We start from the raw sequence: 144,179 nt of genomic DNA on the forward strand, positions 1-144,179 counted from the left end.
GGCTCTCCTCGGTCTTACCTCATTGACTACGAGGGTACCATCTACCGCCGGTCCCGCCAGCATTTGCTCCTGGTCAACGAGCCCGCTCCACCCCCTGCTGCCCCTTTTGCCCCTCCGGTTCCTTCCTCTCTGCCCTCCACTCCTCGCATGCCCAGGACTCTGCCGTCTCAGCTCTGTGTGCCCCATGCTCCCCCGGCTCCTCCCAGTCCGCCTTCGCCTTCCTCGCCCGCTCCCGTGCCCGCTTCTCCCGCTTCACCTCCCCGCTCTCCTCGTCCTCCCTCTCCCGCAAGTTCTCCTGCCCGTTCCCCTGTCGCCGCCCCGGCTCTCATCCCTGCTCTTCCTGCGGAGGGGGGGCTGCGCACCCGCTCCGGGCGGTTGGTCAAACCGCCTGTACGTTATGGGGAGTTTGCGTGAATGTGTTAACTGTTTCCTGCCGGTATACGCGCGGAGGGTGTTTCTAGCGTATGAGTCGTGGTCGCACTGTCACTGCCATAATACTTTGTTTCCGAGGGGAAGGATGTAGATCAGTGCATGCTCCTTTAACATAGTGACCTCACCACTACTAACCACTCCCCATTATCTTCAGTATAACTGTAGCCTCCCCACGCCTCTCTCGCTCTCTAGCTCCAGTGACAGACCACGGACAGCTAGGGCACAGTGTGTGTTTTATACCAGTGTCTATAATAAAACATGTAGTGAAGACCACGCGTGTTTGGAAGTGATTACACTAACCCACCCATAACTTCACTTGCAGTTACAACTGAAGGGATTTGGCGCTCGAAACAATAACCGCATTAGATCATCTGAGCATCTTGAAATCAATCTCATCAGCGTGAGTGAAAGATAGCCGAGCGCCGCTTATCGATCAGCCCAACTCTATTATTTGTTGGTTATAACTCTACAACTTTAAAGCATGGTGCCATGCGAACAAATGTACCCCAATAATTCCACCCTGCAACTCAGACAATGTCTCGATAGGTTAATACCTCCGATGAGCGCTCATCAAGATGATACATTAATCGTGTTTCGCTCACCGCAGTTGCTGCCTGATCTTATTTAGTATAACTTGTTTAGAGATACTGTGTGGAAATAGGCTCTTCGGCCCACCGATTCCATGCTGACCGTCGATCAACGGTTGAACTTGATCTATGTTATCCCACTTTCTCATCCACTCCCTGACCACTAGGGGCGATCTTCTTTTTTTACAGAGGCCAATTACCCTACAAACCTGCATGTCGTTGGGATGGGGGAGCTTCTGAATATTTCCAGCATTTTATTTTGAGTTCAGATTCTCTTGATGTATTGAGTGCCTCGGGATCACGGACGCTCTTAACTTCATGTATAAGAGGTTCAAACCATGCCTCGGATTATAGCAGCAACCCCTGTAACTACATTGTAGGTATGTTACAATACTTACTTTCAGCGGCGCTGCAATTCTGCCACTGGCCATGTGCGCGATTTTGGCGCGTTTGAGGGGGGGGGGGGGGGGCGGGGTTAAAACGCGCTTTTCTTCTACCTTGTCCTGGATTATATTTTGTCGGAGTGCAAGCTTTTGCTGAAGTATCGTTCCGCCGGCCGCTCTGCGTCTTTAAAAAATAAAATTCGCCCGCCAAGTTCATCGCTGGAGTGATTTTAAAATCAGCTTCTGAAGCCGTCAACGCCAACAATGGGGATGGATTTTACGTAGGGGACAGGTAAAAGAAAGTAGTTTATTTTTATATATAAAAGTGTTTCTTAAGATGCCTTTAATTCACATTTTAAGTTGCGAAACGGTGATCCCCCCCCCCCCCCCCATACGAACTGGCAGTGTATTTGCTGCCGATATGGGGACTAAATCACCGCACCGCAACATTCCAAATGATCGCGTTCCAGAAAAACCCACTCGCGTTGATTTAAATGGCCATTCATTTACAGGTATTAAACATTAAATTCCATCCATTTGGCCTATAAACCCATGACAATGAGATTTAAAAATTATGGTATATTGTGAATTCTTGTGTGAATGTTATTTGGACACTTAGGCTATTTAAAAATGTTAATCTATTCTTAAGAAATGGATAGATGTTTAGATCTAGTAATTGAACTTTGTAATTAGCTACAATTAGGTAACTAACTAATTATATGCTTTAATTTCAAGTCATCTAAGTAAGATTGTTTCATATTTGTTTCAGAATGCTTCAATCTATAATAACTGAAAATTTATTTCAGTTCTCTTAATTTTTAAGAAAGTTATGGGCTTTTGACTGTCCTCGATCACAGCTTTTGTGTTAAGTCAATGGAAAAGCAATTTGGAACAAGATGCTAATTTCCGAGTATGAAAATGGCCATAACTTTTTTAATACTGAAGATATGAAAGTGAATAAAGTGTCAAATTAAATTTCATATTATGCTTTATCTGATGGGATAAATTACAGACTTGATTTAAAAAATCTCAAAATTTTGTAATTGCTATACATTGCTTCCTCGGCCATTAACGTCTCTAAATGGCTTCTGCTGATATGCCTGCCAAGATGAACATTTGGTTTTTTACACGTGATGCTTTCTTGCATACTGTCCTCTTGCCCCACCCCTAACCTTGTCCCTATATTATTTAAACATCTATCTCCTCAGAATACCTCTCCTGTGTTACAACACGACACTGCGACCATCTCGGCATTCAACTACCACGTGACCCGTCCCAGGACCCACTTGTCATGACCCTTCAACTTCACCAAGACTCCTGCAGCATCGCTCAGTATACCCTTACTCCTCTAGATGCTCCTCCGGCACCATAGAAACATAGAAACATAGAAAATAGGTGCAGGAGGAGGCCATTCGTCCTTTCGAGCCAGCACTGCCATTCATTGTGGTCATGGCTGATCGTCCCCTATCAATAACCCGTGCCTGCCTTCTCCCCATATCCCTTGACTCCACTCGCCCCTAGAGCTCTATCTAACTCTCTCTTAAATCCATCCAGTGATTTGGCCTCCACTGCCCTCTGTGGCAGGTAATTCCATAAATTCACAACTCTCTAGATGAAAACGTTTTTTTCTCACCACAGTCTTAAATGACCTCCCCTTTATTCTAAGACTGTGGCCCCTGGTTCTGGACTCGCCCAACATTGGGAACATTTTTCCTGCATCTAGCTTGGCCAGTCCTTTTTATAATTTTATATGTTTCTATAAGATCCCCCTAATCCTTCTGAACTTCAGTGAATACAAGCCTAGTCTTTTTAATCTTTCCTCATATGACAGTCCCGCCATCCCAGGGATCAATCTCGTGAACCTACGCTGCACTGCCTCAATCACAAGGATGTCCTTCCTCAAATTATGAGACCAAAACTGTACACAATACTCCAGATGTGGTCTCACCAGAGCCCTATACAACTGCAGAAGAACCTCTTTACCACTATACCAACACTGAACAAAGCAATCAAGAATAACTTACATAGCCAGGAGACGAGTGACCACAGTACCGAAGTAGTCGAGCAGGAAGCCATTGGCCACGGTTGTGACAGGCATGACGAAAGTGGAAATTGTGAAGATCAGCGTGAATTGTTCATCCTGCAAATCACAATCTAGTCGGAGAGACAGTTGGTGAGAGTTATTGAGCGAAAGAAATGTGTAGAGCGAGGAAGTAAGGAAGGGAGACAGCGGAAGAAAGACAGAGACAGAGAGAGGGAGGGAATGAATAAAGCTGTTGAAAATTAAAGAATGCTTGGATGAAGGAAATAGGTAAATCACCGCGATAGGCAAATGTAAAGGAGAAAACGAAGAAATCTGAAGTGTTAGCTAGGATGGAGACGTGGTTTAGTGTGAAAGAGGGAGATAATTCCAGATAAAGCGGGCAAAGGGGGGACAACGAGACAGAATAAGAGAACGTGGATGGGAAATGAAAATGCAAACTGTGAAGTGTAAGGACACATTGTAAGACATCCCTGGCACCTACCACATGATCCTACCACCAGTCTCGCCTTCCCATCCCACCCTTATCCGACTTCCGTGGACACTAATTCCTCCATAACTCCCTGGTTCCCTCATCCATTCCCATCCAAACACATTATTAATACCCAACAATTGAACCTTCTTAACCAACCTTCCATGTGGAACCTTGTCATAGGGCTTACTGAAGTCCATATAGACAACATCCACCGCTTTACCCTCATCATTTTCCCTAGTAACCTCTTCAAAAATTCAAGAAGATTAGTCAAACATGATCTTCCAGGCACAAATCCATGTTGACTGTTCCTAATCAGACCTTGTTTATCCAGATGATTATATATATTATCTCTAAGTATCCTTTCCATTAATTTGCCCACCACTGACGTCAAACTAACAGGTCTACAATTGCTAGGTTTACTCTTAGAACCCTTTTTTAAACAATGGAACAACATGCGCAGTACGCCAATCCTCCGGCACCATTCCTGTTTCTAATGACATTTGAAATATTTCTGTCATAGTCCCTGCACTAACTTCCCTCAATGTCCTAGGGAATATCCTGTCAGGACTTGGCGACTTATCCACTTTTATATTTTTCAAAAGTGTCAGTACTTCCTCTTCTTTGATCCTCATAGTTTCTATAGCTACCCTACTTGTTTCCCTTACCTTACATAATTCTATATCCTTCTCCTTGGTGAATACCGAAGAAAATAAATTGTTCAATATCTCCCTCGTCACTTTTGGCTCTGCAGATAGCTGTCCACTCTGACTCTCTAATGGACCAATTTTATCCCTCGTTATCCTTTTGCTATTAATATAGCTGTAGAAACCCTTTGGATTTACTTTCACCCTACTTGCCAAAGCAACCTCATATCTTCTTTTAGCTTTTCTAATTTCTTTCTTAAGATTCTTTTTACATTCTTTATACTCATCAAGCACCTCATTTACTCCATGCTGCCTGTAATTATTGTAGATCTCACTCTTTTTCCGAACCGTGTCCAATTTCCCTTGAAAATAGCCCCTGTACACTTTGCTTCTTCGCTCAATGGTCATTCCCTTCGCTCTCCCCCTGTGCATGCCCCACTTCCCTCTTCTCCTTAACTCTTTTACTCTCCCTCGGTAACTTTGTCTCAGTTTCTCCACTTCCATCCACTTTCGCAATTCAAGAGTAAAGGTGAATGAAGAAGATGGAGAGAACATGTTAGGAAACAATTTGTTTCTAGATTTCAGGTTTAGTTTTCTACGATACTCTTATTTCATCGTGAAATTCTCAGATTCACGTATGTGTCTTTTTCACTTTTCCCCGTCACATTCTCTGCGCGACTGCCTGTTACTGTGTCACTGGGACAGTCGTCCTTAGCAGCCTCGGTCGGCGTCAACTATTTAACTTGGTCTCCTTAATCCCCTGAGCTGCATTTCATCATCCTTCTACTTCTCTGTAATCTGTCTTTCTCCATCGTCTAGCTCTGTCCCTCTGTATATTCACTTGATTTTCTCCTCTCCCCTGTCCCACGGGCACTCACCAGTGACATTCCTCGCTCTAGAATCGCTGGTGTTATGCAACGAGAGGCAGAGATCAGCAAAGTACTCTTCTTTCTTCAAAACAAGCACAAGGCAGGGCAGCCAAAGAGCAACCCTGCGAAGCCTATGCACTCTATGATCCCAGTAACAAATGTCAAATACCTGTGACTCTCTTGCACAACCGGACCATCTCGCAGACAACTGGATATGCTCGAAAATCAATGTTTCTCTGGTTGTGTATAACTATCCCCGTACTTCTGGCAACGTATCAATCTATCCCTGCGGTCCTTTAAAGCGTATGCAAATCGCTCAACTCTGTCCTTCTGACAGCAAAGGGTTCCCTCAGCACGGTGTCCCAGTGACTGTGCAGCTTTCTCTCAGCTCTGCCCCTCCAGCAGTCGACCGTTCCATCAGCATGGCATATTTGACAGTAGGATACTTCCTCAGCTGTGTCCTTATAACATGGTCGGGGTCCCCTAAGCACTGCCTCTGAAGGATCGTCTCGCTCACATCCGCTCCTCGATGGCGCAGCGTTGCTTCTGGACTCAATGAGGGGCGTTGTGTAGTTCACATGTGCGGAATTCTGTCAATGCAGCCCGCGCGAAGTTATGTAAGTATGTCACAAATCCGGTTAATGTAACCAATTGTTTACAGCATTAACAACGCCAAACCTGTCAAATCACTTTTGGTTTGAATTAATTTAAACCTAGAGATAGACAATATTAAAGATAATCTGCAGGAGAGATAAAAATGGAAGGTAATGGGAAAGCATGAAACAGTCTTCATGACTTCTGACCATCCGAAAATGATTGGTCCCACAAATATTAAGGTGTTTAAATATAGACATAAGAGAAACGCCGCGCTCCCACTGAAAGACAATTTCGTCCCTTCACCAGGTTCAAGAACAGCTACTTCGCGGCTGTTATCAAACTCTTACACAGTCTTCTTATACGCTAGGGACATCTTTCCATTTCCCCCAATCTACCTCGTTATAGCCTTTGCACTCTTCCTTTCACATGTACTTTCTGTGTAGCCATAATATTATATTTCGCAAGGCCTCATCGTATTGTATATATATGTTGGAAGACCAGGCAAACCAGAGATTTTTCGCTGTTTCAAGTGAGAATAATAAACCAAAAACAAATCTGTCATTATGCAACAACCGGGCACATATTATTGGTTATTAATCAACTGAGTTATCCGATTGCAAGGTTCCATTGGGGGAACTTCCTGAAATTGGGAACGGAGATGCACGTTGCACAATGTGAGCTGTGCACAGTGTCTCGCATATCTATGTCGAATTCTATGGTGACTATTTTACAAGGATACACTACGGATCAAAAAAGAGGCAGTATTGTGTGGAGATATTAAGGAGCACTTTTTCCCGGTAAGTTATCGCAGGCAGCTCCGAGAATATGTGTTAAAGAAAACTTATTAGACTTCAACAAGCTGGCATTAGTGAAAATGTTTAATTTGCTTTGTTATGGATACACATAGTTTAGGCCTTCAACTTCATGAATGAATGAATGAGTGAATGAATGAGTGAATTAATGAGTGAATGAATTAGTGAATTAATGAGTGAATGAATGAGTGAATTAATGAGTGAATGAATGAGTGAATGTACAGCATCCAAATCTCATTTTTTCACATTATAAAAGGGTGCAATTAAATTAATTAAAGTCCATACAGATTAATTTTCATAAATTCAGACTTTAGATCTTACCTTTCAGTTCCAGTTGATTCACAAAGTTTGACTGCAGCACCTCAGCAGGGACTTTTCTTTCAAGGCTTTGTTCCACTTCTATCCACTTAGCTGCACATTCTTTAGACTTCTTATTGCTTTTCTCTCTAAATTCAATTACCCTGCTGCAAGTTTCCACGATAGAACAACAAAGAACCTTCATCGGAATCTCCAGTAAAACAGGCATCAGTAGAAGCGCTCTCAGCCATGTTGTGTGCTCCCTGCCTAGCTAGCCTGAAACAAAGCGCATGATTGGCCAACTGGCGTCCAATTCAATGTTGAACCTGGTTTGATTGGACTAACAATACAAGAACATTTTCAGTTTTTTCTCTAATTTAATTAAAAATGTGCAGGTTTTGTTCTTGACGAGTTTCAGGGATGATTTATATAATATTTTTACACAATATGTGAAAACTTCATGTAGTCCTGTGAGTTGGGTCACGAAACTGCATAAAAAAGCTCCTTGGCCCACAGCCTAATGGAGTTGGAAGATCTCCTTGGTGCAGTGAAAACCAAAGGTTAGATGGAAAAAATTATCACCAATTTTATTCAGAGCTAATTGTGATTCTACTACATCCACCTTATAACAAAAGTACTTAACCAATTTTAATAAACTTAGTGTAAAATATTGGAAATTTACAAAATATACATTTTAATGGGATCATCACACCAGACTGATTCCTGGGATGGCAGGACTTTCATATGAAGAACGACTGGATAGACTCGGCTTGTACTCGCTAGAATTTAGAAGTTTGAGGGGGGATCTTATAGAAACTTACACAGGCTAGATGCAGGAAGATTGTTCCCGATGTTGGGGAAGTCCAGAACAAGGGGTCACAGTTTAAGGATAAGGGGGAAGTCTTTTAGGACCGAGATCAGATTTTTTTTTTCACACAGAGAGTGGTGAATCTGTGGAATTCTCTGCCACAGAAAGTAGTTGAGGCCAGTTCATTGGCTATATTTAAGCGGGAGTTAGATGTGGCCCTTGTGGCTAGAGGGATCAGAGGGTATGGAGAGAAGGCAGGTACAGGATACTGAGTTGGATGATCAGCTATTGAATGACGGTGCAGGCTCGAAGGTCCGAATGTCCTACTCCTGCACCTATTTTCGATGTTTCTATGTTTCTATTATATACAGATGTAACATTTCCATTTCGAGGTAATTTCGAAGCCAATAGCCTAATCGTTAAAGGATTAATGGACACTGTATTGCATAATCCTTGTTAATCATAACATGAAATAAATCTGTAGCATTATCTTGTATTATTTCATTACAGCAGATAGTCTGAAGCGTGCAGCAGCATCCTGCAGTGGAAGATCCAAAAGAAAGAACACTTCACACACAATATCCCCAAACAAATCACTTCGTATTTCTCAAAAGGTAAATTACATCACATTTGTATTTGTTTTAACCCGTTGATGCCATAGACATTTTTTTTGAGGAACCAAAAAGTCCTACTTTCATAATTCACATTGGCAGCATATTTTTCTTTTTAACTTATATTGATACATTATGAAGTATTACAAATGAAAATACGAGCATTTCCATTTACATTCTCGAAAGAACATTGCCAATTTTCATGAGAAATATTGACTTCCAATTATCAAAATTGTTGCCAATTTTATAAATTACTGATCATTTTTGCATTAAACAAGATCCTCTGATCATACTTTATATAGAACTTTGACAAATGTGGGCTCAATTTGTGAAGAATTTTGTCTCTGTTAATCTTCTAAACATTTTATGATTCGATATCATGAGTTCTTACAGGAATTGTGAAATCAGTAAAATATTTTTTGAATACATGTAATGTCTTAAGTCCTGTTAATGATAATATTGGCCAAATAAAATGTCACAAAATGGAGAATCTCTGTATTTGCAAAGCCTGTTTGTCCACTTTCTGTGAAAGGTTGCAAGCCATGAGTCACGCTCCAAGGAGTCTGGACCCTAGATGGAGGTTGAGGATAAGGCAAGGTCCAAATGTCTTTCCTTTTGTTTATATGTATGAGAGTTTTGTAGAAGAGCTAAGAGGTGGTGGCATATGCATGATTAGGATTGGTCAGATAGGGGGTGTTGTAAAGTACTGTTAATTATGTTGCAGAGTGTTTGTGCTGTTATCTTGTGAAGTGTGAAGCCTTGTTCAAATTGTTTATACTACCTGGAGAAATGTTTCTATTCTTTTGTAAACTGTCTTCCTGCTGGAACTTTCTGTAGAAACAATGTAATGGTGAATTTTGCGATTGGGTTCAGGAACTGTCAATAGCTATAATCTAATCAAGATTCATGAGAGTTTATTGTCATATGTCCCAGATAGGACAATGAAATTCTTGCTCGAACTTCTCTCGAGCATGAAGGAGAGTTACATAGACGTCCTACCACCATGTGTCGACCATGCTGCGAGTTTGACTTGAGTGCAAACTCTTCTAAACACGCATATTTGGTCCCCACAGTGGGACAGGCCCTTTAGTTGATCCAGTGCTGGACTCTGTGTTTTACTTAGCTAGACTAAGGGGTAAGCTGTAGGAGCATAATGACATTATATGTGACTTGCAATCTGATGGAGTTTGTGTACAATACTCTCTCACTCTGGATATGACCTGAGAGGAAAGACCATGACCTTGACCTACTTATGAAGAGTCATGCATATGGTTATAGAGATTATGCGTATAATAGTTTTTTTATTTTATTTTAGGACCAAAGCAGGTACCATTGCAAAAGGTTGACTGTGATGAAGAAAGTCTAAAGCAGACTCTTTCATCCTCTCCAACTTGTCTGCCATTTCCAGCCACTTCAAGTGCCATGCCTCCCTCATCTGCCAATATGCCATCCGGACCCATATCTACCACATCTCCTGCGCCTGGATCAACAGGTAGCCAGCCAGAAGTTTGAGGCTGTTCAAGGAACTGTTTCTTCATATCTGTCTGCAATGAAAGACATGGAATCAGCTGTGTTACAAATGTCTGAAGATATGCAGAGAATGAAGATAGAACAAGAACGCCTCGTAAGTCAGCGGGCGAAAGTCTCAGATAAATGCCTTGATTTGGAGGCACGCTCAAGACGCCAGAATTTAAGAATAGTTGTAGTGACAGAGGGAGCAGAGGGGAACAAGCCTCGTGAGTTCGCTGCCAACTTACTTAAACAAATACTCAATCTACCCGTCGAACCGAAAATTGAAGTGACACATCGAGTACCGAGATATAAAGCAAGATCACAAACAAGACCAGCCCACCCACGACAGATCATTGTGAAATTTCGGGACATTGCAGCCCTGGAAGAGGTTATGAAAAAAATCAAATATGGAGAGAATATGAGGTTTGGAAACGATTCTATCAAACTGTTCAGGGACTATCCATACGAAATAGTTCAAAAGCGTAAACAATTCTCAAAGACAAGACAGATCCTCCAAAGAGTTCAAAATATCAGATACTGTGTTTTTTATCCAGCCAAGATGCGAATCACTTACAAGGGAAAGGAACAAGCGTTCATAGATCCGGAGGCTGCACACAAACACGCTCAAGAGATCTTAAAAGAGATTGCTGGCTAAAGAATACAGCTGGATGGTATGGACAAAGTCTTTTTGTTTATTATTTCACAGAGAACGGCCGAAGATATGTGAAGAAATAGAACTGTTTAAAAGACTAAGATGGCGATGCCTTTCCATGTGCGCCTGTCTAGACACCTTATCATTTTTGGACTGTTTGGAATTTTATCCAAGGACACTCTTTGTTCAAACGCGAAGCAAAGATAGAATAACATGGGAGCGGCGAACAGGAGAGCCGAATGTGGAAAACAACACAAGGACTTATTACCTTTTAAGATTTTAAAATACTATCATAAAACTTACAGAAGTAACACTATTAATAACACTAACATAGAAATAGAAATGGATTCTAACCAGAACTGCACAATGGGGCAGAATGTAATAACATTTTATAAAGACGGACCATCCCCTCCATAGAGGGGGATAGTATAGTAGCTATAAGGAATTAACTAACAACAAATTTAAGAACTAACTTAGATTTCAGTTCCACGTACATTTGGGGAGAGGGGAGGAGAATCAGGCACTTGGCTCAGAACCAGGAGCCTGATTCTGGTTAACCCCTTCAATCAACAGTTGATTATTATCGAAGCTATAAATATACGCATAAACAGTTAATAGATATAACCATATAACCATATAACAATTACAGCACGGAAACAGGCCATCTCGACCCTTCTAGTCCGTGCCGAACACGTATTCTCCCCTAGTCCCATATACCTGCGCTCAGACCATAACCCTCCATTCCTTTCCCGTCCATATAACTATCCAATTTATGTGTTAGATACATAAGTCTCAGATCAGCTGAACATATGATTAGATAAGTCTTAACTAAATATATATATATTGTAATTGGGAGATATATAATTGATTTTGAAAGGGTCCCGCCCCCCTATGGTAAGAGTAAGTAAGGGAGCGGAGCTAATTGTATACTATCAACAATGGAAGTCAAATTAACGTCAATTCCCACCTACCGGTGGGGTCACCTGTAACAGTGTCGACAATTTTAGACACTGTAATTTCACTTTTTCCATTTTTTAAAAATCACACAATGTCACATCTATGTGGTTTTTTTTTAAGGATAACCGCAAAAGGGATCTACCAAAGGAATTTTGTAGCGCAAACGTTCCCCCAATATCCAAAGACCTGAGGTATGGGATGCACCATATGGCTCAAGGGTATTAAAACCATTTAAAATGCAAGACGATAAACAAAAGAAATTGGGAGGAATCACATTCTGCAGTTGGAACATAAGGGGTGTTAATGAACCTATTAAAAGGGGTAAGATAATAGCACAGCTGAAATCGTACAATTCAGACATTATTTTCTTACAAGAAACTCATCTCAAATCCCAAGATCAGGCTAGACTGAGGGCAAATTGGATAGGCCAAATATATCATTCTTCACATACCTCAAAATCCAGAGGTACGGCAATTATTATTCATAAAAGCATACCATTTAAATCAAAGAATATTATAACAGATAAGGAAGGGAGATATCTCATAGTTACCGGAGAGATCCACGCTACGCCAATCACTTTGGTAAATATATATGCGCCCAATTTTGATAATACCCATTTTTAAAATAAAATCTTGAATATAATTGCAGAGTTTAATTACCAAAATGTTATAATTGGAGGAGACTTGAATTGCGTTCTAGATCTGTATTTAGATAAATCTATGCAAAAACAGAGAGATAATGCGAAATCCAAAACTAGTGAACTCTTAAATACATACATAAAAACAACAAATATAACAGATGTTTGGAGGATCGCGAATCTGGCGGGAAGGGAATACTCGTTTTATTCAATGGTACACAAAACATACTCACGTATAGACTATTTCCTAGTGGATACAAAATTAATCCCCTATACTATGAACCCAAAATATCTCACCAACACTATTTCAGACCACTCCCCGCTAACTTTCTATATAAAACTGGAAGGAATGTCTAAGAATAAATCGTTCTGGAGGTTCAATCCTCAAATTTGAAAAGACCCTCAGGCGAGTATATATTTGAAACAACAAATTGACTTTTTTTTCGAGACAAATGATACACCAGATATATTGCCTACTTTATTATGGGAATCCTTTAAAGCATTTATTAGAGGAGTCATAATTTCATACCAAGCTTTTCAAAATAAAAAGAATAAGAACGAACAAAGACAGTTAGAAGAACAAATCAGACCTGGACATAGATAACGCTAAAGATCCAACCATGGATAAACATAATAATATTAATATTGAAATTTAAGTTAAAGAAATTACTATCAGCAAAAGTTATTAGACTATTCCAAATTATAAAACAGGAACATTTTGAATTCGGGGATAAACCACACAAACTTTTGGCATGCCAACTGAAAATACGAGAAAAAGAACACACGATTCTAAAGATTAAATCAGATAGATGGGAATTATTAACATTACCTAATGATATCAATAAAAGATTCGCTCAATTTTATCAGAATTTGTATACATCTAAAACAGTAACAGACAATAATAAAGTTACAAAGTTCTTGGATAAATATAATCTTCCAAAACTAGAGTTGAAGGAACAAGAGGAATTGGGAGCACAAATTTCAATTAAGGAAATAGAAGACACAATAAACTAATTAAAGAATGGAAAAACACCAGGACCAGACGGATTTAGTAATGAATTTTATAAAAGTTTTTATGACATAATTAAACCACGTTTACAGACATATACATATGCTTTTAAAGAACAAACCTTACCTGAAACACTAGCAGAATCAACGATTACATTAATACTTAAAAAAGATAAAGATATAGAAGAACCCGGATCATACAGAGCTATTGCACTGTTAAATACAGATCAAAAAATACTAGCGAAAACACTAGCTAGAAGACTAAGTAAATACGTTAGTAAATTAATAAATGCGGATCAAATGGGGTTCATACCCAAAAGACATTCATCTAATAATCTGAGACGTCTGCTCAATTAAATGCACTCACATAAAACTGAAGAACAAGACTTATCAATTATTTCATTGGACGCAGAAAAAGCATTCGACCAAGTGGAATGGGACTACCTGGTTAAAGTATTGCAAAAATTTCAAATGGGAGAGAATTTCACCTTATGGATAAAATTATTATATAATAAGCCTACGGCAAGAATATTAACTAATAATATATTATCTACGAAATTCCAATTATCAAGGGGCAATAGACAAGGATGCTCACTATCACCGCTGTTATTTGCTCTTGTAATTGAACCTTTTGCTGAAAAGAATCAGAACACATCCGAACATTCACGGTTATAACACAAAATATTCGAATAATAAAATATCCTTATACGCAGATGATGTACTATTGTGCATCACAAAACCCTAAATTAGTATACCAAACATATTAAACCTAATTGAGGATTTTGGATCTTTCTCAGGATACAGAATAAATTGGAATAAAAGTGAAATTATGTCGATAAAACCTAAAGATTCAACACATCTCTTAAAATTCCCTTTTAAAATAGCTACAGAAAAATTTAAATATTTGGGAATTGAAATCACTAGAAAATATCAAGCTATGTTTAATGCAAATTATAGTCCCCTACTTAAGAAATTAAATGCCTTAATCAAATTCTGGAAAACGCTTCCGATCTCTTTAATAGGGCAAATAAATGGTATAAAAATGATTTTTCTACCACAAATTTTTTTAAATGGACTCAGATATTACAAATTTTATATGGGATTATAAATCCCACAGAATACAAAGAACACACTTGTGCAAGCGTAAAGAACTGGGAGGTTTAGCACTTCCTAACTTTATGTACTATTATTGGGCAGTAAACATCAAAAACATGATTCACCTGCTGGACAATTCTGCCCAGCAAGTGGATTGGATTGTAATGGAGAGAGAGGACTGCTCCCCTTGCAATATTGGAGCGATCCTCCTCTCACCAATCAACCTGAACAATACAAAATCCAATAAAAATCCAATTATACATAGTACAATTAGAACTTGGAAAGAATTGGAATTAAAACGCTCGGAGACATGTATCAAACTGGAAAATTATTATCATTCCAACAATTACAATTAAAATACAATTTGAGAAATAATCATTATTTTAAATATTTTCAAATATGTGACTATTTGAAAAAATATACACAAGATTATTATAATATGCCACCTGATTTACTGGACGAAGCAATGAAGACAAAGGCCGAATCAGAAAATTTAATATCATACTTGTATAACATCATTCTAAATATAGAAATACCATCAACCGACGGAATTAGTAGAGACTGGGAACAAGGATTAGCTATAAACATTTCAAAAGAGAGGTGGGATGAACACTTACTATATGTGCATAAATGCTCGATTAGCGTAAGACACACTTTAATTCAATTAAAATATTACATAGATTACATCGTCTTGTATAACTGCCACATGACCTCCCAACTTATATGTATATTCCTTATTTTGGATCAATGTCTCCTTAGAATCATGTTTTCACTGTCATTTTGTACCTGCAAACAAACTTACCTTGTTTAAAAAAAATCAGTCTGAAGAAGGGTCCCAAACCAAAACGTTGTCTGTATCCACTTCCCTCCACAGGCTGCCTAACCGCGTAGTTCCTCCAGAACTTTGTGTTTTGCTCAATATTCCAGTACCTGCAGTTCCCAGTGTCTTCGTATGATACTTCAACTGACATTTGAAATAAACTTGAAAAGGCCATCGGCCTGAAACGTGAATCATGTTTCTCTCCACAAATGCTGCCTTCCAACATTTTATTTTTAAAATGTACATATCATACTTCTCCCCCAAGCCATCAGACTCTTGAATTCCATATAATGTGCCTCCACCATTATCTATTTTATCTTCTTATCTATTTTATCTTTTTATCTATTTTATCCTTTTGTTATTTTATGTTGCATGGTGATCCAGATGCAATGAAATTTCATTCAGATCTGCATTTGTTGGTGTATTTTTGAATGACAATAAAGTCTTTGATTGATTGATTGATATCAATTTCTTTATTTTGGTACATGTGAACATAATCCATGCATTGAAGGCTCAGGAGCAGCTTATTCCCCTGTTATCAGGTTTCTGAACAGTCCTTCCATAAGCTAGGGTACTGTCCCATTCACCTCAACTCCATTGCAGACATTGGAACAGATGCGCTACAATGCTGAGAACTATATTCTGCACTCTGTATCTTCCCCTTTGCTCTACCTATTGTACTTGAGTTTGACGATGGCATGTAAGTATGGCGTATCTGATCTCATAGTCACAGTGTGGAACCAGGCCCTTTGGCCCAACCTACCCACAATGGCCCAACATGTCCCGGCTGCACGAGTCCCACCTGCCTGCGTTTGGCCCATATCCCTCTCAACCTGTTCTATCCATGTACCTGTCTAACTGATTCTTAAACAATGGGGTAGGTCCAGCCTCAACTACCTCCTCTGGCAGCTCATTCCATACACCCACCACCCTTTGTGTGAAAAAGTTACCCCTGAGATTCTATCTTTTCCCCTTCACGTTCACCTATGTCTGCTGGTGCCCGAATCACCTACTCTGGGCAAGAGACACCGTGCATCTACCTGACCTATTCCTCTTTGTTGAATCAGTTTGTTGCTGAAGATACTCCTCAGGTTGACCAGTGTGTGTCATGGAGGGGGTGAGCTATATTGTCCAAGATGCTCCGCAGTTCAAGAGTGTTTTATTATCATATGTCAATAGACAATAGGCGCAGGAGTAGGCCATTCGGCCCTTCAAGCCAGCACCGCCATTCAATCATGGCTGATCATCCACAATCAGTACCCCGTTCCTGCCTTCTCCCCATATCCCCTGACTCCGCTATCTTTAAGAGTTCTGTCTAGCGCTCTCTTGAAAGTATCCCGAGAACCGGCCTCCACTGACCTCTCAGGCAAAAAATTCCAATGATGCCTGGATTATGTTGTGAGTCTGTGGAATCCTCTGCCTCAGAGGGCAGTGGAGGCCGGTTCTCTGGCAGAGATTGGTTTAACCTGGCATTGTGTTCAGCATGGACATTGTGGGCCGAAGGGCTTGTTCCACTGCAAGTTGGGCGGATGGGCCTGTTTCCACACAGCATGGCTGTATGAATGTACTTATTCATTCATCATGGATGGTTAGCCATGATCACAGTGAATGGCGGTGCTGGCTCGAACCGCCGAATGGCCTCCTCCTGCACCTATTGTCTTTTGACACAAGTTTTGAGTAATCTATGGTGCAATCTGGTGGAAAAGCAACATTAAAAAAAAGCCTACCATAGACACGAAAAGCCGGAGTAACTCAGTGGGACAGGCAGCATCTCTGGAGAGGAGGAATGGGTGACGTTTCGGGTCGGGACCGTTCTTCAGACTGGTTAGTGATAAGGGAAACGAGAGATATAGATGGTGATGTGGGGAGATAAAGAACAATGAATGAAAGATATGCAAAAAAGTAACGATGATAAAGGAAACTTGTAAGCTGTTTGTTGGGTGAAAACGAGAAGCTAGTGCGACTTGGGTGGGGGAGGGATAGAGAGAGAGGGAATGCCGGGGCTACCTGAAGTGAGTGAAATCAATAGTCATACCACAGGGCTGTAAGCTTCCCAAGCGAAATATGAGATGCTGTTCCTCCAATTTGCGTTTAGCCTCACTCTGACAAAGGAGGAGACCGAGGACAGAAAGGTCTGTGTGGGAATGGGAAGGGGAATTAAAGTGTCCAGCAACCGGGAGATCAGGTTGGTTCAGGCGGGCTGAGCGAAGGTGTTCCGCGAAACGATCGCCCAGTCTGCGTTTGGTCTCGTCGATGTATAACAGTCCACAGGGGGGGGGGAGATGGGAAAATGAGGATAGTGGTGGGATCCCGTTGGAGGTGGCGGAAATTTCGTCGGATTATGTGTTATATGCGACGGCTGATGGGGTGAAAGGCAAGGACGAGGGGGACTCTGTCTCTGTTGCGACTAGGGGGAGCAGGAGCAAGGGCAGAGCTGTGGGCTACAGAGGAGACACGAGCGAGGGCCTCATCTATGGCTATCAAAAAAAAAGCCTGCTCCTGTGCAGTACTGTTGGTGGTTCAGATTGGCAAAGGAAGCCAGCTTAGAAGACAAAGTGCTGGAGTAACTTAGAGGGTCAGGCAGCATCTGTGGAGAACATGGATAGGTGACGTTTCACAGAGTGCTGGAGTAACTCAGCGGGACAGGCAGCATCTCTGGAGAACATGGATAGGTGATGTTTTGGGTCGGGAACCTTCTTCAATCCGAGTTATTCCAGCATCTGCAGATCATTGTGTCTACATCTTCCAACTGAAGTCAATTGTGTTGATCCTCCTCCAGGCACAGTGGTTCGCTGATAGGCAGATTGTTGGCGAACGAGTGTTTGATACCAAAAGGGAGACATGGCTGTGAACTGGTTAACCGTTTTGTAGTGGAAGAGGGGAAATTGTCTCTTCCTTCCCCCCCACTGCAACTGTCTCCGCCCAATCCATCTGAAGAACGGTCCCAACCTGAAACATCACCTCCCTGCCCCCCCTTCCTTCACTAAAAAACAGCTAACCGGTTTGAGTTTGCAAAGCAGCATCCCTCTTAGACAATAGACAATAGGTGCAGGAGTAGGCCATTCGGCCCTTCGAGCCAGCACCGCCATTCAATGTGATCATGGCTGATCACCCCCAATCAGTACCCCCGTTCCTGCCTTCTCCCCCTATCCCCTGACTCCGCTATTTTTAAAGAGCCCTATCTAGCTCTCTCTTGAAAGCATCCAGAGAACCGGCCTCCACCGCCCTCTGAAGCAGAGAATTCCACAGACTCACCACTCCCTGTGAGAAAAAGTGTTTCCTCGTCTCCGTTCTAAATGGCTTACCCGATTCATAAACTGTGGCCCCTGGTTCAGGACTCCCCCAACATTGGGAATATGTTTCCTACCTCTAGCGTGTCTAAACCCTTAACAATCCTATATGCTTCATATTAAACATTATATGTTTCATATTAAAGGTCTGAACTCCAATCACCAATGTTCCCAGAGCAATAATAAAGGAATCTACATGAGTAAAAAATATTTAAAGCTTTATTAAAACCTTGAGGATTTCCAGGAAACGTGAATGTTCCTGGCTTATTTAGTCCATACATGATGCTGTCTTCATTGAACTTACAGAACAGCGTGATTGTAGATGGTTCACTATTGTTACCATGCTGTTTGGGAAAATGTTGGCTCAGTGAACAATAGTTAAAAACTGAGATAAACTTCACTAAGTATTTATGCCCTTCAGCAAACCGTTACCGTGCGGCCAAGTCCGCAGGTATTATTATTCTTTTTTTAAATTTGATTTTTAAATAGACAGATTGATTGAGATGACATGTTTAGTGCACTGTAATACCGTGGTAATGTGCAGGTGGCTTGCAGGAGTTAAAAGAAACAATAAGTTCATATCAAAAGGTGCTGTTATTTTACCATAGAGATGCTCCACAGAAACACAGGAAACAGACGCACTGTAGCGCAATAAAAATCTGATAATCTACAAGTTCACGCTAATCCATAAACTCGGGTCACTCCTCGTCCTTGCAGCCGGTTTTGCTCAACTGCGGACAAATGAAAATGAGAAAAGATTAAGGTTTGGAGGGGACTCGCAGGAGTTCAGCCAGAAATCAGTCGGAATACAAGTTGTGTGAACGAGACGTATTTATTATTATTAGTGCTGGTCCCCACTCCTCAAATGGGCACGGGCGTTGCCCGACCTTAAATTCCCATTAAGGGTCAACCCCGTGGCCTGCACCTCACACACCGAGACACCAAACTCCTCCCTCCAGAGCCGAGGGTTCGCTCTGCCCGTGGCCTACCACCAGGTAGCGGGACAGGCATCATCTCTGGAGAAAAGGAATGGGTGACGTTTCAGGTCGAGACCTTTCTTCAGAGTCTGAAGAAGGGTGTCGACCTGAAACATCACCTATTCCTTCACACCAGAGATGCTGCCTGTTCCACTGGGTTACTCTAGCATTTTGTGTCTATCCTCTATGCTCAATCGTCTGACTGATGAAGGCCAATGTGCCGAAAGCCTTTTGACCACCCTGTCCATCTCAGGTGTAGACAAAAATGCTGAAGAAACTCAGCAGGTGAGGCAGCATCTATGGAGCGAAGGAAATAGGCAACAACTTCAGTCTGAAGAAGGGTTTCGACCCTAAACGTTGCCTATTTCCTTCACTCCTTAGATGCTACCTCACCCGCTGAGTTTCTCCAGCATTTGACTACCTTCAATTTTCCAGCACCTGCAGTTCCTTCTTAAACAACTATCCATCTCAGGTGCCACTTTCAAGGAACTATGTACCTGGATTCCGAGATCCCTCTGCTCTACATTTAGACAGTCCACATGAAAAATCACTCTTCAATGGGTAATATGACAATAAACTCTCTTGAATCTTGAATAACTTAAAACAAATAAACACTTACATGCTGAATATCCGGGAATAAAGTCATCCGTCCAGCATCAGAAGGTTTTATTTGAGAGAAAGTGGAAAAGTGTATTAGTCTTTCGAATGTTCGAAATTAATTTGCAATTCGAAAAGTCTGCCATTTTAGTGCAAGAATGTTTCCTTTATTATTCATCATGTTTAGTTTAGTTTAGGGATACAGCATGGAAACAGGCTTCGGCTCATCTTGTCCAAGCCGACCATTGGTCACCCGTTCGCACTAGTTCTATGTCATCCCACTTTCTTCCCCACTCCCCACACACTGGGGGGCACTTGACAGAGGGCAATTAAAATACAAACCCGCACGTCTTTAGGCTGTGGGAAGCAATAGACAATAGGTGCAGAAGTAGGCCATTTGAGCCAGCACCTCCATTCAATGTGATCATGGCTGATCATCCCAAATCAGTACCCCGTTCCTGCCTTCTCCCCATATCCCCTGACTCCGCTATCTTTAAGAGCCCTATCTAGCTCTCTCTCGAAAGTATCCAGAGAACCGGCCTCCACCGCCCTGAGGCAGAGAATTCCACAGACTCACAACTCTCTGGGTGAAAAAGAGTTTCCTCGTCTCCGTTCTAAATGGCTTACCCCTTATTCTTAAACTGTGGCCCCTGGTTCTGGACTCCCCCCAACATCGGGAACACGTTTCCTCCTTCCGGAAACATATTTCCGGAAAACGAAGCACCCGGAGGACACGCTCGTGATGACATGGAAAACATGCAAACTCTACGTGGACAGCACCCATGGGCAGGATCGAACGTGGGTATCTGGTGCTGCGTGGCAACGGCTCTACCTGTTGCGCTACTGTGCCATCCCAACATTAAAAAAATTCTGTACATTTGTTTAGTGTTATCACCACGTGCACAGAAGTACAGTATAAAGTTTATTTGTTCCGCGCTAACCTTTCAGCGATAAGACTATACACGATTACAATCAAGTCATCCACAGTGGACAGATGCAGGATGAAGGGAATAACATTTAATACATCTTTTAGTTGAAGGCTTACACCTCATTCTATGATCACATGTGAAAATAGTCACAGTATAATGCTTAAAAATATAAAGTCCATGCTGTACCTTCACGACATCCACCCAATTCCAGCCTCGCGGCAGCTCCCCCTGGTGATCTGATCAGACAGAACGCAAAGTTATTCTCACCACAAGATCAAAGCACCAGCATTTGCTTCTTTGACAAAACTCTCTTCCATCCTCCCTCCCTTAGAACCGATGTCGCTCTGCCTGTTTTCTCAACTATTGATATTTCTACGGAGGCGTCAGCAAAGATCACGCAGGCTACATGACGGGGAACAGCACAAGAACAGGCCCTTCGGCCCACAATGTCTCCTTTCAGCTATTAAAATAATTCCAGGGATGAGTGGGTTAACATATGATGAGCGTTTGACAGCACTGGGCCTTTATTCGCCGGAGTTTCGAAGGTTGAGAGGGGACCTCATTGAAAGCTTACTGAATAGTGAAAGGCGCAGATAGAGTGGATGTGGAGAGGATGTGTCCACTGGTGGGAGAGTCCAGGACTAGAGGCCATAGCCTCAGAATTAAAGTGCGCTCTTTTAGAAAGGTGAGGAGGAACTTCTTTAGTCAGTGGGTGGTTAATCTGTGGAACTCATTGCCACAGAGGGATGTGGAGGCCAAGTCAGTGGATATTTGTAAGGCAGAGATAGATAGATTCTTGATTAGAACGGTTGTCAAGAGTTATGGGGAGAAGGTAGGAAAATGGGATTTGGAGGCAGAGATCAGCCATGATTGAATGGCGGAGTAGACTCAAAGAGCCGAATGTCCTAATTCTACTCCTATAACTTATGAACGTAAAATGGATGTGGTCTTGATTCATAGCGGTCTGAATAAATAGATTAATAAATAATACCCTGGTGCTGGAATACAGTCGCGATCCTTGCGGCAACTTCAAGAACAATTAAAAAAATATATACTATTGTGACAAACAGCTGTAGAGGACATCGTTGGGCATTTTAAAGGCAGAGATTGACAGATTCTTGATTAGTACGGGTGTCAGGGGATACGGGGAGAAGGCAGGAGAATGGGGTTGGGAGGGAAAGATAGATCAGCCATGATTGAATGGTGGAGTAGACTTGATGGGCTGAATTTTTTGTGTCTAACCTATATTTAAAACACATTTGGACAGGTATATTTTTAGGATAGGTTTGCAGCGATATGGGCCAAACGGGACTAGCTCAGGGGCATCTTGGTCTAGGTAGGCTGGAGGGCCTGTTTCCGTTCTGTATGTCTCTATGACTGTGGACGAAGCGGTTATAGGTCTGTGGATGGAGTGGGTAAAATTGAGTTATTTATTCTCCTTGGAGTATTCATGCTCGATCCACACAAGGAACTAAAACTACAATGTTACTTTGTTTAAGTTTTACTTTAGTTTAGTTGCAGAGAAGCATGGAAAGAGGGCCCTCAGCCCACTGAGTCCACACTGACCATCGATCGCCCGCCCGTTCCAGGTCATCCCACATTTGCATCCACTGGGGGGCAGTATACAGGGCGCCCTTCGGGATGTGGGCGACAATAGACAAAAGGTGCAGTAGGCCATTCAATGTGATCATGGCTGATCATCCGGTGGAAACTGGAGAACCTAGAGCAAACCCACGCAACACATCAATTGCAGAAGCAGCAAAAAGTGACAGTGCACAAACCAAGCTTCATTGCAATCACATAACATTTTAATACTTCATAGCAAAATTCAAACCTGTCTTATCAGCCAACTTTTTCTTTTGAGACTTTGTTAGTTGTTCTTTTTTCTCTTTCTTCTTGGACGATGGAATATTTGAAGGTACAGAATCTTCATTCGTTGACGTAGTCTGTGGAGAAAATATATTTTTATTACATATGTAACATTATTATACTAATATATTTCACCCCTCTGGGAAGTCACTGCAGAAATAGTTCCTCTTTGCTAAAAGCAAGGCAGTTGCGCATGTTCAGAAACGTGATTGAACATAACATGTTTGTTTTTGTGTTTCTCAAAAGATTCCAGAGATTTCCCCAGTTGTCTTCATCTACATCTCACGCTGCCTCAGCGAGGCCAGCAGCATAATCAAGAACCAGTCGCACCCCGGGTCACTCCCTCTTCCATCAGGCAAGAGGGTTGGAATTGTGAAAACGCACACCTCCAGATTCAGAGACAATTTCTTCCCAGCTGTTATCAGGCAACTGAACCATTCTCTCACCAGCTAGAGAGCTGTCCTGACCAACCAACTGCTTCAAATGAGAACCTTGGACTTTACTGGCTTTACTTTGCACTAAACGTTATTCCCTATATCATGTATCTGTACACTGTGAATGGTTTGATTGTAATCAAGTGTTGTCTTTCCGCTGACTAGATAGCACGCAACAAAAGCTTTTCACTGTACCTCGGTACACGTGACAATAAACTAAACTATCACAAACTAGTCCAGACCTCTCATCTACCTCGAAACAAGTGACAATAATCTAATAAAGAGGGCCAGGGGAATGAAGCAGGGGGTTCCATTTGAATGAATAAGTTTATGAATGAATGAATAAGTTTATTGGCCAAGTATTCACATACAAGGAATTTGCCTTGGTGCTCCGCCCGCAAGTGACAACATGACATACAGTGACAGTTGGGAAAGACACGTAAAACGTGAAAATTTAATAATAAAGCATTATTGATAAAACATGTGAATTAAAAAGGAGGCTGCAGATTTTTGGTTATTGAGTAGAGCTACTACTCGTGGAAAAAAGCTGTTTTTATGTCTGGCTGCGGCAGCTTTGACAGTCCGGAGTCGCCTTCCAGAGGGAAGTGATTCAAAGAGTTTGTGGCCAGGGTGAGAGGGGTCAGAGATGATCTTGCCCGCTCGCTTCCTGGCCCTTGCAGTGTACAGTTCCTAATGGCAGGAAGGTTGCAGCCAACAACCTTCTCAGCTGATCGGACGATTCGCTGGCGCCTCCGGATGTCGTGCTTGGTGGCTGAGCCAAACCAGACCATGATGGAGAAGGTGAGAACAGACTCTACAATGGCCGTGTAGAATTGGACCATCATTGCCTGTGGCAGATTGTGCTTCCTCAGTTGCCGTAGGAAGTACATCCTCTGTTGTGCCTTTTTGACTGTGGAGTCGATGGTAGCCCATTTAAGGTCCATGGAGATGATGGTTCCCAGGAACTTAAAAGACTCCACAGATGTGACTGTGGTGTTGTTGATGGTGAGTGGGGTGAGGGGAGCGGGAGCTCTCCTAAAGTCTACTATCAATTCCACTGTCTTAAGAGCATTGAGGTTGTTGCGATGGCACCAGGACGCCAGCTGTGTCACTTCCTGTCTATAGGCAGATGATTCTCCATCCGGGATCAGTCCAATCAGGGTTGTGTCGTCCGCAAACTTGAGAAGCTTGACAGAGGTGGCTGTGGAGGTGCAGTCGTTGGTGTAGAGAGAGTAGAGGAGAGGGGAGAGTGCGCAGCCTTGCGCTGCTCCTATGCTGCCTAATACCCTTAAAAAAAAAACCAATACCATTAAAAAACAGATGCTATAAACTTACTTCCTTGGAACAAGTCCATTTTCTGTAGTTTTCTATATCTGTTTTCTGTAGCCAACTGTTTTAGATCGAGAAGTCGGAGGGGACTTCCGAACATTATGAAACCCACTTTTAAATGTACGTTTGTTGACTTGCACAATAACACCAGCAGATTGAATAATAACGTACCACTAAAGGACAAGAACAACATTCAAAACCCGATCGTATTTGAGAAATCACATTAAATGTCAATGTTTCTGCAGATCCACCACTGATTTTCTACCACCCTTGGTTCCAGAGCCTTGCCGTATTATCCATTTTGCCGGCCAAAAAGAAGTCACTGCCTCGGGTGGGAGTGTGGAGTCCGAGAAACATCTGGACTTGAAGTTTTATGGTGCAATTACAGATGTTTCCACTCATGGGAGAGTCTCGGACCAGAGGCCACAGCCTCAAAATAAAAGAACGTACCTTTAAAAAGATGAGGAGGAATTTCTTTAATCAGAGGGTGGTGAATCTATAGAATTCATTGCCACAGGCAGCTGTGGAGGCCATGTCCTTTCCTCCTTTCCCTGCCCCCCCCCCCCCCAACCACAATCAATCTGAAGAGGGGCCCTGACCCGAAACTTCACCTGTCCACATTCTCAAGATACTGTCTGACCCGCTGAGTTGGATCTGACCCGCTGAGCTGGACATGGATAGGTGAAACGTCACCTATCCATGTTCTCCAGAGATCCTGCCTGACCCGCTGAGTTACTCCAGGACTCTGTGAAACGTCACCTATCCATGTTCTCCACAGATGCTGCCTGACCCGCTGAGTTACTCCAGCACTCTGTGAGACGTCACCTATCCATGTTCTCCAGGGATGCTGCCTGACCCACTGAGTTACTCCAGCACTCTGTGAAACATCACCTATCCACGTTCTCCAGAGATGCTGCCTGACCCGCTGAGTTACTCCAGCACTCTGTGAAACGTCATTTATCCATGTCCTCCAAAGATGCTGCCTGACCCCATTGCATCTTTTTTTGAAAACCATCAACTGCAGTTCATCACATCTCCAGTAATTAAATGTGACTTGCTTTAATTTTATTGCGCTGTTTTACGTTGACATACCATTGTGTTGACTACTAGCCGGTGGTTTTCCATGAGTTGTTGCTGGTTGTCTTTAGCCCATTCAAACAGCGTGTACATCATAGCAGTCCCGAGGTTTGCTTCAACCTGCTCCTGCAGCATGGCTATTATATTTTGCTTCACTGACGTGGCACTGAGGAGCACACAAAGCAAACATGTAATCCAATTGCCTCCCATATTGAATAATCAAACACGATTCCAATTCATGTTGTGACTTTTACTTGATAACGCGATTAACAATACTTTTTACTTGATAACGTAATCATGTACTGTCTTTCTGCTGACTGGTTAGAATGCAACAAAAGCTTTTCACTGTACCTTGGTACACGTGACAATAAACTCAACTGAAACTGATTCAATAGATTGTGCCAGTTATTTATAAAACTATTTGGAAGTTTGCAACCCTTTGTAAATTATATTCAAAGCGTGAAGCGTAATGTTTGTCAGTAAAAAGGTTCATAAAGTAAGGCTTTATTAAACTTGGGGGGAAAAGGGCAACATGCTGGAGTAACTTAGTGGGTCAGTCAGCATCTCTGGAGAACATGGATAGGTGACGTTTCACAGAGTGCTGGAGTAACTCAGCGGGTCAGGCAGCATCTCTGGAGAACATGGATAGGTGTCGTTTCACAGAGGGCTGGAGTAACTCAGTGGGTCAGGCAGCATCTCCGGAGAACATGGATAGGTGACGTTTCACAGACTGCTGGAGTAACCCAGTGGGTCAGTCAGCATCTCTGGAGAACATGGATAGGTGATGTTTTGGGTCTGGACATTTCTTTGGACTGATTGTGTGTGTGTGGGGGGGGGGGGGGGGGTGTTTATTAGGCAAATGGCTGAAAGAAAGGCCAGAGATTATTCTGAAGAAGGGTCCCGACTCGAAGAATTACCTATCCACATTCTCCAGAGATGCTCGTCTGACCGGCTGAGTTATCAGTGGGTATTTTTAAGGCAGAGATAAATAGATTATGGATTAGTACAGTGTTAGGGGTTATGTGGAGAAGGCAGGAGAATGGGGTTGGGAGGGAGAGATAGATCAGCCATGATTGAATGGTGGAGTAGACTTGATGGGCCAAATGGCCTAATTCCACTCCTATCACTTATGACCTTATGAGTTACTCCAGTACTGCGTCAACCGGAACACGCAAACTCCACACAGACAGCACCCAAAGTCACAATTGAATCTGGGTCTCTGGCGCTGTGAGGGAGCAGCTCTACCATCTGCACCACTGTGCAGCCCAAGGGCAACTGAAAAAGATCTTTCTAAAATGATCATTGTTTTGCCTATACGTATACATTTCATAACAGAATAGCATTAAATTAAGAGCACGTAATCAGTTCGTAATTATGACTTAATTCAAAGGCCTCAATAATCCTTATAAAACCGAAATGAGATGAAGAAAATTGTTCAGCAATCTGTGTGAAATCAGACTAGAACTCTTACATGCCATTGTTGAAGAAGGCATTCAGCGATATGTTTGGGGGCAGTTCTGGGTACATTTCAGGCCATGATATTTCAAGTAGGAAGGCCTTAGGGTCATCATGGTCACCTATCTAAAACATAACAAAACAAAATAGAAAAGCTACATTTAACATTAGCAATGAAGTGAAGGCAAGGCATGACTAAACAACATTTTATATGCAGAAGATTGACAATTTGATGGAGCAATTCAGCAGGGCAGGCAGCATCTCCGGAAGAAAAGGATAGGTACATATTGGGTCGGGACCCATCCTCAGACCTGAAGACTTCTTTAGTTTGTCTTGACTTGTTTGTCAAATTTCAATGCCGAGTCAAATATCACGCCAAGGTTTTTGACGTGAGGTTTGAGTAATGGGGTAAGGCTTCCAAGGCTGCCTGCTATCATTTTGATTGAGTCCGAGGGACCGAGAAGGATGACCTCAGATTTACTCTCGTTTAATTGGAGGAGGTTCTGGGCCATCCAACACTTTATATCCTCGAGGCAGCGGATAAGGTTAAGCACATTTGATTGGTTTTTGGGCTTCAGGGGGAGATAAGAGTTGTGTATCGTCTGCGTAGCAAACTAGTGGAAACATCCACTCTCAATCCAGGCCTTTCACTATTCCAGCAGTGTGTATGTCTATCTTTGGTATAAAGTTATTTATTACATAATAAATGTCACCATTTTGTTCAGATACTACACTTGATTTGTATCCTTCATTTCTAAAGCTGGAGTAACTCAGCGGGTCAGGCAGCATCTCTGGAGAACAGTGATAGGTGACGTTTCACAGAGTGCTGGAGTAACTCAGCGGGTCAGGCAGCATCTCTGGAGAACATGGATAGGTGACGTTTCAGAGTGCTAGAGTAACTCAAAAGGTCAGGCAGCATCTCTGGAGAAAAGGAATAGGTGACGTATCGGGTCGAGACCCTTCAAGGATGAAGCAGACTTGATGGGCCAAATTCTGTTCCTATGTTTTATGATCTCTAATGGGGTGGGAGATTGCAACTTTCACGTGAAACGCCCTGTTTCAACTAATGCAATCAACCCGGAATGCACAATCAAATAAGATCAAATAGAACAAGTTGTCCTACTACTTTAGGCTATGCATGCCATGCACAAGAAGAAGAAGATGATCTCTAATGAATTATGTCCCAACACCTGGACAGGTACATGGATAGGATAGGTTTACAGGGATATGGGCCAAACGCAGGCAAGCGGGACTAGTGTAGATGAGACATTTGTACCAAACACCATTCTGTACTCACCCGATATTGAAAAGATGTTGGACTAAGTTCTTTAAAACATTCGTCTCCTTCATAAATGGAGCGCAGAACTTCGAGCTCCATCTGAAAGTAACGCATCTAGTTACAATAGCAAGGAACTGCAGATGATCGTTTAAAAAAAAAAGACACAAATTCAGCGGGTCAGGCAGCATCTCTGGAGAACATGGGTAGGTGACGTTTCACAGAGTGCTGGAGTAATTCAGCGGGTCAGGCAGCATCTCTGGAGAACGTGGATAGGTGATGTTTCAGGTTGCCGGTGGTCCCGACCCAAAACGTCACCTATCCAAGTTCTACAGAGATGTTGCCTGACCCGCTGAGTTACTCCAGCACTTTGTCTTTTTTTTCGCATCCAGATACAACAATATTAAAGATAAAAAACATTTCTTTAACAGTGAAATCTTTACCTTAGTGAATTAGATTATTTGAATGAAGTTTGAAATGTATTTAAGCTCCCTTCCAGGTAAATAAGTTTTTTTTTTTTAAATTGCAACCGCTTGCTTCCATCTATTTATGGAAACACTGGTCTTGCAAATGTGGTAGTGCCACATTATTTATGAATCATACTAGTCAACGTGCACCATGTTTAAATAGGTTTTAGCGGAGTCAGGGGATATGGGGACAAGGCAGGAACGGGGTATCAGCCATGATCACATTGAATGGCGGTGCTGGCTCAAAGGGCCGAATGGCCTACTCCTGCATCTATTGTCTACTGTTTTTGACCCAACCACTAGAATGATAATCATAACAGATTCCAAGAAAAATTAATTTGTTGGGACAAATTAACTATATTATTGAAAACATTATCAAGTCATAGTGTTAAGGTGAGGTATGGGGGACAGAGGAGAGTTAGGCCAGTGGGGGAGACAGGAGAAGGCAGGGGAGGTGGGAGGAGAAGGCAGGGGAGATGGGGAGAGAGGAGGAGAAGAGGGAGAGAGGAGGAGAAGGGGGAGAGGGGAGGAGAAGGGGGAGAGAGGAGAAGGGGGGAGAGAGGAGGAGAAGGGGGGAGAGAGAAGGAGGAGGGGAGAGAGAAGGAGAAGGGGAGAGAGAAGGAGAATGGGAGGGAGAAGGGGAGAGAGAAGGAGAAGGGGGAGAGAGAGGAGGTGGAGGGGAGAGGAGAAGGTGGAGGGGAGAGGAGGAGAAGGGGGGGAGAGAGGAGGCGAAGGGGGGGAGAGAGAGGAGGTGGAGGGGAGAGGGGAGAAGGGGGAGAGAGAGGAGGAGAAGGGGGGAGAGAGGAGGAGAAAGGGGGAGAGAGGAGAAGGGGAGAGAGAAGGAGAAGGGGGGAGAGAGAAGGAGAAGGGGGAGAGAGAGGAGGGGGAGAAGGGAAGGGGGAGGAGAAGGGGGGGAGAGAGGAGGAGAAGGGGGGGGGAGAGGAGGAGGAGAAGGGGGGGGAGGAAGGGGGGGAGAGGAGGAGAAGGGGGGGGGGAGGGCGGGAGGGGGCAGGCGGAGGAGGAGAAGGGGGGGAGAGGAGGAGAAGGGGGGGAGAGGGAGGAGGGGGAGGAGAAGGAGAAGGGGAGAGAGAAGGAGAATGGGAGGAGAAGGGGAGGGAGAGGGAGAGAGGAAGAGGAGAGGGTGTGAGAGGAAGAGGGAGGGGAGAGGGAGAGGGGAGAGAGAGGGGAGAGAGGGGGAGAGAGGAGGAGAAGGGGGGAGGGAGAGGGAGGAGGAGAAGGGGGGGGAGAGAGGAGGAGGAGGAGCAGGGAGAGAGAAGGGAAGGGAGAGAGAGGGAGAAGGGGAGGTGGGAGGAGGGGAGGAGAGAAGGAGAAGGGGGAGCGAGGGAGAGGGGGGGGAGAGGAGGGAGGGAAGGGGGAGGGGAGAGGGGAGCGGGGGGAGAAGGGGGAAGGGGGGAGAGAGGAGGAGAAGGGGGGAGAGAGGAGGAGAAGGGGGAGAGAGGAGGTGGAGGGGAGAGGAGAAGGTGGAGGGGAGAGGAGGAGAAGGGGGGGAGAGAGGAGGAGAAGGGGGGAGAGAGGAGGAGAAAGGGGGAGAGAGGAGGAGAAGGGGGGAGAGAGGAGAAGGGGGTGGAGGAGAAGGGGGGAGAGGAGGAGGAGAAGGGGGGGGGAGGGGGAGAAGGGGGGGGGGGGGGGGGGGGGGGGGGGGGGGGGGGGGGGGGAGGGGAGGGGGGGGGGGGAGAGGGGGAGAAGGGGGTAGAGAGGAGGAGAAAGGGGGAGAGGAGGAGAAGGGGGGGGGAGGAGGATAAGGGGGGGAGGGAGGATGGGGGGGGAGGGAGGAGGGGGGGAGAGGAGGAGAAGGGGGGGAGAGAGGAGGAGAAGGGGGGGGGAGGGGAGGAGGGGGGAGAGGAGGAGGAGGAGGAGAAGGGGGAGAGAGGAGGAGAAGGGGGGGGAGGAGAAGGGGGGGGGAGAGAGAGGAGGAGAAGGGGGGGGAGGAGGAGAAGGGGGGGGGACGGATAAGGGGGGGAGAGAGGAGGAGAAGGGGGGGAGAGGAGGAGAGGAGGAGAAGGGGATGACGAGAGGGGAGAAGGGGGAGAGAGAGGAGGAGAAGGGGGGAGAGAGGAGGAGAAAGGGGGAGAGAGGAGAAGGGGGAGAGAGGAGAAGGGGGGGGGGAGAGGAGGAGAAGGGGGAGAGGAGGATGGGGGGGGGAGATGGGGGGGGGGGAGAGGAGGATGGGGGGGGAGATGGGGGGGGGGAGAGGAGGATGGGGCGGTGGGAGGTGAGAATAAGGGGGTAGGGTAGGAGAAGGGGGGGAGAGAGGAGGAGAAGGGGGTAGGGTATGAGAAGGGGGGGGGGAGAGAGGCGAGGGGAGGGTGACGAGTCCGGGACCGTGGGGGGGACAGGGGGCCCATCAGCATCTCCTGTCCCGGACCCCTCACCGTCTGGTCCTCGTTGTCCGCCATCGCACTTCTCCTCGCGGGCCGGGACCGGTGTCGGTGTCAGCGCCCACGGCCTCCACGACCCGCCGTCGCCGCCGCCGCCGCCGCCCTTTCACCCCGCGCCGCCGCTGCTGCCGAACGGCCGGTCGGTCGGCCGACCCCCGTCACGTGGTGTGTGTGTGTGTCTCTGTCTCTGTCCCCGTGGTCCGCCTCAGGCAGCGGGTCCGTCCCCCACTGCCGTCCCCCGGACAACAAACAATAGTCATGTTGCGCCAGAGTCCCTGTGGAGAAACTGAAGAGGAATCATGTGTGACCTTTAAACAAGCATGTCGAAACCCTATGTTTTCTTAAGTTCTTGACAGTACGCAAATATAATAAAACATTTTTTTAAGGCGTGACCAAAAAGGATGATGAGCTGTAGATGTATATACATCTAGATAGCGGACAATAGACAATAGGTGCAGGAGTAGGTGCAATCGGCCCTTGTCTATTGTCCATGACACTATGTCTATCCCGCTGAGTTACTGTAGCATTTTGTGTCTATCCTCAGTGACTAGTGGGGTGCCGCAAGGGACCCCAGTTATTTACAATATATATTAACGATTTAGACAAGGGAATTAAATGTGACATCTCCAACTTTGCGGATGACACACAGCTGTGCGGCAGCGTGAGCTATGATGAGGATGCTATGAGGCTACGGGGTGACTTGGATAGGTTGGGTGTGTGGGCAGATGCATGGAAGTAGCGGTATAATGTGGTAAACTTTGGTGGCAAGAACAATAAGGCAGACTATTATCTGAATGGTGTCAGATTAGGAAAAGGGGAGGTGCAACGAGACCTGGGTGTGCTTGCACATCAGTCACTGAAAGTAAGCATGCAGGTACAGCAGGCAGTGAAGAAAGCTAATGGCATGGTGGCCTTCACTGCAAGAGGATTTGAGTTTAGGAGCAAGTAGATCCAACTGCAGTTGTACGGGGCCCTGGTGAGACCGCACCTGGAGTATTGTGTGCAATTTTGATCTCCTAATTTGAGGAAGGACATTCTTGCTCTTGAGGGAGTGCAGCGTAGGTTCACCAGGTTAAATCTCGGGATGGCGGGACTGACATATGATGATAGAATGGATCGGTGGATGATCGGCCATGATGATATTGAATGGCGGTGCTGGCTCGAAGGGCCAAATGGCCCACTCCTGCACCTAACATCAGTCTGAAGAAGGGTTTCGGCCCGAAACGTCGCCTATTTCCTTCGCTCCATAGATGCTGCTGCACCCGCTGAGTTTCCCCAGCAATTTTGTGTACCCTAATTTCTCTATGTTGTCTACTTGGGTGCACAGGAGGGGCAGGTGCATCCCTGACATCCCGCCAGCCGATGTCGCTGCTGTCGGGCAAAGATCCTATAGCGGAGCTCTCCGCTATAAGATCTTTGCTGTCGGGGTCCCGCTCGGGCTCTCTGTGACGTCATGGGCTCTCTGTGACCCCGCGAGATCCCGCCCCCCGCTTGCGGCAACAGCGGCGCTGAATGGAGGAGCGGGCCGTCACTCAGGGGAGGGCGGCGGCGACGACGTGTTGCGTCACGAAACGGCAGGCACGTCACGTCACGTCATGACGTATGGTGTTGTGGTGCGGCCCAAAGATCTCTCCGCTATAAGATCTTTGGTGCGGCCTGAGGGACAGAGCGGCGGCGGAGCCAGGCGGTGAGTGAGGAGGGGGTGAGAGTGAGGACGAGGGAGAGTGGGGAGGAGGGTGAGGGAGGAGAGTGGGTGAGGGGGAGGGGAGTGAGGAGGAGGAGGGAGGGGAAGGAGTGAGGATGGACATGTGGATAAGGGGGTGGGGGAGGGAGGGAGGAGAAGGGGTGGAGGAGAATGGAGGAAGGGGATGACGGAGGGTGGGGAGAGAGAGTGAGGGAGGGAGGATCGGCATGTGGAAAATGTGAGCGGGAGAGAGGATGGCGGAGGGAGGGAGAGGGAAAAGTGAGTGTGTGAGGAGAGGGTGAACGAGGGGAAAGGAGACTGAGGTAGGAAGTGAATCTGAGTGAGGATTAGAGAGTGAATGAGTGTATTGGTGGAGAGGGGGGAGGGGAGAACAGGGAGGGAACCGGGGGAGGGGTTAGGGGTGAATGGAGGGGGGGAGGGGGTTCTGGGAGTGGGTATGGAGATGGAAGGTGAGGGGAGAGGAGGGAGCGAGGGAGAATGGGCTGGGTGTGGGGAATAGGGGGATGGGCTGAGGTGAGGGTGAGTCCCCCACATCAAGAACTGCCTCCGGGGAGGCGAGTGAGACTCTACCTACACCATCATTCCACTCCGTCAATGACTGTCCCAGTAGATGGGAGGGAACCTATACAGGGACCAAGAGCAAAATACTGGCCCACTGCCGGCGACTTTCTCTGGGATGGGGGAGTGAGGCTGACTCCGTGTCCTTGGATAGGAGTGGGCTTCAGTCCTAATGTTAGTGATTGTCTGGGTTTGCGAGCTTGATTTAAGGGTGAGGTTGGATAGGCTGGGCCCTATTGTCTTTGGAGCGTAGGAGGCTGAGGGGTGACCTTTTTGAGGTGCAGAAGTTCATGTGGGCCATGGATAAAGTGAACGCTCACAGTCTGCCCAGGGTAGAAGATTCTAAAACAAGAGGGCATGGACTTGAGGCGAGAGGGAAAGATGGGTCAAGGGCTGAAGAAGGGCCTCGACCCGAAACGTCACCCATTCATTCTCTCCCGACATGCTGCACGTCCCCCTGAGTTACTCCAGCATTTTATGGCTATCTTAGATTTGAGAGGGACCTCAATGGGAACATTCACCCAGAGAGGTAGCCCATATGTGCACTGAGCTGCCAGAGAAAGCTGCAGAAGCAGATATAATTATGATCTTTTTTGAAAGGCATTTTGACAGATACAGTGCCCTCCATAGTGTTTGAAGTGTGAGAAGTTTGTATTGTGCCGCATGTATCTTAAAATAAACAAAAGTATAGGAATCATTTAATGCAGTTACAGTGCCCTCCACAATGTTTGGGACAAAAACCCATCATTTATTTATTTGCCTCTGTACTCCACAATTGGAGATTTGTAATAGAAAAAAGTAAAATCGCATGTGGTTAAAGTGCATATTGTCCGATTTTAATGAAGGCCATTTTTATACATTTTGGTTTCACCATGTAGAAATTACAGCAGTGTTTATACATAGTTCCCCCATTTCAGGGCACCATAATAATAATAATAATAATGGATGGGATTTATATAGCGCCTTTCTAGAATACTCAAGGCGCTTTACATCGCATTATTCATACACTCCTCAGTCACACTCGGTGGTGGTGAGCTACTTCTGTAGCCACAGCTGCCCTGGGGCAGACTGACGGAAGCGTGGCTGCTAATCTGCGCCTATGGCACCTCCAACCACCACCAATCACTCACACACATGCAAAGGTGGGTGAAGTGTCATGCCCAAGGACACAACGACAGTATGCACTCCAAGCGGGATTCGAACCGGCTACCTTCCGGTTGCCAGCCGAACACTTAGCCCATTGTGCCATCTGTCGTCCCTAAACATACCATAATGTTAGGGACACAGCAATGTCATATAAATGAAAGTAGTCATGTTTAGTATTTTGTTGCATATCCTTTGCATGCAATGACTGCTTGAAGTAAGCGATTCATGGACATCACCAGTTGCTGGGTGTCTTCTCAGACCTGTATTACAGACATCTTGGAGAACCCTTCAGGCTGGACCGCTGAGCCTGGGGACTGTACATTAGCCAGTAGGATAGTAGGGAGAGGGGGCCGAAGGCCCCTGTGCTTCATTCTGACCTGAAGTCCTGCCCGACGGCCACGTTTCCGGACACAATGGAGGCTTCCCCTCTCTAACTTCTACAGGTGCACAGTAGAGAGCATGCTGACCGGTTGCATCGTGGCTTGGTTCGGCAATTTGAGCGCCCTGGAGAGGAAAAGACTACAAAAAGTAGTAAACACTGCCCAGTCCATCATCGGCTCTGACCTTCCTTCCATCGAGGGGATTTATCGCAGTCGCTGCCTCAAAAAGGCTGGCAGTATCATCAAAGACCCACACCATCCTGGCCACACACTCATCTCCCTGCTACCTTCAGGTAAAAGGTACAGGAGCCTGAAGACTGCAACAACCAGGTTCAGGAATAGCTACTTCCCCACAGTCATCAGGCTATTAAACCTGGCTCGGACAAAACTCTGATTATTAATAACCACTTTCTGTTATTTGCACTTTACCAGTTTATTTATTCATGTTTATTTACTCATATGTATATCATGGTATATGGACACAGTTATCTGTTTTGTAGTAAATGCCTACTATTTTCTGTGTGCTTAAGCAAAGCAAGAATTTCATTGTCCTATACAGAGACACATGACAATAAACTCACTTGAACTAATAAACATACAATAAGCAACAAAGCATAGCACAACGAGTTAAGATTGATATAAAATAAGATGCAGTTGTTGCAGTTAAAATGAGTAAGCTAGTTTAAAAAGATGGGTTTTAAGAGCAGTTTTGAATTCTGTCATGGAGTCCAGTATGCGGATGTGAGGGGGTAGTGAATTCCAAAGTTTAGGTGCAGTGTGAGAGAAGGCCCTGGCACCCATTGTGCTGAGGTTGATGGATGGGAGCGCCAGTAGACCTGCTGATGAAGGGAGCAGGAGGGGGTATAAGCCTGAAGGAGGTCTGTGAGATAAACTGGAGAAAGGTTATGAAGCGCTTTAAATGTTGATAATACAATTTTATAGTTAATCCTTTGTGACACAGGGAGCCAGTAGGGATGTGACAGGGAATCAGCAGGGGTGTGACATGAACAGTGGACTTTGAGCGTGTGATAATCCGTGCTGCAGAGTTCTGGGTGAGTTGAAGTTGATGAATAAGTTTGTTGGGGATGCCTGCACGGATGGCATTACAGTAGACAATGCGTGATGTGTCCAAAGCATTGACTAGAACTTCCATGGAGTGTTGTGTTGAAGCAGGGCATAGCCTGGAGATGTTTTGTAGATGGAATAAGGCAAACCGGGAGACATTGTTTATATGACTGGAGAAAGAAGGGTACTGTCCAAGATAACACCAAGGCTCTTAACCTGTGTGGAGACTGGTATGATGGCTTCAGCGAAGGGGAGTGAACAGATAATGGTTTTTGAGAGTGTAGATTTAGAGGAGTAGCTCAGTTTTACTACTGTTATGCTTGAGGTAGTTGTTTGTCATCCATATCTGTATCTCATGGAGACAGGCAGTGAGAGTACTGGAGGGGACAGTAGAAGCAAAGATCCTATAGCAAGCAAGGTAGATCACTTGACGAAAAAGACGTAGTACGGTCATGGGCAGATTCTTGGGTAATTTTCGGCCCCATTTCCGTAACCGACTTCCGTCTCCGCACCAAAGATCTCATAGGATACTAGTGCGGAGACAGAAAACGGTTACGGAAACCTCCTCGCAAAAATAAAAGTTATTTGGGGAAAATCTTCTCCTCATTTTCAGAATTATAATTTATTAACACAAACTGTCTCCCCCCCCCCCCCCACCCCAACGCTGATTACAATGCGGGTCGGGTTACTGAAATGGATGAAAAAAAGGCCCACGTTCCGCTCCGTTGCGTACTACACGTCAGCCCATTGCATTTAGAAGGAGTGGTCTATCTTGCTTGCTATAGGATCTTTGAGTAGAAGTGTGCTTAGTGGACACATAAAGCTGAGTATCATCAGCATGACAATGAAAATGAATACGATGGTGCAGAAAAATGTTGCCAAGAGGGAGGAGGTAGATCATGAACAGGAACGGCCCCAACACTGAACCCTGTGGGACTCCGTGGTGAACTATGGAACTTTCTGACCGGTAATTCTGAATCTGTATAAAATGTGTCCTACCTGCAAGGTAGGAGGCAAACCACTGATCCACAGTGCCACAGACTCCAATGCTAGCCAGACGATCCATGAAGATCTGATGGGATATAGAAACATAGAAACAAGGAAAATAGGTGCAGGAGGAGGCCCTTCGAGCCAGCACCGCCATTATTGTGATCATGGCTGATCGTCCCCAATCAATAACCCGTGCCTGCCTTCTCCCCATATCCCTTGATTCCACTAGCTCCTAGAGCTCTATCGAACTCTCTCTTAAATCCATCCAGTGAGTTGGCCTCCACTGCCCTCTGTGGCAGGGAATTCCACAAATTCACAACTCTCTGGGTTTTTTTTTTTCCCTCACCACAGTCTTAAATGGCCTCCCCTTTATTCTAAGACTGTGGCCCCCTGGTTCTGGACTCCCCCAACATTGGGAACATTTTTCTTGCATCTAGCTTGTCCAGTCCTTTTATAATTTTTTATGTTTCCATAAGATGCCCCCTCATCTTTCTAAACTCCAGTGAATACGAGCCGAGTCTTTTCAGTCTTTCCTCATATGACAGTCCCGCCATCCCAGGGATCAATCTCATGAACCTATGTTGCATTGCCTCAATCACAAGGATGTCCTTCCACAAATTAGGAGACCAAAACTGTACACAATACTCCAGATGTGGTCTTACCAGAGCCCTATACAACTGCAGAAGAACCTCTCTACTCCTATACTGAAATCTTCTTGTTATGAAGTATGATATAATATCAAAGGCTGCGGTGTGGTCAAGGAGGATAAGGATACAGAGTAGACCGGAATCAGCTGCACGGAGGATGTCGTTGGTGAACTTAACCAGGACTGTTTCAGTGCTGTGTTTGGGGCGGAAGCCAGATTGGAATTGTTCAAAGATGTTATTGTTTTCAAGGTAGGTCTGTTCAAAGATATTTGTTTGAACTTGAGCAGATAGGATGTGTCTATACACTTCAGAATTCATTATACTACCATCAGCAGTTGTATCATCAATAAAGATAAGTGAGCCAGTACCTTCAGCAGCCATACATGCCCAGGCCATAACACCCCCACCACCATGTTTCACAGATGAGGTGGTATGCTTTGGATCTTGGGCATTTCCTTCTCTCCTCCATACTTTGCTCTTAACATCACTCTGATATAAGTTAATCTTCGTCTCATCTGTCCACAAGACCTTTTTCCAGAACTGTGGTTGCTCTTTTAAATACTTCTTGACAAACTGTAACCTGGCCATCCTATGTTTGCAGCTAACCAGTGGTTTAAATCTTGCAGTGTAGCCTCTGTATTTCTGTTCATGAAGTCTTCTGCAGACAGTAGTCATTGGTGAATCCACACCTGACTCCTGAAGAGTGTTTCTGATCTGTCCGACAGGTGTTTGAGGATTTTTCTTTATTATAGAGAGAATTCTTCTGTCATCAGCTGTGGAGGTCTTCCTTGGCCTGCCAATCCCTTTACGATTAGTAAGCTCATCAGTGCTCTCTTTCTTCTTAATGATATTCCAAACAGTTGATTTTGGTAAGCCTAAGGTTTGGCTGATGTCCATTAACAGTTTTATTCTTGTTTCTCAGTCTCATAATGGCTTATTTGACTTTCATTGGCACAACTTTGGTCCTCATGTTGATAAATAGCAATAAAAGTTTCCAAAGGTGATGGAAAGACTGGAGGAAAGACTAGGTGCTGAGAGCTCTCTTATACCTGCATTAAGGAGGCAATTAAACACACCTGAGCAATTACAAACACCTGTGAAGCCATGTGTCCCAAACATTATGGTGCCCTGAAATGGGGGGACTATGTATAAACACAGCTGTAATTTCTACATAGTGAAACCAAAATGTATAAAAATGGCCTTTAATAAAATCTGACAAAGTGCAGTTTAACCACATGTGATTTTTTTCTATATGTCAAATTGTGGAGTACAGAGACAAATAAATAAATGATGGGTCTTTGGTCCCAACATTTGGAGGGCCCTGTATATAGGTAGGAAGGGTTTTCAGAGTATTGTGTCAAATGCAGGCAAATGGGACTAGTCCAATATGCCAACTTGAACTCTGAATGACAATAAAGGAATCTAATTCTAATTCATCTAATTGGTCACTTGCTCTCCCCTGGCCTGGCCAATGTCTGTTGTGTTGCTAATGTTTAATTTGATAATTGTCTTGTAAAAAGTTTTGTGATATTGTAACATTATGTTTAGTTCGGAGATACAGAGCGGAAATGGCCCTTGGGGCCCACCGAGCCCGCACCAACCAGCGATCCCTGTACAATAGCACTATTCTGCGCACACTGCACAAACAATTTACAATCTTTGCCGACGCCAATTAACCTACAAACCTTGTATGTCTTTGGAATGTGGGAGGAAACCGTGGGAGGAATGTGGGAATGTCGGAGCACCCGGAGGAAACCAACGCAGGTCACAGAGAGAGCTGACACACTCTGTACAGCACCTGACATCTGGATTGAACCCGGGTCTCTGGCGCTGTAAGGCAGCTACTCTACCGCAGTGGCACCGTGCTGCCCAAATTATTGCTGATAAAGGCAATATAGAAACACAAAGCTGTAGCTGTTTATGTAAAGTCTCTCCATCTTATTACATTCATCATGGTTCAGGGATAGACACAAAATGCTGGAGTAACTCAGGCAGCATCTCTGGAGGGAAGGAATGGGTGGAGTTTCTGGACAGGACCTTTCATAACCCTAATGCAAGGTTCTGGGATGTTGGTTGAGCTTATTTTAATGAGGCTTATGCACATCTAGAGGGATGGAAGTCATTTCTAACCAAATTAAGGGAAAGTTGAATACAATAACCCAACCAGAAATATTAAACAGAAGCTGCAAAAACTCAGTAAGTTTAAAAGGAAATGATCAACAAAGATTAATGCTCCATGCAAATGGTGGCTGAAGAATTATATTGGAGGATAAAGAAATCAAGAGTCAATAGACAATAGGTGCAGGAAGGGGCCATTCTGCCCTTCGAGCCAGCACCGCCATTCAATGTGATGATCATGGCTGATCATCCCCAATCAGTACCCCGTTCCTGCCTTCTTCCCATATCCCCTGACTCCGCTATCTTTAAGAGCCCTATCTAGCTCTCTCTTGAAAGCATCCAGAGAACCTGCCTCCACTGCCCTCTGAGGCAGAGAATTCCACAGACTCACCACTCTCTCCGTTCTAAATGGCTTACTCCTTATTCTTAAACTCTGGCCCCTGGTTCTGGACTGCCCCAACATCGGGAACATGTTTCCTGCCTCTAGCTTGTCCAAACCCTTAACAATCATATGTTTCAATGAGAAACCCTCTCATCCTTCTAAACTCCAGAGTGTACAAGCCCAGCTGCTCCATTCTCTCAGCATATGACAGTCCCACCATCCCGGGAATTAACCTTGTAAACCCACACTGCACTCCCTCAATAGAAAGAATGTCCTTCCTCAAATTAGGGGACCAAAACTGCACACAATACTCCAGGTGTGGTCTCACTAGGGATATGTACAACTGCAGAAGGACCTCTTTGCTCCTAAATTCGATTCTTCTTGTTATGAAGGCCAACATGCCATTCGCTTTCTTCACTACCTGCTGTACATGCATGCTTATTTTCATAGACTGATGTACAAGGACCCCCCAGATCCCGTTGTACTTCCCCTTTTCCCAACTTGACTCCATTTAGATAGTAATCTGCCTTCCTGTTTTTGCTACCAAAGTGGATAACCTCACATTTATCCGCATTAAACTTCATCTGCCCACTCTCCCAACCACCCTGCATTCTCATAGCATCCTCCTCACAGTTCACACTGCCACCCAGCTTTGTGTCATCTGCAAATTTGCTAATGTTACTTTGAATCCCTTCATCCAAATCATTGATGTATGTTGTATATAGCTGCGGTCCCAGCACCGAGCCTTGCGTTACCCCACTAGTCACTGCCTGCCATTCTGAAAGGGACCCGTTAATCCCTACTCTTTGTTTCCTGTCTGCCAACCACTTCTCTATCCATGTCAGCACTCTACCCCCAATACCATGTGCCCTAATTTTGCCCACTAATCTCCTATGTGGGACCTTATCAAACGCTTTCTGAAAGTCCAGGTACACGACCCTAGTGTGTAGGATGGTACTAGTGTACGGGATGATCTGCTTGGGCAGGATAGCCTGTTTCTGCGCAATATCTCTAAACTAAATAAAAAATAAATGCATTTTCTGCCTTAAGTGCAATATCCCATTGACTTGCGATTGTAATATGTTTGAGAAGGAACTGCAGATGCTGGAAAAATCGAAGGGAGATAAAATTGCTGGAGAAACTCAGCAGGTGAGGCAACATCTATGGAGCGAAGGAATAGGTGACATTTCGGGTCAAGACCCTTCTTCAGGCTGATGTGCGATGGTGGGGGCGGGAAGAAGGGTGTGGGGTGGGAAGAAGGATGGGGGGGGGTCCCACATCAGAGTGAAGAAGGGTATCGACCCGAAACGTCACCTATTCCTTCGCTCCATAGATGCTGCCTCACCCGCTGAGTTTCTCTAGCATTTTAATCTACCTGCGATTGTAATAACATATGTTTTCAGCTGTAGTGTTGAAGAAGCCGTGTAACTATGCGACCTTTCCGCCCATCTCTTTGTTACTAACCCAACTACTTTTTTTTTTAAATTTTAGATTGTCCAGCATCTATCTGGAAAATGAGGCCAACGCACTGGGACTTTCCGCTGGAGCTTTGTTGCCGACCCATGGCGTTTGTAGCCCTGACGGGCCTTGATGTGACTTACAATGCCGTTCACCGAGCCATCTGGGACGCATTCTGTGCCAACAGGCGGGCTGACCGAGTTCCTATATCCTTTAAAGTTCTTGCTGGAGATCACGAATACCCAAAATGCAAACAAAGGGTAAGACTTTAGTGGTGGCATTATCGTTTTGACTTTTTAGACTTTAGTCTTTAGAGATAAAGTGTAGAAACGGCCCTTCGGCTTACATAATAATAATAATAAATTTTATATTTAATGGGCGCCTTTCATACAAAATCTCAAGGACACCTTACATAGTAATCGGAATAAAAACATATCATCGGAGTAAAACAAGTAATTAAAGACATCACAATGACACAAATTAAAAACAGAATTCAATCCAAAAACAGAAAATCAAAAACACAGTGTGAAGAGAGAGCAGCGGCAACCAATTCGTGCCAGCGTCCACTCTCTCTTCACGGCAGCCATCTTGGACACAGACCTACAAGACTACAGTTAGACAAAAAAAAACATAGACCGCGCCGACCAGCGATCGCGCCATACACTGGCACTATCCTACGCTCGGGGGGACAATTCACAATTTTACCTACAAGCTTGTGTGTCTTTGGTGTATCTGAAGAAACCGGAGCACCCGGAGAAAACCCACGTGGTCACAGGCAGAAAATACAAACTCCGTACAGGCAGTACCCGTGGTCAGGATCAAACCCTTATTGCGATAAGGCAGCAACTCTACCGCTGCACCTACTGGGCCCACCCTATCATCTTGTACCAAAATTCCGAAGATGAGAGGGGTTAAATTGTAAGGAGATGTGCGGGGCAAGTTTTATTGAGGCCGCTGAGTGCCTGGCACGCGCTGCCAGGGGGTAGTGGAAGCAGATATGATAGTGGCCTTTAAGAGATAGGCACATGGATATGGAGGAATATTGATTATGTGCTGGCAGCTGAGAATTGGTCTTGGCATCATGTTCGGCACAGAACTGTGGGCCACGGGCCGGTTCCAGTGCTGTACTCTTTTATGTTCTTGTATAGTCACAGATCTTAAAATCTTGTCATGTTCGAGGCTTTGAAAATGAATCTGTATCAAGCTCACAAAGTCAAAGTACGTCCACTTTTGCCCGTCGGAACCCAGCACCACTGCATCGCTAATATTTTAAACTATTTAATAATAATCTGCCGGGCTGGGATTCTAGAGCCCCGGCCGCAGGGGGCAAATTCCACCCGGCAATCGGCCGTGGAAGTCCCGATGAGGTTGAGATCGGTCGCCTCACACGGCCTGAACACCACGTTCCGGGGTGGGGTGGGGGGGGGGATTTCAAGCGCGCTCTCGTAATTTTGTCTGGATTAAAGGAGGTGCCGGAACCACCATTTGCTGTACTTGTGATGTTCTTGGTTTAACTAAACTTTTTTTGCTGATTATTGCCTTCCTTCCCTTTGCAGAGGACTGCTTATGAGTGGTACATTCCAAAAGGCATCCTTAAAACAGGCTGGATGAACAAACATCTGAACCTGGTGCCGGCACTGGTGGTGGTCTTTTACGAACTGGACTGGGACGAGGCCCAGTGGAAGGAGAAACAGTCTGAGTGTTCCACCAGAGTGGAAATTGTCAGGTAACGTCCCTCCTTGAGTACGCTCGCCCTTGCACTAGTTCTGAATTTCCCAGTTTTGCATCAAGGGGCAAATTTACAGAAGCTATTTAACCTATGCCTAAGGGACTTGGGTGGAAGCCAGAGCACTCAGAGACAAATCCACGCAGGTCACGGTGAGAACGTACAAACTCCATACAGACAACACCCGTAGTCGGGATGGAACCCGGGTCTCTGGTGCTGTGAGGCAGCGACTCTACCGCTGCATCACCATGCCGCCCCTCGTGGAGTGAACTGGTGGATTGAGGGGTGAGGGCAGAAGAAGAGAGAGTGGGGTAGCTGGGGTGAGGGGTAAAGTGGGGCGGGGGGGGGGGGGGGGGAGGGGGGGTGGAAGCCAAAAAAGGGGCAGATGGAGTCAGGAGAGGGGAGGTTGAAAATGGAGACGGTGGAGGTGCCCCTGTCCCATTTAGGAAACCAGAACGGAAACCTCTGGTGACCTTGTGCCCCACCCAAGGTTTCCATGAGTCGCCAGAGGTTTTGTTCACTTGCCTGGAAAGCCTCGACCGAAGCGTGAGTTGCATCTACTGACCAAAGATCCTACAGGATCTTTGCTACCGACCGCACAGGCACACACACACACACACACACACACACACACACACACAGACACACATCGCGAAGTTGGGGGCCAGGGACAGCGGAGGAGCGCTGTCTGCACGATAAAGAGGAAGGTAAACGTCTGCCACAGAGCACGGTAAGTCCTTTAGAGAGCACGGGAGAGAAGGGGAGAGAGAAGGGGAGAGAAGGGGGGCTGGGAGAAGGAGTGGAGACAGTTTTAAGAAGTTTAATAAAGTTAGCGGGCATTTTACCTTCCGGCGGATCTTCTGGGTCCTGAAAACCAAAGATCCTATAGGATCTTTGCTGAAAACTCCAATGAGCCAATCAAAATGTTCGGTCAGCAAAGGAGATTGCCTTCGACTTCCTGTAAGTAAACAGCAACCACACTCCACTGGCTTCGACCAAACGGCACCTATTTTTAGTCAAAGCCGGTTTGATTTTGTTGAAATAATCACAGGAACATAGAAGAAGCCTCGACTACGCGGAAACCACTTTCGACCATTAGGGAGAGTGACCAAAACCTCCGGGAACCTCACGGAAACCTTGGGTGGGGCGCAAGGTCACCAGAGGTTTCCGTTCAGTCTTCCTAAGTGGGACAGGGGCATAAAAGATGCTATTGCCCAATCTACAATGTAAGGTGATAATGTGACCGCTTGGAGAGGATCTGGTGAGTTAGTGCATAGTTAGTTGGTCGATTGAACTGGGTGAAGGGGGAAACGTCCAATATAATTTCACCGAACTCCATGCAAAACAAAGAATTTCACTGTGTATGAAGGAACTGCAGAGGCTGGTTTAAACCGAAGATAGACTCAAAATACTGGAGTAACTCAGCGGGACTGGCAGCATCTCTGGGCAGAAGGAGTGAGTGATGTTTCGGGTCGAGACCCTTCATCAAACTGACGTTAGGGCGGAGGGAGATACAGATATAAGGAAGTGTAAGGTGTGAAAACAGGGAAAATGGAATGGAGATCAAGGAAAGAATTATGTAATTTGTTGTTTCGTTGGTTTGTAATTTGAAATTTCATTCAGACCGAAAGGTTGGAATGACAAATAAAGGAATCTAATCTAATCTAAACTTGTAATTTGTCTGTAAACTTGTTTTAACTGTAAGGTGTCCTTGAGAGTCCTGAATGGCGCCCATAAATAAAATGCATTATTATTATTATTATTATTATTATTAATAATGTAGAATGGATCATTATAAGATGGGAGAAGGTAACAAAGCAAACAGAGATAAAGAGATAAAATGTAATCGGAGACAGTAAGACTGGTCGGAGAACTGGGAAGGGGGAGGGATGGAGAGAGTATGAAAGCAAGGGTTACTTGAAGTTCGAGAAGTTAATGTTCATACCGCTGGGGTGTAAGCGGCCCAAGCGAAATATGAGGTGCTGTTCCTCAAATTTGTGTTGGGCCTCACTCTGACAATGGAGGAGGCCCAGGACAGAAAGGCCAGTGGGAATGGGAGGGGGAGTTAAAGTGTTCAGCAACCGGAATTTCACTGTTCCTGGGTTCCATGTGACGAAGTCTCATTGAAGCATTGACGGGGACAAAAAATGGTGATGGGAGGCAGGGGGGATGTCTTTAGTCAGAGGGTGGTGAATCTGTGGAATTACTTGCCACAGACGGCTGTGGAGGCCAAGTCATTTGGGTATTATTAAAGTGTAGATTGATAGGTTCTTGATTAGTAAGGGCACCAAAAGTTAGGGGAGAAGGCAGGAGAACGGGGTTGAGGGGGACAAATAGATCATAGCTGTGATCTAATGGCAGATTAGACTTGAAGGGCCAAATGGCCTAATTCTGCTCCTCTGTCATTCTATAAACTGTGTATTTTATGCTTCCAGGCAAAGTTTACATGGAAGAAACACAAAGGTTGCTGTCGTGCTGATACAGAAGAAGACTCCTTTACCTCCAGGTATTTTCATGGCAAATTTTTCCAACATCGGGCAGCTCAGTGGCGCAGCGGTAGAGTTGCTGCCTCACAGCACCAGAGACCTGGGTTCGATCCGGACTACGGGTGCTGTCTGTATGGAGTTTGTACGTTCTCCCCGTGACCCCGTGGGTTTTCTCCGCTTGCTCCGGTTTTCACACAAACTCCACAGACGTGCAGGTTTGTTTGTAGGTTGATTGGCTTCTGTAAATTGTAAGTTGTCCCTGGTGTGTAGAATAATGCCAGTGTGCGGGTTTATTGATGGTCGTTGCGGACCTGGTTGGCCGAAGGGCCTGTCTAGTGGCGGCGCGGCTCTGGCTGCAGCGGCTCTCCGGCAGTCCTGTTTGTTTTGTGTTTTTTGGGTTGTTTATTTTCGTTTTGGTTAGTCTAGTTTTGGTTTTTAGTTTCTGTTTGGGGGGGGGGGGTTGAAACGGGGCTTGCTGTCTCTCCCTGCGGGGGAATGCGACTTTTATGTCGTATTCCCCTTCTCTGCCTCCGTCTGCGCTGAGGCCTAATGGCGGAGCTGGCGACCTCGAGGCTCAGGAGGCAGAGCCCGCCAGGACTCGCACTGAGCTCGCTCCCGTGAGGGCAGCCCGGCTCGGGGCTGGAACAGGGCTTCCGTGAGGGGCTGTGACGCTACCGTGAGGACGGCCGGCCCGAGGAAGGAACGGTGCTCCCGTCGGAGTGGCCGAGCTCGGGGAGGTACGGCGCTCCCAGCCCGAGGGAGGAGCGGCGCCCAGTCGGGGCGGCCCAGCCCGAGGGAGGAGCGGCGCCCGGTCGGGGCGGCCCAGCCCGAGGGAGGAGCGGCGCCCGGTCGGGGCGGCCCAGCCCGAGGCTGAGACGGTAACGGCACTCACGTGAGGGCGATCCGGCTCGGGGCTGGAACGATGCTCCGGTGGCTTGCACGGTGGTCTGGCGGCGGTGACCTGAGTCCGGGGTTCGGCCGCGGGCCAGCGGCTGCGTCAGCAGGACTGGTGAGCGGCAGCTTCGACCACCCCGGGCCGCGGTGTTTGAGCCGCGGGACAGTCGTAACATCGCCCGGGGGGTATCGCCTCAGCGCAGAAGGAGAAGAGGAGGGAAGAGACTGGAGACCTAAGACTTTTGCCTCCATCACAGTGAGGAGATGTTGGGTGGACTCACTGTGGTGGATGTTAATATGTGTTTATTGTTGTTTTTTATTGTATTGTATTGTATGTATGACTGCTTCAATTTCGTTCAGACTTCGGTCTGAATGACAATAAAAGGCTATCTATCTATCTATCATTAATCCCTAAAAGTAAAAAAGTTCTTTTAAAAAAAATAAAAAAATAAAAAAATAAAAAAAAGTTTCCAAAGTGTATGTGCAGCCTTTGGAGTGTGGGTGGAAACTGGAGCGCCCGGACAAAACCCATGTGGCCACAGGGAGATTGTACAAACACCTGACAGACAGCACCTGTAGGCGAGGATGGAACCTGGGTCTCTGGCGCTGTGAGGCAGTAACTCTACCTGCTGCACCACCGTGCTGCCTCCAGATATCATTCTGTCTATGATCTTTCCAATAGACAATAGGTGCAGGAGTAGGCCATTCGGCCCTTCGAGCCAGCACCGCCATTTACTGTGCTCATGGTTGGTCATCGACAATCAGTACCCAGTTCCTGCCTTCTCCCCATATCCCCTCATTCCGCTATCTTTAAGAGCCCTATCTAGCTCTCTCTTGAAAGTATCCAGAGAACCGGCCTCCACCGCCCTCGAAGGCAGAGAATTCCACAGACTCACAACTCTGTGTGTGAAAAAGTGTTTCCTCGTCTCCGTTCTAAATGGCTTACCCCTTATTCTTAATATTTAATATCTGTTCTGAATTTAACTGTTCCCAGTGATCAACTTACCTGTTTAGAGATTGTCCGCATGATTATCTCAGGGGCATCCCACTGCAACTTGGCAAGCTTCTCTTGTTCTCTGTTTACTGGTATGTGGTATCTGTTTCGAAACACAGTGCTGGAGGAACTCGGCGGGTCAGGCACCATCTGTGGAGGGGATGGATAGGCGACGCTTCGGGTCAGGGGACCTCTTCAGACTCAGTATTAACTCTGTTGTCTTTCTACAGATGCACCCAGACCTGTTGAATATTCCCAGCATGTTGTCTCTTTGTTTGACTTAGCTTAGTTTAGTGCAGAGATATAGCGCGGAAACAGGCCCTTCTGCCCACCCCGCCGACCAGCGATCCCCGCTCACACTGTCCCACACACACTGGGGCCAATTTACAATTTTACAGAAGCCAATTAACTCACAAACCTGTTTGTCTTTGGAGTGTGGGAGGTAACCGGAGCACCCGAAGGAAACCCCACGCAGGTCACGGGGAGAACGTACAAACTCCGTACAGACTGCACCTGTGGTCCGGATCGAACCCACGTCTCTGGTGCTGTGAGGCACTAACTCTACCGCTGTGACACCATGCCTACTTCTGGGCACATTGTAACCTCTTGGTATTTAATAGGACATTTATCAATTTTGAGTAAAGGACCTGTCCCACTTGGGCGTCATTTACGCTACATCATTTAAGCGTCACAACGCATGCGTCGTGACGCGCACGTGATGCGCATATGGTGCGTGGTGACGTAGGCAGTGACGCGCGGTGCCCCAGGAATTTGGGATGTACAAAATCTTTGCGCGCTATCTGCGTGACGTGCAAATGACGCCCAAGTGGGACATGCCCTTAAAGTTTCAGACCAACGATCTTTCAACAAATGGGTTGAGATAAGAGGAGGAGAGTGTAAGGGAAATATCTGTGACTGGGTGCAGACCAAAGCCGACAAGGTAATAATCACCTGAAATAGCAAAGCAAACAGGGACAGAAGAGATTTTTTTAAATTTAAAGATGAAAAAAGGAAAACCACATTTGTGATGAGAGGGAAACAAGGGTGGTGAAGGGCCTGTCCCACTTACGCAATTTCTTCGGCGATTTGCCGGCACCCGTCATAGCCGCAGCAGGTCTCTGAAATTTTTTAACATGTTGAAAATCCAGCGGCAAGCAGAAAAAGGCACGACCTTTTGGGCGACTACTCACGACCATACATGTGTGTCGCGTGGTGACGCCTGTATGGTCGTGAGAGTCTAGCAACGGAGGTCACAGCCTCAGAATAAAAGGGCGTGCCTTTAGAAAGATGAGGGGGAATTTTAGTCAGAGGGTGGTGAATCTGCAGAAATAATTGCCACAGACAGCCGTGGAGGCCGTCAATGGATTATTTTTAAGGCGGAGATCAACAGATTCTTCATTAGTACGGGTCTCGGGTTATGGGGAAAAGGCAGGAGAATGGGGAAAAGGCAGGAGAATGGGGTTGAGAGGGAGGGATAGATCAGCCATGATTGAATGATGGAGTAGACTTGCTGGGCCGAATGGCCTAATTCTGATCCTAGATATTCTGAACTTATAAACCTATACTATGCAAAATGTGTGGTTATTAAATGTGTAAAATGCAATGCAGGATTTTACCTTTCTGGGATTTCATTGCCAAAGAAATGTGCAAATTCCAAGATGTCAAGCATCCTCATTGCATTTTAGATCAAACACCTGCATTTTAGGGTGGCACTGTGGCGCAGTGGTAGAGTTGCTGCCTTACAGCGCCAGTGACCCGGGTTCGATCCTGACCTTGGGTGCTGTCTGTACGGAGTTTGTAAGTTCTCCCAGTGACCTGCGTGGGTTTTCTCCAAGATCTTCGGTTTCCTCCCACACTCCAAAGACGTACAGGTATGTAGGTTAATTGGCGTTGTAAATGTAATAATTGTCCCTAGTGGGTATAGGATAGTGTTAATGTGCGGTGATCGCAGGTCGGCGTGGACCCGATGGGCTGAAATGGTCTGTTTCCACGCTGTATCTCTAAAACTAAAAAACTAAAGACCTGGGTTCGATCCTGACCTTGGGTGCTGTCTGTATGGAGTTTGTACGTTCTCCATGTTTGACCGCGTGGCTTTTCTCAGGGTGCTCCGGTTTCCCCCACAAGATAAATTAATGCGGGTTTGTAGGCTAATTGGTTTTGGTAAGTTGCAAAATTGTCCCTAGTGAGTGTAGGTTAGTGTGTGGAGATCGCCGGTCGGCGCTGACTTGGTGGGCCGAAGGGTCTGATTCTGCGCTGTATCTCTAAGCTTTCCACTTATTGCTTCCTAGGTGAGGACTTAATCGCCTCAGAAAGAGCAGCTGCATTGTGCAATGCCTGTGACCTATCGGGAAAGTCCTTATTCGTACTGCCACACACGGACCATCTGGTGGGATATATAATCAGGTAAACTGGCTTGTATTAACTGACCAATTCCCCATTTCCTACTCCCTAATTGTAAAGTTGTACTTATGTTAAATGTTCAACGTGTTCTCTTGCTTTACCAATGATGTATCTGTACTGTGAAGGGCAAACTGTGGGCAATTTTGTTGCCTACACAATCTACTGGGCAGCTGCCAGGGCAACAGACATTCACGGTCAGGTCAAGATTCCTGCACTTACAACAACTGGGACTTGAAAATGGCCCCAAGTTAGATTTAGCTCTTAGGGCTAATGGAATCAAGGGATATGGGGGAAAAACAGGAACAGGGTACTGATTGTGGATGATCAGCCATGATCATATTGAATGGTGGTGCTGGCTCAAAGGGCCCAATGGCCTACTCCTGCACCTATTGTCTATGTTTCTATGTGGCAATAAAGTATTCCATTCCATTTTAATGCTGAGAAATTATATTCTGCACTCTGGTATCTTTCTCCTTGCTCTACCTGTGGACTTGAGTCTGGTTTACATCTAGTGTAATCTGATTAGACTGGATAGCATGCAAAACGAAGCTCTTCACTCTCGTTCAGCGTGTACCCTCTGGTTTTAGAATCTTAATAGGCTTCTTTTCAAGTACTCATATTGATATGCAGTCAATACTTTTAAAAGGTGAATGTTTCACGCAGTCACATAGTCACACAGCACAGGAATGGGTCCTTCAGCACAACTTGCCCACACTGACCAAATACCCCATCTACACTAGTCCCACCTGTGGCTGCGTTCGGCCCTCTAAACCTGCCCTATCCTGTCTTTTAAATGTTGTTAAATAGTACCTGCCTTAATCACCTCCTCTGCCAGCTCATTGCATACACCCACCACCAAAAATGTTGATCCTCAGGTTCCTGTTAAATCTTTTTCATCAAAACTGGCAACTGTATATTGTCTCAGTGTACTACTTCTATACGCTTGTATTGTATCAATAGACAATAGGTGCAGGAGGAGGCCATTTGGCCCTTCAAGCCAGCACCGCCATTCAATGTGATCATGGCTGATCATCCCCAATTAGTACCCCATTCCTGCCTTCACCCCATATCCTCTGACCGCTATCTTTAAGAGCCCTATCTAGCTCTCTCTTGAAAGTATCCAGAGAACCGGCCTCCACCGCCCTCTGAGGCAGAGAATTCCACAGACTCACCACTCTCTGTGTGAAAAACTGTTTCCTCATCTCCATTCTAAATGGCTTACCCCTTATTCTTAAACTGTGGTTCCTGGTTCTGGACTCCCCCAACATCGGGAGCATGTTTCCTGCCTCTAGCGTGTCCAAACCCTTAATAATCTGATATGTTTCAATAAGATCCTGCTGTATTTCAATACAATAAAATTTATTTGTTGTCATTTGAACCTCATTGAGGTTCAAACCAAATTTGGTTTCTGCAGTCATACACACAAGGAAAAGAACCAAGACACAACACAAATTACACAAACATCCATCACAGCGCATCTCCTCCTCGCTGTGATGGAAGGCAAAGACTTATCTCTCCCCTGCACTCCCCATTCTCTTCCCGATGTCAGAGTCAAAGCCCCCGGCGGGCGATGTTAAGTGTCCCGCGGTCATTAAAGCCGCGCCGGGCGATGCAAAGCCACGCTCCGGGTCTTGGTGTTGGAGCCCCCGGCGTGCGCTAGCAAGTCCCGCAGCCATTCAAAGCCGCGCCGGGCGATGATGTAAGGCCCCGCTCCAGGTACTCTTCAACCCCGCAACTCGGGCGGGAGAAGTCGCCGTTGCGGAAGCCCCGAAAAGCGGTCTCCCACCAGGGACCCGCGGGCTCCCGGTGTTACTGTCTACCAGACCTGCGGTAAGCCTCCGAATCTCCGGGGTCGGGGCGCAGCCGCGCGCCACCACAGCTCCACCCGCTCCGAACTCGGCCAGCTCCACGATGGTAAGTAGGTCCGCAGCTCCGCGACTGGAGCCCCAGGTCGTTCCGGTTGGAGGCCGCTCCAAGGTGCTCGGCCCCAACGACAACGGAGACCCGATAGAGAAAAGGTCGGGTTCTTCTTACAGGGAAAAGATTTTAAAAGTTTCCCCACCCCCCGCCCCCCACACACATACCCAGTTAAAAAATAAATAAAAACTACATTCAAGCGAGACAAAAAATAATAAAAAGACAGACGAACTGCAGAGGCCGCTGCGACGCGAGTCGCGCCGCCCACCCAAGCATCAGAGTATACAAGCCCAGCAGCTCCATTCTCTAAGCATATGACAGTCCCACCATCCCGGGAATTACTGCTGTACATCAGTACTGTATATTAGATGCTTATCCTAGATGCTTATCTAAGATGGATCTAATGGTCCTGTCCCACTGTACGAGTTAATTCAAGAGTTCTCCCGAGTTTGCCCTGATTTGAATTCGGAGATTTACGGTAATGGCCGCTCATAGGTACTCGGGGCTCTCGTGGATAGATGTCCCGAGCTCTGACATACCCGCTACTTACATTCTACGTGCTTACCACGAGTTTGATTTTTTTTTAAACTCGGGTGAGCACTTTAATGAACAGGGCCATAAGTGTTTATGTATAGTGATCTTTGTCTTGCGTACGGCTTGCACAGCCTAAAGGTGTAGGACAACTTGTTCTATTTGATCTTATTTGATTGTGCACGCCGGGTTGATTACATTCGTTGAAACAGGGCGGACCACGTGAAGGTTGCAATCTCCCACCCAGTACAACAATGAATTTCACTGTAGTATACCATAGAAGGAAAAGTACTTAGGCCTGGAGTCATAGTTCAGTTTATTGTCACGTGTAGAGCGGTACAGTGAAAAGCCTTTGTTGTCAGCTGTCAGCGGAAAGACTATACATGATTACAATAGAACCGTCCAGTTTGGTTTGGTTTATTGTCATGTGTACCGAGGTACAGCGAAAAGCTTTTGTTGCCTGCTAACCAGTCAGTGGATAGACTGTGCATTATCACAATAGAGCTGTCCACAGTGTGCAGATACAGGATAAAGGGAATAACGTATAGTGCAAGATAAAGTCCAGTAAAGTCTGATCACAGATAATCCAAGGGTCTCCATGAGATTGATGGTAGGTCAGTACCATAGAAACATAGAAAAGAGATGCAGTAGTATGAAAAAGCTACTTTTATAACTACTAAACCAGGTTCGCTTCTTAATAAACAGACACCACACAAACTGTTTGGTAGACCAGTTCACAACTTTACTTATTATCGGCCGATGGAAGGGAGGGAGAACTCCAGTCAAGTGACCATTACAGACACTTGACCGTCCTCCGTTCACCTCACTGAACAACAGAATTACATTGCCTTAAATAGGGTTTTTTTGTCTCCTTAGCACATTTCACAGACATTAGTCATGGTCAGAGGTTGGTCAGAGGTACATGAAAAGGTTTCCACAGAATGCATCACATCAAAGGCCTTTTGTTTACATAGTACAAGATAACATTGGCCATTTGGTTTACGACATTTTATCTTCACAGAGATCACCCTAGCTCTCGCTGCTTCCTCTCTGTCATTTGGTCCTTCATAAACATAGGCCATTTGGTTTATGGCATCTTACTTCAAAGATGTGACTAGCTGTTTCTTTCTCTGTCACTTCCTCACTTGGGAGACAATGTTATAGGATTTATTATCCCACACACCCGCAACCTGAGGCAAGCCTAATTTGAGACTAAATATAAGCTGTAAGCTAGCCCAGAAGCCAATTTAATATCTTCTTATATTTTAACTAAAATTCAGCTTCATCATTCCATCCTTTTATCAAATTTTTGATAACAACTACAGTCCTTGCTGAGTACATACGAAAGACCATAAGCATCTCATCAGACAAATTAATAGTACACTAGTAACACAATCATATCAGAGACAATCGTTCCACAAGTCCCTCCAAACATTTTAAATGGCCACCAACCTCCCCCGGACGTGATACTAAGATACTACCATAGGACAGGAAAAGGATCATTAAAATTGCTCAGCCTTTATTCGGCTTCGCTTGGAATTCCCCGTGTGCTGGTGTAACTGGTTCATGCTTCTCTTGTGTGGCACTGCATTTGCAACATAACAATGCCTGTCACAAATATACTGTTTCCTAAAAATACACCAGTGCCTTGGTTGTGGCAAAAGCAGGTAGATTTAACTGGCCTTTGCAGACCTCTTACTGTCTGTAGTCAGGGTATCTTTGCTGCGCTTGTCATGTTTGACTTCAATCTTGTTTAAAAGGAGGTGTGTACCATCCTTTAAATGTGGGTTAGTCCGCAAGCTTGCCATTCTGAAGAAAGTTCAGTCCATGTGGGCTGGGCCACCCCAGAATAAAGGGAGTATCAATAGCCCATCGTCCTTGTTTCCACAAACTGTTCACAGTCAATCAAATGTATCCAGCGACGATGATCTTCAATCTTTACAGCAGTTCATGTTGTTAGCAACACTTGGTTGTTCTTTTCAACACAATCTCAATTTTTTCTTGTCCCAGCACCATCATCGTATAGCTTTTATGGCCTTGGTCACTGGTTTCCAGCAAAAACTCCTCCAACCTGGGAATGTAGATCTGGCAAGACATGGGTTAATTGCCGACCATACATAATTAGTTAACTGCCCAGGGCCTGTAAGTGGCTTCCCCCCACTCTCCAGGGGGTGGACACAGCAGCTTTTCCTGTATCAATAAAAAGTTGTGGATCTTGTTCCCAGCTGAGTTTTTCCAGCACTTTTGTCTTCCTTTGATCCTCCAGTATCTCAGTTCCTTCTTAACACTTCCCTGTGAACTTATTCTTTAATCCAATTATATCCGAAGAGGCTCTCCCCACCTAAATATTCAATTCTCCAAATATGTTCTCTTCCCCAATCTACCTTCTCACCTTTCATCCCTCATTGTGAGTTTCCTCAAACCCCCTTTTGTAAGTCATAAGACAATTTTTCATCTACCTAATTTCCCTCACACAGCACATGCTTCAACATCTTTTTGTTTGCTTGAAAACAGTAATCTTGCTTCATTTGCATTTTAAAAGACAACCTCTATCATATCAAAACAATCTTTCCCAAAAGAACTCACTCAGAATCAGTAATCAATAATACATTTTCTTTTTCTCTGTAATTTTGACATTTCCAATCTCATTTAACACTTTAATCGGGATGAGTCTTTTTTAAACTTGGTTCAAAAGATTTATAATCAACCAACACATTTTATCATTCGAGTATAGCTCCGCCCCCCATTCATGCCTGTTTCTTAACGGAGCACACCATAAACTGTCTGTACCATTTGCATTTTAAAGGACAAACTTCTTAAAGCGACACACCTGCTAACCAGTCAGTGGATAGACTGTGCATTATCACAATAGAGCTGTCCACAGTGTGCAGATCCAGGATAAAGGGAATAACGTATAGTGCAAGATAAAGTCCAGTAAAGTCTGATCACAGATAATCCAAGGGTCTCCATGAGATTGATGGTAGGTCAGTACCATAGAAACATAGAAAAGAGATGCAGTAGTAGGCCATTTGGCTCTTCGAGCCAGCACCGTCATTCAATGTGATCATGGCTGATCATCCACAATCAGTACCCCGTTCCTGCTTTCGCCCCATATCCCTTGATTCCGTTAGCCCGAAGAGTTATATCTAACTCTCTCTTGAAAACATCCAGTGAATTGGCCTCCACTGCCTTCTATGGCAGCGAATTCCACAGATTTACAACTCTGAGTGCTCTGTAATTGATGATACGATGGTTCAGTTGCCGGATAGCAGCTGGGAAGAAACTCACTGAATCTGGAGGTGTGCGTTTTCACACTTCTGTACCTCTTGCCTGATGGGGGAGGGGAGAAGAGAGAGTGGCTGGGGTGCGACTGGTCCTTGATTATGCTGCTGGCCTTGCCGAGGCAGCGTGAGGTGTAGATGGAGCCAATGGATGGGAGGTTGGTTTTAGTGTTGGTCTGGGCTGCATCCACAACTCTCTGCAATTTCTTGCGGTCTTGGATGGAACTGTTCCCAAACCGTGCTGTGATGCATCCCGATAAAATGCTCTCTGCGGCGCATCTGTAGCAGTTGGTGAGACATGTTGGGGACATGCGGAACTTCCTAAGCCTTGATCTAAAGGAGGGTAATTGGGTTTAAACTCTAAGAATACTACATGTACAGACAGATAAGATCAGTTGAACTTGGCTTTGTGTTGGGCACACACATTGTGGGCCGAAGGGCCTGATCCTGTGCTGTGTTGTTCTCTGCAATGCTGGAAAAAATCTGGTTATGCTGCATCTGCAATGAGATGTGTGTAGGACGGAATCTCATATGCTGGTTTAAAGCAGAGATAGACACAAAAAGGTGGAGTAACTCAGTGGCTCAGACAGCATCTGTGGAGAAACGGAATAGCTGCCGTTTTGGGTTGAGACCCTTCTTCTGAAGCTTGTTGTGCCTGTCTTCTGCAAAGAGAAGTGCAGATCAAAATACTTTTGGCTAATATTTATCCAAAAATAACAACTTGAAATATTAACTCCAATTCTGTCTCCACTTATGCTGCAGATTTTGACAAATCCAGCATCCATTGTTACTATTTTGTTTTTGAACAAATGGAAAAGTTTTATTTTGTAACCTCGTTATGTTTACAGTAAAACTTTGAAAAATCAATAGTGCTGCATTACCAAAATTATATTGAAAATGGAAAGTGGAGATTGACAGATTCTTGATTAGTACGGGTGTTGGGGGTGATGGGGAGACGGCAGGAGAATGGGGTTGAGAGGGAGAGATATCAGCCGTGATTGAATGGTGGAGTGAACTCCGATTCTCCTCCTATGACTGATCAACTGATTTTCCAGACTATTGGATGTTACACCAATGGATAGCTAAACAATTTTATTTCTCTTTTTCAAAAATATGTTGCACTCCAGTATATATATATTCTTCCTGTAAAACCGAGTGGGTTTAAAGGTAGCATGAAACGTATGCCTTCAGCAGCATACTCCCACATTCCCGACTGCTGGGGTTCCAGACTCCAAGCCCAGTTCTGGCCCACTGATCAGATCTGCAGTTAACCCAGGTAAAAATACACCCAATATTGTTTTTCCACGGCATGTGGAACAGTGCTAAAGTTGCTGCCTTACAGCGTCAGAGACGCGGTTCTATCCTGACCACGGTTGCTATCTACGGAGTTTGTACGTTCTCCCTGAGACGGGGTGCGTTTTCTCCAGGTGCTCCGGTTTCCTCCCACATTCCAAAGACGTACAGGGTTGTAGGTTATTTGGCTTCCGTTGAAAAAAAAAATGGTCCTAGTGTGTAGGATAGTGTTAAGGGCCTGTCCCACTTGGCGATTTTTTTGGCGACTGCCAGCAGTCGCCGCTGGATTTTGAACATTTCAAAATCTAGCAGCGACAAAAAAAATGTTGCGACACCTGAGGAAACACTGCGCGTCAATACGTCATCACGCCGCATTAGGCAACGACGTTTTCGGTGATCTGATACGTCAGTCAATGATGCCGACAGTCGCCGAAAAAATTGCCAAGTGGGACAGGCCCTTTAGTGTGTCGGGATCGCTGATCAGTGCGGACTCAGTGGACTGTAGGGCCTGTTTCCACGCTGTATCTCTAAAAGTAAAAAGGAAGTCTTAAGCGAAGGTGCTTGCAATAAAGCTAGGTAAAGATTCACTTTCAATATTGTTTCTCCCATCGCACCAATGTCCTAAAATCAGATTAATACAATATGTCTTGCAGATTCTTACTTTTGCCCACCTCATCACATTTCTTCTTAATTCAATTAATATTTCATGATGCATAGATTGCAGCTTATTTAAATATAAACTTGTGCTTTGCATGGTCTGTATCTGTAAAGTGGCCAAAAATGCAGAAAGATTTATCATTGATTCAAATTCTAATTGATACTGTTTAATTTCAAGATACAGTGCGGAAACGCTTCGGCCCACCTAGTCTGTGCCGACCCGTGATCTCCGCACATTAACACTGACTGTCCTACACATACTAGGGACAATTTACATTTATACCAAGCCAATTAACCTGCAAATCTTTGGAGTGTGGGAGGAAAAAGGAGATCCCGGAGAAAACCCACGCAGGTCACGGGGAGAACATCCAAACTTTGTACAGACAGCACCCGTACGTAGGAGGGAACCCGGGTCTCTGGTGCTGTGAGGCAGCAACTCTACCGCTGTGTCACCGTGACGCCCCTACCGTTCTATGTTCAACACAATTCAACTCATTGCTTTGTTATAAATAGGCTATATGGATGTTGCATTGTTGCTGCTCGGCTATATTAGTTGACTTTTTTATTCTTCATATCAAACACTAATATAAATTGTTCTTTTACTTGTAGGCTGGAAAATGCTTTCTACGAGCACGCTCAGACTTATTACTACACGGAGATCCGGAGAGTTAAATCACACAAAGAATTCCTGAATAAAACCACTCATCAGGTAGATATTATTGAAACGTTTTAGTGAGTAATAATAGTGGGCAGGATAATAACTGCGAAAAAGTTAATACTAAAATTTTGGAAAAAACCAGCAGCCCCACAATTAAAACGTGGATTACGCAAATGACTGAGACCTTGCATTTGGAAAAAATAACATTTGTCTTAATTGACAAACCAGAATTATTTGTTAGAATATGGTCTCCATTTATTGAATTCTTGAAAAACTGAATTGGTTTAACACAGAATCTGGGTTGAAACCTGAGTTTGGGATTGGATGAATAGTTATACTCAACATCTCCTGGTTCTATCTCCACAATCTTGTTATTGGTCATTTCTTTTTTCGTCTTCTTTTTCTCTCTATTAGATTATAGTTTCTCTCATCTTTTTCTCTCTTTATTTTAAAAAAAACTTTAAAAAACTGAAGCTATGTAAGAAATCTGTAATTAAATTGTCGCTTACTTCAATTAATATTTCATGATGCATAGATTGCAGCTTATTTAAATATAAACTTGGGCTTTGCAAGGTCTGTATTATAGACATTAAAGATATTAAATTGTCGCTTACTATTATTTGTATACATGCTTCCAATAAAAATAGTTTTAAAAAAAATAAATAAATAAAAATAATAGTGGGCGGGAAAAGGAGACTGGAAGTATGGTGATATTTATACCATAATAGCAAGCCACTCGTTGTGAATCAAAGTGATCTTTATTAAGGTAATCAGAGAACAGTACACACGCGACTGGGGAGGGTTTTCCCAGGGCTCTCCTTATATACCAGGGCACGCCCCTTAACCACGTGACGACTCGCGTGGATGTTTGTTCAATTTGTATTGTGTGTTCTTTCTCATTGTATCGCTGCTGACATATTCATTTCACTTGCACTTTATGTGCAATGTGACGAATAAACCCGTATTATATTGTATTGTATTGACTCCTTCCCGCCAAACGCAGTCACGTGACCCTGCCAGCCCAAGTGCCGAGGGTTCGCTCAGTATGTGGCCTAACCACCAGGTGGCGCCACACCACTGCAATATTCATTAGCCTAGTGTAAAATAATGGCTGCAAAAAGTTGACACAAGAACTGCAAAGTTGACACAAAGCGCTGGAGTAACTCAGCGGGTCAGGCAGCATCTGTGGAGACATGGACAGGTGACGTTTCACAAAGCGCTGGAGTAACTCAGCGGGTTAGGCATCATCTGTGGAGAACATGGATAGGTGACATCGTGTCGAGACCCTTGTTCAGACTGAGTCAGGAGAGAGGGAAATTAGAGCACTGGAAGAACTGCAGATGCTGGTTTACAAAAAAATACACAGAGTGCTAGAGTAGCTCAGCGGGTCAGGCAGCATCTGTGGAGAACATGGATCGGTGACCTTTTGGGTAGGGACTCTTCTTATACACAATTGCTGTATTGATTATAATACTATGCATGTGTCACAACACTGAAGGAGTTCATTCATCTCAAGAGACAGCACCCATAGTCAGGATTGAACCTGGGTCGCTGGCGCTGTGAGGCAGCACCTCTACCGCTGCGCCACTGTGCCCCCTTTTTAAATTAAAAATATATATATTTATTTTTATTTTTCCTCTTTTTATTTGTTAAATTACCGATTTGTTTTATTACAGATTGGTATCACTAAATGATTAATAATTAGCGCTATTGCTGAAAATCGGAAGGTTTCCTAATTTGAAAATAAGCTAGGAGTAATTTGTGTGGCAATGTGCTCATTAAAACTAATTGGTATTGGTTTATTAATGTTGCGTCTACCAAGGGATAGGGAAGAACCTTTTGAACTCCCTAGAAATAATGTGTTCCATATGTGTGTTTGGAAATGAGAAGTCGCTCCCTAGTGATAGACACAAGTGATGGAGTAACTCAGCGGGTCAGGCAGCATCTCTGGAGAAAAGGAATAGGTGACGTCACTTTCATGTGAATAAGTGATAGGAGCAAAATTAGGCCATTCAGCCCATTTCGTCTACCGCCATTCAATCGTGGCTGATCTACCTCTCAACCCCATTCTCCCGCCTTCTCCCCACAACTCCGGATAACCATACTAATCATGAATCTTATCTAAGGTAGACAACAATTCTGGAGAAACTCAGCGGGTGAGGCAGCATCTATGGAGAGAAGGAATACTCAACGTTTCGGGTCGAGACCCTTTTTCAGACTGGGGTCTCGACCCGAAACGTCGTCTATTCCTGCTCTCCATAGATGCTGCCTCATCCGCTGAGTTTCTCCAGCATTCATATCTCCCTACAATTTTTCCAGCAACTGCAGTTCTTTCTTAAACATGAATCCTATCTATTTCTGCTTTAAAAATATCCATTGACGGCCTCTACAGCTTCTACAGCAATGAGTTTCACAGACTCACCACCCTCTGACTAAAGGAACGTCCTTTTATTTTGAGGCTATGGCCTCTGGTCCTAGACTCTCGCACTAGTGGAAACATCACCTCCATACCCACTCTATCCAAGCCTTTCACTGTTCTGTCAGTATAGTGGCATCGCCTGTTCCAATTCCTTTTCTCCAGAGATATTGCCTGACCCGGCATTACTCCAGCATTTTGTGTCTATCTTATTAAGGAGTGTCTATCTTTGGTGTAAACCAGCACCCGCAGTTCCATCCTACTCACTCCTTGATAAATCAATTCGCCAGCAAGTAGCCACTCATATAGAAATCTGTTGAGATCAGCAGGTTTAATTGTTGTGATCGGAAAGTGGATTAACCTACCCCTTTGTCTTTGATAGCTCTTATTTGTGAGACATCAGTTCAAGACTGCATTCTTCAGTGAATTAAAACAAGACACACAAAATGCATTGAAGTAAGGTTCTTAATTGTTTCAATAATTATTAATATTAATGACATGATATTGAAAGTATGATCTATTTGTGCATAGTTGCTTTGCAAATGACTTGACCAAACAAACTGACTAAGAAGGGAAATGATTTCTCTTCAGCTTTCTATTTGTAATGACTTGTGTGTAAGCTGTGGCTTTGCCAGAGGATCTCCAATTAAACGTTCAAAGGCCCGCTGATAAGTATATATGCAGGAGATTATTGTTAATAAAGTATTTGAATTTAAAAGGACTGCATCTCAGCCAAGCACGGACTAGTCATCATCAAATATTTAGAGCATAGGGAAATATGATAAAATATTATGTTCTTCCTTCGTCATCTTAAGGGCCTGTCCCACTTAGGCGATTTTTTTCGGCGACTTGCCGGCACCTGTCATATTCGCAGCAGGTCGCCGAAAATTTTCAAAATGTTGAAAATCCAGCGGCGACCAGAAAAAGAACGACCATTTAGGCGACTACTCACGACCAAACAGGCGTCAACCCACAACATGAAAAAAATCGCGTAAGTGGGACAGGCCCTTAAGAATTACACTGGTCGCTGTTGATACATATGACAATTAAACGCTCTTCAGATGCTGCCTGACCCGCTGAGTTGCTCCAGCACTGCGAAATGTCACCTATCCATGTTCTCCAGAGATGCTGTCTGACCCGCTGAGTTACTCCAGCACTCTGTGAAACGTCACCTATCCATGTTCTCCAGAGATGCTGCGTGACCCACTGAGTTACTTCAGCACTGTCGTTTGTTGCAAAGCAGCACCTGCAGCTCCTTGTATGTCGTAAATAAAACAGAAAATGCTGAATACACTCTGCAGGTCAGGTAAATAAAATGGAGTTCCTTCATCTACAGAGCATGAAGTGGACATACTCTACAAGCTTTCAATGACATTTTGCCACAATGTCCCTCCATGGTGGCGCGGCAGTAGAGTTACTGCCTCGCAGCGCCAGACACCCGGGTTCCATCCCGACTACGGGTGCTGTCTGTACGGAGTTTGCACGCTCTCCCCGTGATCTGCGTGGGTTTTCTCTGAGATCTTCGGTTTCCTCATACGATCCGAATACGTGCTGGATTTTAGGTTAATTGGCTTCTGTAAATTGCCCCGAGCATGTAGGATGCAAAACTGGGAAGAAATGGAACCAGTGTATGGGTGATCATTGGTTAGCGCGGACTCGATGAGCCGAAGGGCCTATTTCCACGTTGTATCTCTAAACTAAAATACTAAATTCCCACCAATTTGTATTTACATTGTGTGACAGCCTCTGTTATGTATCCTTTAGGGCATGATGATCGGATATTTTATGTCATGTTATTTTTTACACAGGGTGCTGAATATTAATATTGCTGTTAATACAACTTTTTATATCACATCTTGCTTTCAGAAACTATCGGAGTGCGTATAACCTGGTACATGAACTGCGTGCCCACGAGACCAACATGCTTGAAATCAAAACAATGGCTGGATTCATTAACTACAAGGTGATACAGTAGTCATACAGCATGAAAAAAAGCCCTTCCGGCCAACTTGCCACGTCTACACTAGTCCCACCTGCCCGCGTTTGGTCCATATCCCTCCAAACCTGCCCTGTCCATGTTCCCGTCTGCCTGTTTCTTAAACGTTGGGATAGTCCCAGCCTCAACTACTTCCTCTGGCAGCTTGTTCCATACACCCACCACTCTTTGTATGGAAAAAGTTACCCCACAGATTCCTATTAAATGTTTTCCCCTTCACCTTAAACCCATGTCCTCTGGTCCTTGATTCCCCTATTATGGGTAAGAGACTGTGCATCTACCTGATCTATTCCTCTCATGATTTTATACATCTCTATACATCCTCCTGCGCTCCAAGGAATAGTCCCAGCCTGCTCAACCTCTCCCTACAGCTCAGACCCTCGAGTCCTGGCAACAGCCTCAAAATCTTCCCCGTACCCTTTCCAGCTTGAGAACATCTTTCCTATAACACGGTACCCAGAACTGAACACAATATTCTAAATGCGGTCTCACCAATGTCTTATACAACTGCAACATGATCTCTGCCTTAAAAATATCAATTGACTTGGCTTCCACAGCCTTCTGTGGCAATGAATTCTACAGATTTACCACCCTCTGACTAAAGAGCAGCATTAGGCCATTCAGCCCATCGAATTTACTCCACCATTTGATCATGGCTGATCTATTTTTCTCTCTCAACCCCATTTTCCTGCCTTCTCCCTTTCTACCCAAATCATTCTAATGCAAACCTTTTTGTGCACCTTCTTCTTCTTGCGAATGAAACATAAACCAAAGGAATAGGTTAGATCTCAAGCCGGGTGTTGAGCAGCCAGGTTGTTGTCTCTGCGTGAATGTCTGCCAGGCCCTGAGCTCCATTTGGTGGGTGGTAGAGCGGGCACCCAGAGATGACATGGTTGGCTGTCTGCTGTTCTGATACTCTATGCACCCTTCTTACACTAGTCATGACTGGGGTATGTGTCTATGCTTATTATTGTCACGTATACCGAGGTACAGTAAGAATGTTTTTGTTGCCTGCTATCTAATCAACGAAAAGCCAAAACACGATTGCAATCAAGCTGTCCACAGTGTACAGATAAAGGGTATAACATGTAGCGCAAGATAAAGTCTGATTAAACATAGTTTGGTCTCTGATGAGGTTTATGGGAGGTCAGGACTGCTCGCTAGTTGTTGAGAGGCGGTTTCGTGCCTGATAAGAGCTGGGAAGAAACTCCCTGAATCTGGCCGCGTGCATTTTCAAGAGTCAAGAGTGTTTCATTGTCTTGCTTGCTGCAGCACAACAGAATATGTAAACATAGTACATAACGGGAGAAGGAAAAAAAGTTCAGTGTGTGTATAATACACCTGCACACATACTCAATCTCAATAACTAACAAATATAGTGCAATAATAATGATAGTCTGTTGCAGCTCGGAGCTTATTTGTTGTCGTGTTTAATAGCCTGATGGTTGTGGGGAAGAAGCTGTTCCCGAACCTGGACGTTATAGTTTTCTGTTTCACACTTCTCTTCCTCTTGCCAGATGGAAGAGGGGAGAAGAGGGAGTGAGACTGGTCCTGCATGCTGGTGGCCTGTGTGTGTGTGTGTATGTGTATGTGTGTGCCTGCAAAAATCCAATATTGACGGATCACCAGACCAAACAATAAACCCCATTTATGCAGTATACGATACGGTACGATAGAACTTTATTTATCCCAGGAGGGAAATTGAACTGCCAACAGTCATAAAAAACACAAAATCCATGAAATATTAAATTAAAGTGACGAATGGAAAGGATTGGGCGATGTGCAAGGATTGGGGAGGGGTCAGTTTCAGTCTACCCCATGACAGAAGGAGGAGGAGATGTAAAGTCCTGAGCAGCAGCGATTCATGAGCACCATATCACAATAGACAGTAGGTGCCGGAGTAGGCCATTCGGCCCTTCAAGACAGCACCGCCATTCATTGTGATCATGGCTGATCATCCACAATCAGTACCCCGTTCCTGCCTTCTCCCCTTATCCCTTTGACTCTGTTGTCTTTAAGCGCTCTATCTAATTCTCTCTTGAAAGCATCCAGAGAACCGGCCTCCACTGCCTTCTGAGGCAGAGAATTCCACAGATTCACAACTCTCTGGGTGAAAATGTTTTTCCTCATCTCTGTTCTAAATGGCCTACCCCTTATTCTTAAACTGTGGTCCCTGGTTCTGGAATCCCCCAACATCAGGAACGGATTTCCTGCATCTAGCGTGTCCGAACACTTTATAATATTACTAGACTAAGTGGGACCCGTTGTGTCCCAGTCACACAGGAGGTCTGGCCCCCCAACGCAACAGTTTGGCGACATCTGCGACTCTGGGCTGGGCTGGGCTGGGCAAGGTCTCCGACGCTGGGCTGCTTGGAGCGGGGCTGCTTCGGGTCCCTCCGAAAATTGGACGGTCCGCAGGAAGGGGCGGACCGTCCCAGTGAGTGACAGGGGAAGAGACTAATCCGCGCGGCGTCGACTGGCAGAAGAGATCGATCTGCGCACGTGCGGTTTTTAAGATTTTTAAACCTCATTAACTTTTACGACATTCAACCGATCGTAACGAAACTTGGCGCACTCGCAGCACAGGAGAACGGTGAGTGAACTGGCAAAAAATCGTAGCTATCGCAAACCGTAACTTGCGCAAATAGAAAGACCATGCAACGCAGAAGATAACTAGATCAGAGTTTTAGTTATGTATAGATATGTCTCAATAAGATCATAAATGAGCTAACATTAAATGGTGCCGGCGATGATCATGAGCCGTTTTGTTCTTTCTCCAGATTTGTCGATTATGCTTCCAGCACAACGCTCCATTGGATGCCATCGCCCAGTTTCGTAAGCATGTGGATCTGTGCAAGAAGAAGATTGGCAGCGGTGACTTGGCATTTGAACACACTGCTTGGATGTCCAAACAGTAAGATCCCCCTGACCTTTCACCAACTCTGGTTTGGACCACCCCCATGTACCTTACTCTAGCTTATAGCTCGTTAAGTGCGTAAATTGTGGTCAGTGGGGCATTGCAAACATTGTTTCTTTACATTTGTGATCTCCAGCTACTATTAGCTCAACCAGACCAGAAGACATCGGAGCAGAATAAGGCCATTTGGCCCATTGAGTCTACTCCGTCATTTCATTCATGGCTGATCCGTTTTCCTTCGTAACCCCATTCTCCTGCCTTCAGCCCATAACCTTTGACGCCCTTGCTAATCAAGAATCTGTCAATCTCTGCTTCAAAAATAACCAATGACTTGGCCTTCTGTGGCAATGAATACCACAGATTCTGAATTTCCCTGAGGGGATCAATAAAGTATTTATTATTATTATTATTTATTTAGATTCACCACCCTCTGGTTAAAGAAATTCCTCCTCATCTCCATTCTAAAGGTGCGTCCTTTTTTTCTGAGGCTTTGCCCGCTGGTCGTCTTCTTCTTGCGAATGAAACCTAAATAAACCAAAGGAATAGTTAGATCTCAAGCCAGGTGTTGAGCAGCCAGGTTGTTGTCTCTGCGTCAATGTCTGCCAGGCCCTGAGCTCCATTTGGTGGGCGGTAGAGCGGGCACCCAGAGGTGACATGGTTGGCTCTGGTCATGGACCCTCACTACCTGAACCATCCTCCCTACATTCACTCTATCCAGGTTTTTCATTATTCGGGGACGTTTCACTGAGATCCCCCCCTCCCCCATCCTTCTAAACTCGAGAGAGTAGAAGCGCAGAGTCATCAAACAGTCTTCGTAATTCAGTGGTGCCTTATGTGTCACACGTGGCCACAGCTGCACGATGAAATTCTTTTCACTTGCGGGTGCCGCCATGTTTTGGCGCCATTTTCTCAAGTCCAAATTTGCCTCGAGTGAATCCATTAAATTCAAATAAATGGAGGCAAAAAATTAATTGACAATTAACAATTGAATTAAGCCTTAATTGTCCTGTTGCATATAATGTGCCTATACAGCTGTAACGAGTAAGAATTCCGTTGTGCTGGTCCCGATACATAGTCATAGAGTGATACAGTGAGGAAACAGGCCCTTCAGCCAAACTTGCCCACACCGGCCAACTTGTCCCAGCTACACTAGTCCCACCATGCCTGCGCTTGGTCCATATCCCTCCAAAACCTGCCCGACCCACCTACCTGTCTAACTGTTTTTTTAAATGTTGGGATAGTCCCTGCCTCAACGACCTGCTCTGGCAGCAACTTGTGACAATGCAACACATGACTCTTGATTAATGAAGCGTAATTAGTACGGGTATCAGGGGTTATGGGGAGAAGGCAGGCGAATGCGGTTGAGAGGGGAAGATAGATCAGCCATGATGGAATGGTGCAGCAGAACTAATTTCATAGGCGATAAGAGCAGAATTAGGCCATTCGGCCCATTGAGTCCACTCCGCCTTTCAATCATGGCTGATCTGCCTTTCCCTCTTATCCCCATTCTCCTGCCTTTCTCCCCATAACCCCTGACACTTGATGGGACGAATGGTCTAATTTCATTCCAATCACTTATGAACATAAGCATTGCTGTGGGATTTTGCGATGATTTATTTATTTGTATCATTTCTCTTTTTTCCCCTTTTTAAGATTTCAAGCGTTTGGCGATTTGTTTGATGAAGCCATAAAACTTGGTCTGACAGCAATTCAAACTCAGAACCCGGGCTTCTACTACCAGCAGGCAGCATATTATGCTCAAGAACGCAAGCAGTTGGCAAACCAGCTCTGCAACCATGACGTACGTTATGTTCCCAGAGAAAAAAAACCGATGCTGTTTATTTGGTGTTTAAGAAAGAGCTGCAGATGCTGGAAAAATCGAAGGGTGGACAAAAATGCTAGAGAAACTCAGCGGGTGAGGCAGCATCTATGGAGCGAAGGAATAGGTGACGTTTCGGGTCGAGGATCGACCCAAAACGTCACCTATTCCTTCGCTCCATAGATGCTGCCTCACCCGCTGAGTTTTTCCAGCATTTTTGTCTACCTCCCGTTTATTTAGCATTCAGTTTTTTTTTAATTAAACCAAGATTGCTCATTAATACCAGAACGCTGGCTGGATCAGAGGGTCACAGCCACAAGGAGAGGTTGTTTTCACTGGATCACGTCAGATGTTGAGGGTAGACTTGGTCGAAACGTAAAAGTACAAAAGATGTCCAATGCCAGTACGGATGTCGGAGAGAAGGCAGGAGAATGGGGTTGAGAGGGAGAGAATTTGTACTGGAGTTGGGCGTTTCAATGCCAGCATGTGGAGATAGATGGGGGCTCCGCCAGAGCCCAGCCTGTGAATGCGGAGCAGAGCAACAGACAGCCAACCATGCCATCTCTGGGTGCCTGCTCTACCACCCACCAAATGGAGCTCAGGTCCTGGCAGACATTGACGCAGAGACAACAACCTGACTGCTCAACACCCGGCTTGAGATCTAGCTATTCTTTTGGTTTATGTTTCATTCGCAAGAAGAAGAAGAAGACGAAGAAGAGGGAAGATAGATCAGCCATGATGGAATGGCGGAGTAGACTTAGACAATAGGCGCAGGAGTAGGCCATTCGGCCCTTCGAGCCAGCACCGCCATTCAATGTGATCATGGCTGATCATCCCCAATCAGTACCCCGTTCCAGCCTTCTCCCCATATTCCCCTGACTCAGCTATTTTTAAGAGCCCTATCAAGCTCTCTCTTGAAAGCATCCAGAGAACCGGCCTCCACCGCCCTCTGAGGCAGAGAATTCCACAGACTCACAACTCTCTAAAACATAATCCAATTAAATAATCTTTAGAGCAATGCTTGACTAACCAATTTTATAACTTGAGTGGGATCGAAGCAAACTGCATAATTCCCACCAAAGGATCTTCTGCCCAGTACCCACGAATTGTGCTGTCAATATAGAGTATTTTGTGGATTTCGAGAATTTATTTTTATACTATCTTACCTAGAGTGAGGGAATCAAGAACCAGAGACCATAGTTTTAGTTTTTTAGTTTCAGAGATACAGCGCGGAAACAGGCCCTTCGGCCCACCGAGTCCCCGCCGACCAGCGATCCCCACACACTAACACTATCCTACACACGCTAGGGGCAATTTACAATTAAACCAAGCCAATTAACTTACAAACCTGTATGTCTTTGGAGAAAACCAGAGATCCCGGAGAAAACCCACGCAGGTCACGGTGAGAATGTCCAAACTCCATACTGACGGCACCCGTAGTCTAGGTGGAACCCAGGAGGTCTCTGACGCTGTAAGGCAGTGGTTTAAGGTGAGGGGAAAGATTTATTAGGAACCTGAGGTAACCATTTCTCACTGAGGGTGGTGGGTATATGGAGCGAGCTGCCAGAGGAGGTAGTTGAGGCAAATATTATAAAAACATTTGAAATACATTTGGACAGATGGGAAAGATGTAGAATATGGGCCAATTGTGGGCAGATTGGACTAGTGTAGATGGGGCAATGTAGTCAGCATTGGCAAGTTGGGCCAAAAGGCCTCTTTCCATGCTGTATGCTATATTAATGAGTTGCATTAACCTCTGACAATATCACTTTCTTTGCCTCTTAATTCTTCTCTGGGTAACTTCTGTATTTAACCTGCTGTCTATTTATTCCTAGTCCTTGGCCACCTATCCGAGTCCTGACCCATTGGAGACCCCTTCTGGACTAATGGACTTCTTTGGGCAAAGACCTTGGCGGCAAGGCCATCAAAGTAAGGGGCCTCAGGATTCCTTTCATTCAACACAATTTGTTTAGTTTAAATTTTTATTTTTTTTAAATTCAGCATCGAGGTTAGCTGTCTGCGGCTGATTAAACCTGCTCAAGTTATCAAGTCATTATTGGTATAGACCAGGGGTCGGCGACCGTTTCCGGATGGCGGGCCACATCTATCACGTGTACACATGGATCCCGCCCCGGATGGCAGGCATCAAATCACGTGTTCACATAGATCCCGCCCCTTCGAGGAAGCCACCCGGAGCACTGGCCCCTAGTTATGGGCGCTCACCAACACGGCGTACCTACGGACCATTGCCCTAGCTCTGTCCTGAAGGCGGTGGCTCAAATACTCACACTCACTCGTCTCCGGCCTATTGACAACCCCTATCCCGACAGTGAAGCCCAGACACAGAAGGTGCGCGGCCGTGCCGGCGGCTTCGCACAGGATGCGGTACAGACAAATCACCTTCCAGGTACCAGAGGTAGAAGAAAAATGCTGGAGAAACTCACTTTCTCTTTTTCTTTCTACCTTCCATTTTTCTAGCATCTGCAGTTCTTTCTTAGACATTCCAGGTACCAGAGACGACGGAAGTCTGCAGGCCAGATGATGGGAAAAAGAATATGCCTGCAGGCCGGTTGATTTCGGGTTATGGGCCGGATTCGGCCCGGGGGCCGTAGGTTATTGCCCCTGTATGTTCAAGAAGGAACTGCAGATGCTGGAAAATCGAAGGTAGACAAAAATGCTGGAGAAACTCAGCGGGTGCGGCAGCGTCTTTGGAACGAACGAAATAGGCAACGTTTCGGGCCGAAACCCTTCTTCAGATGCAGGGTGGGGGGGTGAGGGGGCGGGAAGAAGAAAGGAAGAGGATGAGCCAGAGGGCTGAGAAGGGGAGGAGACAGCAAGGGCAACCGGTAATTGGCGAAGTCAATGTTCAGGCCACTGGGATGCAGACTGCTCCTCCAGTTTCCGGTGGTGCTCACTCTGGCCATGGAGGAGGCTCAGGACAGAAAGGTCAGATTCGGATTGGGAGGGGGAGTTGAAGTGCTGAGCCACAGGAAAATCAGGTTAGTTAAGGCGGACCGAGCGGAGGTGTTCGGCAGAGATGTATGTTTAGTTTAGAGATTAAGTGTGGAAACAGGCCCTTTGGTGCATCGAGTCCTCACCAACCATCAATCACCCGTACACTAATTCTATCCTGCACACACTAGGAACAGTTTACATAAGCCAATTAGCCTGCAAGCCTAAACGTTTTTTTGTTTAGAACACAGAGTAACATATAAAGGATATAAAGTCAGGTGGTGGTGTACAATTCAAATTTATTTCCCACCTGATGTTAGTTGGTCAAAGGCACTTTATCTGTGGAATATCTAGAGTGATAATGAGAGTGAAACTCTGAGGACTCTTTAACAGAAAACAATCTGTTTCCATGGCAACCCCTGTCGCCACTGAATTTTAATTGGATTGTAGCATAACTGAAAACCATTTTTTTTTTTGCTGTTCTTGAAATTGTTAATCAGTGGCCATCCAATATTTCCCCTGAATTTATTTCCATTTCCCCCCCCTGATTTTTGTTCACGTTTCATGGATTACAAACTGTCTTTTTCAGGTATTGAACCACCGGACAACGAGAAAGAGAAAGTTGGCATTTTGGCGCTACAGCATAAAGAGCGAGATGTTGACCATTCAGTAAGAGCACTCTTGTACTAACTTAACCCACCGTGACTTTTGACGGCTCTAGGCCTGTAGTTTAGTTTAGAGATACAGCGCGGAAACAGGCCCTTCAGCAGACCGAGTCCGCACCGACCAGCGATCCCTGCACGCTAACACTGTCCCACACACACACACGAGGGACAATTTTACATTTATACCAAACCAGTCAATCTACAAACCTGTACGCCTTTGGAGGGTGGGAGGGAACAGAAGTTCTCAGAGAAAACCCACGCAGGTCACGGGGAGAACGTGCAAACTCCGTACAGGCAGAACCCATAGTCAGGTTTGATCCCAAGCGCTGTAAGGCAGAAACTACGGCTGCGCACCATACTGGCTGGAGTTAGAAGGATGAGGGGAGACCTCATTGAAGCTCTGTGTCTCCAATGCCTCAGTGGATATTTTTATGTTGACGATTGATATATTCTTGATTGGTACGGGTGTCGGGGGTTATAGGGAGCAGGTAGGAGAATGGGGTTGAGAGGGAGAGATAGATCAGCCATGATCGAATGGCGGAGTAGACTTGATTGGCCGAATGGCCTCCGATCATTTATGAACTTATGAAACTTACTGAATAGTGAAAAGCCTGAATAGAGAGGATGTAGAGAGGATGTTTCTACTGGTGGGAGAGTCTAGGACCAGAGGCCATGGCCTCAGAATAAAAGGATGTACTTTTAGAAGGGAGATGAGGAGGAATATCTTTAGTCAGAGGGTGGTGAATCTGTGGAATTCATTGCCACAGACGGCTGTGGAGGCCGTCATTGGGTATTTCTAAAGCGGAGATTGACAGGTTCTTGATTAGGAAATGTGTCAAAGGTTGCAGGGAGAAGGCAGGAGTCTGGGGTCAAGAGGGAAAAATAGATCAGCCACGATCAAATGGCGGAGAAGATTCGATGGGCCAAATGGCCTAATTCGGCTCCAATGTCTAATGCTCTAATGCCATCTGACCCACTGAGTTCCTCCAACAAAACACGTTTTGCTCAAGTCGTGATAAAGTTATGTTCAGAATTTGTATTTAATATCCCAATTACTTTGCCTCAAATAAATCTCGTGCACCAGTGGGTATTCTCATCTTTGGTAGCCACGTGACTCTTATTGTCTGCAGTTTTGCTGCAAGCTGTGGTGATTGATTTGGCATTAGGTGATGTTATGTGAGAGCCTGAGATTGACATGTTTTTGATTAGTAATTGGCCTGTCCCACTTAGGCGACTGCAGGAGACTATGCGGTCGCCACATGGTCGCCGGGGTGTCGTGAGTCGTCTCCTCAGTCGCCCAAAGAGTCGTAGCGTCTTTCTGTTTGCCGAAATTTTTTCAAAATGTTGAAAATTTTTCGTCGACAATGGCGACCTAGGGTTTGACACCAAATGAGTGTAGCTTGACGTAGATGCTGTCGTAGGTTGTCGCCAGGTTAATGTCAGCGGTCGTAGGGTGTCGCCAGGTGACGTAGGTTGTCACCGGTGCTGACTTTCGTGAATTTCAATGTCGTAGTCGCCAGCAGTTGCCTAAAAAATCGCCTAAGTGGGACAGGCCCATTAGTCCAGCCGCCGGTTTCTCGGCTACATGCTACGACTGTGGCAGTCGCCGGCAGTCGCCAAAAAGATCAGGCCCATTAGGACGTCAAGGGTTGTGGGGAGAAGGCAGGAGAATGCGGTCGAGTGGGAAAAATAAATCAGCCATGTGTAAGAAGGAAGAGCAGATGCTGGTTTACACCGAAGATAGACGCAAAGTGCTGGAGTACTGGACAGGCAGCTTCCCTGGATCAAAGGAATGTGATCCCTCTCCCCTGACTCTCAGACTGAAGGGTCTTGATCTAAACGTCACCTATTCCTTCTCTCCAGTCCCTCTTAGTTACTCCAGCCTTTTATAGATAACAGACAATAGGTGCAGGAGTAGGCCATTCAGCCCTTTGAGCCAGCGCCGCCATTCAATGCGATCATGGCTGATCATCCCCAATCAGTACCCCGTTCCTGCCTCCTCCCCATATCCCCTGACTCCGCTATCTTTAAGAGCCCTATCTAGCCCTCTCTTGAAAGCATCCAGAGAACTGGCCTCCACCGCCCTCTGAGGCAGAGAATTCCACAGACTTTTGTAAATAAACCAGCCATGATGGAATGGCGGTGTAGACTCGATGGACCGAATGGTCTTAATTCTGCTCCTTTGACTTTTGAACTTAAATCTTTTAATCTGGAGCAATGCCTTACTGCGACTAATATCATTTTTCAGGAACTAATCATTACACTCTTGAGTAACGCAGTAGCTCAATTCAAGAAGTACAAGTGTCCTCGAATGAAGAGCCATTTGAGTAAGTGTTGCGTTTTAACATTAATGCTTTATCTGTCGTACAAGATTTATGTTTGTCTTTTTGAGTACATCTTTATAAAGGTTAATTGCCCTTTAGAAGACATCTTACATCGCCGTTCTCTCTTTATAGTGGTTCAAATGGGTGAGGAGTATTATTATGCAAAGGATTACACCAAAGCATTGAAGTGAGTATCTTCTTTTATTTAGTTTTTAGAGATACAGCATGTATATTTTTGCACTTAGTTCTGTATCCTCAATCGTTCACCCGTGCACTGTGGACAGCTGGATTTTTTTCATGTATAGAATGTTCTTTCACTGGGATCGCACGCAAACAAAAGCTTTTCACTGTACCTCGGTACATATGACAATAATAAACTAAACAAAACTGTCCCTTTGTTCCACTGATTCAACGCCAACCACCCACACTAGTTGTACGTTACAGGTGGAGCACGGATTTTCCACACCCCTTCCACACTTCAAAGACGTACAGGTTTGTAGGTTCATTGGCTTGGTAAATGTAAAAATTGTACCTAGTGGGTGTAGGATAGTGTTAATGTGTGGGGATCGCTGGCCGGCGCAGACCCGGTGGGCCGAAGGGCCTGTTTCCACACTGTATCTCTAACCTAAACTCAATAGACAATAGGTGCAGGAGTAGGCCATCCGGCCCTTCGAGCCAGCACCGCCATTTAATGTGATTATGGCTGATCATCTCCAATCAGTACCCCGTTCCTGCCTTCTCCCCATATCCCCTGACTCCGCTATCTTTAAGAGCCCTGTCTAGCTTGCTCTTGAAAGTATCCAGAGAACCAGCCTCCACCGCCCTCTGAGGCAGAGAATTCCACAAACTCACCACTCTCTGTGAGAAAAAGTGTTTTCTCGTCTCCGTTCTAAATGGCTTACTCCTTATTCTTAAACTGTGGCCCCTCGTTCTGGACTCCCCCATCATCGGGAACCTGTTTTCTGCCTCTAGCGTGCCCAAGCCCTTAACAATCTTATATGTTTCAATGAGATTCCCTCTCCTCTCATCCTTCTAAACTCCAGAGCGTACAAGCCCAGCTGCCCCATTCTCTCAGCATATCACAGTCCGGCCATCCCGGGAATTAACCTTGTAAACCTACGCTGCACTCCCTCAATAGCAATAATGTCCTTCCTCAAATTAGGGGACCAAAACTGCACACATTGGCGTTTCCCTACCCTCGGTACAAGAACTGTTCCAGAGCCGCTGTCTGAAAAAAGCTCAGAGAATTGCTAAGGACAAACTGCACCCCCTCCACATACACCTGGATCTCCTGCCATCAGGCAAGAGATATCGAAGCATCAAAGCCCGGATAACAAGACTGCTAAACAGCTTCCTACCACAGGCTGTGAGGCTGCTAAACAGTCACTCTGTACTCACAGTCACTTGATTCTGCGGCTGGCACTGGCCACTTTAATAACTGGCACTGGCCACTTTAATAACTGGCACTGGCCACTTTAATAACTGGCACTGGCCACTCAAATCAGCTGCCCCAGACATTTTTATGATTGGTTTATTGTATTTTAACATTGTGTTTTACCTGCTTTTAACTATTTATATTGTTCCATCAGAGACTGGATTGTTTTTAGTGTTATTATGTGTGAAATGTTTTAAATTTCATGTGCGATACTCCGCTATTCCCTGGGAAACGTCTTTTCATTTTGCACTGTACAACTGTTGCTTGCAAGATGACAATAAAGGTTGATTGATTGATTGACAAATAATCCAGACACATTTACGAGAGCTCAGTTGAAATTCCCTGAGCGGCCACAGTTGGCAGTGTCAACTGCATGTGAATGGAATGAGCTGCCAACCCATTTCCAGCTGCCCGGCTGTTTCGGGCCCTGGCTTCCGACCCCACTCCCAACTTGCAAGGTACACCGGTGAGCCCCTCTCACCTGCTGCTGCTGCCGCTTGCCAACAGTGGTGGCTTAATCCCTTCCCCGCTTGACCACCGCTGCCTGCTTCTCCTGTCACTCTGACTAGTCGGCCTCCCCCTCCCCGCCCTCCCCAACCCTCTCCCTCTCCCCCTCCCCCTCCTCCTCCACTCCCCCTCTTCCTCCTCCTCCCCATCTCCTCTCCCCCCCCCTCCCCATCTCCTCTTCCTCCCCCTCCCCTCCTCCCCTCTTCCTCCTCCTCTTCCTCCTCCTCCCCCTCCTCCTCTTCCTCCTCCACTTCCCCCTCCTCTTCCCCCTCCTCTTCCCCCTCTTCTTCCCCCTCTTCTTCCCCCTCCTCTTCCCCCTCCTCTTCCCCTCTTCTTCCCCCTCTTCTTCCCCCTCTTCTTCCCCCTCTTCTTCCCCCTCTTCCTCCCCCTCTTCCTCCCCCTCTTCCTCCCCCTCTTCCTCCCCCTCTTCCTCCCCCTCTTCCTCCCCCTCTTCCTCCCCCTCTTCTTCCCCCTCTTCCTCCCCCTCTTCTTCCCCCTCTTCCTCCCCCTCTTCTTCCCCCTCTTCTTCCCCCTCTTCTTCCCCCTCTTCTTCCCCCTCTTCTTCCCCCTCTTCCTCCCCCTCTTCCTCCCCCTCTTCTTCCCCCTCTTCCTCCCCCTCTTCCTCCCCCTCTTCCTCCCCCTCTTCCTCCCCCTCTTCCTCCCCTCTTCCTCCCCCTCTTCCTTCCCCTCTTCCTCCCCCTCTTCCTCCCCCTCTTCTTCCCCCTCTTCTTCCCCCTCTCCCTCCCCCTCTCCCTCCTCCTCTCCCTATCCTCCTCCCCCTCCCCCTCCCCCTGCCCCCAGAGTCGCCGACATACCCCACCTTGGAAGCGACAGGAGGTGAGAGGGGAGGGATCCTCTCGGTTTCCGAGCACATGCCGCCCATGGCAGTGGCCTGAAGAAAGAGGGTCTTGTTCGGAGCTACAGCAGCCGTGTGGACCGGTGAAGAAAGGCTCGCTGGTTTAGACCAGAGGCATTGCCGCACAGTTTTTAATGTGAAGCGACACATCGTGATGGAGTAACCCGCCCATCTGAATCAGTCTGAGGAATTTTTACAAAATCATGAGAGGAATAGATCAGGTAGATGCATAGAGTCTTTTACCCAAAGTAGGTGAATCGAGGACCAGAGGACATAGGTTCAAGGTGAAGGGGAAAAGATTTAATAGGAATCCGAGAGGTAACTTTTTCACACAGTGTATGGGTGTATGGAACGAGCTGCCAGAGGAGGTAGTTGAGGCTGGGACTATCCCATCGTTTTAGAAACAGTTGGACAAGTGCATGGATAGGACAGGTTTAGAGGGATATGGACCAAGCGCAGGCAAGTGGGACTAGTGTAGCTGGGACATTGTTGGCCGGTGTGAGCGAGTTGGGCCGAAGGGCCTGTTTCCACACTGTATCACTCTATGACTCTTAAGGGTCCTGATGTCATAGAGTGATACAGTGTGGAAACAGTCTAAAGGGCCTGTCCCACGAGCATGCGACTGCATGCGGCAAGCGCGACCAAACCGGAAGCGGGGGGCCGTGCGGAGGTCGAGTGAGTGACGTGAAGTTCGAGCGAAGTCCGCCGGAAGTTCGTGCGTGACGTACGGCATCGAGGCGGCTGCAGGCCGGCAGCCCGTTGCCGTGCGGAATTTTTGAACACGGTCAGTTTTTCGGAGCCCAGATGTCGGGACCTGCTCCGCACAACTCCATATGGCTCCGGCGATCGAAGTGGGACCGGCCCCGCGAGGCCGTACGGCTCAAGCGACCACGTTAGGTCGCGCTTGCCCCATGGAGTCGCATGCTCGTGAATCAGGCCCTTAACACCGGCTAACATGTCCCATCTACACTAGTCCCACCTGTCTGCGTTTGGCCCATATCCCTCTAAACCTGTCCTAACCACATCCCCACCACCCTTTGTGTGGAAAAAGTCACCCCTCAACTTTGTATTAAATCGTTCCCCCTTCACCTTAAACCTATGTCCTCTGGTCCTCGATTCACATACTCTGGGCAAGAGATTCTGTGCATCTACCGGGTCTATTCCTCCCATGGTTTTGTACACCTCTATAAGATCTGCATTCCAAGGAATTTAGTCCTCATCTTAAATTTATTTTTGCTGTCAATATAATTGAATAATGCAGATTAGTGCAAGTGTTTTGAAGCCATCAAGTGCTGTAATAATTTTCATGGTTTGAATGTCTTCTTTTTTTCCCCCTTCCTATCGTCCACCACTAACAGGTTGTTGGATTACGTGATGTGTGATTACCGCAGTGAACGCTGGTGGAAGCTGCTCACCTTCATCTTGAGCACTGCTCTCAAGTGTGCCTACCTGATGGGACAAATCAAAGATTACATCACCTACTCTCTGGAACTCCTTGGGAGGTGTATCCTTATTCCAAAAGAAAATCACTTGCTCTCAGCAGAATTCTCAATTGTATTTATGGAAATATATTAACAATCTGACAATAGATAATAGGTGCAGGAGTAGGCCATTCGGCCCTTCGAGCCAGCACCGCCATTCACTGCGATCATGGCCGATCATCCACAATCAGTATGTTTAAGAAGGAACTGCAGATGCTGGAAAAATCGAAGGCAGACAAAAATGCTGGAGAAACTCAGCGGGTGAGGCAACATCTATGGAGCGAAGGAATAGGTGATGTTTCAGGTAGAGACCGGAAACGTCACCTATTCCTTCGCTCCATCCACAATCAGCACCTCATTCCTGCCTTCTCCCCATATCCCTTGACTCCATTATCTTTAAGAGCTTTATCTAACTCTCTCTTGAAGGCATAGAGAATTAGCCTCCACTGCCTTCTGAGGCAGAGAATTCCACAGATTCACAACTCTCTGGGTGAGCATTTTACCTCATCTCCGTTCTTAATGGCCTATTATTCTTAAACTGTAGCCCCTGGTTATGGACTCCCCGAACATCGGGTACTGACCCAAAACATCTACACCTTGTCATAAGCTTTGTGTGACAGCAAGATAGGACATGGATAGACACACAAAAGCTGGAGTAGCTCAGCGGGACAGGCAGCATCTCTGGAGAGAAGGAATGGGTGACGTTTCGGGTCGAGACCCTTCTTCACGGATAGGACAGGTTTAGAGGGATATGTCCGAACGCGGGCAGGTGGAACATGTTGGCAGGTAAGGGCAAGTTGGGCCGAAGGGCCTGTTTCCATGCTGTATCACTCTAGGACTCTATGAGCAAGATCATAATCTAAATTTTACTGTGGTCTTTTAATCTCCTTGGTAGCTCCATGACTGTGCATTGTGAAGCTAAAGTTAAAATGAAGGGCAAGTCCATGTATTTTACCAGGCTGTAAATCAACTCAAAAATCTCCAGGAACGAAGTTATTTTTTTCCCATTTCAATGCTGACCCTAACTGACGTGTCTGAAAAATGTTTTACAACTTCAGGCAGCTTTTTTGATTGAAAGATATAGCATGGCAACAAGTCCACACCAGCCACCGATCAAAGTGCGCCGGGAGGAACTGCAGATGCTGGTTTATACTGAAGATTGACTCAAAATGCTGGAGTAACTCAGTGGGGCAGGCAACATCTCTGGAGAAAACGAATTGGTGACATTTTGGATCGGAGCCTTTCTTCAGACTGAAAGATGGAGGTGGGTGGGGGTGGGGGGGGGAACAACTGGCCAGGTAGAGAAAAGGCCTGCCCTGCTTTGTTCTGGCATTTTCTCGCCTCCAGTTTCCCCTGACTCAACTACCTCATCTGTTTTTCCATCTCTGGCCTTTGCCAACTATTTGCCATTCAACCGCTCCCCCTCACCTGTATCCACATATCACTTGTCAGGCTTTGGCCCAACGCCACCTCTGTTCCAGCTTTTCTTTGTCCCTCTATAATCAGTCTGAAGAAAGGTACTGACCCGAAACCTCTCCTATCCAAGTCCTCCAGATATGCTGCCTGACCTGCTGAGTTACTCCAACACTGTCTTTTTTTGTAAACCAGCATCTGCCGTTCCTTGTATCCTCAAGCGTTTTCATGTCTCTTTTCTGACTTGTTTGGTCAAATTTTGAGGTCACTCCTTGGTTCCTGTCACCTGCTCTTGCTTTAGTTTAGTTTGGAGACGCAGTGCGGAAACAGGCCCTTCGGCCCACCAAGACCGTGCCGACCAGCGATCCCCGCACACCAACACTATCCTACACACACTAGGAACAATTTATCATTTTTATCAAAGCTAATTAACCTACAAACTTGTAAGTCTTTGGAGTGTGGGAGGAAACTGGAGCACCCGGAGAAAGCCCCACGCAGGTCACAGGGGCAAGCTGTGTACAGCTCCGTACAGACAGCGCCTGTAGTCAGGATCAAAACCGGGTCTCTGGTGCTGTGAGGCAGAAACTCTACTGCTGCGCCACCGTGCCGCTCCTATCTTGTGCTAACCTGTCTGTGTCAAGAGAGTATTGCTCTTTCCCTGTGATTCCAATTATAGGTAGAGTTTAAGGTAGACACCAGATGCTGGAGTAACTCAGCGGGTCAGGCAGCATCTAAGGAGAAAAGGAATGGGCGACGTTTCGGGTCGAGACCTTTCTTCAGACTGATGTCGGGAGGGCGGGACAAAGATAGAATGTAGGCGGGGACTAGTGGGAGAACTGGGAAGGGGTAGGGGATGGAGAGGGAAAGCAAGGGCTATCTGAAGTTAGAGAAGTCACTGTTCATACTGCTGTAAACTACCCAAGCGAAATATGAAGTCTGAAGAAGGGTCTCGACCCGAAACGTCACCTTTTCCTTCGCTCCATAGATGCTGCTCACCCGCTGAGTTTCTCCAGCATTTTTATCTACAAGCGAAATATGAGGTGCTGTTGTTCCTCCAATTTGCGCTGGACCTCACTCTGACAATGGAGGAGGCCCAGGACAGAAAGGTCAGATCGGGAATGGGAGGGGGAGTTGTAGTGCTGAGCAACCGGGAGGTCAGGTTGGTTAAGACGGACTGAGCGGAGGTAGAGTCTCTTGCTTCCAAGATTACTCCTTTACTGATAAGACAGCGTCCACACTAAGCGATGAACAGAAATCACGTGTGGAAAAGAACCTGATCAAAGTGTTGATGGTGAGTATTTGTGGCGTCAGCTATTCAATTCTTTAAAAAAACAAAATGACAATAATGATTGTTCTCTTCAACTTAGAACGAGAGCCCAGCTCCAGAGCCTGAATGTGATTCCAAGGCCATCAAATCTGCTCAGAAAATGTGGGCAGACCGTATTTCTTTAGCCGGAAGCAATGTATTTACTATTGAAATGCAAGATTATGTGCCATTTGGTGAGTTCAAAGTTTAAATTAAAATGTTTAATTAGTCAGAGGGTGCTGAATCTGTAGAATCCATTGCCGCAGACGGCTGTGGGGGCCACGGCAATGCATATTTTTAAGAGAGAGAGATTCTTGATTAGTACGGGTGTCAGAGGTTCTGGGGAGAAGGCAGGAGAATGGGGTTGAGAGGGAAAGACAGATCAGCCGTGATTGAATGGTGGAGTAGACTTGACGGGCTGAGCGGCCTATTTCTGCTTCTGGGACATGATCTTGGTTACTTTAAAGTAAAAGCCTTTTTAACAGAGCAAGGTGGAAAATCAAGTGTCAAGAAGAAGCAAATAGTAGGTGTGGGCCATTCAGCCCTTCAAGACTGCTCTCCTCTTCACTGTGATCATGGCCAATCATCTCAAGAGTCAAGAGTTTTATTGTCAGGTGTTCCAGATAGGACAATGAAATTCTTGCTTGCTGCAGCAGAATATGTGAACATAGTACATAACGGGAGAAGAAAAAAAGTTCAGTGTGTGTATACACATGCACAATAAATACACATGCTCAATAAATAACAAATATAGTGCAATAATAATAGTTTGTTGCAATTCAGAGCTTATATGCTGTCGTGTTTAATAGCCTGATGGCTGTAGAGAAGAAGCTGTTCCTGAACCTGGACGTTACAGTTTTAAGGCTCCCGTACCTTCTTCCCGATGGCAGTGGTGAAATGAGAGCGTGATCAGGATGGTGTGGGTCTCTGATGATGTTGGCTGCCTTTTTGAGGCAGCGACTGCGATAGATCCCTTCGATGGTGGGGAGGTCAGAGCCTCATTACCTGCCCCCTCTGTGGAATTCTCAGCCTCAGAGGACCGTGGAGGCAGGTTCTCGGGATGCTTTCAAGAGAGAGCTAGATAGGGCTCTTAAAGATAGCGGAGTCAGGGGGTATGGGGAGAAGGCAGGAACGGGGTACTGATTGGGGATGATCAGCCATGATCACATTGAATGGCGGTGCTAGCTCGAAGGGCCAAACGGCCTACTCCTGCACCTATTGTCTATTGTCTCTTGGCACGCAACACCTATTGTCTTTAAATTCATCTTCTTCAAATATGGTCAGCCTTTACAGCCCTCCATGTTTGTGAATTTCACCAATTCATGCCTCTGGAGTTTTAGGATGGAAGCTGGGTCTCTGGCACTGTAAGGCAGCATAGCAACTCTACCACCGCCCCACTATGCCACCCTAAAATTCAAATTTCTAAAATTATTTCTAAGTTTGCTACAATGACCACATGGTATTACAAGCTTATGTTGGTTGGATATATAACTTGAAGTGTGAGAAGTTTGTATTGTGCCACATGTATCTTAAAATAAACAACAGCATAAGAATCATTTAATGCAGTCACAGTGCCCTCCATAATGTTTGGGACAAAGACCCATCATGTATTTATTTGCCTCTACTCCACAATTTGAGATTTGTAAGAGTGAAAATCACATGGGGTTAAAGTGCACATTGTCAGATTTTATTAAAAAACATTTTTATACATTTTGGTTTCACCATGTAGAAATTACAGCTGTGCTTATACATAGTCCCCCCATTTCAGGGCACCATAATGTTTGGGACACTTGGCGTCACAGGTGTTTGTAATTGCTCAGGTGTGTTTAATTGCCTCCTTAATGCAGGTATAAGAGAGCTCTCAGCACCTAGTCTTTCTTCCAGTCTTTACATTGCGTTTGGAAACTTTTATTGCTGTTTATCAACATGAGGACCAAAGTTGTGCCAATGAAAGTCAACTAAGCCATTATGAGACTGAGAAACAAGAATAAAACTGTTAGAGACATCAGCCAAACCTTAGGCTTACCAAATCAATTGTTTGGAACATCATTAAGAAGAAAGAGAGCACTGGTGAGCTTGCTAATCACAATGGGACTGGCAGGCCAAGGAAGACCTCTACAACTGATGACAGAAGAATTCTCTCTATAATAAAGAAAAATCCCCGAACTCATGTCTGACAGATCAGAAACACTCTTCAGGAGTCAGGTGTGGATATGTCAATGACCACTGTCCGCAGAAGACTTCATGAACAGAAATACAGAGGCTACACTGCAAGATGCAAACCACGGTTAGCCGCAAAAATAGGATGGCCAGGTTACAGTTTGCCAAGAAGTACTTAAAAGAGCAACCACAGTTCTGGAAAATGGTCTTGTGGATAGATGAGATGGGTGTTATGGCCTGGGCATGTATGGCTGCTGAAGGTACTGGCTCACTTATCTTCATTGATGATATAACTGCTGATGGTAGTAGCATAATGAATTCTGAAGTGTATAGACACATCCTATCTGCTCAAGTTCAAACAAATGCCTCAAAACTCATTGGCGGTTCATTCTACAGCAAGACAATAGACAATAGGTGCAGGAGTAGGCCATTCGGCCCTTCAAGCTAACGCCACCATTCAGTGTGATCATGGCTGATCATCCATAAACAGTACCCCGTTCCTGACTTCTCCCCATATCCCTTGACTCAGCTATCTTTAAGAGCTCTATCTAACTCTCTCTTGAAAGCATCCAGAGAACCGGCCTCCACCGCCGTCTGAGGCAGGGAATTCCACAGACTCACAACTCTCTGTGTGAAAAATTATTTCCTCATCTCTGTTCTAAATGGCTTACCCCTTATTCTTATCCCTTATCCCAAAAGTTAATCACCCGATCTGAACTCAATTGAGCATGCCCTTTATATGTTGAAGAGAAAACTGAAGAGGACTAGCCCCCAAAATAAGCATAAGCTAAAGATGGCTGTAATGCAGGCCTGGCAGAGCATCACCAGAGAAGACACCCAGCAACTGGCGATGTCCATGAATCACAGACTACAAGCAGCCATTGCCTGCAAAGGATATGCAACAAAATACTAAACATGACTACTTTCATTTACATGACATTGTTGTGTCCCAAACATTATGGGGCCCTGAAATAGGTGGGGGGGACACACCATGTATAAACTGCTGTAATTTCCACATGGTGAAACCAAAATGTATAAAAATGGCCTTTTAATACAATCTGACAATGAGCACTTTAGTCACATGTGATTTTTTTTCTATTACATATCTCAATTTGTGGAGTACAGAGGCAAATAAATAAATGATGAGTCTTTGTCCCAAACATTATGGAGGGCACTGTATTATATCTTGTTTTGTCTACCATGCCAATTCTGATGAGCTGGATTCTTCTGGTTTGGTCTTGCTCACTGAATGTTAACTGTGTGTGTTTTGCTTGCTCTCCACCGTTTGCTTCCATGAAGTTGAATGTAAAGCCCGTTTCCTGGCACCAAGTTTCCACATTGATGACCCCGTACAACTTCATGTGTATCTGCGAGCTGACTGCCCTCATCCATTCCGATTTTCAAAGCTCTGTGTCCGTTTTAACAACCAGGTAAGATGTATTATGAGACAAAAACCTATCCATCCATTAAAGATATGGGGTTTGTCCTAAGAGACACAAAATGCTGGAGTAACTCAGCGGGAAAGGCAGCATCTCTGGAGAGAAGGAATGGGTGACGTTTCGGGTCCAGACCCTTCTTCAGACTGAGAGTCGGGAAAGGGAAACGAGAGATATAGACAGTGATGTAGAGGGATCTATAACAAATGTTGGCCTTTATAACAAGAGGAGTAGAGTATGGGAGCCAAGTGGTCCTTCTACAGTTGTATAGGGCCCTAGTGAGACCACACCTGGAGTATTGTGTGCAGTTTTGGTCCCCTAATTTGAGGAAGGACATTCTTGCTATTGAGGGAGTGCAGCATAGGTTTACGAGGTTAATTCCCGGGATGGCGGGACTGTCATATGTTGAGAGAATGGAGCGACTGGGCGTATACTCTGGAGTTTAGAAGGATGAGAGGGATCTTATTGAAACATAAGATTGTTAAGGGTTTGGACACGCTAGAGGCAGGAAACGTGTTCCCGATGTTGGGGGAGTCCAGAACCAGGGGCCACTGTTTAAGAATAAGGGGTAAGCCATTTAGAACGGAGACGAGGAAACACTTTTTCACACAAAGAGTTGTGAGTGTGTGGAATTCTCTGCCTCAGATGGCGGTGGATTCTGGTTCACTGGAAGCTTTCAGGAGAGAGTTAGATAGGGCTCTTAGGGATAGTGGAGTTAAGGGATATGGAGAGAAGGCATGCACGGGGTAATGATTGTGGATGATCAGCCATAATCACATTGAATGGTGGTGCTAGCTCGAAGAGCCGAATGGCCTACTCCTGCACCTATTGTCTATTGTCTATTGGTATAAACCAGCATCTGCAGTTCCTTCCTACCCAATGGGTATTTGGACAGGTACAAGGACGAGACATGTTTAGGCACGTAGGCAGGGGGGGGGGACCAGTGCAGACGGGGCATCTTGGTCGGCAAGGGAATGTTGGGCTGAAGGGCCTGTTCCTATGCGTGGGACTCTGTCCTGATTGTTGCCAAAATTGATAATATCTTTAATTAAAGGAGTACAACCAGCACTGTGTGGTGGAGGAAACCTACCAAACATCTGACATATTGGAAGCCTCATCACAAGGCACCATGTGCCTCGTTCCTGGTAAGACCAGGCAGTGTACGTTCAAGTTCGTTGCTCGCACTGAGGACGTCGGAAAGAAAGTGGAGGTATGATTTTTTTATGCTGGCATTTTCAAAATTCATTAATGTTTTATTATTATTAATGTTTAGTGTTTTCTGAGTCATTCGTAACTGTCACTGTATGTCATGTTGTTACTTGTGGGCGGAGCACCAAGGTAAATTCCTTGTACAGGTGCACAACCTTTTATCCGGAGTTCCGGAAACCGAAAAGCTCCGAAAACCGGACATTTTTTCCAGGATGTCGCCTGCACACCAAAGCTCGCGTTTGGCGCCAAACTTGACCCGAAACGACCCACGGTCAACCCAGGTCTGTACCACTGTAGCGGCTGCCTCCTCCCAGGAGACCGGGGAGACACTTAAACATCTGTAAATCATTGCTTAAATGTTAGTCAGTTAGTTTGGAGGGCTTTATGTGAAGGGGGGGCGGGGGTGAAGGAGGAAACTTTAATTCTTAGTCCCCTACCTGGTCGGAGAGGCGGGGAGCGGGCAATGCCTTACCGTGTCGCCGTGCAGTAAGCACCGGAGCGCTGTGGCCACCGACTCCCAACATCGCGGTGCTGGGGCTGCGGGCGTCCGGCCGCGGGCGGCGCCGGTTGGAGCTCCGACCCCGGCAACTCTACCCCTGGCTGCGCGGCGCTCCAAATCCAGCGCCGCCCGCGACCGGACGCCCGCAGCCCCAGCTCCGCGATGTTGGGAGTCGGCGGCAACAGCGCTCCGGAGCTTACTGCACGGCGACCTGGTAAGGCATTGCCCGCTCCCCGCCTCGCCGACCAGGTAAGGGACTAAGAATTAAAGTTTCCCCCTTCACCCCACCCCCCCCCCCCCCCCCCCCCCACCACATAAAATCCCTCCAAACTAACTGACTAACATTTAAGCAATGATTTACAATGATTCCCCGGTCTCCGGGGAGGAGGCAGCCGCTCCAGACTTTTCAAGCCGCCCGCGCTACCTACCTAATCTACGCTAAAAATCTTCCATTCCGAAATCCGAAAAATTCGGAAATCCGAGAAGTGTCTGGTACCAAGGCTTTCGGATAAAAGGTTGTGTACCTGTATGTGAATACTTGGCCAATAAACGTACTTACTTACTTACTCTCTGGTTGTGGTATGATGATTCAGCTGCCTGATAACAGCTGGGGAGAGACTCAGTATGTGATGCGATATTGTTTGTCTTCCTCAGATTACGTCTGTCGACCTTGTGCTGGGCTCTGACATGGGCAGGTGTGTGATACTCAACTGGAGGGGCGGTGGGGGTGATGCAGCCTCGTGCCAGGAGGCCTTGCAGGCCACTCGCTCCTTTAAACGCCGACCAAAGCTGCCAGACAATGAAGTGTGCTGGGCCAGCATATCAATACTGGCAAGCACCATGTGAGTACCAGAAAGCATTGTGTTTACTGCAGTAAGCTGAGCGCAGCGGGTAGAGCTGCTGTCTTACAGCACCAGCGATCCGGGTTCGATCCTGACAATAGGTGCAGGAGTAGGCCATTCGGCCCTTCGAGCCAGCACCGCCACTCAATGTGATCATGGCTGATCATCCCCAAATCAGTACCCCGTTCCAGCCTTCTACCCATATCCCCTGACTCCACTATCTTTAAGAGCCCTATCTAGCTCTCTCTTGAAAGTATCCAGAGAACCGGCCTCCACCACCCTCTGAGGCAGAGAATTCCACAGACTCACAACTCTCTGTGAGAAAATGTGTCTGTACGGAGTTTGTACGTTCTCCCCGTGACCTGTGGGTTTTTCTCCGAGATCTTTGGTTTCCTCCCGCGCTCCAAAGACGTACAGGTTTGTAGGTTGATTGTCTTGGTAGAAATGCAAATGTTGTTCCCAGTGTGTGAAGGAAAGTGTTAGTGTGCGGGGATTGCGAGTCGGTGTGGACTCAGTGGGCCGAAGGGCCTGTTACCGCGCTGTATCTCTAAACTAAGCTAAACGAAACTAAAGAAAAACTAAACTATATTCTGCACTCTGCATCTTCCCCTTTGCTCTACCTATTGAACTTGAGTTTGACAGTACCTTTGAAGCTTTGAAATGGTCAAAAATGATATAAACAAAATAAAAATAAACAAAAATAAAATGGAGCGTAAAATGCTCCTTTATGTCAACAATCGATTAATTGTCGCTTGTCTTTTGTAACTAGGGTGATATCCCGCATTCCAAGAGTATCCGTACAGTTACACCATGAACCGCCGACATTGACTAATGAGATGTATTGCATAGCAGTGACTGTTAAGTCGCAAGAGGTCACCACCGCAGGGGATATGAAGCTCACCGCAGGCTTAAAACCAGGTACACCCCACAATTAAAATATGGATTACGCAAATGACTGAGACCTTGCATTTGGAAAAAATAAGATTTGTCTTAATTGACAAACCAAAATTATTTGTTAGAATATGGTCTCCATTTATTGAATTGGTTTAACATAAAATCAGGGTTGAAACTTGAGTTTGGGATTGGATGAATAGTTATACTTAATATCTCCTGGATCTATCTCCACAATCTTGTTATTTGTAATTTCTTTTTTCGTCTTCTTTTTCTCTCTATTAGTTTATAGTTTCTCTTATCTTTTTCTGGCTATCTTTACTCTTTAAAAAAATTTTTTAAATTGAAGCTATGTAAGAGATCTATAATTAAATTGTCACTTACTACTATTTGTATACATGCTTCTAATAAAAATATTAAATAAAAATAATGGGTACCGCAGCATGGTTGCAGTCTGTGTAATCTGCCAGCTATATGTTCAACAGTGCACGGAGCAGAATAAGACCATCAAGTCTACTCCACCATTCAATCATGGCTGATTTATCGCTCCCTCCTAACCCCATTCTCCCGCATTATACAATAGACAACAGGTGCAGGAGTAGGCCAATCGGCCCTTCGCATGACCTGCGTGGGTTTTCTCCGGGTGCTCCGGTTTCCTCCCACACTCCAAAGACAAACAGGTTTGCAGGTTAATTGGCATTGGCAAAATTGTAAATTGTCCCCAGTGTGTGTAGGATAGTGTTAGTGTACGGGGATCGCTGGTCGGTGTGGAATCAGTTGCCCAAAGGGCCTGTTTCCACCCTGTATCTCTAAATCAAACGAAGTGAATTCCTCATCACTAATTCATGTTCAAAAATGTTATTGATAAGCAGAGGGGGTTAAACAATATTTGATCAACTGAAAACACCTTAGACTTTCGACTTAAGTCAATAGACAATTGGTGCCATAGTAGGCCATTCGGCCCATCAAGCCAGCTCCGTCATTCAATGTGATCATGGCTGATCATCCACAATCAGTACCCCGTTCCTGCCTTCTCCCCATATCCCCTGACTCCGCTACCTTCAAGAGCCCTATCTAGCTCTCTCTTGAAAGTATCCAGAGAACCAGCCTCACCGACCCTCTGAGGCAGAGAATTCCACAGACTCACAACTCTCTGTGTGAAAAAGTGTTTCCTCATCTCCGTCCTAAGCGGCTTGCCCCTTATTCTTAATCTGTGGCCCCTGGTTCCGGACCTTCACCCCATAACCCCTGGCACCCGTACTAATCAAGAATCTATCTATCTCTGCCTTAAAAATATCCATTGGCCACCACCGTGTTTGGCAATGAATTCTACAGATTCACCACCCTCTGACTGAAGAAATTCTTCCTCATCACCCAGAGAGTTGTGAATTTGTGGAATTCCCTGCCACAGAGGCCAGTGGAGGACAATTCACCAGATGAATTTAAAAGAGAGTTAGATAGAGCTCTAGTGGCTAGCGGAATCAAGGGATATGGGGAGAAGGCAGGAACGGGGTACTGATTGTGAATGATCAGCCATGATCGCAATGAATGGCGATGCTGGCTCGAAGGGCCAAATGGCATACTCCTGCACCTATTGTCTATGTTTTTTCTATGTCTGATCTGAGCTCCATGTTCAGCAGAGTAGAGAAGTGTCCTCTAATTAAAGATCAAAGATTAAAGCCCTTATCATTGTCCAGTGCATATTTGGTGACTACAAGTAGAAATGTCTCTGGGCTTCACTGTACCGACTACACTGTAATAAAAATGGCCAGGTCTGGCTTCATGAATTGAGACTTTTATCTGAAGGGGCAGTTTACTGCAATGAACTGGGTCAGGCTTCTGAAAGCCAAGAGTGACAGGATTTTGTTTGTACCATTTTTCAGGCCAGGATGCCAACCTCACTCAGACGACTCACATAACCCTTGATGCCACAGAGATGTGCGATGATTCCTGCCCAGCCTTGCTTCCTGATATTCCAATTGGAGACTTGCTTCCAGCAGCGAAGGTAAACCTGCCCAACAGGCTTGTGCATGAAACAGAAACAATAACGCTGTCGACCGTCGTTATAACTGAGGGGGGGTGGGGAGGGTGGGAAGATGGCGTCCGCTATTGCCGGTTGTCCGCTATATGACCATGTAAGGGATTCGCTCCAATCACCTAGCGGTCACTGTAAAGCAATGAGTTGCTTTCAAATACAATCTTTTTTAACGGCTAGAAATGATTTTTTGTTACTGCAAGATAAAACTGCCAAAGGCTGTTTGTTAAGTCAAGTCAAGAGAGTTTTATTGTCATGTGTCCCAGATAGAACATTGAAATTCTTGCTTGCTGCAGCACAACAGAATATGTAAACACAGTACTGAACAGGAGATAAATGTTCAGTGTGTCAGATATAGTGCAATAGACTGTTATTGTTCAGAGCTTGTTTGATGTCGTGTTTAATAGCCTGATGGTAGTGGGGAAGAAGCTGTTCTTGAACCTGGATGTTCCAGATTTCAAGCTCCTGTACCTTCTTCCCGATGGCAACGGAGAGGTGAGTGTGTGGCCAGGATGGTGTGGGTCTTTGATGATGCTGGCTGTCTTTTTGAGGAACAACTGTGATAGATCCTTCTGAAGGTGGGGAGGAGGTTGCATTGTTTAATAGAGTTAAGTGTGGATCAAAGTGAATGCTTGTCAATTTCAATGCCTCGTCAATTTCAATGCCTCCACAGTGTAACTAACAGCCTGTGATCTTGAAAAGACATTGCGCTATAACCAAAATCCATTTTAAAGAGGTCTGTAATAACAAGGGTTAACTGTAGATATGGAGAGAGCAGGATCAATTGTCCAAGTTTACAGAAAGCGTGCAGAGAAGATTTACAAGGATGGTCACAAAATGCTGAGTCTGGAGAACATGGATGGGGTTATGTTTTGGGTTGGGGCTATTTTTCAGACTGCAGCATTCCTCAGGTGTTCTCCAGGTACTCAGGGTTCCTCCAACATTCCAAAAATATGTATGTTGGTTTGTAGGTTAATTGGCTTTGTGAATTGTCCATAGAGTGTAGGATGCAGCTAGCGTGAATGGGTGATTGTTGGTCAGCATGGAATCGGAGGGCCGAAGGGCTTGTTTTCACGCTGCATCTCTGGACTCGGACTCTATTTCTTGGAGTGCAGAAAACAGAGGGATGATTTTTTCGAGGTGTATAAGATCATGAGGGGTAACCTTTTCCACAATAAGGGTGGGGGTGGATAAATGGAACAAGCTGCCAAGCGAGGTAGTTGGGGCAGGTATTATAACAACATCTAATAGAGGTGGACAGGTACATGAATGGGAAATGTTTCGAGGTCCGTGTTTCGAGGTGTATATTTCGAAGTTTATGGGCGAAACACTCAGGTGGATGGGGCATCGTGGTCCTAATTTGGCAAGTTCATTTTTAAGTCTTGCTATTGAGGGAGTGCAGCATAGGTTTACAAGGTTCATTCCCGGGATGGCGGGACTGTCATATGCTGAGAGAATGGAGCGGCTGGGCTTGTACACTCTGGAGTTTAGAAGGATGAGAAGGGATCTTATTGAAACGTATATGATTATTAAGGGTTTGGACACGGTAGAGGCAGGAAACATGTTCCCAATGTTGGGGGAGTCCAGAACTAGGGGCCACAGTTTAAGAATAAGGGGTAAGCCATTTAGAATGGAGATGAGGAAACACTTTTTCAGACAGAGTTGTGAGTGTGGAATCTTCTGCCTCAGAGGGCGGTGGAGGCAGGTTCTCTGGATACTTTCAAGAGAGAGCTAGATAGGGCTTTTAAAGATAGTGGAGTCAGGGGATATGGGGAGAAGGCAAGAACGGGGTACTGATTGGGGATGATCAGACATGATCACATTGAATGGCGGTGCTGGCACGAAGGGCCGAATGGCCTACTCCTGCACCTATTGTCTATTGTCTAAGTAAAATGCTAACGTTGGATGATGTTTAATAACGCTCATAACTTATTGTTTAAATCATGCATAGGTGGAGAAGCCTATTTACATCAGGTGCGCGCAGGTTGGAACGCGAGTTTTCTTGGTTCACGTCTCTTATGTTGTTACTACCGTCGTTGAAGGCAAAGAAATCATTTGCAAATGTCACAAGGTAGGTGGTTTCTCTTTTAAACCGTGAAACTGTGGCTGCATCAGCTTTTCTCCTTTGCCATGTTAATCTATTCTAAATATACTAGCAGAAATAAACATGCTCTGATCTTGAGCATAATCAATACCACCCCGGTCACTCCCTCTTCTCCCCTCTCCCATCGGGCAAGAGGTACAGAAGTGTGAAAATGCACACCTCCAGATTCAGGGACAGTTTCTTCCCGGCTGTTATCAAACAACTGAACCATCCTACAACCAACTAGTGAGCAGTCTTGACCTACCATCTACCTCATTGGAGACCCTCGGGCTATCTTTAATCGGACTTTACAAGACTTTACCTTGCACTAAGCATTATTCCTTGTATCTGTACACTGTGGACGGCTCGATTGTAATCATGTATAGTCTTTCTGCTGACTGGATAACATGCAACAAAAAAGCTTTTCACTGTACCTCGGTACACGTGACAATAAACTAAACATTAGATGCAATAGCACTACAGGTTGAGTTCTTCCTGTACATTATTTATCTATAAATTAACGCTACTTTAACGGCTTATTGCTGTCCTCGAGTCACCATGCACAAATTGTCAGCCTCAACTTCCTGAAAAAAATACTGATGACTATTCATTGAAAATATTTTGCCATGTTAATCTCTTATCTTTATTGTAACTAAGTGAAAGGTCAATTTGTTTCAAATATGCTGTCAGAATGCCACTGATCTTGAGTCATGCCACATGGGTTTAAGCCTTGGACCATAGCTTGTGTTCTTCCCATGCAATATTTATCCCTAAAATAACATTACTAAAACGACGTATTGCTGTTCGTGGGGCTCAGTGCACAAGAATCATAGTTATACAGCATGGAAACAGTCCCTTCGGTCCTTCTTGCCCATGATGACCAAGATGCCCCATCTGCACTAGTCTTGTATTTTGCCCATATCCCTCTAAAACATTTCTATTCATGTAGTTGACCAAAAGCCTTTTAAATGTTGTCATAGACCAGCATCTGGCAGCTTGTTCCAGATACCCATCACCCTCTGTGTGAAAAAGTTACCCCATCAGGTATCTATTAAATCTTTCTCCTTTCCCGTTTCACCTTTGACCTATGTCCTCTGCTTCTTGATTCCCCGACCCTAGATAAAAGATACCTTATCTATTCCCCTCTTAATCTTATGCACGCTATATGACTCTATTTCCTCTATAAGATCGCCCTTGAGCCTCTTGCGCTTCAAGGAATAAAACTAGCCTAGAGTAAAACCAATCTCTCCCTATAGCACAGGCCCTCGACGACCTCATTGGAAGCAAATTCTTTGAAGTTGTGAATGGACCCATTAAATTCTTTGTTTATATCCTGTGGACGTGGAGAGGATGTTTCCACTAGTGGGAGAGTCTACAACGAGAGGTCACAGCCTCAGAATTAAAGGATGTTCCTTTAGGAAGGAGAGGAGGAGGAATTTCTTAGTCAGATGGTGGTGAATCTATGGAATTCATTGCCACAGAAGGCTGTGGCCAAGTCAGTGGATATTTCTAAGGCAAGACAGTTAGATTCTTGATTAGTACGGGTGCCAGGGGTTATGGGGAGAACGCAGGAGAATGGGGTTAGGAGAGAGAGATAGATCAGCCATGATTGAATGGCGGAGTAAACTTGATGAGCCGAATAGCCTAATTCTGCTCCTGTGATTTATGAACTTATGAAAAATTCTGCTGTGGGTTAATAAAGGCAATTCGTACACACACAAAACTAATTTATAGTCTTGCAGTGAAAAAGCTGTTTAGATTAAACCACGTAGTTTAATGGACATTTAAACAGGTATACGGATAGGACAGGTAGACATCTGCAGTTGTTTCTTAAACAACGCATAGGGCAGAGATGACACGTGCTTGAATCTGAGAGGGACATGGGCCAAATGTAGGCAGGTGGGACAAGTATAGATGTTGGTTGATGTGGGCAGGTTGGGCCAAAGATCCTATAGCAAGCAAGATAGATCACTCGACGAAAAAGGTGTAGTACGGTCATGGGCAGATTCATGGGTAATTTTCGGCCCCATTTCCGTAACCGTCTTCCGTCTCCGCACCAAAGATCTCATAGGATACTAGCGCGGAGACGGAAGCCGGTTACGGAAACATCCTCGTAAAAATAAAAGTTAGTTGGGAAAAATCTTCTCATCTTCAGAATTTTAATTTATTAACACAAACTGTTCCCCCGCAACGTTGATTACACTGCGAGTCGGGTCGGGTTACAGAAATGGATGAAAAAAAGGCCCACGTTCCGCTTCATTGCGTACTACACGTCAGCCCATTGCATTTAGAAGGAGTGGTCTATCGTGATCTGCCATTGGATCTTTGGGTTGGGCTGAAGGGCCTGTTTCCACGCTGCATGACTATGACTCTTTGAAAGACTTGGCACAAACTTGATGGGCTGAATGACCTTCCCCTCCCCCCCCAATTTCATAAATTGTACGATTTTAGGTCTAAGTTTCGAAACTGGTGACGGCGTTGAAATCCTAAAAAAAAAATCTCTCTACCTTTCAGGACGAGACCATCACCATTGAAACAGTTGTCCCATTCGACGTCACTGCAAAGTTTGTTTCCACAAAAGTAAGTTGCCACAATAAGTTCTCATACCATCTGAAGATCGGAAACATCGCCTGTCCATTCACTCCGCAGATGCTGCCTGACCCGCTGCGTCCCTCCAGCACTTTGTGCCTTGCTCAAGATTCAAGCGTCTGTCGTCTCTTCTTTCCTGCCCTGTTCAGCAATCTTTACTTTACGTCACGATATGTGTAAAAATAACTGCATCATTTGTAAATATTTGTTCATCTACAGTTATGCAACTGATGGCCGTGTGACTATAATTAGGTATGTTGCAAAGCCTACCTGAAGCGTCGTTGAAGATCTGCTGCTGAGGCTGTGCGCGATTTTGGCGCCGTTTAGAGGGGGCGGGTTTAAAACGCGATTTTCTCTAAGCTGTTCCAATCGAAAATGTTCAGCCTAGTTAATTATTAACGAAAAATCGCTGGAAGACCCCGTCGCAAAAGCTATTATTAGGTTTAAAGGCCTTGAATAATAGTTATAGTAGTTTAAAAATCAATCTTTAAACCCGCGACCGTCAGCGACCGCAGGGTCTCATAAAGAAAATAGCAGAAGGTATGCTGTATATTTTTACATTCAAAAGGGCTTCTAAAGATCCCTTTATACAAAGTTTAATATTGCGAGTAGCTCAATTTGGGCCCATTATATCGCGCAGTATTTTTCTGGGCATTTGAGGCACAAATCTACCGCAATGTGAACGTTCTAAACCAGCGCGTTCCACAGGGACCCACTGGAAAGCTGATTTAAATGGGCATTTATTTACAGCAATTGAACACTGAATTCCTTCCATTTGGCCTATAAATTAATGTAAATGAGATTTAAAAATCATGTTTTATTGTGAATTATTTGTGAATATTATTTGGACATTTAGGCTATTTAAAAATGTTAATCATTTATTAAGAAATAGATAGATGTTTAGATCTAGTAATTGAAGTCTGAAATTAGCTACAATTAGGTAACTAACTAATTATATGCTTTAATTTCAGGTCATCCAAGTAAGATTATTTTATATTTGTTTCAGAATGCTTCAATCTATGATAACTGAAAATTTCATTCAGTTCTCTTAATTTTTAAGAAAGTTATGGGCTTTTGACTGTTCACGATCACAACTTTTTTGTTATGTCCATAGAAAATCAATAGGGAACAAGATGCTCATTTCCGAGTATGAAAATGGCCATAACTTTTTAAATACTTGAGATATGAAAGTGAATTAGATGTCAAATTAAACTTATTTTTATGCTTTATCTGATGGGATAAATTACAGACTTGATTTTTAAAATCTCAAAATTTTGTAACATTGCTACTATAATGGGCGGCCTGGTGGTGCAGCAGTAGAGTTGCTGCCTCGCAGCTCCATAAGTTCATAAGCTGATTTATTGTCACATACACCAATTGGTGTAGTGAAATTCACTGGCCAGGTCAGTCATACAATTTAAAAAAGCAACAGACTCAAAAACACATTTTAACATAAACATCCATCACAGTGACTCCTGCACATTACTCACTGTGATGGAAGGTGAAAATAAAGTTCAAGTCCCTTCCCTTGTTCTTCTTTGGTTGAGGGCCACGAGCCCCCCGTTAACGGGACGATCTTGAGGCCCGTAGCCGGCGGTTTTCGGGCCCTCCGCGTCGAGGCGATCCGCTCCCGCATCGGGGGGATGTCAGCTCCCCCGCGCCGGGCGATCAAACCTCACGTCGGGGCTGGACGAACCTTCTGCGACGTTGGAGCTCCCGACTCGGCCTCTCCCGAGACTGCGAGCCCTTGATGGTAAGTCCGCAGGCCGCGGTGGGAGCGATCCCAGGCAAGGGATACGCTCCGATGTTAAGTCCGCGCCCCACGGTGGGGCTCACAACAGTCCTAGGCGGCTTCCAGCTCCAGCGATGGTAGGCCGCAGAGCCCGGAGAATGTGACCCGAAACTTGATCACCTCTCCGGGAAGGTAAGAACCTCAAAAAAAAGTTTCCCCCGACCCCCCCCAAAACACATAAAACAAACAGAAGAACATTATTATCTAAATGGTGGCCGACTAGGAAAAGGGGAGATGCAGCGAGACCTGGGTGTCATGGTACACCAGTCATTGAAAGTGGGCATGCAGGTGCAGCAGGCAGTGAAGAAAGTGAATGGTATGTTAGCTTTCATAGCAAAAGGATTTGAGTATAGGAGCAGGGAGGTTCTACTGCAGTTGTACAGGGTCTTGGTGAGACCACACCTGGAGTATTGCGTACAGTTTTGGTCTCCAAATCTGAGGAAGGACATTATTGCCATAGAGGGAGTGCAGAGAAGGTTCACCAGACTGATTCCTGGGATGTCAGGACTGTCTTATGAAGAAAGACTGGATAGACTTGGTTTACACTCTCTAGAATTTAGGAGATTGAGAGGGGATCTTATAGAAACTTACAAAATTCTTAAGGGGTTGGACAGGCTAGATGCAGGAAGATTGCTCCCGATGTTGGGGAAGTCCAGGACAAGGGGTCACAGCTTAAGGATAAGGGGGAAATCCTTTAAAACCGAGATGAGAAGAACTTTTTTCACACAGAGAGTGGTGAATCTCTGGAACTCCCTGCCACAGAGGGTAGTCGAGGCCAGTTCATTGGCTATATTTAAGAGGGAGTTAGATGTGGCCCTTGTGGCTAAGGGGATCAGAGGGTATGGAGAGAAGGCAGGTACGGGATACTGAGTTGGATGATCAGCCATGATCATATTGAATGGCGGTGCAGGCTCGAAGGGCCGAATGGCCTACTCCTGCACCTAATTTCTATGTTTTTATGTTTCTAAAACAAACTTTAAACAAATGCTAAAAATAACAAAAAGGATGAAAAAACGAACAGACTGCCGGCAAGGCTGCCATCTCCCTCCTCCGGCGCCCCCCCAGAGACCTGGGTTAGATCCTGAGTACAAAGACCGTCAGCAGGGAGTTTGCACGTTCTCCCTGTGACCACATGGGTTTTCTCCGGGTGCTCCAGTTTCCTCCCACATGCCAAAGATGAACAGGTTTGTAGGTGAATTAGCTTCTGTAAGTTGTCCCTAGTCCATAGGTTCGAGGGAGTGTATGGGTGATCGCTGGCCAGCGTGGACTCGGTGGGTCAACGGGCCTGTTTTCATGCTGTATCTCTAAACTAAAGAACATCATATATCATTACAGGAAAGTGTGATCATCTAAATACAGCATTAAAATAAAGAACTCTGCATTCTCATTTCCTTAATTTAATGCATCTACTTATTGCTCTATCAGTGTTGAACCCTCTCCAGATTTCTGGATACAGAAGTAGTAAGTGTATGGATAATTCAACTTATTAAAATATGTGTAAAAACAGAAAATTCTGCATAAACCTGATCTCAGATTCTGCAGCAAAAATGGAACGCGACCTCGTCGGGACTTCCGCGGCCGATCGGCGGGTCGAACTTGCCCCTTTCAGCCGGGGCTCTGGAACTCCGGCCCGGCCAGAGCCGGCAGATCCGTTCCCATAGCTGACTTCCACGGGCCAATTCCATCTCAATTGTCTCCTGCGTTTGGCCGATGTCCTTCTAAACAATAGACAATAGACAGTAGGTGCGGGAGTAGGCCATTCGACCCTTCGAGCCAGCACCGCCATTTGATGTGATCATGGCTGATCATCCCCAATCAGTACCCCGTTCCTGCCTTCTCATGTCCCCTGACTCCGCTATCTTTAAGAGCCCTATCTAACTCCCTCTTGAAAGTATCCAGAGAACCGGCCTCCACCGCCCGTCAGAGAATTCCACAGACTCACAACTCTCTGTGAGAAAAAGCGTTTCCTCGTCTCCATTCTAAATGGCTTACCCCTTATTCTTAAACTGTGGCCCCTGGTTCTGAACTCCCCCAACATCAAGAACATGTTTCCTGCCTCCAGCGTGTCCAAACCCTTAATAATCTTATATGTTTCAATCAGATAGCCTCTCATCCTTCAAAACTCATGAGTATACTAGCCCAGCCGCTCCATTCTCTCAGCATATGACAGTCCTATCCATGTACCTGTCTAAATGTTTCTTAAACATTGTGATAGTACCTGCGTCAACTATCTCCTCCAGCTGCTCGTTCCATACACCCACCAACCTCTGTGTGAAACCGTTACCCCTCGGGTTCCTAATTGTTTCTTCCCTTCACCTAAACCTATGTCCTCTGGTTCTTGATTCCCCTACTGTGCATCTACCCGATCTATTCCTGCCATGATCTTATACACCTCCATAAGATCACCTCTCATCCTCTTGCGCTCCCAGCCTGCGCAACCTCTCCCTATAGCTCAGGCCCTTGACTCCTGGCCACAGCCTTGTAGATCTTCTCCGCCCATCTTTGAAGAAGACTGGGTGATTCTCATAATTGGCTCCTCACTTTTAAACTTCTACTCCTCTGTACCTTGTGGACGGCTCGATTGTAATCATGTATTGACTTTCCTTTGACTGGTTAGCACGCAACAAAAGCTTTTCACTGTACCTCGGTACACGTGACAATAAACTAAGCAGGATATCAACTGGATATCTGTGACCACACTGCACAAAGTGATAAGGATTTTTGAGGCAGAGGTAGATAGATTCTTGATTAGTGCGGGTGTCAGGGGTCGTGGGGAGAAGGCAGGAGAATGGGGTTAGGAGGGAGAGATAGATCGGCCATGATTGAATGTCGGAGTAGACTTGATGGGCCGAATGGCTTAATTCTGCTCCTATCACTTGCGACCTATGACGTTATGATATTTTTCAGCATACAATTAGCATGTGGCTCTTTCTCCTTGTCTTGCAGTTTGAAAACATGGACCGGGTGTTTGCAGACATCCCCTTCCTGCTGATGATGGACATCCTGAGTGCCTCTCCGTGGGCACTCACCATTGACACCAGTAGACTGGAGCTGGCCCCTTCTATGACTTCGGTGGACCAGATGGAATCGCAGTTGGCACAAGGTACAAGTCAGGGGGCGTGCGGAGGAGACTCAAGTTCATGTCAAAGGAGCAGAATTAGGCCATTTGGCCCATTGAGTCTACTCTGCCATTCAGTCATAGCTGATTTACCTTCTCTTTCAACCCCATTCTCCTCATAACCTTCGATACTCTTTGACAGGATGTTTCCACTAGTGGGAGAGTCTAGGACCAGAGGTCATAGCCTCAGAATTGAAGGATGTTCCTTCAGGAAGGAGATGAGGAGGAATTTCTTTAATCAGAAGGTGGTGAATAGACAATAGGTGCAGGAGGAGGCCATTTGGCCCTTCGAGCCAGCACCGCCATTCAATGTGATCACGGCTGATCATCCCCAATCAGTACCCCGTTCCTGCCTTCTCCCCATATCCCCTGTGTAGATGAACTCCAGACACGCTATGTGATCCAAAATCATCTTTAATCAGCACTTAAACTTTAACAGCATGAAGGATGGTTAGATGTCAGAACATGCCAACTGCTGCTCGAACTGCCAGAAGCAAGTGTTAATATAAACGTTATAGCAGGGTGTGGTTAATGATGCTAACTATGTGTGATTGGTTAACATGCATAGTCAATCTACACCCTGACTCCGCTATTTTTAAGAGCCCTATCTAGCTCTCTCTTGAAAGCATCCAGAGAACATGACTCCACCGCCCTCTGAAATTCATTGCCACAGAAGGCTGTGGAAGCCAAGTCAATGCTCAAAGGCCGAATGGCTCGAAGGGACGAATGGCCTACTCCTGCACGTATTGTCTATTGTCAATGGTAGGCAAAAATGCTGAAGAAACTCAGCGGTTGAGGCAGCATCTATGGAGCGAAGGAAATAGGCATTGTTTCGGGTCGAGACCCTTCTTCAGACTGATCTGAGTGAGGGTGGCGGGGGGAGAAAGGAAGAGGTGGAGACAGTGGGCTGAGGGAGAGCTGAGAAGGGAAGGAGAAAGCAGGGACTACCTGAAATTGGGGAAGTCAATGTTCATACCGCTGGGGTGTAAACTGCCCAAGCGAAATATGAGGTGCTGCTCCTCCAATTTACGGTGGTGCTCACCCTGGCCATGGAGGAGGCCCAGGACAGAAAGGTCGGATTCGGAATGGGAGGGGGAGTTGAAATGCTGAGCCACCGGTAGATCAGGTAGGTTGATGTGAGCGGAGGTCTATTGTCAATGGATATGTTTAAGGCAGAGAGATAGATTCTTGATTGGTATGGGTGTCAGGGGTTATGGGGAGAAGGCAGGAGAATGGGGTTGAGAGGGAGAGATAGATCAGCCATGATTGAATGGCAGAGTAGACTTGTTGAGCCGAATGGCCTAATTCTACTCCTATCACTTACGATCATGAACTAGTCAAGTACCTGCTATCCTTATGCAACCAAGTGAACCCACAGTTGTACATTTAGACCTGTCACAGCAACAAATTCACAATGAACACAAGACCAAAGTGAATGTCATATGTCAACCCAGTCAACCCTGGGATGATTTTGAGATCTCATAGAAACATAGAAAATAGGTGCAGGAGTAGGTCATTCGGCCCTTCGAGCCCATTCAATATGATCATGGCTGATCATCCAACTCAGTATCCTGTACCTGCCTTCTCTCCATACCCCCTGATCCCTTTAGCCACAAGGGCAACATCTAACTCCCTCTTAAATATAGCCAATGAACTGGCCTCAACTACCTTCTGTGGCAGAGAATTCCACTGATTTACCACTCTCTGTGTGAAAAATGTTTTTCTCATCTCGGTCCTAAAAGACTTCCCCCTTATCCTTAAACTGTGACCCCCTTGTTCTGGACTTCCCCAACATCGGGAACAATCTTCCTGCATCGAGCCTGCCCAACCCCGTAAGAATTTTGTAAGTTTCTATAAGATCCCCCCTCAATCTTCTAAATTCTAGCGAGTACAAGCCGAGTCTATCCAGTCTTTCTTCATATGAAAGTCCTGCCATCCCAGGAATCAGTCTGGTGAACCTGCTCTGTACTCCCTCTATGGCAAGACAGGTTAATATCTCGGTTAACATTGACATTAACATTGGTTGGTGGTTGTGAACCGAGGGATTCGCAAGCCACATGTACCAGAGCTTAGTACAGAGTCGTACAGCCCAACTCATCCATGCTCACCGAGACACCCCATCTAAGCTCGTCTCGTCTACCTGGGTTTGGCCCATAGGCCCCTGATCCGTTCTATCCATGTACCTGTCTTTTAAATGTTGTTATTATACCTACCTTGAAACATATAAGATTCTTAAGGGCTTACACACACTAGAGGCAGGAAACATGTTCCCGATGTTGGAGTCCAGAACCACAGTTGAAAAATAAGGAGTAAGCCATTTAGAACGGAGACGAGGAAACACTTTTTCTCACAGAGAGTGGTGAGTCTGTGGAATTCTCTGCCTCAGAGTGCGGTGGAGGCAGGTTCTCTGGATGCTTTCAAGAGAGAAATAGATAGGGCTCTCAAAAATAGCGGAGTCAGGGGATATGGGGAGAAGGGATCAACGGGGTACTGATTGGGGATGATCAGCCATGATCACATTGAATGGCGGTGCTGGCTCGAAGGGCCAAATGGCTTGCTCTTGCACCTATTGTCTTTTGAATCTATTGAGTACCTCAATCACTTACCTACACTTTAACTCCCCCACCCATTCCCAACACTTTAACTCCCACTCCCACTCCCATTCCCACATTGGTCTTTCAGTCCTGGGCCTCCTCCACTGTCAGAGTGAGATCCAAAGCAAATTGGCGGAACAGCACCTCATGTTTCACTTGGGCAGCTTGCACCCCAGCGGCATGAATTTTGACTCCTCTGCTTCAAGTAACCCTTGCATTCCCTTGCTCTCTCTCAGTCCCTCACCCGTCCCAGTTCTCCGACCAGTCTCTGACTCCTGATTAAATTTTATCTTTGTATGCTTCGTTGTCAGCTTCCCCTTGCTAACAATGATCAATTCTACACTTTCCTTGAGCTTTGTCCCCTTTGATGTCTCCTTTTTCACACCTTACCTTTCCATCTCCCCCGACTTTCACTCTGAAGAAGGGTTTCGACCCGAAACGTCACCCATTCCTTCTATCAAGAGATGCTGCCTGCCCTGCTGAGTTACTCCAGCATTTTGTGTCTACCTCCTCTGGCAATTCAATGTAGAAACAAGGAACTGTAGCTGCTGGTTTAGGAAAAGCAAAGAGCTGGAGTAACTCAGTCACCTATCCACGTTCTCCAGAGATGCTGCCTGACCCGCTGAGTTACCCCAGCACTGCTTCCTCCTCAGGCAGCTCCTTTTGTGTTTTGCTCGCGATTCCAGCGTTTGCAGTTTCTTGCATGTCTATCCATGGAGTCCATTTGTTAAGAAAGGATTGCTGAGAAAGAACTGGCAACTATTACTTCTGCCCAGACAATGACAAAGAACAGAGAGTCAATTATTCAAGTGGTGAATGGAAAGATTTACAACGTAGTCGTGATTTCATGCTTTGATGTATTACTTGCCATTTAAAACAAAACTCTTTGTGCAGTGGTTTTACAGACGGGCGAGAGTGCCAGTGAGTGCTTCTGTCTGCAGTGCCCGCCAGCACCAGTTAATCAGAGCGGGGTCGCTTCAGGTCGTTATATCATCTCCTGGAAAAGGTAAAGTGCGCCAGAGAACTTGGTTCAATCTTGACCTCGGCTGCTGTCTGTACGGTGTTTGCACGTTCGCACTTTGCCCAACACCTCCGCTCGGTTCGCAATAACCAACCTGATCTTCCGGTGGCTCAACACTTCAACTCCCCTCCCATTCCGAATCCGACCTTCCTGTCCTGGGCCTCCTGCATGGCCAGAGTGAGTCCCACGGCAAATTGGAGGAGCAGCACCTCGTATTTCACTTGGGTAGTTTATATAGAAACATAGAAAATAGGTGCAGGAGTAGGCCATTCGGCCCTTTGAGCCTGCACCGCCATTCAATATGATCATGGCTGATCATCCAACTCAGTATCCTGTACCTGCCTTCTCTCCATACCCCCTGATCCCTTTAGCCACAAGGGCCACATCTAACTTCCTCTTAAATATAGCCAATGAACTGGCCTCAACTACCTTCTGTGGCAGAGAATTCCAGAGATTCACCACTGTGTGAAAAATGTTTTCCTCATCTCGGACCTAGAAGATTTCCCCCTTATCCTTAAACTGTGACCCCTTGTTCTGGACTTCCCCAACTTCGGGAACAATCTTCCTGCATCTAGCCTGTCCAACCCCTTAAGAATTTTGTATGTTTCTATAAGATCCCCCCTCAATCTTCTAAATTCTAGCGAGTACAAGCCGAGTCTATCCAGTCTTTCTTCATATGAAAGTCCTGACATCCCAGGAATCAGTCTGGTGAACCTTCTCTGTGCTCCCTCTATGGCAAGAATGTCTTTCCTCAGATTAGGAGACCAAAACTGTATGCAATACTCCAGGTGTGGTCTCACCAAGATCCTGTACAACTGCAGTAGAACCTCCCTGCTCCTATACTTAAATCCTTTTGCTATGAACGCTAACATACCATTCGCTTTCTTCACTGCCTGCTGCACCTGCATGCCTACTTTTAATGACTGGTGTACCATGACACCCAGGTCTCGTTGCATCTCCCCTTTTCCTAATCGGCCACCATTCAGATAATAGTCTACTTTCCTGTTTTTGCCACCAAAGTGGATAACCTCACATTTATCCACAGTATACTGCATCTGCCATGCATTTGCCCACTCACCCAGCCTATCCAAGTCACCTTGCAGCCTCCTAGCATCCTCCTCACAGCTAACACTGCCCCCCAGCTTCGTGTCATCCGCAAACTTGGAGATGTTGCATTCAATTCCCTGGTCCAAATCATTAATATATATTGTAAATAGCTGGGGTCCCAGCATTGAGCCTTGCGGTACTGCACTAGTCACTGCCTGCCATTGTGAAATGGACCAGTTTACTCCTACTCTTTGCTTCCTGTCTGCCAGCCAGTTCTCTATCCACATCAATACTGAACCCCCAATACCGTGTGCTTTAAGTTTGTATACTAATCTCTTATGTGGGACCTTGTCGAAAGCCTTCTGAAAGTCCAGATATAACACATCCACTGGTTCTCCCTTATCCACTCTACTAGTTACATCCTCGAAAAATTCTATAAGATTCGTCAGACATGATTTGCCTTTCATAAATCCATGCTGACTTTGTCCAATAATTTTACCACTTTTCAAATGTGCTGCTATCCCATCTTTAATAACTGATTCTAGCAGTTTCCCCACTACCGACGTTAGACTAACTGGTCTGTAATTCCCCGTTTTCTCTCTCCCTCCCTTTTTAAAAAGTGGGGTTACATTAGCTACCCTCCAATCCTCAGGAACTACTCCAGAATCTAAAGAGTTTTGAAAAATTATCACTAATGCATCCACTATTTCTGGGGCTATTTCCTTAAGTACTCTGGGATGCAGCCTATCTGGCCCTGGGGATTTATCGGCCTTTAATCCATTCAATTTACCTAACACCACTTCCCGGCTAACCTGGATTTCACTCAGTTCCTCCATCTCATTTGACCCCCGGTCCCCTGCTATTTCCGGCAGATTATTTATGTCTTCCTTAGTGAAGACAGAACCAAAGTAGTTATTCAATTGGTCTGCCATGTCCTTGTTCCCATGATCAATTCACCTGTTTCTGACTGCAAGGGACCTACATTTGTTTTAACTAGTCTTTTTCTCTTCACATATCTATAAAAACATTTGCAGTCAGTTTTTATGTTCCCTGCCAGTTTTCTTTCATAATCTATTTTCCCATTCCTAATTAAGCCCTTTGTCCTCCTCTGCTGGACTCTGAATTTCTCCCAGTCCTCTGGTAAGCTGCTTTCTCTGGCTAATTTGTATGCTTCACCCCAGAGGTATGAACATTGACTTCTCCGATTTCAGGTAGTCCTTGCTTTCTCCCTCTTTCCCCTCCCCTTTCCAGCTCTCCCACAGCTCACTGTCTCCGCCTCTTCCTTTCTGTTTCCCCCACCCCCACATCAGTCTGACGAAGGGTCTTGACCCGAAACGTCATCTATTCCGTCGCTCCATAGATGCTGCCTCACCAGCTGAGTTTCTCCAACATTTTTGTCTCCCTGTGACCATGTGGGTTTCCCCAGAATCGAACCCGGGTATCCGGCGCTGCGAGGCAGTATAAAATAATGAAAAATGTATATGATAATCTAATTATTGATACAGAATGATTTGGGTAGTTTTGTAAAAAATGTTGAGATTCTCTCTCCTGTCAATCACGCCATGAAAGCCACGCCCCTTCCGGAGGGACTATAAAACCCGGAAGTGTGGAGGTGCCTCAGTTCTCTGCAAGATGGGGGAGCTAGAGGTCGCGGCTCTCAGTCTGAGCTGTGAATAACACTGAGCACATGTCTACCAAACTGAGTGGTTTTACTGACCTGTGAGGGCCCTTAATGTGGTTTGAAAATGTAGTTTGAAAATGCAAAAGTTGCCTTTGGTTTGAAAATGCTCAAGTTGCCTTTGGTTGGTTTGAAAATGCTAAAGTTGCCTTTGGTTTGATTGAAAATGCAAAAGTTGCCTTGCCTTATTGAAAAGTGGTGTTGCCTTCTATATAATTAAAAGTCTATTCTTGACCATTACCTGTTTGTGCTGTATATTGATTTTAGGAAAATTGCTACCTCATACGGTTGTGATTTTTGGCCATCTTACTCAGAATCCCCCTCCGCTCATGAGATGCCGAGGATTTTTCCCATCGAAGAAAAATAAGAGTTATTAGTGTTTAAAAAATATTGAGATTCTTTCTCCTGTGAATCACGCCATGAAGGCCACGCCCCTTCCGGTGGGAGGGGGAGGGACTATAAAACCCGGAAGTTTGGGCGTGGCTCAGTCGCTGCAAGAGGGGGGAGGGAGAGGTCACAACTCTCTGACTTTGGTGGCCTTGCACCCTGCTTGAAGTGGTAGGACACTGCACTTGAATTTGGTGGCCTTGCACCCTGCTTGAGGTGTTATGACACTGCACTTGAATTTGGTGGCCTTGCACCCTGCTTGAAGTGGTATGACACTGCACTTGAATTTGGTGGCCCTGCACCCGGCTTGAAGTGGAATTTCAAGGAATAGCCGTGAATTAACTGCCAGCCCACCAGCCGTGAGTGAGTGAGCTGCCAGCACAACAGGCTTGAGTGACTGAGTCGCCAGCCCAAGAACCCATTTGGCCCACAATGTCAATACTAGCCCTCTGGAAACCAGTCCCGTCAGCCCACAACACCCATACTAGCGCTCCAGAAAGCCCCCTCCCCCCCCACTGGCCACCAATATTGGAATTGGTGGAGAGGTGGAATATTGCGTTGGGGAACCAGCCCTCCCCTATGAAGCTGGGACGCAACGGGTCCCACTTAGTCTTGTTTACAATATACATTAATGATTTAGAGGAAGGGATTAAGAATAACATTAGCAAATTTGCAGATGACTCAAAGCCGGGTGGCAGTGTGAGCTGTGAGGATGATGCTATGAGAATGCAGGGTGACTTGGACAGGTTGGGTGAGTGGGCAGATGCAGTTTAATGTGGATAAATGTGAGATTATCCACTTTGAGAGCAAAAACAGGAAGGCAGATTATTATTTAAATGGTGTCATGTTAGGAAAAGGGGAAGTACAACGGGATCTGGGATCCTTGTTCATCAGTCAATTAAAGTAAGCATGCAGGTACAGCAGGCAGTGAAGAAAGCAAATGGCATGTTGGTCTTCATAAGGAGATGTTGAATATAGGAGCAAACAGGTCCTTCTACAATTGTACAGGGCCCTAGTGAGTCCACACCTGGAGTATTGTGCGCAGTTTTGGTCTCCAAATTTGAGGAAGGACATTCTTGCTATTGAGGGAGTGCAGCGTAGGGTTCATGAGGTTAATTCCAAGGGATGGCGAGACTGTCATATGTTGATAGAATGGAGCGGCTGGGCTTGTATACACTGGAATTTAGAAGGATGAGGTTATCTTATTGAAACATATAAGATTATTAAGGGATTGGACACGCTGAATCTGTGTAAGAAGGCAGTGGAGGCCGGTTCTCTGGATACTTTCAAGAGAGAGTTAGATAGAACTCTTAAAGATAGCGGAGTCAGGGGATATGGGGAGAAGGCAGGAACGGGATACTGATTGTGGATGATCAGCCATGATCACATTAAATGGTGGTGCTGGCCTGAAGGGCCGATTGGCCTACTCCTGCAGCTATTGTATATTGTCTATTGGAACGTTCGGCCTAGGCCTCCGAGGGGCTGAGAACCGCAAAGTCGGCCTCGGGAGTCGGCTACGGGAACGGATCTGTCGGCTCAGGCCGGCCGGAGTTCCAGAGCCCTGGCAGCAGGGGGGCAAATTCCACCCGCAGATCGGCCGCGGAAGTCCCGATGAGGTCGAGCTCGGCCGCCTCACCCGGCCTAGGCACCACATTTTCGGGGGGATTCCAAGAGCGCACTCTCGTAAATTTGTCCGGAATTAGAGGAGGTGCCAGATCACTAGTTGCCGCAAAATCCTTGATAGACCTGTACCTGCTTTGCTAAACGATTACTAACATATCTTGGTTTGTTTTTTTATAAAGGACCTCTGCTGCAAAGAGTGTACCTGTTGTCAAGACGGTGATTACGTTGCCACACGTGATTGTGGAGGCAATTCCACTCTATGTTCATGCAGGTAAATTAATTGTGCATTTGTAGATAATAATGTGCCTTCAAGTTCAATGTAGAATGCAGTCGCACTCTTCAGAGATAGGCTCAGGGTGCCTCACAGAGCCAGAGACCCGAGTTCGATCCTGACTACAGGTGCTGTCAGTACGGAGTTTATACGTTCTCCCCGTGACTAAGCGGGTTTTCTCCGGGTGCTCCGGTTTCCTTCCACACTCCAAAGGCATACAGGTTTGTAGGCTAATTGGCTTCAGTAAAATTTTTAAAAATTGTCCCTTGTGTATAGGATAGTGCTAGTGTGCGGGGATCGCTGGTAGGCGTGGACTCGGTGGGCTGAAGGGCCTGTATCTCTAACCTAAAAAACTAAACCCACAAGAGGAAGTAACGCAGGAGGGGACAGAAAAGACAAATTGGATTTAGTTTAAATTAGAAATACAGAATGGAAACAGTTTATTATTATTATTATTTATTATTGTCACATGTACAGTGAAAAGCTATTTTATTGTGCGCTAACCAGTCAGCGAAAAAACTGTACATAATAACAATCGAGCCGTCCGCAGTGTACAGGTAAAGGGAGTAACATTTAGTGCAAGGTAAAGTCCGATTAAAGATAGTCCAAAGGCCTCCAATGAGGTACAGTAGATGGTAGGTCAGGACCACTCTCTAGTTGGTGATAAAATGGTACAGTAGCTTGATAACAGCTGGGAAGAAACTGTCCCAGAATCTGAAGTGTGTTGTCAAACCTCGACCTCTTGCCTGATGGGAGGGGAGAAGGGGGAGTCACCCCGGGGTGAGACTGGTCCTTGATTAAGCTGCTGGCCTTGCCGAGGTCCTTCTGCAGTTGTACAGAGCCCTAGTGAGACCACACCTGGCGTATTGTGTGCAGTTTTGGTCCCCTAATTTGAGGAAGGACATTCTTGCTATTGAGGGAGTGCAGCGTAGGTTTACAAGGCTAATTCCCGGGATAGCTGACTGTCGTATGCTGAGAGAATGGAGCAGCTGGGCTTGTACACTCTGGAGTTTAGAAGGATGAGAGGGTATCTTATTGAAACATATAAGATTGTTAAGGGTTTAGACACGCAAGAGGCAGGAAATGTGTTCCCGATGTTGGGGGAGTCCAGAACTAGGGGCCACAGTTTAAGAATAAGGAGTAAGCCATTTTGAACAGAGACGAGGAAACACATTTTCTCACAGAGAGTGGTGAGTCTGTGGAATTCTCTGCCTCAGAGGGTGGTGGAGGCGGGTTCTCTGGATGCTTTCAAAAGAGAGCTAGAGAGGGCTCTTAAAAATTGCGGAATCAGGGGATATAAGGAGAAGGCAGGAACGGGGTACTGATTGGGGATGATCAGCCATGATCACATTGAATGGCGGTGCTGGCTCGAAGGGCCGAATGACCTACTCCTGCACCTATTGTCTATTGTCACTATTCTGCCCAATTACTTTAACTTGTTATTGCAACGGGATCTGAAATCGGCCCCCGAGGAACACATTGCTCCAGGTAATACTACTATGTGAAGTCGTATAAATGCTTTGTGATTGTACTGAGGGTGGAGATGTGAAATGTGGTTTATTGATTTCCATGTCTCCACTCGGAATTGACTACAGATTTTACCAGAGTAACCGACGAATATTTTTATACATATATATGCATTGTATAGCTTTTAATGAAAATATGCTTTAAGGGCCTGTGCCACTTCCCGAGTTATTCCCGAAATCTCCCGAATTATTCACGAATTCCCCCGAGTTTTCCCCTTGATTTAAACTCGCAGAATATTCGTAATGAGTCCGTAGGAGTCCGTGGATATATTGTAGCGGTTCATTATACCAGCCGTAGGTACTCGGGACCATAGATGCTGCCACACCCTCTGAGTTTCTCCAGCACTTCTGTCTACCTACGGCTGGCATAACGAGCCGCTACGATGTATCTACGGATTCCTTCGGGAATAACTCGGGAAAGTGGGACAGGCCCTTTACTTTGTCAATGAATTTGAAAACCAGTTGCTAACTTTTCTTTTCTTTCTGTGAAAGATCTTCCTTCCTTCGGCAGGGTGCGAGAATCTTTGCCTGTCAAATACTGGTTGCAAAACAGGACCAAGTTAGTGCAAGACGTGGAGATTTTTGTGGAGCCCAATGATGCCTTTATGTTTTCTGGTCTTAAACAGGTACGATTAGTCGTTTAGTTCAGAGATAATGCTCGGAGACACTCTTTGGCCCACTGAGTGCGAATCGACCAGCAATCCCCGCACATTAATACCACCGTACTCTAGGGCAGGGGTGGGCAACCTTGTTCTGCAATAGGGGCCGGGACGCATGTCTGTGAGCGGATGACAGGCCACATCTATCACGTGTTCACATGCGTCCCGCCCCCATCCCGCCCCGGATGGCAGGCATCAAATCACGTGTTCACGGAAGGTAGACAAACATGCTGGAGAAACTCAGCGGGTGAGGCAGCCTCGTGCAATCCTTGCATGTCTCATTCGCTGAGTTGCTCCAGCATTTTTGTCCAACTTCGATTTTTCCAGCATCTGCAATTGTTACTTAAACCTGTTCACAGAAGGTGCGTGGCCGTGCCGGCGGCTTTGCGCAGGATGCGATACAGCCACATCTCGGCCACGCTCGGCGGGCCGGATGATTTCAGGTTACTGGGCCGCATTTGGCCCGGGGGCCGTAGGTTGTCGAGCCCTGGTCTGTTTTGTACGTCTTTGGAATATGGGAGAAAACCAGAGCACTCTTTGATTCCCCCTTCCCTCCAACTCTACGAGGCTACTCCATAAACACGTCATGTAGACAATAAACAATAGGTGCAGGAGTAGGCCATTCGGCCCTTCGAGCTAGCACCGCCATTCAATGTGATCATGGCTGATCATCCCCAATCAGTACCCCGTTCCTGCCTTCTCCCCATATCCCCTGACTTCACTATCTTTAAGAGCCCTATCTAGCTCTCTCTTGAAAGCATCCAGAGAACCTGCCTCCACCGCCCTCTGAGGCAGAGAATTCCACAGACTCACAACTCTGTGAGAAAAAGTGTTTCCTCGTCTCCGTTCTAAATGGCTTACTCCTTATTCTTAAACTGTGGCCCCTGGTTCTGGACTCCAATATCGAGAACATGTACTTTACTGTGTGGAGGAAAACATTTCCCCTCAGATTCGTTGTAACGCTGTTTGCATTTTGTTTTGGCTTCATCTTTCTTAGATCCGATTAAGAATTCTCCCAGACACGGAGCAGGAGTTACTGTACAACTTCTACCCCCTGATGGCCGGCTACCAACAGCTCCCGGGCCTCAACATCAGCATTCCCCGCTTCCCTGCCGTCTCTGGCCAGCTGCTGCGCAGGTTCCTTCCCACTCACATCTTTGTAAAGGTACGTCAACACCCAGCGCTGTCAAACTGCACCCCACGCTTCTTCTTCTTCTTCTTCTTAGGTCCCCCCCCGGTCGTGGCTGACCACGGGTGCCTCCAGGGTTGCAGGACACCTGTGCGTGGCTTTTGTTTAACGCGGGGAGACTGGTACACGGACAGCCACCTCCCTTCCCCCCCCCCCCCGGCCCTTGAAATTAGGCAACTTATTAGTCTATATAAGCAAGACTGCTCCTGGGGAGCGGCAGTGAGGAATGGCCTTGTGAGGGAAGTGCCCTGTGAGTAAAGTGTGAGTCTTTGGCTCGAGAGTCTTCGGCGAGGAAGCTGAGGGGAGGAGACTACGCAATACGCTTGAGAGGGAGAGACGAAAGAAGGCGATGTCAGGCAAGCTGATTCAGTGCGATGCTTGCAGTATGTGGGAGGTCAAGGACATCGCTGGTGCCTCTGGCTGCTACAAATGCGAGAAGTGCATCCAGGTGGAGCTCCTGAAGGACCATGTTGGGGAACTGGAGAAGCAAGTGGATGACCTCAGGTTCGTCCGAGAAACTGAGTCGTTCCTCGACAAGTCCTACAGTAAGATTGTTACACCTAAGGTACTGGAAGAGAGAAGGTGGGAGACAGTGAGAAAGGGAGGGAAGCATGGAATGCCAACGTCCCCGGGTGTTGTACCTCTTGTGAACAGGTTCACCCACTTAGAAGCTGTCGGGACAGAAGACGTTTTTACACTGAGCGGCGGACTGGCTTGCGATGCAAATAGGGCTGTTGAGCCAAAACCAAAAAGGCCTAAGTCAGGCAACGCCATTGTAGTGGGAGACTCCATTGTGAGAGGTACGGACAGGGGTTTCTGCGGCAACAGATGGGATTCGAGGAAGTTGGGCTGCCTTCCTGGTGCCAGGATCCAGGATGTCACGGACAGAGTGCAGAAAATCCTCAAGGGCGAAGGTGAACAGCCGGAAGTGGTAGTGCATGTCGGCACAAACGATGTCGGAAAGAAAGGAATGAATATTCTGCAGCGTGACTTTAGAGAGCTCGGAAAAATGCTGAAAAGCAGGACCTCCAGGGTTGTTATCTCCCGTTTGCTTCCAGTTCCTCATGCTGGCGAGAGCAGGAACAGAGAGATACGGGACCTGAACGTGTGGCTGAGGAACTGGTGCACAGGGCAGGGATTTAGATTCTTAGATCACTGGGATCTGTTTTGGGGTAAGGGGGAACTGTACAAAAGGGACGGACTGCATCTTAACAGGTGGGGGACCAGCATTCTGGCAGGCAGGTTTGCCACTGCTACACGGGTGGTTTTAAACTGAATAAGGGGGGTGGGGTGTCGAATGGGATAGTTGAGGATGGAGTTAAAGGGAAAGGGTTTCTTAAATGTGTGAGTGTAGAGACAGAGGGGTGTAAAATGAGGGTAGAAGCAATAGATAGCAAGGTGAAATGTGGCAGGCAGACAAATCCAGGGCAAAAATCAAAAAGGGCCACTTTTCAACATAATAGTATAAGGGGTAAGAGTGTTGTAAAAACAAGCCTGAAGGCTTTGTGTCTCAATGCAAGGAGCATTCGTAATAAGGTGGATGAGTTGAATGTGCAGATAGCTATTAATGACTATGATATAGTTTGGATCACGGAGACATGGCTCCAGGGTGACCAAGGCTGGGAGCTGAACATCCAGGGATATTCAATATTCAGGAGGGATAGACAGAAAGGGAAAGGAGGTGGGGTAGTGTTGCTGGTTAGAGAGCAGATTAACGCAATAGAAAGGAAGGACATTAGCTTGGAGGATGTGGAATCGGTATGGCTGCGAAACATTAAGGGGCAGAAAACTCTAGTGGAAGTTGTGTACAGGCCACCTAACAGTAGTAGTGGAGTTGGGGATGGCATCAAACAGGAAATTAGAAATGCGTGCAACAAAGGTAAAACAGTTATAATGGGTGACTGCAATCTACATATAGATTGGGTGAATCAAATTGGCAAGGGTGCTGAAGAAGAGGATTTCTTGGAATGTATGCGGGATAGTTTTCTAAACCAACATGTAGAGGAACCAACGAGAGAGCAGGCTATTCTAGATTGGGTATTGAGTAATGAGGAACGGTTAGTTAGCAGTCTTGTTGTACGTGCCCCCTTGGGCAAGAGTGACCATAATATGGTTGAGTTCTTCATTAGGATGGAGAGTGACATTGTCAATTCAGAAACAAGGGTCCTGTACTTAAAGAAAGGTAACTTTGAGGGTATGAGACGTGAATTGGCCAAGATAGACTGGCAATTGATTCTTAATGGGTTGACGGTGGATATGCAATGGAAGGCATTTAAAGACTACATGGATGAACTACAACAATTGTTCATCCCAGTTTGGCAAAAAAATAAATCAGGGAAGGTAGTGCATCCGTGGATAACAAGGGAAATCAGGGATAGTATCAAAACAAATGATGAAGCGTACAAATTAGCCAGAAAAAGCAGCCTACCAGAGGACTGGGAGAAATTCAGAGACCAGCAGAGGAGGACAAAGGGCTTAATTAGGAAAGGGGAAATAGATTATGAAAGAAAACTGGCAGGGAACATAAAAACTGACTGCAAAAGCTTTTATAGATATGTGAAGAGAAAAGGATTAGTTAAAACAAATGTAGGTCCCTTGCAGTCAGAAACAGGTGAATTGATCATGGGGAACAAGGACATGGCAGACCAATTGAATAACTACTTTGGTTCTGTCTTCACTAAGGAAGACATAAATAATCTGCCGGAAATAGCAGGGGACCGGGGGTCAAATGAGATGGAGGAACTGAGTGAAATCCAGGTTTGCCGGGAAGTTGTGTTCGGTAAATTGAATGGATTAAAGGCCGATAAATCCCCAGGGCCAGATAGGCTGCATCCCAGAGTACTTAAGGAAGTAGCCCCAGAAATAGTGGATGCATTAGTGATAATTTTTCAAAACTCTTTAGATTCTGGAGTAGTTCCTGAGGATTGGAGGGTAGCTAATGTAACCCCACTTTTTAAAAAGGATTGGAGAGAGAAACGGGGAATTACAGACCAGTTAGTCTAACGTCGGTAGTGGGGAAACTGCTAGAATCAGTTATTAAAGATGGGATAGCAGCACATTTGGAAAGTGGTGAAATCATTGGACAAAGTCAGCATGGATTTATGAAAGGTAAATCATGTCTGACGAATCTTATAGAATTTTTCGAGGATGTAACTAGTAGAGTGGATAAGGGAGAACCAGTGGATGTGTTATATCTGGACTTTCAGAAGGCTTTCGACGAGGTCCCACATAAGAGATTAGTATACAAACTTAAAGCACACGGTATTGGGGGTTCAGTATTGATGTGGATAGAGAACTGGCTGGCAGACAGGAGGCAAAGAGTAGGAGTAAACGGGTCCTTTTCACAATGGCAGGCAGTGACTAGTGGGGTACCGCAAGGCTCAGTGCTGGGACCCCAGCTATTTAGGATATATATTAATGATTTGGACCAGGGAATTGAATGCAACATCTCCAAGTTTGCGGATGACACGAAGCTGGGGGGCAGTGTTAGCTGTGAGGAGGATGCTAGGAGGCTGCAAGGTGACTTGGATAGGCAGGGTGAGTGGGCAAATGCATGGCAGATGCAGTATAATGTGGATAAATGTGAGGTTATCCACTTTGGTGGCAAAAACAGGAAAGTAGACTATTATCTGAATGGTGGCCGATTAGGAAAGGGGGAGATGCAACGAGACCTGGGTGTCATGGTACACCAGTCATTAAAAGTAGGCATGCAGGTGCAGCAGGCAGTGAAGAAGGCGAATGGTATGTTAGCATTCATAGCAAAAGGATTTGAGAATAGGAGCAGGGAGGTTCTACTGCAGTTGTACTGCAGTTGTACAGGGTCTTGGTGAGACCACACCTGGAGTATTGAGTACAGTTTTGGTCTCCTAATCTGAGGAAATACATTCTTGCCATAGATGGAGTACAGAGAAGGTTCACCATACTGATTCCTGGGATGTCAGGACTTTCATATGAAGAAAGACTGGATAGATTCGGTTTGTACTCGCTAGAATTTAGAAGGTTGAGGGGGGATCTTATAGAAACTTACAAAATTCTTAAGGGGTTGGACAGGCTAGATGCAGGAAGATTGTTTCCGATGTTGGGGAAGTCCAGAACGAGGGGTCACAGTTTAAGGATAAGGGGGAAATCTTTTAGGACCGAGATGAGGAAAACATTTTTCACACAGAGAGTGGTGAATCTCTGGAATTCTCTGCCACAGAGGGTAGTTGAGGCCAGTTCGTTGGCTATATTTAAGAGGTAGTTAGATGTGGCCCTTGTGGCTATAGGGATCAGGGGGTATGGAGAGAAGGCAGGTACAGGATACTGAGTTGGATGATCAGCCATGATCATATTGAATGGTGGTGCAGGCTCGAAGGGCCGAATGGCCTACTCCTGCACCTATTTTCTATGTTTCTATGTTGACAGATCTGGGTCAGACGAGGAAACACTTTTTCTCAGAGTGCTGAGTGTGTGGAATTCTCTCCCTCAGAGGGCGGTGGAGGCCGGTTCTCTGGATGCTTTCAAGAGAGAGCTAGATAGGGCTCTTAAAAATAGCGGAGTTAGGGGATATGGGGAGAAGGCAGGAACGGGGTACTGATTGGGGATGATCAACCATGATCACATTAAATGGCCGAAGGGCCGAATGGCCTACTCCTGCACCTATTGTCTATTGTCTATTGATCCAGTGGCGTGGAGTCCCATGACGACCGGAGACCTTTCTATGCTGCAGCCTTCATCCGCCTTCCCAGCCGTTGTGACGCTCCACCAAGGTCAGCCAGCATCCACCGCCTGTTCCACCGTTGAGGTCTTGGTTGGATTGCTCTTTGTCAGAGACCTCCCCCCCCCCCCCCCCGACCTCACCGCCATGGGTGGCCATACCAGGAGCATAGCTCCAGACGGCATCGCTCTCAGGATCTCAGGACCACACAAGCTTCTCCACCACGTGACAATCCACGGAGAAACACACTGGTACACAAATTATAGGAGTAGAATTCGGCCCATCGAGTCCACACCACCATTCAATCATGGCTGATCTCTGCCTCCCGATCCCATTCTCCTGCCTTCTCCCCATAACCCTTGACACCCATTCTAACCAATAATTTGTCCATCTCTACTGTAAAAATATCCACACTGACGTTGGAGCCAATGAGTTCCACAGATTATCTACCCCCTGACTAAAGAAATTCCTCCTCGCCTCCTTTCTAAAAGAGCGCTCTTTAATTCTGAGGCTATGACCTCTAGTCCTAGACTCTCCCACCAGTGGAAACATCCCCTCCACACCCACACTGTCTGTGCCTTAGTTTTACTTTATTATTGTGACGTGTACCGAGCTACGATGTGGAAGTGTGATGGTGTGAATGAGGGGGGACCTCATTGAATCATACCCAACAGTGAAAGGCTTGGATAGGATGGATGTGGAGAGGATGTTTCCACTATTGGGAGCGTCTAGGACCAGATGGCACAGCCTAAAGGGCCTGTCCCACTTAGGCTATTTTTTGGTGGCCGCTGGATTTTCAAAGTTGAAATTTTTTTGGAGACAGTAGGTGACACTGGGTTTGACGCCACTGAGCGTAGCTTGACTTCTCCTGACGTAGGTGCTGTCGTAGTTGTCGCCAGGTTAACGTCGGTTGTCGCTGGTGCTGACTTTGGGTTTTTTTGTTGTTAAAGTATTTCAAATTTCAAATTCTATGTCGAAAGGGGGGCCCAGTCACCGTTTTTTCGGCGACCTGCTACCACTATGACAGTCACCTAAAAATAGCTTAAGTGGGACAGGCCCTTAAGAATAAAAGGATGTTCATTTAGGAAGGAGGTGAGTCAGAGGGTGGTGAATCTGTGGAATTCTTTGGCACAGATGGCTGTGGAGGCCAAGTCAGTGGGTATGTTTAAGGCAGAGGTAGATGGATTCTTGATTAGTACGGGTGTCGGGTTATGGGGAGAAGGCAGGAGAATGGGGTTAAGGGGGAGAGATAGATCAGCCATGATTGAATGGCAGAGTAGTCTAGATGGGCCGAATGGCCTAATTCTGCCTCTGTCACACTTATGAGTTTATGAATAGTGAAAAGCTTTTTCGTTGCGTGCTATCAACTCACCGAAACGACTATAGATGATTACAATCAAATCAGATACAGGATAAAATAAATAGTTCAGTTTGTTGTCATGTGTACCGAGGCACACTGAAAAGCTTTTATTTGTTGCGTGCTAACCTGTCAGCGGAAAAATAATACATGGTTACAATCAAGCCGTCTGTGATGTCTTTGTAATGTAATATAGCGGTGGATAGACCACCTGTAGCCAGATGCTCATATGATAGAAACCTGGACAGAGGAGCCAGTCTCCCAGAGGCCAGAAATAGTCTCCCAGAAGGGGCAAGTCCCCAGAAGTCACGATGCGCCGAGATGCAGCGAGAGGCAGGAACCAGACTCCCAGTCGCAGCAAAAGGCAACGAGGCAGGCCCTTTGTTAGAGTTTCTAGAGTTTGAGGTTAAAGTGGATATCAGGGGGAGATGTGATGTAATTAAAGTGAAGGGGGAGATGTGATGTCTTTGTAATGTAATCTATGTAATGTAATATATAATGTAAATGCCAGTGCCCCTTGAGGCCAAAAGCAAAAGCTGGCAAATGTACCTGTGCCTCGTGACTGAGGTCAAGTGACCTTCTGGAAGTTTCGGTCATAGCAGATTAAACTTATCTTACACGGTGGCGGACGTGTTTTCTTTGTGCTAGTCACAACAGGGCCTTACAGAGAACATTACACCATCCACAGTGTACAGATCCAGGATAAAGGGTAAGTTTAGTGCAAGATAAAGTCCGATTAAAGATAGTATGATAAAGTCCAATTAAAGATAGTATACCTCATCATACTTACAATGAGGTAGATAGCAGCTCGGGACCACTCTCTAGTTGGTTGATAGGATGATTCAGTTGCGTGATAACAGCTGGGAAGAAACTGTCCCTGAATCTGGAGGTGTGCGTTTTCAAACTTCTGCACCTCTTACCTGAAGGGAGAGGGGAGAAGTGGGAGTGACCAGGGTGAGACTGGTCCTTGATTATGCTGCTGGCCTTATGTGATCGTCTGGGCTGCGTCCATAACACTCTGCGATTTCTTGCGGTCTTGAATGGAGCTGATCCCAAACCAAGCTGCGATACATACCGATAAAATGCTGTTTACGGCGCATCTGTAGAAGTTGGTGAGAGTTGTTGGGGGACATGCAGAACTTCCTCAGCCTTCTAAGGAAGTAGGGGTGTTGGTGCGCTTTCTTGGCCATTGCTTCGATGTGGATGGTCCAGTACAGGTTTCTGGTGATAGACAAAGCTTTGTAGAAGAAGGAACTGCAGATGCTGTAGACAAAAGTGCAAAAGTAGACAAAAGATGCTGGAGGAACTCAGCGAATAGCATCTATTGAGAAAAAGAGTAGGTGACATTTCGGGTCGAGATCTTTCTTCAGATAAAGCTTTGTAGTTTAGTTTAGATATACAGTGTGGAAACAGGGCCCTTAGGGTCCGCGTCGACCAGCGATCCCCGAACACCAGCACTATCCTACACACAGTAGGGACAATTTACAATCTTACCAAACCCGATTAACCTACAAAGCTGCACGTCTTTGGAGTGTGGGAGGAAACCGGAGCATCCGGAGAAAACCCACGCAAGTCACGGGGAGAACGTACAAACTCTACAGACAGCACCCGTAGTCAGGATGGAACCCGTGTCCCTGGCGATGTGAGGCAGCAACTCTACCGCTGCGCCACCGTGTCGCCCTCTTATTATTGCTGAAAGTACAATATGAACAACACAGGGATTAATCCTTGGGGGACAAAAATGCTGGAGAAACTCAGCAGGTGGGGCAGCATCTATGGAGCAAAGGAAATAGGCGACGTTTCGGGTAGAAACCCTTCTTCAGATAAAGTTTTGTAGTTTAGTTCAGTCTGAAGAAGGGTTTCGACCCGAAACGTTGCCTATTTCCTTTGCTCCATAGATGCTGCCTCACCCACTGAATTTCTCCAGCAATTTTGCCTACTTTTGATTTTCCAGCATTGCAGTTCATTCTTAAACAGGAAATAATCCTTACAGAGTTTATTGAAAAGGGTATTCATCCCGACTAGTTTTCAGACACGCATTGTAAACTTGTGCTATTTTGCCCCCACTTTAGCCGCAAGGTCGACGCGCTGATGAAGTGATCGTTGTGGCTGCCTGACGGGGAAACTGCTTTGAAGGATAAAAGTCGCCACTTTTGCAGCAAGAAACAGAACTGGATAAAACATTGCTCTTATTCGTGGGTGTACAAATGACCCAGGCCTTCTGGCTGCGGTATTTTTCATCAGTTATATGTTTCTCCACCGCCTTTAAAGGCAAGTATGACAGTCACAAGCAGTTAATGTTTCGCGTTGAAATTAGTGTCCCGGGAACAAATGTAGATGGATGATGAAGCAAGAATTATTTTGGAAGTAGAATGATATAATTGAGCTTTCTATTGTTTCACATTCAGTGAGAAATGACCTTCGTCTTTGGCAATACTTATTTATATTCTGTTGTAAATTTTCCATTTATTGCCATCATGCAGCTTTGATTTACAATTGGACAAGTGGAGCTGCTAAAATATCTTTCAATAAATCATGGATCTGCATCATTGTGTGTTCTCATTTATTTGATAAAATTGCTGCAGCACTTTAGACTTTGGTACTTTAGAGATGCAGCTTGGAAACAGGCCCTTCGGCCCCCCCGTGTCCGTGCCGACCCACGATCACCCCGCACGCTATAGCACTATCCTACACACACTAGAGACAAGTTACATTTTTACACAAGCCAATTAACCTGTAGGTCTTGATGAGTATCAAGATTCTTCTTGAGTAGTAAGGATGTCAGGGGTTGTGGGGAGAAGGAAGGAGAATTGGATTGAGAGGGAAAGATAGATCAGCCATGATTGAATGTGGAGTAGACTTGACTCGGCGGGTCAAGCAGCATCTCTGGAGAACATGGATAGTTGATGTTTCACAGTGCTGGAGTAACTCAGCGGGTCAGACAGCATCTCTGGAGAACATGGATAGGTGACGTTTCACAGAGTGCTGGTGTAACTCAGCGGGTCATGCATGCAGTATTTCTGGAGAACATGGATAGGTGACGCTTCAGGTCGAGACCCTTCTTCAGACTGGTGTTGCAGAACTCGCGTCGGAGAGAGGAGATGAACTTCTTGACAGTCGGCATACCTTGAGATTTTGCAGTGGAGCGGACAAAATGTGCAGGAAGGAACTCCAACTCTCTCCAACTGAAGTTCTGCACCACCATTCTGAAGACGAGCGGCACGGTGGCGCAGCGGTAGAGTTGCTGCCTCACAGCGCCAGAGACCTAGGTTCCACCCTGACTACGGGTGCTGTCTGTACGGGAGTTTGTACTTTCACCCTGTGACCTACATGGTTTTTCTCCGGGATCTCTGGTTTCCTCCCGCACTCCAAAGATGTACAGGTTTGTAGGTTAATTGGCTTTGGTAAAATTGTAAATCGTCCCTACCGTGTAGAATAGTGCTAACATGCGGTGATCGCTGGTCGGTGCGGACTCGCTGGGCTGATGTCATTGGGTGCTTTTAAGGCAGACATTGACAGGCTGTGCATCTGCAAATTCCTTGTTTCTGGGTTTGTAGGTGTCATTATATGACTACACCAGGAGGTGGCAGCGTGCAACAGGTTATGGGCCTGTCCCACTTGGCGATTTTTTTAGGCGACTGCCGGCGACTGTCATAGTCGTAGCAGGCCGCCGAAAACCCGGCAGCACCTACGTCAGGAGAAGTCAAGCAACGCTCATTGACGTCAAACCCACTGTCGCCGAAAACGTTTCAACATGTTGAAATTTTAGCGGCAACCAGAAATACCAAATGAACAAAATTCTAGCGGCGACGACTTTTTGCGCGACTGAGGAGACTACTCCTGGCGACCACCGGCTAACATGTGGCGACAAACTAGTCGCCTGTAGTTGTCTAAAAAATCGCCTAAGTGGGACAGGCCCATATAGCACATGTTTAACATTTCCGCAACGTCGGTATTGGTTTATTGTTGCCGCGTGTGCCGAGGTACAGTTAAAAACTTAGTATTGTGTGTCGACATGACATGCACAGAATACAAAGTGCTGGAGTTACTCACTGGTCAGGCAACATATGCAGAGGATAGACACAACATGCTGGAGTAGCAGCAGGACAGGCAGCATCTCTGGAGAGAAGGAAGTCCCATTCCTTCCACCCAGAGATGCTGCCTGACCTGCTGAGTTACTCCAGCACTCTGTGTCCTTTTGTGTATTTGACCATGTAGAGTTTCTTGTTTTTCCACTCTAAAAGTTCAGGGTAGCGATTGGAAAATTTGGAAACCGTTAACCTTTGACACCCGTACTAATCAAGAACCAGTCAATCACTGATTTTAAAATGTCCATTGACGGCCTCCACAGCCGTCTGTGGCAATGAATGTTACCGATTCACCATCCTCTGAATAAAGAAATTCCTCCTCGTCTCTTTCTAAAAGTAAGTTCATTTAATCTGAAGCTATCTCCTTAGGTTCTAGACTCTCCCACTAGTGGAAACACCCACTTCACATCCATTCTATCCAGGTTTTTCACAATTGGGTAAGTTTCAATGATGTGCCCCTCATCCTTCTAAGCTCCAGCGAATACAGGCCCAGTGCCGTCTAAACGCTCACCAGAACCCAATCATTTTGCTGGGATCATTCTCGTAAACCTCCTCTGGACCCTCTTCAACACCAGCACATCCTTCCTCAGATATGGGGCCCAAAACAGCTCACAATGTCATGCCTAATACCTCCTCCTTGGCTCCTTGCCACTCACCCACGCAACAGGATAAATAGCAAGCAAGCAAGATGGCGCCCAACACAGGTGACAATTTGCCTGCTGACCGCAGAAGCAGATCTCCAAACTTACAAACCCTCCACACTCTTAAATCTCTACTCCTTCAGCAACACTTCTCACTTCATCTACATCAGTGAGACCAAGCGTAGGCTTGCCGATCGTTTCGCCCAACACCTCCGCTTGGACGGCATTAACCAACCTGACCTCCCGGTGGCTCAGCACTTCAACTTCCCATTCCGAATCCGACCTCTCTGTCCTGGGCCTCCTCCATGGCCAGAGTGAGCACCACCGGAAATTGGAGCAGCAGCACCTCATATTCTGCTTGGGCAGTCTGCACCCTAACGGCATAAACATTGAATTCACCAATTTCCGGTAGCCCTTGCTGTCTCCTCCCCTTCTCAGATCTCCCTCAGCCCTCGGCCTCCTCCTCTTCCTTTTTCCTTTCTTCTCTCCGCCCCCCCACCCTCCATCAGTCTGAAGAAGGGTTTCAGCCCGAAATGTTGCCTATTTCCATCGCTCCATAGATGCTGCCGCACCCGCTGAGGTTCTCCAGCACTTTTGTCTACCTTCGATTTTCCAGCATCTGCATTTCCTTCTTAAACACTTCTGACTTTATCCTTGATCGGACTTTGCTGGCTTTACCTTACACTAAACGTTATTCCCTTATCTTATGTGGATGGCTCGATTGTAATCATGTATTGTCTTTCCGCTGACAGGTTGGCACGCAACACAAAAGCTTTTCACTGTACCTCGGTACACGTGACAATAAACTAAACTGAACCAAAAGCAGCCAATTGACCCATCAGCCTTGCCTGAGAATGTGGGAGGAGAGCAGAGAGCCAGCAGCAAGTCCATGTGGCACGTGGAGAGCGTGCAAACTCCTCACAGTCAGAACCCGAGGTCATGACCAAACCGAGAGCAGCCACGGTGGCGTAGCGGTAGAGTTGCTGCCTTGCAGCGCCGGAGACCCAGCTTCCATCCCGACTACGAGTGCTGCCTGTACGGAGTTTGTATGTACCCCCGTGACCTGCTTGGGATTTTCTCCGAGATCTTCGGTTTCCTCCCACACTCCAAAGACGTACAGGTTTGTAGGTTAATTGGCTTGATATATGTAAAAATTGTCCCTAGTGGGTGTAGGCTAGTGTTAATTTGCAGTGATCGCTGGTGGGCGCAGACCCGGTGGGCCGAAAGGTCTGTTTCTGCGCTGTATCTCTAAAACTAAAACATCATCCTCAGAGACAATGTGTTTAATTGTCATATGTACCGGAGGCAGAAGTATAACATTCTTACTTGCTGAAGTTTTGCAGGGCCATTAACACAATAAAACAACGAAATATACAATAAACAAGGTCACGTAGAATAAAGGGGTGGTCATTTAAGACTGAGGTGAGAAAAAACTTTTTCACCCAATGAGTGGTGAATTCCCTGCTACAGAGGGCAGTGGAGGCCAAATCACTGGATGGATTTAAGAGAGAGTAAGATAGAGCTCTAGGGTCTAGTGGAATGAAGGGATATGGGCAGAAGGCAGGCACGGGTTATTGATTGGGGATGATCAGCCATGATCACAATGAATGGCGGTGCTGGCTTGAAGGGCCGAATGGCCTCCTGCGCATATTTTCTATGTTTCAATAAGACAATAAACTTACAATAATCAATAGCACAATAAATTAATCGGTAATACTCGGTAACCAGATGATAATAGTGCAAAGCAGAAATCCACAGTGGATCGTAGTTGCTGAGGTAGAGTTGAGGTTAGTGTTCAAGAGCCTGATGGTTGAAGGGCAGAAGCTGTTCTTGAACCTGGAGGTCACAATTCTCATGCTCCTGTACCACCGAGGTGCTGTATGGCGGAGGTCTTCCAGAGATGCCGTGCTGCCTGCCCAGAGGTGCTGAGGGAGCTGCTGGAGAGGTTGAACATGTGGAGAGTGTGAACTGTGAGGAGGGTGCTATGAGAATGCACGGTGACTTGGACAGGTTGGGGGAGTGGGCAGATGCATGGCAGATGAAGTTTAATGCGGATAAATGTGAGGTTATCCACTTTGGTAGCAAAAGCAGGAAGGCAGATTGCTATCTAAATAGCGTCAAGTTGGGAAAAGGGGAAGTACAACGGGATCTGGGGGTCCTTGTACATCATTCTATGAAAGCATTCAGGCACAGCAGGCAGTGAAGAAAGCGAATGGCATGTTGGCCTTTATAACAAGAGGAATCTAATATAGCAGCAAAGAAGTCCTTCTGCATTTGTACAGAGCCCTAGTGTTCCCGATGTTGGGGGGGTGCCCAGAACCAGGGGCCATTCTTACCCCTTATTCTTATTAAGAATAAGGGGTAAGCCATTTAGAACGAATACGAGGAAACACTTTTTCATACAGAGAGTTGTGTGTCTGTGGAATTCTCTGCCTCAGAGGGCGGTTCTCTGGATACTTTCAAGAGAGAGCTTGATAGGGCTCTTAAAGATAGCGGAGTCAGGGGATATGGGGAGAAGGCAGGAACGGGGTGATCAGCCATGATCACATTGAATGGTGAAGCTGGCTCGAAGGGTCGAATGGCCTACTCCTGCACCTATTGTCTATTGTCCTCCCGACCGATGTCCAAGACATTTCACATGGCCTTCGTCCCTTCAATGCCTATTTTTCAGGCCCCCGCTACCTCATCTGAAGTAAGGGTCTGAAGAAGGGTCTTGACCCGAAACGTCACCCATTCCTTCTCTCCAGAGATGCTGGCTGGCTGCCTGCCCAGCTGAGTTACTCCAGCATTTTGTGTCCATCTTTGCTTTGAACCAGCAATTGCAGTTCCTTCCACCATATTTATTTTTGCTGTTTGGTTTCAATGACTATCTTTGTCTTATCTCATTTTGCTGATAATCACTAGGAAACTGGCCAGACAGTTGAATTTAATCCCAAAGATATCAGGTGATTGTTGCTATCCCTCGTGAAATGCTCACCTGGTGGAAAACCCATTTAATGTTATCCCCTTTGTATGAGCCAGATTTTAAATTGTTTCATTACCTGGCAGATTTCTCACAAAGGGCGGCACGGTGGCGCAGCAGGTAGAGCTGCTGCCTCGCTGACCAGAGACCTGGGTTCAATGCACAATAGACAATAGTAAGTAAGTAAGTAAATTTTATTTAAATAGCACGTTTAAATCAACTCGCGTTGAAACCAAAGTGCTTTACATAGAAGAAATAATTAAGTTTCGGTACATCCATAGAAATTTTTTTTTTAAAGAAAAATGACACAACACATTATAGAATTCAACATGAACATCCCCACACAGCTCCCTCCGAGCTGCTTCTTCGCCCCTTCCTCGCGGCCTACCATCGGACTAGAGCGGCGTTTCCTGTCGTGAGCGGCTGTGGACTACAACTTCGGCGGCGGCACAGCGTGGGATACCGGCGCGGCCTGAGGACTTCGGGTGCCGCGGTCTCCGGGGAGGAAGCGGCCGCTCCAGTCATTCCAAGCCACTGAGGAGTGTTCACCCGACACCGGAGTTCCATCTTCCCGGCAAGAGGGCCTGAAAACATCGGACTGGCTGCGGAGGCCACAAATAGGCCCCGACCTCGGGTGGTCACAGAGGAAGAGGACTGAACTTTCTGGTGCCTTTCCCCACAGTGGAAAATGTTGATTCTGTTGTGGGGGGATGTTCATGTTGAATTCTATAATGTGTTGTGTCATTTTTCTTTTTTTTTTCTATGGATGTACAGAAACTTAATTATTTGGGTAGCGGAGTCAGGGGATATGGGGAGAAGGCAGGAACGGGGTACTGATTGTGGATGATCAACCATGATCACATTGAATGTCGGTGCTGGCTCGAAGGGCCGAATGGCCTACTCCAGCACCTATTGTCTATTGCCCCGGTTTGACTTACCAAACAGTAACACTTCACACATCTGAGTTTGATATCACCTCCCTTCTATCTGAACATCGACACAAAGTGCTGGAGTAACTCAGTGGGTCATGCAGCATCTTTGGAGAAAATGGTTGGATGACATTTCGGGTCACGACTCTTCTTTCAACGGATGGCAACATCACCCATTCCTTCTCTGCAGAGATGCTGCCTGACCCGCTGAGTTACTCCAGCACTCTGTGAAACGTCATCTATCCATGTTCTCCAGAGACGCTGCCTGACCCGCTTAATTACTCAGAGTTGTGTCTCTCTTGGGTATAGACCACCATCTGCAGTTCTTTGGGGCCATGCTTCCTCCGTTCTATCTGATTTCTCTTTATCATGAATGTTTATATCCTGTGTGTGCTTTATTAAACAATCTCGTAATATTCCTGTCACTTTTAAGGATTGATGGGCAATTATACTATCTCTGTGTTCCTGAACATCCTTTAGAATTGTGCCATTTAGTCTCGACAACTTCTTTCTGCTGAGCCATATCACTTCACACTTCTCCGTATTTAATTTCATTTGCCAGCGGATCTGCTACAGATTCTGCAAACCTATTTATGTCCTCTTGCTTCTATAACTGACTTGCATCCAGAATGAGACCCTTCAGCCCATTGGATGCATGCTAGTACGCTACAGAGTAATCCATTCAATTCCACTCCCACTCTCTCTCTCTCTCTCACTCTCTCTGCAGAGTTGTAACTTATTCTCCCACTCATCTCCATCAAATCGACACGGTGGCGCAGCGGTAGAGTTGCCGCCCCATAGCGCCAGAGACCCGGGTTCCATCCTGACTACGGGTGCTGCCTGTACGGAGTATTGTACATTCTCCCCGTGACCTGCGTGGGTTTTCTCCGGGTGCTCCCACTCTCCAAAGACGTACAGGTTTGCAGGTGATTTGGTTTCTGTAAATTGTTCTGTAAAATACGGTTTACGGCGGGCGATTAAACCATCGACCTTTCCCTGAGGATGAAGGAGGAAAAGTGAGCAGCCAACAACAATTTCAAATGTCAGGCAGAGTGTGCAAACTCCACACTGTCAGAACCGGAGGTCATGTTCAAACCTGGACCTGTGAGTATTTAATTGTTGTATCTACTGGAAATGGAGCAATCTTACAGCCATCAGGTTATTAAACACTACTATATATTATATACTATTATATACTATAAATTGATTTATATATATATAAAACAAAAACTCCGATCTTGTTATCTTACAGTCTTTCTATTTGCGCAAAAACGGTTCGCGATATATATATATAAAACTAAAACTCCGATCTTGTTATCTTACAGTCTTTCTATTTGCGCAAAAACGGTTCGCGATAGCTACAATTTTTCGCCAGTTCACTCGCCATTCTCCTGTGCCGCGAGTGCGCCAAGTATTGTTCCGATCGGTTGAATGTCGTAAAAGTTAGTGAGTTTTAAAACTCTTAAAAACCGCGCGTGTGCAGATCGATCTCTTCTCCTGCCAGTCGGCGCCGCATGCAGAATAGTCTCTACCCCTGACACTCACCGGGACGGTCCGCCCCTTCCTGTGCCATCGTGTCTTTACTGGAGCTGAGGGTGGCCGGCGGAGGTTTCCAACCGGACTTACGGAGGGACCCGAAGCAACCCCGCCCCCAGCAGCAGCCCCGCCCCCAGCAGCCCAGCCCAGTGTGGGAGACCCAGCCCAGAGTCAGAGATGTCGCCAAACGGAAAGCGGAGACTGATCCCGGCGGATGAGAACGAACAGTGACCAGCTCTTTGTACCTTACTTTGAAAAGCAGCACCTGTAGTTCCTAGTGTCGATTTGAATCTGCTCTCAGCTTGGTTCCATGACTTGCTCCTCCTGGAACAAGCCTCGATCTAGACACTGATCTGCCAGCTGCTCTTGCCAATGTTTGGCCTTTGTGGCTCTTTGATCTTGGCTTTGCTCGAGAACCCACCCCCCCTCATTTATATTTAGCATGGAGAGGACAGGTTTGGAGGGATATGGACCAGGCACAGGCAGGTGCGGGCAAGCTGGACATTGTTGGCCGGTGCAGGCAAGCTGGGCCGAAGGGCCTGTTTCCACACTGTATCACTCTGTGACTATTTCTGACCAACATTCTTTTTGCCTTCACAACGTTTCTGCTGTCCGTCCACGTTAACGAGAAGTGAACGACAAACAGTGTATTCCGAACACCAATATCTTTCTGTGTTCAGCGTTTAAACTCGTTAATTAGCAATGGATCTTATCGAGGTCAAATATTTTCACTGGTGCAATTCAAGAGCCGAGACAGACATGTTATGGAATTTCAAACCAGGCTGATCATTATCCATGATAATGGATAAACCCATTCACCCACACATTTTCATGTTACCAAGCATCAAAGTAGCACTAAGTAACATCGACGCTATGATTCTGATACTGGAGTCAGTTGAAAGAATTCCCCTGTAAATCCTGCTGTGATTTGAGTTTTCCCCAAGGGCGACACGGTGGCGCAGCGGTAGAGTTGCTGCCCTACAGCGCCAGGGACCCGGGTTCCATCCTGACTAGGGGTGCCATCTGCACGGAGTTTTATGTTCTCCCCGTGACCTAAATGACTACCGTCTAGTGGCCTTGACGTCATGAAATGTTTTGAGCGGCTAGTTATGGAACGCATTAAATCCAGTCTCCCCAGCAGCCTTGACCAAGTGCAGTTCGCCTTCCGCCACAACAGGTCCACGGACGATGCCATCGCCCTACACTCATCCCTAAAAACACCTGTATAAGAGAGGCACCTAAACCGGACTCCTACTCATAGACTACAGCTCTGCCTTCAACAGCATTATACCATCTAAGCTTGCAGGACTTGGAGTCAGCACTCGTCTCTGCAACTGGATCCTTGACTTCCTGACCAACAGACCCCAATCAGTGAGGAGAGGGGACAAACCATCCTCTACAATAACACTGGTGCTCTGTAAGGATGTGTTCTCAGCCCCCTTTACTCCTTGTAGAAACATAAAAACATAGAAAACAGGTGCAGGAGTAGGCCATTCGGCCCTTCGAGTCAGCACCGCCATTCAATATGATCATGGCTGATCATCCAAATTCAGTAACCCGTTCCTGCTTCTTCCCCATATCCCTTGATTCCGTTAGCCCAAAGAGCTCTATCTAACTCTCTCTTGAAAACATCCAGTGAATCGGCCTCCACTGCCTTCTGTTGCAGAGAATTCCACAGATTCACAACTCTCTGGGGGTGGGAGATTGCAATCTTCACGTGGTCCGCCCTGTTTCAACGAATGCAATCAACCCGGCGTGCACAATTAAATAAGATCAAATAGAACAAGTTGTCCTACAACTTTAGGCTGTGCATGCCATAGGCAAGAAGAAGAAGACAACTCTCTGGGTGAAAACGTTTTTCCTCATCTCAGTCCTAAATGGCCCAACCCTCATTCTTAAACTGTGAGCCCTGGTTCTGGACTCCCCCAACATCGGGGAGCATTCAAAAGTTCAAAGGTTCATTATTAGTCACATACACTAATTGGTGTAGTGAAATGCTTATTGCCATTGCAGCACACAAAAAAAAGAATACAACATAACAGTAATAAAGAAATTTTAACGTAAAAAACATCCCCCCACAATGATTCCCATTATGAGGGAAGGCACAAAGTCCAGTCCCCATCCCCATGTCCACCCATAGTCGGGCCTATTGAGGCCTCCGCAGTCACCTTTATGGAGGCCCGATGTTCCAGGCCGTTCTCGCTGGGTGATGGTGCTCCGGCGTCGGGAGAATCCTCTCAGCGGCTTGGGAAACCAGGAACGGCCGCTTTCTTACCCGAGACCGCGGCTTCCGAAGCCGACAGGCTGCGCTGGATGGAGCTCCACCACTGGCGATCTCGGCGAGAGATCCCAGGCTCCCGATGAAAAGTTCAGCGCCGCCGCCCCCGGCTGGCCGCTCCACAGACCCGCAGCTCCGCGATGTTTCATTGGCGGGCTCAGCTCACCGGAGCTCTAGCTCAGCGACCCGGGCAAGGCATCGCCCGCGCTGCGATAGCGCTCCAGCGCTGTGCCGCCGCCGAAGCCGAGGTTGTGGCCAGTCCCCTCAGGAAACGCCGCTCCAAGCCCGCTGGTAGGCCGCGAGGACGGGTCGAAGATTCTGCCCGGAGAAAAGCTGCCTCTCCGACCAGGTAGGGACCCTGAAAAGCAGTTTCCCCCTTCCCCCCACATAAAAAAAACTAGAGCTCCGAAAAAACAAAAACTCAACTAACTAAAAATAAAAAAAAGAAGTGAAAAAATGGACAGCTGCAGGCTGGGCAGCCATACCCATACAGGACGGCGCCCCTTAGCATTTTTCCTACCCGCGATCGTGCAGACATGTACAAATCTAATTCCATTTACAAATTTGCAGAAGACGCCACCATTGTGGGCCGGATATCAAATAATGCTGAGACGGAGTACAGGAAGGAGATAGAGAACCTCGTGTCCTGGTGCCGAGACAACAACCTTTCTCTCAATGTCAGCAAGACAAAGGAGACAGTGATGGGCTTCAGGAAGTGAAGCGGTTCACCTGCCCCAGTCTGCATTGATGGCGCCGAAGTAAAGATGGTTGAAAACTTCAATTTGCTGGGAGTCGATATCACCAAAAACTTCTCCTGGAACACCCATATTGAAGCAACGACCAAGAACGCACCAACGCCTTTACTTCCTTAGAAGACTCAGGAAGTTTGGCATGTCTCCGACAACTCTCACCAACTTCTACAGATACGCCATAGACAGCAAGAAATTGCAGCGAATTGTGGACGCAGCCCAGACCATCACACAATCCAACCTCCATTCCTTTGACTCCATCTATACCTCACGCTGCCTCGGCAAGGCCAGCAGCATAATTAAGGACCAGTCGCACACTGGCCACTCCCTTTTCTCCCCTCTCCAATCTGGCAAGAGGTACAGAAGTGTGAAAACGCACACCTCCAGATTCAGGGACAGTTTCTTCCCAGCTGTTATCAGCTAACTGAATCATCCTACCACAACCAGAGAGCAGTCCTGAACTACTATCTACCTAATTGGTGACCCTCGGACTATCTTTGATCGGACTTGGCCGGCTTTACCTTGCATTAAACGTTATTCCCTTATCAGGTATCTGTACACTGTGAATGGCTCGATTGTAATCATGTATTGTCTTTCCGCTGACTGGTTAGCACGCAACTAAAGCTTTTCACTGTACCTCGGTACACTTGACAACAGGGAGCTCCGGTTTCCGCCCACATTCCAAAGACATACAGGTTTATAGGTTAATTGGGTTATGTATATTGTAAATTGTCCCTAGTGTGTCGGATAATGTTAGTGCATATGATTACTATGGACTCAGTTGTCCAAAGGACCTGTTTCCATGCTGCATCTATAAAGTCGAAAGTCTAAGGTGTTTTAAGTTGGTGATGTATTCTTTAACCTCCTCTGCTTCTCAATAAAAATTTTGAACATGAGTTAGTGATGAGGAAATAACTTAGGTACACAAAAAAGAAGGAGAAACTCAGCGGGTGCAGCAGCATCTATGGAGCGAAGGAAATAGACAACGTTTCGGGCTGAAACCCTTCTTCAGTCTGTCAAACTAAAGTAGGGCTTTCTTTATGATTGCATCAATGCGATGGGTGCAGGACAGATCTGACGAAGGGTCTTGAACCAAAACCTCGCCCATTCATTCTCCCCAGAGATGCTGCCTGTCCCGCTGAGTTACTCCAGCATTTTGTGTCTATCTTCGGTGCAGACCGGCATCTGCAGTTCCTTCCAACACAGGTAATAATAATGTTTTGTTTATAGGGACAGTGCATATTAATGAACATTTGCATGTAAATATGCGTGATTGTAGCCAATCAGTAGCTAATTTCCGTCTCTAGTCCCAGGCAAAGGTAGGTGAAGTGTCTTGCCCAAGGACACAACGACAGTACACACTCCAAGCAGGATTCGAACCGGCCACCTTCAGGTATCCAGCCGAACACTTAGCACATTGTGCCATCTGTCGTCCTAAGATCTTCAGGAACATGGTCTTGCTTTTTACGTGGTGGCTGCGACACAAGTTAGATAACTCTAATGCTCCAATAGTTTTATAACTAAATGCCTCGGGTCACTTGCTCTATAATTAACCAGAACTGCTCGTGACGCAAAGTGAGTGTTGAGCCTTATTTAAAGTAGTGCAGCTGTTAATATTTATCCCATGAATGTAAACAGCAGACCATAACATGCAAGGAACAGCATCTTATCCATTTCACCAGCCGCTGCATCAACACGGAAGATCAAATGATGGGAACATATTCACAACACTTGAAAGTAAAATCATGTTGTATATCTTATTGAGGATATTGGGGATAGATCGAGTCTCTTACCCAGAGTCGGGGAGTCGAGAAGCAGAGGACATAGGTTTAAGGAACTACTATCTACCTCATTGGAGACCCTCGGACTGTCTTCAATCGGACATTGCTGGCTTTATTTTGCACTAAAAGCTATTTCCTTATCATGTATCTGCACACTGGAAATCAACTCAAGTCAAGTTTATTCGTCACAGACACATATGAGATGAGCAGTGAAATGAAAAGTGGCAATGCTTGCGGATTGTGCAAAAAAACTACAAAATAGAATGGAACAGAATCACATATTCACATATATTACATATTTGTGGGAGGAAAATAAAAAGAAAAAAAAAAGCAATTTTAAAAAGACACCACACAACAGTAAAATGGTGCTGTAAAGTTAGTCCCTGGTGAGATAGGAGTTTACAGTCCTAATGGCCTCTGGGAAGAAACTCCTCAACCTCTCCGTTCTCACAGCATGGCAATGGAGGCGTTTGCCTGACCGTAGCAGCTGGAACAGTCCGTTGCTGGGGTGGAAGGGGTCCCCCGTGATCTTGTTGGCTCTGGAGTTGCACTTTCTGCAGGGGGGCGAGTGTAGTTCCCATAGTGCGTTCGGCCGAACGCACTACTCTCTGCAGAGCCTTCTTATCCTGGGCAGAGCAGTTCCCGTACCAGATTGTGATGTTGCCAGACAAGATGCTTTCCACAGCCGCTGAGTAGAAGCACTGGAGGATCCTCAGAGACACTCTGAATTCTACTTCGGAGTCACGTGAGTGACGACGTGAAGAAGAAGGCTGTCAGCCCGCATGCGCGTCATTACGTCTACCGCATTGCGCATCGACGGACTGGCATGTGCGCTGCTCCTTCCAGCGGTAAGTTTAAACCTGCAGGTAAGTTTTCAACTTATTCCCAGGTTGTGTTTTGTCTTACAGGAAGCTCTGCTTACAGAGTTTTCCTGCTGAATTTCGGGGCGAAGTCCGGACGGGGAACCTTCATGGACCGCGGGGAACCCCAGTCAAGGACCGCAGGGACTCCCGGTCGTGACCTCAGGGAATCCCGGCCACGGACCGCGAGGAACGCGCTACGGAGACCGCGGAAGTGCGGGTAGCGGGCGGCGGTGGAGCCAGCGGCTTCAGACTGGTGCCGGTAGCACCTAGGTAACCCCGCTTGGAGGGTTAGCCACTAAATTATATCTCCCTCTCTGAGAAGGGGAGCATAGGGAAGTGGCCCGTTGACTCAAATGAGGCGGGCCAGGAGGATTCCTGATGGAGAGGATCCCCTCCTTCAATGGGTAACGTCTTTGAACGTTCAAACCCACATGGAGCACCTGATGGAGAGGTGCTCCACTATGATATACTCCGTAGGAGGGAGTTATCAGCGCGGGTCTCCTCGGGAGCCCGCGGCAGCGGCACCTGTTTCAGGGCTGCACAATGTCTCCCTCTCTGAGGAGGGGAGCATTCAGGGTCAGTTTTCAGTCTGACTCAGAGCTAAAGTCCTGATTTAGGTTCGTAGGAGGGGCCATGTCAGCGCAGGTATCCTCAGGGGCCTGCAGCAGCACCTGTTTTCAGGGCTGCCTCTGAATCTCCCTCTCTGTGGAGGGGAGTGCGAGGAAATGCTCGCAAGCAAAGGGGTTACTGCCGGAAGAATTGGTTCCAGCCGTCGGCAGAAAACCCGGAAGGGGCCAGAGTTTCCCCTCACCCTACAAGTGCAGGCAGTGAACAGCGCTATCAGGGGTCTTCAGGTAAGACGTATCCAACAGGTATACCTGGATGAGGAAGGTAAAGCTGGCGGACTGATCAAGGTACCAACATTCATCGTATCGGCGACGACACACCCCACGCCTCATCGGCAGTAAGCAGTTCACTGAAACTGGTGGCAGCTTGAAAGCTGGGCAGAGGCTTTCAGGCCAAGGTCCAAACCGGTCTCAGGAAATATGGAATCAAGGATTGGAATAGAACCCACATCAGGGGCCGTTGAGCTTACCATAGACCACCGGTAACCATGGAGGTAGGTGGGTCTGGTTCTTCCGAAACATGGGGTAAGCGGACCATTTACAAGTTAGTAATATTTACAATTGTTTTTGTACAAAAGACTATGATAACATGAGACTCGGATCAGTTATATACTAAAATGATAACGTGAGATTGGGTAATTATTGCACAGCATACAAAGGTACCAAGCTTGGCTTGTAATTGGGGCCAGAGTTATCTTTCGAGGTAGGCTCAGTATTACGGCCAGGATTGCCTTCCGGAACAAGCTCGGAAATTCGCCAGAGTTGTCTTTCGAGACAGGCTCAGAATTATGGCCGGAGTAGCCTTTCAAGGCAGGCACAGTATTATGGCCAGAGTTGTCTTTAGAGGCAGGCTCAGTATTATGGCCAGGATCACCTTTCGAGACAGGCTCGGGAATCTGGCCAGAGTTGTCATTCAAGGCAGGCACGGAATTATGGCAGGCGTGGCCTGTTCATTATGAAAGATGGAGTCAATGTTGGTTCATAATTGATTAACTCGCATGTGCAACATAGATTTTTCAGTATATGAAACTTCGTAACAGTCTAACAAACTGATTTCTTTAGGACTTTTATTACATGCATCGAATTCAAAGATGCATACTATTCAGGTCCCATTCACAGGGATCCCAGGAGACATTTGGAATTTATCTGGATGGGGCTATGATAACAGTTAATGTGTTGCAAATGGGCTACTTCAGCTCACAGGTCATCTACCAAATTACTAAACCAGTGCTGGGACTGCTCAGAGCTCAAAAACACTTATTATGGCTTATCTGGATGATATTCTAAACGCTGTGTTCAACTGTTTCAGCCGCAACTAGATTTGAGAAATTGAGTTTCCTCATTCATCCAGTAAAATTTGTTGATACCAACTACATTTATTGATTATTCGGTTTTACCTTTAATTATTAATTTGTCTGTGGCTCGCCCTGGGGCAAGAGATTGGAATCAGTAGAAGCCTGTAACAACCTTGTTATCAAGCAGTCTTCTATTCATCAAGTGTAATTGGCAATATAGCAGCTGTGTTTCAGCTGTGCAATTGGGCCTTTGCATTATCAGAACTTACAACGTGCAAAGTAGTAACCTCTCAAGTGCCATATAGGTCATTGTTAACAGACCTATGCTATTACCAGCTGAAGCCACTAAAGTCGCAATGGTGGACGAACAATATTTAGCATTGCTCCAGCAGTTTGGTCAATAAATTTTCAGTTATATTACAGACTGATGCTAGTGCTCAAGAAGGAAAATTACGAATGCCATCTCTCGTTACGGAGGCAGATGGGATTTGCATGAATTATCCATTCTTCAGTTATTGGTATCAACTACCTATAGACACTAGGTGCATACTATGGGTTAAAGGGTTATTGTGCGGATATGCATGATCTGCATACTCAGTTCCAGGTTGATACACTGCGGTGGTGGCATATGTTGGTCACATGGGTGCTATCAAGTCAAAGTATCTTGTCATAATTTACCCAACCTTATTTGACGCTGTTGTATCATCACGTAAAATCAATGACAACACAGAATGGATGTTGGATCACAAAGTATTTTATGACATAATGGCTCGATGGAACACCGAATGTTAATATGTTTGCAGGCTCATTCACCGGTTGTAAGACATGTGGCGTCACAGTGGCGAGGGATACATTCTCGCTACACGGGGAGGAATGTTCTTTTATGTCGTTGCTCCATTTTGCCTCAACAGTCGGATCTTGCAATAATTCAGCAAGCTCCCGCTTCAGGGTTTTCGTACTGCCTGACTGGCCTATGTAGCCATGGTTTCCCACAAATGTTGGGAATTATAGCAGAACCCTATATGGAGTTTCTAAACATAAACTTTGCTGGTTCAGCCTGGGACTTGGGGAACCAGCCTCTGCATGATTAATCAATTCATCGGCTTACAGTATCTGGGAAGACAGCTCCTGCGGCTTGGGTTGTCAGACCGATCCATGTGAGTGCTCACTGCAGAGTGCAGGGATAGCACCAATAAAGCAGGACATTTTAAATGCTATGTTACATATAATACGGCACGGACACTGATGTCTTAGACTTCATTTCAAATGGGTCCTGGACAATAAATTAGTTATAGTCCCATTAACTGTGCCAACGTGCTTTCTCATCATATTTGCTGCAGCGAGAGGGACCCGTTTTCTGTCGGGTCTCATCCTCTGATATCCAGTTCATTAGGATATCTTTAACACTAGTTCTCCCAGACCCAAGTACACGGGAGTATGGGATATTGACATTGTGTTAACACTACTTAATCAGGGGGCTCCTATAGAATATAGGAGCAAAGAGGTCCTTCTGCAGTTGTACAGGGCCCTAGTGAGACCACACCTGGAGTATTGTGTGCAGTTTTGGTCCCCTAATTTGAGGAAGGCCATTCTTGCTTTTGAGGGAGTGCAGCGTAGGTTCCCCAGATTAATTCCCGGGATGGCGGGACTGTCATATGCTGAGAGAATGGAGCAGCTGGGCTTGTATACTCTGGAGTTTAGAAGGATGAGAGGGTATCTTATTGAAACATATAAGCTTGTTAAGGGTTTGGACACGCTAGAGGCAGGAAACATGCTCCCGAAGTTGGGGGAGTCCAGAGCCAGGGGCCGCAGTTTAAGAATAAGGGGTAAGCCATTTAGAACGGAGACGAGAAAACACTTTTTCACACAGAGAGTTGTGAGTCTGTGGAATTCTTTGCCTCAGAGGGCGGTGGAGACCGGTTCTCTGGATACTTTCAAGAGAGAGCTAGATAGGGCTCTTAAAGATAGCGTAGTCAGGGGATATGAGGAAAAGGCAGGAACTAGACACTGATTGTGGATGAACAGTCACGATCACATTGAATGGCGGTGCTGGCTCGAAGGGCCGAATGGCCTACTCCTGCACCTATTGTCTATTGTCTATTGGTCTTGACTATGGCTGCTGCCTGTACGGAGTTTGCAATCGAGAACCAGAGGACGTCAGTTTAAGTTAAGGGGAAAAAAATGTAATAAGGACCCGAGGGGTATTTTTCCCACACAAGGGTGTATGGAACGAGCTGCCGGTGGAGGTAGTTGAGGCAGGGACAATTGCAACATTGAAACATAGAAAAAATAGGAGCAGGAGGGGGCCATTCGGCCCTTCAAGTCAGCACAGCCATTTAATATGATCATAGAAACATAGAAACATAGAAAATAGGTGCAGGAGTAGGCCATTCGGCCCTTCGAGCCTGCACCGCCATTCAATATGATCATGGCTGATCATCCAACTCAGTATCCTGTACCTGCCTTCTCTCCATACCCCCTGATCCCTTTAGCCACAAGGGCCACATCTAACTCCCTCTTAAATATAGCCAATGAACTGGCCTCAACTACCTTCTGCGGGAGAGAATTCCAGAGATTCACCACTCTCCGTGTGAAAAAAGTTTTCCTCATCTCGGTCCTAAAAGATTTCCCCTTTATCCTTAAACTGTGACCCCTTGTTCTGGACTTCCCCAACATCGGGAACAATCTTCCTGCATCTAGCCTGTCCAACCCCTTAAGAATTTTGTAAGTTTCTATAAGGTGCCCCCTCAATCTTCTAAATTCTAGCGAGTACAAACCGAGTCTATCCAGTCTTTCTTCATATGAAAGTCCTGACATCCCAGGAATCAGTCTGGTGAACCTTCTCTGTACTCCCTCTATGGCAAGAATGTCTTTCCTCAGATTAGGAGACCAAAACTGTACGCAATACTCCAGGTGTGGTCTCACCAAGACCGGCTGATCATCTAAAATCAGTACCCCGTTCCTGCTTTCTCCCCAATTTCCTTGATTCCGATAGCCCTAAGAGCTAAATCTAACTCTCTCTTGAAAACATCCAATGAATTGGCCTCCACTGCCTTTTGTGGCAGAGAATTCCACAGATTCACAACTCTCTGGGTGAAAAAGTTTTTCCTCCGTTCTAAATGGCCTCCCCTTTATTCTTAGAGTGTGACCCTTGGTTCTGGACTCTCCCAACATCGGGAACATTTTTCCTGCATCTAGCCTGTTCAATCCTCTAAGAATTTTTTATGTTTCTATAAGATCTCCTCTCATCCTTCTAAATTCCAGCGAATACAAGCCCAGCCGACCCATCCCGGGAATTAACCTGGTGAACCCACGCTGCACTTATGAAGCATTTAAGAAACATTTAGACAGATACATGGATAGGGCAGGTTTAGAGGGATATGGGCCAAACGCGGGCAGGTGGAACTAGTGTAGATGGGACATGTTGGCCGGTGTGGGCAAGTTGGGCCGAAGGGCCTGTTTCCATGCTGTATCACTCTATGATCACTCCAGCCAGGGTCGGCCAGTGAGGTAGGAGTTTGGGATAACTTAAAACTGGGACAGCACGGGAATTTAATACTGACGGACCCCAGAAGGCAAGTTAAACATCTTGGGTAAATAAGGCCTTGCCCAGTCCACAGCTCTGCCACACGCACACAACCTCCTGAATTTGGTCCCCTAATTTGAGGAAGGTCATTATTGCTATTGAGGGAGTGCAGCGTAGGTTTACAAGGTTAATTCCCGGGGTGGCGGGACTGTCATATGCTGAGAGAATGGAGTAGCTGGGCTTGGACACTCTAGAGTTTACACTATACTACACTACACTACACTACACAACACCACACTACACTGTACTACACTACACTACACTACACTACACTACACTGTACTACACTACACTACACTACACTACACTACACTACACTACACTGTACACTACACTGTACTACACTACACTACACTGTACTACACTACACTGTACTACACTACACTACACTGTACTACACTACACTACACTGTACTACACTACACTGTACTACACTACACTGTACTACACTGTACTACACTACACTACACTGTACTACACTACACTACACTACACTGTACTGTACTACACTACACTGTACTGTACTACACTACACTGTACTACACCACACTACATTACACTACACTGTACTACACTACACTACACTGTACTACACTACACTACACTACACTGTACTACACTACACTACACTACACTGTACTACACTACACTACACTGTACTACACTACACTACACTGTACTACACTACACTACACTGTACTACACTATGCTGTACTACACTACACTGTACTACACTGTACTACACTACACTACACTGTACTACACTGTACTACACTACACTACACTGTACTACACTACACTGTACTACACCACACTGTACTACACTGTACTGTACTACACTACACTGTACTACACTACACTACACTGCACTACTCTACACTACACTACACTGAACTACACTGAACTACACTACACTACACTACACTGCACTACACTGTACTACACTGTACTACACTACACTGTATACACTGTACTACACTACACTGTACTACATTGGGGACCTGGGGTGGAGGGTATTGCACCGAGGTGTTCCCTGCAACCTGTTTCTCTCACGGTTCACAGACTCGCCAGCCGCCTGCCACTTTTGCGGGCTGGAAGAGTCTGTGTACCACGTGTACATGGAGTGCGTGAGGCTGCAGCCACTGTTTGAATATCTAAAGGGGCTGCTCCTTGCCTTCTGGCTGCATTTTTCACCCACCATCCTCATCTTTGGACACCCTGTGCGTAGGGGAGAGGGCAGGGCTGAAGATGTCCTGGTTGGGTTGCTCCTGGGCCTGGCCAAGCTGGCCATCCGCGAGTCACGGCACCAGACGGTGGAGGGCTCTACCCGAGCTAGCTGCCTGCCCCTTTTCCGGGGTTACGTCCGTGCCCGGGTGGGATTAGAAAGGGAATACGCCCTGTCTGCGGGCACCCTGAGGGAGTTCCGGGACCGCTGGGCTCCGCAGGGTGTTGAATGTATCCTCAATAAGGATTGTATCATAGTTGTATAGTAGTTTATTATGGATACATGTTTGTATTGTATCATGGTGGTGGGTTCTGGCTTGTTTTATTGTAGTGTAATATTGTTTTTAATAAATGAATTAAAAAAAAAATTTAATTAAAAAAATAAAAAAATAAAAAAACTGTACTACTCTACACTGTACTATACTACACTACACTGTACTACACTGTACTACACTGCACTACACTACACTGTACTACACTACACTACACTGTACTACACTACACTACACTACACTGTACTACACTGTACTACACTACACTACACTACATTACACCACACTACACCAGACTACACTACACTACATCACACTACACTAAACTGTCATCTAAGTGTTAAAAGCAAAGTTAGAGAGCAAAGAAATATAAAAGTTGTGCTATCTTTGGGGTGAAGAACTCACGTTTGCCCTCCACTAATCAGTAACAATCTTGTTTTAACAGTACGATCTGTTAAAGCCATTAGCTTGTCACTACTACTGATATCATTTAGATATTAATAACGAGATTCTATGATATCCTCTTGTTCATAGAAAGATTGGAAGCATGTATTAATAGGCTTGGAGAAGCCATGTCACTCAATCGAGTAGCAGCCAATTAAGGCACATAAGGCATGGGGAGGTGGTGCAGGAGGGAGAGGGCAAGAAAGAAGCCTGTTTCACAAATGGTCAGATACAGTGGGATATTTCAGTGAAAGGTCTCTATTCACCTGGTGAAGCATGAACATGCAATAAGCTCAGATTAGTTGCTGTGTGGTAACGAACATGTTGCTGTCGAGCTGATCTCTCTGTCGACTCTTTGCTGAACACCGCGACTGGTTCATGCATTTTGTTTCTGCTTGTTCTGATTGGAAATTATCCCGAGGCGTGGGGTTTCGAGCGGCATGGGGTTTCCGACGAGGAGCTTCTTTCCAAGTGGAGGTGGTCGACCGCAGACCGGTTAACTTTTTGAAGGCGATAAACTGAAGCTTTGCAAAAAAAAAGAAGGCGCGAGAGATGCAGGATTACGATAAAGCCACTGCATTCCTGGGGGAGTGGGGTTTTTACCAGAAGCAAATCTTCTTTCTGCTCAGTATCGGAATCATCCCGAATGGCTACGTGGGCCTGTCGATGGTGTTCCTGGCCGACACCCCCCAGCACCACTGCCGTCTCCACGACTTCCCCAACGCCACCTTTGAGCAAGCTGCCTCCATGAACCAAAGTCTACTGCTGCCCTTCAAGGTGGAGGGCGGCAAGCTGGTCTACAGCAGGTGCAGCAGGTTCAAGAGGCAGGAGCAAGAGGGTCTCAACCAGACAACAAGGCAAACGGAGCCATGTGTGGATGGCTGGGTGTACAGCAGGGACCGATACGCCTCCACCATAGTCAGCGAGGTGAGTGTCCTTTATTTAGCGTGACGCTTCCTTTATTGTTATGGAATTGTATAGAAACGTGCAAAATTCTTGCGGGATTGGACAGGCTAGATGCAGGAAAAATGTTCCCCATGTTGGGGGAGTCTGGAACCAGGGGTCACACCATTTAGGGGTCGGTCATTTAGGACTGAGATGAGGAAAAACTTTTTCACACAGAGAGTTATGAATCTGTGAAATTCTCTGCCACAGAAGTATGCATTCAAGAGAGAGTTAGATTTGGCTCTTCGGGCTAACGGAATCAATGGATATGTGGGGGGGGGGGGGGGGGGGTGGGGGTGGGGGGGGGGGGGGTGAAGGGGGAGCAGGAACGGGGTACTGATTTTGAATGATCAGCCTTGATCATATTGAATGGCGGTTCTGCCTAGAGGGGCCGAATGGCCTACTCCTGCACCTGTTTTCTATGTTGCTGTGTTTAATGTCACGTATACTGAGGTACAGTGAAAAGCTTTCATGGCATGCTAACGAGTGCACATCTGCTTGCTTCCGATACTGACTATTGCAAAGACTATTGCCGCCTTTGTCATGTTGCATTTGATTAAGTTCTGTTTAGTTTACTGTCACGTGTATCGAGGTACAGTGCAAAGCTTTTTTGTTGCGTGCTAACCATTCAGCGGAAAGACAATACATGATTACAATCGAGCCGTTCACAGTGTACAGATACATGATTAAGGGATAACATCTAGTTTTCACTTGTCAAGCTGGAAAGGGTACGGAGAAGATTTATGAGGATGTTGCCAGGACTCAAAGGCCCGAGCTACAGGGAGAGGTTGAGCAGGCTGGGACTCTATTCCTTGGAGTGCAGGAGGATGAGGGATGATCTTATAGAGGTGTATGAAATCATGAGAGGAATAGATCGGGTGGAAGCACAGAGTCTCTGCCCAGAGTGGGGGAATCGAGAAGCAGAATTTAGGTTTAAGGTGAATGGGAAAAGATTTAATTGGAATCTGAGGTAGCTTTTTCACACAAAGGGTGGTGGGTGTATCGAACAAGCTGCCGGAGGATGTAGTTGAGGCAGGGACTATCCCAACGTTTAAGAAATATTCAGACAGGTACATGGATAGGACAGGTTTGGAGGGATATGGGCCAAATGCAGGCAGGTGGGACTAGTGTAGCTCGGACACTGTTGGTCAGTGTGGGCATGTTGGGCCGAAGGGCCTGTTTCCACACTGTATCACTCTATGACTAGTGCAAAATAAAGTCCAGTAATGTCCAATTAACGATAGTCCGAGGGTCTCCAATGAGGTAGATGATAGTTTAGTTCAGTTTAGAGATACAGCGCGGAAACAGGCCCTTTGGCCCACCGGGTCCGCGCCAACCAGTGATCCCCGCACACTAACACTATCCTACACACACTAGGGACAATATTTTACATTTATACCAAGCCAATGAACCTACAAACCTGTACTTCTTTGAAGTGTGGGAGGAAACCGAAGATCTTGGAGAAAACCCACGCAGGTCATGGGGAGAACGTGCAAACTCCGTACAGACAGCACCCATAATCGGGATCGAACCCGGGTCTCAGGCGCTGCATTCGCCCTAAAGTATCAACTCTACCGCTGCGCCACCGTGACTGCGCATGAGGTCAGTAGGTCAGGATCGCTCTGTAGTTGTTCATAGGATGGTTCAGTTGCCTGATAACAGCTGGGAAGAAACTGTCCCTGAATCCTGAGGTGTGTGTTCGTTTTCACACTTTTGTACTTCTTGTCTGACGGGAGAGGGGAGAGGGGAGAAGAGGGAGTGGCCGGGGTGAGACTGGTCCTTGATTATGCTGCTGGCCTTGCCGAGGCAGCATGAGTTGTCGATGCAATCAATGGAAGGAAGGTTGGTTTGTGTGATGGTCTGGGCTGCGTCCACAATTCTCTTGCGATTTCTTGCGGTCTTGGATGGAGCTCTTCCCAAACCAAACTGTGATGCATCCCGATAAAATGCTATGGTGCATCTGTAGAAGTTGTTGAGAGTTGAGATGAGGACATGCTGAACTTTCCAAGCCAAATCGTCAAAAGAGTGGCGTGAGTTGTTTTGGGCCGTGGAGTCATTGATAGGGTGATACAGCGTGGACACAGGCCATTCGGCCCAACTTGCCCACACCAACCATCATGCCCCATCTTCACTGGTCCCACCTGCCAGCGTTTGGCCCATATCCCTCTAACCCAGAGAGTTGTGAATCTGTGGAATTCTCTGCCTCAGAAGGCAGTGGAGGCCGATTCTTTGGATGTTTTCAAGAGAGAGCTGGATAGGGCTCTTAAAGATAGCGGAGCCAGGGGATATGGGGAGAAGGCAGGAACGGCATACTGAATGTGGATGATCAGGCATGATCACATTGAATGGCGGTGTTGGCTTGAAGGGCCGAATGGCCTACTCCTGCACCTATTGTCTATTGTCTAATCCTTAGCTATTCCTTGGTTGCCCAAATCCTGGGCAAGTTGGGCCGAAGGGCCTGTTTCCATGCTGTACGACTCTGCGGAGAGAAGAGGGGTGAAGTGTAAAGTTAGAGGGAGGTAGGTAGTTGGAAGGGGAGAGATGGGGAT

At 46.1% G+C, this 144,179-nt stretch overlaps 3 protein-coding genes and 1 long non-coding RNA gene across 6 annotated transcripts in view; 2 read left to right on the plus strand and 2 right to left on the minus strand.

The window, feature by feature from the left end:
* Positions 1-18,728: 18,728 nt before the first annotated feature.
* On the minus strand, positions 18,729-31,472 carry rwdd4 (RWD domain containing 4). Of its 2 annotated transcripts, XM_033018519.1 has the most exons (8): positions 31,331-31,472; positions 28,492-28,572; positions 27,211-27,320; positions 25,755-25,905; positions 22,865-22,976; positions 21,217-21,266; positions 20,124-20,126; positions 18,729-19,258 (listed from the first exon to the last, which is right to left on the minus strand). In XM_033018519.1, the coding sequence occupies exons 1-8, from the start codon at positions 31,352-31,354 to the stop codon at positions 19,226-19,228; spliced, it is 564 nt and encodes a 187-aa protein (XP_032874410.1). In that variant the 5' UTR covers positions 31,355-31,472; the 3' UTR covers positions 18,729-19,225. The 2 variants fall into 2 exon arrangements, with proteins under 2 accessions (XP_032874410.1, XP_032874411.1); XM_033018520.1 differs by lacking the exon at positions 20,124-20,126.
* Positions 31,473-32,721: 1,249 nt separating this feature from the next.
* On the plus strand, positions 32,722-119,957 carry trappc11 (trafficking protein particle complex subunit 11). Of its 2 annotated transcripts, XM_033018521.1 has the most exons (31): positions 32,722-32,734; positions 32,976-33,023; positions 41,819-42,045; positions 43,342-43,511; positions 45,947-46,017; positions 50,174-50,288; positions 58,574-58,673; positions 61,421-61,494; positions 62,905-63,001; positions 65,815-65,948; positions 67,605-67,752; positions 69,606-69,699; positions 71,312-71,391; positions 73,636-73,714; positions 73,844-73,898; positions 77,868-78,013; positions 80,633-80,694; positions 80,771-80,903; positions 84,169-84,299; positions 85,360-85,515; positions 86,668-86,855; positions 87,625-87,773; positions 89,630-89,751; positions 91,733-91,852; positions 94,379-94,444; positions 99,192-99,348; positions 102,852-102,963; positions 107,893-107,984; positions 110,003-110,136; positions 111,167-111,334; positions 119,484-119,957. In XM_033018521.1, exons 3-31 carry the CDS (start codon positions 41,842-41,844, stop codon positions 119,526-119,528), a joined length of 3,402 nt encoding a protein of 1,133 aa, XP_032874412.1. In that variant the 5' UTR covers positions 32,722-32,734; positions 32,976-33,023; positions 41,819-41,841; the 3' UTR covers positions 119,529-119,957. The 2 variants fall into 2 exon arrangements, with proteins under 2 accessions (XP_032874412.1, XP_032874413.1); XM_033018522.1 differs by lacking the exon at positions 32,722-32,734 and having other exon boundaries at positions 32,937-33,027; positions 41,817-42,045.
* LOC116971385 lies at positions 90,240-106,532 on the minus strand. Its single transcript, XR_004411486.1, has 3 exons — positions 106,522-106,532; positions 94,275-94,280; positions 90,240-90,446 (listed from the first exon to the last, which is right to left on the minus strand). It is a non-coding gene; the product is annotated as an uncharacterized LOC116971385 (long non-coding RNA).
* A 20,774-nt stretch (positions 119,958-140,731) lies between the features above and the next one.
* The window catches only part of LOC116971386 (solute carrier family 22 member 5-like), a 61,601-nt gene continuing 58,153 nt past the window's right edge, over positions 140,732-144,179 (plus strand). Inside the window, exon 1 of the mRNA XM_033018523.1 lies at positions 140,732-141,612. Coding sequence (XP_032874414.1) covers positions 141,238-141,612 — 375 coding nt within the window. The 5' untranslated portion in view covers positions 140,732-141,237. The remainder of the gene's footprint in view (positions 141,613-144,179) is intronic.

Source organism: Amblyraja radiata, chromosome 3 (assembly GCF_010909765.2).
Source record: "Amblyraja radiata isolate CabotCenter1 chromosome 3, sAmbRad1.1.pri, whole genome shotgun sequence".
Classification (NCBI taxonomy): domain Eukaryota; kingdom Metazoa; phylum Chordata; class Chondrichthyes; order Rajiformes; family Rajidae; genus Amblyraja; species Amblyraja radiata.

Bases quoted from the DNA above. Each gene is read 5' to 3' on its own strand.
- rwdd4 (XM_033018519.1), bottom strand. From the start codon at position 31,354: ATGGCGGACAACGAGGACCAGACG. The intron at 27,321-28,491 runs GTGAGTACAGAA...GTTATGTTTTAG, and splicing joins CAACATCTTTTCAATATCGG to ATAGGTGACCATGATGACCC. The intron at 22,977-25,754 runs GTATGTCAACGT...TTTTCTCCACAG, and splicing joins GGCTAGTAGTCAACACAATG to ACTACGTCAACGAATGAAGA.
- trappc11 (XM_033018521.1), top strand. From the start codon at position 41,842: ATGAGGCCAACGCACTGGGACTTTCCGCTGGAGCTTTGTTGCCGACCC. The intron at 73,715-73,843 runs GTAAGTGTTGCG...CTCTCTTTATAG, and splicing joins TCGAATGAAGAGCCATTTGA to TGGTTCAAATGGGTGAGGAG. The intron at 85,516-86,667 runs GTATGATTTTTT...TGTCTTCCTCAG, and splicing joins ACGTCGGAAAGAAAGTGGAG to ATTACGTCTGTCGACCTTGT.